Source organism: Oncorhynchus nerka, linkage group LG20 (genome assembly GCF_034236695.1).
Source record: "Oncorhynchus nerka isolate Pitt River linkage group LG20, Oner_Uvic_2.0, whole genome shotgun sequence".
Classification (NCBI taxonomy): Eukaryota; Metazoa; Chordata; class Actinopteri; order Salmoniformes; family Salmonidae; genus Oncorhynchus; species Oncorhynchus nerka.
The window spans coordinates 44,190,382-44,334,560 of NC_088415.1; the positions used below are offsets into that span (position 1 = coordinate 44,190,382).

The 144,179-nt window shown below is 42.8% G+C and overlaps 3 protein-coding genes across 6 annotated transcripts; 1 reads left to right on the forward strand and 2 right to left on the reverse strand.

Annotated features, from left to right (window-relative positions):
- The first annotated feature begins 11,303 nt into the window (after positions 1 to 11,303).
- On the forward strand, positions 11,304 to 36,030 carry LOC115101710 (carbohydrate sulfotransferase 11-like). The gene is made up of 3 exons (XM_029621178.2): positions 11,304 to 11,848; positions 29,702 to 29,784; positions 30,776 to 36,030. Exons 1-3 carry the CDS (start codon positions 11,755 to 11,757, stop codon positions 31,619 to 31,621), a joined length of 1,023 nt encoding a protein of 340 aa, XP_029477038.1. The 5' UTR covers positions 11,304 to 11,754; the 3' UTR covers positions 31,622 to 36,030.
- Positions 36,031 to 39,212: 3,182 nt separating this feature from the next.
- On the reverse strand, positions 39,213 to 73,429 carry LOC115102645 (solute carrier family 41 member 1-like). Of its 4 annotated transcripts, none has more exons than XM_065005536.1 (11): positions 73,324 to 73,429; positions 69,518 to 69,837; positions 64,610 to 64,717; positions 61,351 to 61,422; positions 60,889 to 61,033; positions 60,576 to 60,722; positions 48,527 to 48,671; positions 48,184 to 48,263; positions 44,635 to 44,770; positions 44,199 to 44,346; positions 39,213 to 44,027 (listed from the first exon to the last, which is right to left on the reverse strand). In XM_065005536.1, exons 2-11 carry the CDS (start codon positions 69,809 to 69,811, stop codon positions 43,854 to 43,856), a joined length of 1,449 nt encoding a protein of 482 aa, XP_064861608.1. In that variant the 5' UTR covers positions 69,812 to 69,837; positions 73,324 to 73,429; the 3' UTR covers positions 39,213 to 43,853. The 4 variants fall into 4 exon arrangements, with proteins under 4 accessions (XP_064861608.1, XP_064861609.1, XP_064861607.1 ...); XM_065005537.1 differs by lacking the exon at positions 73,324 to 73,429 and adding an exon at positions 73,242 to 73,315; XM_065005535.1 differs by lacking the exon at positions 73,324 to 73,429 and adding an exon at positions 72,608 to 72,803.
- Positions 73,430 to 125,482: 52,053 nt separating this feature from the next.
- On the reverse strand, positions 125,483 to 139,007 carry LOC115102644 (Krueppel-like factor 15). The gene is made up of 3 exons (XM_029622794.2): positions 138,795 to 139,007; positions 135,400 to 136,666; positions 125,483 to 129,130 (listed from the first exon to the last, which is right to left on the reverse strand). Exons 2-3 carry the CDS (start codon positions 136,578 to 136,580, stop codon positions 128,962 to 128,964), a joined length of 1,350 nt encoding a protein of 449 aa, XP_029478654.1. The 5' UTR covers positions 136,581 to 136,666; positions 138,795 to 139,007; the 3' UTR covers positions 125,483 to 128,961.
- Positions 139,008 to 144,179: the final 5,172 nt, after the last annotated feature.

Consider the following 144,179-nt stretch of genomic DNA (forward strand, 5'->3'; position numbering starts at 1 on the left):
CAGAGCGACTTACAAATTGGTGCATTCACCTTATGACATCCAGTGGAACAGTAGTGCATCTAAATCTTTTAAGGGGGGTGAGAGGGATTACTTTATCCTATCCTAGGTATTCCTTAAAGAGGTGGGGTTTCAGGTGTCTCCGGAAGGTGGTGATTGACTCCGCTGTCCTGGCGTCGTGAGGGAGTTTGTTCCACCATTGGGGGGCCAGAGCAGCGAACAGTTTTGACTGGGCTGAGCGGGAACTGTACTTCCTCAGTGGTAGGGAGGCGAGCAGGCCAGAGGTGGATGAACGCAGTGCCCTTGTTTGGGTGTAGGGCCTGATCAGAGCCTGGAGGTACTGAGGTGCCGTTCCCTCACAGCTCCGTAGGCAAGCACCATGGTCTTGTAGCGGATGCGAGCTTCAACTGGAAGCCAGTGGAGAGAGCGGAGGAGCGGGGTGACGTGAGAGAACTTGGGAAGGTTGAACACCAGACGGGCTGCGGCGTTCTGGATGAGTTGTAGGGGTTTAATGGCACAGGCAGGGAGCCCAGCCAACAGCGAGTTGCAGTAATCCAGACGGGAGATGACGAGTGCCTGGATTAGGACCTGCGCCGCTTCCTGTGTGAGGCAGGGTCGTACTCTGCGGATGTTGTAGAGCATGAACCTACAGGAACGGGCCACCGCCTTGATGTTAGTTGAGAACGACAGGGTGTTGTCCAGGATCACGCCAAGGTTCTTAGCGCTCTGGGAGGAGGACACAATGGAGTTGTCAACCGTGATGGCGAGATCATGGAACGGGCAGTCCTTCCCGGGAGGAAGAGCAGCTCCGTCTTGCCGAGGTTCAGCTTGAGGTGGTGATCCGTCATCCACACTGATATGTCTGCCAGACATGCAGAGATGCGATTCGCCACCTGATCATCAGAAGGGGGAAAGGAGAAGATTAATTGTGTGTCGTCTGCATAGCAATGATAGGAGAGACCATGTGAGGTTATGACAGAGCCAAGTGACTTGGTGTATAGCGAGAATAGGAGAGGGCCTAGAACAGAGCCCTGGGGGACACCAGTGGTGAGAGCACGTGGTGTGGAGACGGATTCTCGCCACGCCACCTGGTAGGAGCGACCTGTCAGGTAGGACGCAATCCAAGCGTGGGCCGCGCCGGAGATGCCCAACTCGGAGAGGGTGGAGAGGAGGATCTGATGGTTTACAGCCGATAGGTCTAGAAGGATGAGAGCAGAGGAGAGAGAGTTAGCTTTAGCAGTGCGGAGCGCCTCCGTGATACAGAGAAGAGCAGTCTCAGTTGAATGACTAGTCTTGAAACCTGACTGATTTGGATCAAGAAGGTCATTCTGAGAGAGATAGCGGGAGAGCTGGCCAAGGACGGCACGTTCAAGAGTTTTGGAGAGAAAAGAAAGAAGGGATACTGGTCTGTAGTTGTTGACATCGGAGGGATCGAGTGTAGGTTTTTTCAGAAGGGGTGCAACTCTCGCTCTCTTGAAGACGGAAGGGACGTAGCCAGTGGTCAGGGATGAGTTGATGAGCGAGGTGAGGTAAGGGAGAAGGTCTCCGGAAATGGTCTGGAGAAGAGAGGAGGGGATAGGGTCAAGCGGGCAGGTTGTTGGGCGGCCGGCCGTCACAAGACGCGAGATTTCATCTGGAGAGAGGGGGGAGAAAGAGGTCAGAGCACAGGGTAGGGCAGTGTGAGCAGAACCAGCGGTGTCGTTTGACTTAGCAAACGAGGATCGGATGTCGTCGACCTTCTTTTCAAAATGGTTGACGAAGTCATCTGCAGAGAGGGAGGAGGGGGGTCCTCATGCCAGGTAGTCCTGAGGCATGGTCCTAGGCCTCAGGTCCTCTGAGTGAGAGAAAGAAAGAGAGAAAGAAAATTAGAGAGAGCATACTTAAATTCACACAGGACACTGGATAAGACAGTAGAAGTACTCCAGATATAACAAACTGACCCTAGCCCCCCGACACATAAACTACTGCAGCATCAATACTGGAGGCTGAGACAGGAGGGGTCAGGAGACACTGTGGCCCCATCCGATGATACCCCCGGACAGGGCCAAACAGGAAGGATATAACCCCACCCACTTTGCCAAAGCACAGCCCCCACACCACTAGAGGGATATCTTCAACCACCAACTTACCATCCTGAGACAAGGCCGAGTATAGCCCACAAAGATCTCCGCCACGGCACAACCCAAGGGGGGGCGCCAACTCAGGCAAGAAGATCACATCAGTGACTCAACCCACTCAAGTGACGCATCCCTCCTAGGGACGGCATGAAAGAGCACCAGTAAGCCAGTGACTCAGCCCCTGTAATAGGGTTAGAGGCAGAGAATCCCAGTGGAAAGAGGGGAACCGGTCAGGCAGAGACAGCAAGGGCGGTTCGTTGCTCCAGAGCCTTTCCGTTCACCTTCACACTCCTGGGCCAGACTACACTCAATCATATGACCCACTGAAGAGATGAGTCTTCAGTAAAGACTTAAAGGTTGAGACCGAGTTTGCGTCTCTGACATGGGTAGGCAGACCGTTCCATAAAAATGGAGCTCTATAGGAGAAAACCCTGCCTCCAGCTGTTTGCTTAGAAATTCTAGGGACAATTAGGAGGCCTGCGTCTTGTGACCGTAGCGTACGTGTAGGTATGTACGGCAGGACCAAATCAGAGAGATAGGTAGGACTAAGCCCATGTAATGCTTTGTAGGTTAGCAGTAAAACCTTGAAATCAGCTCTTGCCTTAACAGGAAGCCAGTGTAGGGAGGCTAGCACTGGAGTAATATGATACATTTTTTGGGTCAGGATTCTAGCAGCCGTATTTAGCACTAACTGAAGTTTATTTAGTGCTTTATCCGGGTAGCCGGAAAGTAGAGCATTGCAGTAGTCTAACCAAAATTTACAGTTGATTTGTCAGAGGACAAACCACTCACAGAGACAAACTGATATCTTTCCGACAGATAAGATCTAAACCAGGCCAGAACTTGTCCGTGTAGACCAATTTGTGTGTCCAATCTCTCAAAAAGACTGTGGTGATCGATGGTATCAAAAGCAGCACTAAGGTCTAGGAGCACAAGAACAGATGCAGAGCCTCGGTCTGATGCCATTAAAATGTCATTTACACAGTATTTTGTTGAAGCACCTTTTGTAGCGATTACAGCTTCTAGTCTTCTTGGGTGTAACGCTACAAGCTTGGGCCACCTGTATTTGGGGAGTTTCTCCCATTCTTCCTCTCATGGTCTGTCAGGTTGGACAGGGAGTGTCGCTGCACAGCTATTTTCAGGTCTCTCCGGAGATCGGAGATTGGGTTCAAGTCAAGGCTCTGACTGGGCCACTCAAGGACATTCTGAGATTTGTCCCAAAGCCACACCTGTGTTGCCTTGGCTATGTGCTTAGGGTTGTTGTCCTTTTGTAAGGTGAACCTTCGGCCCAGTCTGAGGTCTTGAGTGCTCTGGAGCAGGTTTTCATCAAGGATCTCTCTGTACTTGGCTCTGTTCACCTTTGCCTCGATCTTAACTCGTCTCCCAGTCCCTGCCACTGAAAAACATCCCCACAGCATGATGCTACCACCACCAGGACCATAAGTTCTTGGTCACCTCCCTGACCAAGGCCCTTCTCCCCCGATTGCTCAGTTTGGCCGGGCAGCCAGCTCTAGGATGAGTCTTGGTGGTTCCAAACTTCTTACATTTAAGAATGATGGAGGCCACTGTGTGCTTGGGGACCTTCAACGCTGCATAAATGTTCCCTTCCCCAGATCTGTGCCTCAATAAAATCCTGTGTCAGAGCTCTACGGACAATTACTTTGACCTCATGGCTTGTTTTTTGCTCTGACATGCACTGTCAACTGTGGGACCTTATATAGACAGGTGCGTGCCTTTTAACAAAGTTGGATTTTTGAACATAATTTGCTTACCTGGAACCATTCAGAAAATTTGGCCATGACTGAGTTGGGTAAATTAATTGAATCAAAATTATTGTTTGATACATCTGCATAGTTTACCTAAACCTTTCAATGGATTCTTCCAGGTTAATTCTGAAATCCATCTATATAACACAAGACACTGCAATAACCTTCTATCACGGCTAAGGCTAAGACCCCGATGCAGACACAGGAGGCGGATAGTATGAGTCTCAGAGTTTATTACAGTACAAGGGGCAGGCAATCGGTAGGTTGCCTGCCCCTTGTAGGCAAAGCGTCGTAATCCACATCAGAGTCAGGCAGGTACAGGATGACAGGCAGGATCAGGGTCAGGACAGGCAGAAAGGTCAGAACTAGGAAGACTAGGAATAGCAATAACTAGAGCACAGAAAACACGGAAACACACTGGTAGGACTTGACAAGACGAACTGGCAACAGACAAACAGAAAATTCAGGCATAAAACAGAAGGGCTGTTAAACGGGTTTAATTCTAGATACATGGAAATTGGGATGTATACGGAGGGTGCGGAGCAACAGAATTCGTTGTTTTTATTAGGATCCCCATTAGCTAACACCATAACGCTAGCTAATCTTCCTGGGGTCCAACACCAATTAACAAGACATTACAAACAACCACTATCAAGACTTCACAAACATTCAACAAATATACAATACAGATCATTAAAATACCTGACAGGAAACACATTTAACATTCAGTTGATGCTTTCTATTTCCTGTCCAGTCATATGGTCTTTCACATTAGATGTTGTTTTTTTCCCCCTTGAAGGTGGATTTACTTTTTACCTGAGAAATATGGATTGGTAAAGAGTTCCTTTCAGCTATGGCTCTATATAAAACTCTAGATTTAAGGTGATTTGTCCTTGGCTTGTTTTAGCTGCCCTGAATTTGCCCGTCTGGTTTGGTGGTTATGCGTGTTGCTAGAATGTACTAACTGGACTGAAAAATACTGTGTTTTTAAAAACAAATATAACATTCCTGAAGAAAATCAGAAGACTAGATATTCATTTGTTTTTAACGTGAAGCCATGAGAGATTCTGATGCGGGTACTGTTGCAGGGCAACAGAAGGCGAACAGCAGAGGGGCTAAGGACCTTATAGATGGGGAAAGGGATGATAAAATGGGGGGAAAGTTTGCGGGTAGCAGAACAGGGAAGGGTGTTGCGGATGTATTCCACCCACATGAGTTGCTGGCTCCAGGTGGTGGGATTGGTGGAAATGAGGCAACAAAGAGTCGTCTCCAGGCCCTGATTGGCCCGCTCCGACTGGCCGCTAGACTAGGGATGAAAGCCAGAGGACAGGCTGGCCGACTACCCAATGAGGGTCCAGAACGCCTTCCAGAACCGGGATAAGAACTGAGGACTGCGATCGGAAACCATGTCGACCGGACATCCATGGATCCGGAAGATGTGCTGCACCATGAGCTGGGCCGTCTCCTTAGCTGATGGAAACCTAGGAAGGGGGATAAAATGGGCGGCTTTGGAAAACCTAACCACCACCATAATGATGGTGGTGTTGCCATCTGACGGAGGGAGACCCATGACGATGTACAAGAATATATGGGGCCAGGGGTGGTGATGAACAGGGAGTGGTTGAAGGTCGCTAGCCAGAGCTTGCTGCTGAGTCTTGTTCTGCGCACACACAGTGCAGGCGGTAATGAACGTTGTCAGGAACCATGGTGGGCCACCAAAAACGTTGTCGGACGAAAGCCAAGATCCGATGGAGCTAGGATGACAGGTGAGTCTCGAGGAATGTGCCCATTCCAGGACCGGAACATGGGCAGAATTCGGGTCAAACATATGGTTAGCCGGGCCCCCCTCCCTGGGAACACTGCGCCTTGCGGACCTGACTCTCTATTCCACAGATGATAGCAGTCACTAAACAGGAAGTAGGAAGGATGGTCTTGGAGTCCGATGGTGAAGTAGCGGGGCTGTACATATGTGAGAGTGCATCAGGCTTCACATTCTTGTACCCCGGGCGGTAGGAGATAGTGAAATGGAAATGAGTAAATAACAGGGCCCATCTCACCTGCCTGGAGTTGAGGCGCTTGGCAGTGCAGAGATATTCCAGGTTCTTTTGGTCCTTCCACACCAAGAATGGATGTTCCGTCCCTTCTCCACTCCTCCAACGGCATCTTAACTGCTATTAATTCTCAATTTCCAACATCATATGTCCTCTCAGCGGGGTTAAGACGATGGGAAAGGAAGGCGCAGGGATGCAGCATCTGGTCCTGGACAGAATGCTGGGACAGGACAGCCCCCGCTCCGATGTCCAAGGCATCGGCCTCCACCACGAACTGACGGGGCGGTATGGATGCATTAAGATAGCTGTAGTGAATCACTGGAGACCATATGAACAAAACTTGGGAGAGGTGAGTGCAAAGAGTGTGGAAGCAAGGGTGCTGTAAACCCGTACGAGACGACGGTAGAAACCGTCAACAAAACGATGGCAAACCTCAGGAAATGTTGCAGCTTCACTCTGGATATGGGTTGAGGCCAATCCAACCAGCGCTCTCAACTTCTCAGGGTCAATCTGAATATGCCCTGCAGTGATGACGTATCCTAGGAAGGAGATGGTGGAGCGATGGAACTCACATTTCTCCGCCTTCACGAAAAGCTGGTTCTCCAAGTGATGCTGGAGGACCTGTCAGCCATGGAGGATGTGCTCTTGAGCTGACCGGAAATAAATGAGGATGTCGTCGAGGTAGACAAACAAAAATCGGTACAACATGAGCACATCATTGACTAGGGCTTTGAACACTGCGGGAGCGGTGGTCAGTCCGAACGGCATCACTAGGTACTCGTAGTGCCTGCTATCCATGTTAAAGTCTGTCTTCCTCTCGTCTCCTTCCCGTATCCGAACCAGATGGTAGGCGTTCTGAAGGTCCAACTTTGAGAAGATGACCTCCCTCTGGAGAGGCTCAAAGCCGAGGAGATGAGTGGTAGCGGGTAACGGTTTTTAACCGTAATGGCATTAAGACCCTGGTAGTTGATACATGGACGCTTGTCCTTCTTGTCTTTCTTCTCCACAAAGAAGAACCCTGCGCCATCTGGGGAGGCAAATGGATGCATAATCCCTGCAGCGAGAGAGCCCTCAATGTACCCTTGCATTGCTTTGGTCTCCGGACCCCACAGGGAATAAAGTTGCCCCGAGGCGGTGGGGTGCCCGGGAGAAGGCCGATAGCACAGTCATAGGGCCAAGTCCCTCCATAAGGTTTTGCAGTAACTCCTCGTGTCTTCCAATGGTGGCTCCTTGGAAGGAGACAGCGTTGCGGAGCTGGTCCGAGTCTGCTGGGTCGGTCATGGCCAGTTCGTACTATCACGGCTCAGGCTAAGACCCAGATGTAGACACAGAAGGCGCATAGTATGAGTCTCAGAGTTTATTACAGTACAAGGGGCAGGCAATTGTCAAGGCAGGCAAAGAGTCGTAATCCAAATCAGAGTCAGGCAGGTACAGGACGGCAGACAGGATCAGGGTCAGGACAGGCAGAAAGGTCAGAACTGGGAAGTTGTCTAGAGCACAGGAAACATGGGAACATGCTAGTAGGACTTGACGGGACAAGACGAACTGGCAACAGACAAACAGAAAACGCAGGTCTAAATACGGTAATGGGAGACACCTGGTGGGGGTTGGAGACAATCACAAGACAGGTGAAACAGATCAGGGTGTGACACCTTCACCCTCCCCACTGCCGCACCTCACATCGTCAATTCTCTATCAGATACAGGGGTAACATACTCTGGAATTCTCATCTTCACTTTGCCAAAACAAGCATCCCCAATCAAATCAAATCAAATCAATTCAAATTTATTTATATAGCCCTTCGTACATCAGCTGATATCTCAAAGTGCTTTACAGAAACCCAGCCTAAAACCCCAAACAGCAAGCAATGCAGGTGTAGAAGCAATGACTTCAAGCGAAAACTGGGGGTCAGCCTGAAGAACCAAACTGCTCAGTAATCTCCTCCACATAGCCTAACTCTCACACACTCACATCACTGATCAATTAATTTATACATTTATAATTAGTAGTTTTTAAAAATCTGTTTTAACCAACCTTTAAAATTTGTGTACTTATGTATCGTGTATTGTTTTTTTGTGATGTGGTTTTCATATAAGACCTTGTGCTTCCAACCACACCTGCACACCATTTTTTTAAATTACATTTTTCTTTCTGTGTTGTTGTCTATCACTTGTTTTCTTTTATCTAAATAAATAAAGCTAAAAGTAAATCCAACATAACTTGAAGAAAGGCTACTGAGGGACTGCTTTCCGAAACACTGCAGAGGCTCTATCAGCTAAATCTACTTTCCTTACTTTCCTACTGTGATCAAATCCAATCAAATTTTATTTGTCACATACACATGGTTAGCAGATGTTAATGCGAGTGTAGCGAAATGCTTGTGCTTCTAGTTCCGACAATGCAGTAATAACCAACAAGTAATCTAACTAACAATTCCAAAACTACTGTCTTATACACAGTGTAAGGGGATAAAGAATATGTACATAAGGATATATGAATGAGTGATGGTACAGAGCAGCATAGGCAAGATACAGTAGATGGTATCGAGTACAGTATATACATATGAGATGAGTATGTAAACAAAGTGGCATAGTTAAAGTGTCTAGTGATACATGTATTACATAAGGATGCAGTCGATGATATAGAGTACAGTATATACGTATGCATATGAGATGAATAATGTAGGGTAAGTAACATTATATAAGGTAGCATTGTTTAAAGTGGCTAGTGATATATTTACATAATTTCCCATCAATTCCCATTATTAAAGTGGCTGAAGTTGAGTCAGTGTCAGTGTGTTGGCAGCAGCCACTCAATGTTAGTGGTGGCTGTTTAACAGTCTGATGGCCTTGAGATAGAAGCTGTTTTTCAGTCTCTCGGTCCCAGCTTTGATGCACCTGTACTGACCTCGCCTTCTGGATGATAGCGGGGTGAACAGGCAGTGGCTCGGGTGGTTGATGTCCTTGATGATCTTTATGGCCTTCCTGTAACATCGGGTGGTGTAGGTGTCCTGGAGGGCAGGTAGTTTGCCCCCGGTGATGCGTTGTGCAGACCTCACTACCCTCTGGAGAGCCTTACGGTTGAGGGCGGAGCAGTTGCCGTACCAGGCGGTGATACAGCCCGCCAGGATGCTCTCGATTGTGCATCTGTAGAAGTTTGTGAGTGCTTTTGGTGACAAGCCGAATTTCTTCAGCCTCCTGAGGTTGAAGAGGCGCTGCTGCGCCTTCTTCACGATGCTGTCTGTGTGAGTGGACCAATTCAGTTTGTCTGTGATGTGTATGCCGAGGAACCTTGCTACCCTCTCCACTACTGTTCCATCGATGTGTATAGGGGGGTGTTCCCTCTGCTGTTTCCTGAAGTCCACAATCATCTCCTTAGTTTTGTTGACGTTGAGTGTGAGGTTATTTTCCTGACACCACACTCCGAGGGCCCTCACCTCCTCCCTGTAGGCCGTCTCGTCGTTGTTAGTAATCAAGCCTACCACTGTTGTGTCGTCCGCAAACTTGATGATTGAGTTGGAGGCGTGCGTGGCCATGCAGTCGTGGGTGAACAAGGTCAAATGCACACCATATCAGTCAAACCTACCTCCCCAATAAGGCCCCAAAGTATACACTGGATGCTGTAGACCTAAACATGCAGTAACTCTCTTCGATAAACTAACGTAAACACCCGGTCTGAGCTACCAACTCATATTTTGACTACAAGAACTTAAATATTAAAGGTAGATGAAGTGATATGGTGTATGCAGAAAGTAAATTGTATAGTGGGTCAATTTCTGCAATAATTAAGACTGTTGAAGTGAGAGGCTCAACTTCTCCGCTGTTTTGGTCCCGTGGCTACCACGCTGTAACAGCTTGTAGTGAACATGCACAGATACTGTGTGAAAGCGAAGTCTCGCATCTAGCCCATCTCAATATGGACAGTGTTGATCTTAGCTGAGTCTACCTTTAAAGTAAATTGTAATGTACAGTAAAACAAATTGTAAAATAAAAATGTTTTCCCTGTAATCCGTCATACCAACAATGGCAGAAATTAATCAGATTTGTACATTTTCTTTGTAAACATTGTAAGAAGTAGTCCACAAAAATATTTTTGGATACATTTGTCACAGGGAAGATTGGTGACCAACGTGGTCTTAGGGCAATTGGTATTATTCTGTGAGTAAATATACTCCACTCCATTTAGTACTTTATATTATGTCACATTTGGTTACATTATGAGTGGAATAGCCGTCATACAATATCATACGATTTACAAGACGTATTGTATCATACATCTTATCCTGTTGTCCAATAGCATACCAATTGGATGATGTAACGTATTATATGTTAGTGTAATGAATGAAATGTACTTTGTGCATCTTATCTTTGGTGTCATAAACAATCCTTGGTTCCTGCCTGTGTCTGGTCAAGAGAGGAGAGGCTATGGAGGAACATCTGGCAGAATGCCCAGAATATATTATTTATGTTAAGATAGAGATGGAGCCAGTCACATGTGGAAATCGTTTCAATGAATCATGTTTATGTAGGTTTAGATAGCAGTATATAAGGCTCTATGTAAGGAACACCCTTTAAGATGCCCACTTCAGACTGGTGCTTATGCATCTAAGTTTGCCTTCATTTAATATTGACTTTGAGTGACTTTGAATTTCCACAACATTAGTATTATACGTCTTTTTCTGAGACCACATTGCTTAAATTACATGGAGAATTTAAGTTGGTTGTTAGTGGAACTAATGACAAAGGTTAGGATCATTTACCTAAAAGGTTATGATAACTAAAATCACGAAGGTTAGATGAATTTATGCAGCAGGTTGGGAAAATTCGGTTAATTTTAGAATAAGGGTTAGGGGGAAGGGTTAGCTAAAATGCTACAGTTGTTTTTAATGCTAAAAGTATCTTAAATAAAATAGGCTATATTAATTTTGGCTACTCCGTTTTGTGTCAACATGCCATGCCTAAAAGATGAAATAATAAAAAATAAATATCAGATTAAAATCTGAATATTTTTCAATTACACCTATTTAAAAAAAAATTGAAGACAGTGTTACAATTAACCCGTGAGAAATACCAGAGGGACATTTCACTTCCACCACTTTCGGTGTCATAGAAACTTCTTCACAACGTGTAGGCCTAATGGTAGCTAAAATATGTAGCCTATGTTGTTTGTATACACATATTATGAATGTAACACAAATATTATTTACATAATAAGTAAAAGCCTAAAACTGTTACTTTGATCCCCGGTCATCCCTATGTATAATACATATTGGAAGTGCTTAGATATACGTCATGTCGGTGTCGGTCTATGTTTCGTATGTCTCTGAGGCAAAGCTGTGGTGTCAGTCACTGTTACAAAGTATTAGGGTTGGGTGTGACGTCAAGGCACAAGTGCCGCCGACCATTTTTCTGGGAATTTTAAGGTTGACAAAATTGAAGAAACAACAATTGTTGAATGATCGGAGAACTCTGATAAAACAATTCTATCATCTGGGGTTGTCAGAACATGTTTGCGATGAGACATTTCACCGGAGCAGAAAATATTGATTTAAAAATGTCATAATTTATCGGAACACACCAACAAAGACAACCGACATTCTGTTGCGCATTCCAATATTTTCGCGGCTGTTTATTTATTGTTGGATATACATAGGCATAGGCGAATAGACTAATTGCCGAAGAGGCTGAGCTAACGGTGCCACTTCCAACTTTTTCCGCATGAAGGTCCGTTCTTTCCCTTCTTTCGCAAAGCTGCATCAGACGAGCTGCCTCGCATGAGCCACCTCGGGGCGAGTGTTCTGCTCTGCCTGCTCGGGGAATCAGGATGAGAAAACCCAAAGTTGGACGAATGTTTCTGGCGACATGCGTTGGGTCACTTTTTATGGTCATATTGTACTTTCAGAACATCACAAGGCCAGGTAAGTTTCGAGCATCACCACACATCAGGGTGCTATGAGATGGTGCCCTATGATGTTCTTATAGGGCGACGTTTTGGTGTATTACATACACTGAGTGTAGGCTGTTTTTCATTAGGCTAGTCCCACTCATTTATTAAATATCATATTCAATAAATCGTTTATCACAAGCATCATGTCAAACTGAAATTAACTACCATGACTGTTGCTCAATTTTTCCCTAAATTAGCATGTGTTGAGTTGAGACACAATGGAGGGGTAAAGTGGCGGGGCATGAGTAAGAGCACTATGAGTGTGAACCATGGAATGTTTTGGTAGCCCCCTCTGAGAGACCCTTAAGCATTCCTGGGCCTTTTTGGACTCGTTTCCTCAGCTCTCCTGTGCTCCCCTGTGCTAGGGCAGAGGAAGAAGAAACGTATACCCTTAAGGGATTGAGTGATACTGAGGGACAGAGAAAGATAGGAGGGAAGATAACCTAACCTAGCCTCACTCCCAGGTTATGTCTGAAGTTTTAACAATGGAGAGAATTAAAAATAAACCATGTATTTCAATTCCACAGTATGCTGTTGTTATACCACATATATGGGGAAAGAACTACTATGTAATAAGTCCAGGTTCCTCATGTTACAGAGCGAGAGTAAGAGTAAGTGAGCAACTAAGGAAGGGACACTCTTACTATGCTATTACATTATGTCATAGGATACTTTCTATTTAAACATGAAAGTTTAAAAAAAATCATCCTTCCTATCCAACCATCTCCCAGGGGCAGATTCCCCCCCCCCCCCCCCTTCACGCTCCAAGCGCCACAACATTTCTTAATGGGGTTTAGAGTAAAGATGTCATTTAATTGTAAATATGTATTACCTTTTAATGTGCTATTAAAACAGCTAGTCATGATGTTTTCGTCTGATCGTCAAACAAATCACTTTGTTTGAAAAAAAAGTAGGTTACCTTTGCACGTTCATCCAAAATAATTCCAGCATCCTGACAGTGCACTGTGCCACCCTCCAACTTTCCTTCACTTCACTTCACAAGTGGATGAAACTATCTTACCAGAAAAAGCATCCGAGTGAGTGAAATAGCCCCCCTCTGTCCGACAACACTGTATGTAGTCCATGTACAGTATGTGATGCTGTCTGGCCAAAAAAGAGTATGACTTGGCATACTCTTTTTGTCCAGACACCATCAGATATATGGGCTACACATCCATGTCCTCTGCCTCGACAACGATGGCAGTATTATCAGCAGCACCTGTCTTTACTAAAGAAATGCATATTGTATCCTCCTACAGTCTAAGGGCCCGGGGCTGGGTGCCCCCAAATACAATGTTTTTAGTTTTCGAAATATTTAGGACTAACGTATTTCTTGCCACAAAATCTGAAACTGACTGCACCTCTTTTTGTTAAGAGTTGCAGGGTAGTAACTGATATGTATTGTTTGAGTCACCTGCATACATAGACACACTGGCTTTACTCAAAGACTAGACAGCTGCCTAGACGGCTGCCCTGGGGAATGGCTGATTCTACCTGGATTATGTTGGCGAGGCTTCAATTAAAGAACACCCTCTGTGTTCTGTTAGACAGGTAACTCTAACAGGGGTGGAAGGTAGCCTAGTGGTTAGAGCATTGGGCCAGTAACCAAAAGGTTGCTAGATTGAATCCCCGAGTTGACAAGGTAAAAATCTGTTGTTCTGCCCCTGAACAAGGCAGTCAACCCACTGTTCCTAGGCCATCATTGTAAATAGGAATTTGTTATTAACGGACTTGCCTAGTTAAATACATGACAAATTCTCCACAATATAGCAGGGGTTGTATGTGTTACACACTTTGTGTAAGTGCCATGCATGTTGAATGCTCTTCCCTATAAGCATGCTGAAATTCTGTTGTCAATTTGTTTACTGTAAAATAGCATTGTATCTGGTCAACAGTGCGTGAGGATGGTCGGAAATCACAGATTAAAACCCCATAAACATATGTTGATGTATTTTGAATATTGTCTACAAATCAAATCAAATGTTACACATATTTTACAGATATTATCGTGGGTGTAGTGAAATACTTATGTTCCTAGCTCCAACAGTGCAGTAATACCTACTAACAATACAAAACATTTACAACAAGAAAATTAATGTAGTAATATAGAAATATTAGAAAGAGCAATGTCAAAGTCCAGAATATAAATAAATATGTACAGTATTCCACATTTTGTTGCGTTACAGCCTGCATTCAACATTTATTAAAGTAAAACATGTTTTTAGACATTTTAGCAAATTTATTGAAAATGAAATACAGAAATATCTCATCTACATTCTGTGAGTATTCACATCCCTGAGTCAATACTTTGTTGAAGCACCTTTGGCAGCGATTACAGCCACTCAGGAACATTCACAGTTTTCTTGGACCTGAACCAGGTTTTACTCTAGGATTTTGCTTGTGCTTAGCATTCTATGTATTTATATTTTATCCTGAAAAACTCCCTAGTTTTTGCTGATTACAAGCATACCCATAACATGATTCAGCCACCATTATGCTTAAAAATATAGAGAGTGCTACTCAGTAGTATGTTGTAATAGATTTGCCCCAAACATAACACTTTGTATTCAGGACAAAAAGTTAATTGTTTAAGCACATTTCTTTGCAATATTACGTTAGTGCCTTGTTGCAAACAGGATGCATGTTTTGGAATATTTGTATTCTGTACAGGCATCTTTCTTTTCACTCTGTCAATTAGGTTAGTATTGTAGAGTAACTACAATGTTGATCTATCCGCAGTTTTCTCCTATCACAGTCATTAAACTCTGTAACTGTTTTAAAGTCACCATTGGCCTGATTGTGAAATCCCTGATCGGTTTCCTTCCACCCCAGCAACTGAGTTAGGAAGGACACCTGTATCTTTGTAGGGACTGTGTGTATTGATACAACATCCAAAGTGTAATAAATAACTTCACCATGCTCAAAGGCATGGTGTGTCGGCCAGTGACAAAACAATCTCAATTGAATCGGTTGTAAATTCAGGATGTAACATAACAAAATTTGGAAAAAGTCAAGGGGTGTGAATGCTTTCTGAAGGCGTTGTATATGATGGTGTGTAGAGACAGTATAAATAGAAAAGCTGTGTACAGCAATAGTTATATAGGATGAGCCTTGACTAGAATACAGTATATACATTTGAAGTGGGCCAAACAGTATGTAAACATTATTAAAGTGACCAGTGTTCAATAACTATGTATGTACTGTTGAAGTCGGAAGTTTACATACACTTGGGAGTCATTAAAACTCGTTTTTCAACCACTCCGCAAATTTCTCGTTAACAAACTATAGTTTTGACAAGTCGGTTAGGACATCTACTTTGTGCATGACACAAGTCATTTTTCCAACAATTGTTTACAGACTGATTATTTCACTTATAATTCACTGTATCACAAATCCAGTGGGTCAGAAGTTTACATACACTAAGTTGACTGTGTCTTTAAACAGCTTGGAAAATTCCAGAAAATTATGTCATGGCTTTAGACACTTCTGATAGGCTAATTTACATAATTTGAGTCAATTGGAGGTGTACCGTTGGATGTATTTCAAGGTCTACCTTCAAACTCAGTGCCTCTTTGCTTGACATCAGGGGAAAATCAAAAGAAATCAGCCAAGACATCAGAAAAACTATTGTAGACCTCCACAAGTCTGGTTCATCACTTGGGAGCAATTTCCAAACTCCTGAAGGTACCACGTTCATCTGTAGAAATTATAGTACGCAAGTAAACACCATGGGACCACGCAGCCGTCATACCGCTCAGGAAGGAGATGCGTTCCACACTCCAAGACTGCTTCCATCACGTGGACTGGGACATGTTTCGTATTGCGTCAGATAAAAATATTGACGAATACGCTGATTCGGTGTGCGAGTTCATTAGAACGTGCGTTGAAGATGTCGTTCCCATAGCAACGATAAAAACATTCCCTAACCAGAAACCGTGGATTGATGGCAGCATTCGCGTGAAACTGAAAGCGCGAACCACTGCTTTTAATCAGGGCAAGGTGTCTGGCAACATGACCGAATACAAACAGTGCAGCTATTCCCTCCGCAAGGCTATTAAACAAGCTAAGCGTCAGTACAGAGACAAAGTAGAATCTCAATTCAACGGCTCAGACACAAGAGGCATGTGGCAGGGTCTACAGTCAATCACGGACTACAAGAAGAAACCCAGCCCAGTCACGGACCAGGATGTCTTGCTCCCAGGCAGACTAAATAACTTTTTTTCCCGCTTTGAGGACAATACAGTGCCACTGACACGGCCTGCAACGAAAACATGCAGTCTCTCCTTCACTGCAGCCGAGGCGAGTAAGACATTTAAACGTGTTAACCCTCGCAAGGCTGCAGGCCCAGACGGCATCCCCAGCCGCGCCCTCAGAGCATGCGCAGACCAGCTGGCCGGTGTGTTTACGGACATATTCAATCAATCCCTATACCAGTCTGCTGTTCCCACATGCTTCAAGAGGGCCACCATTGTTCCTGTTCCCAAGAAAGCTAAGGTAACTGAGCTAAACGACTACCGCCCCGTAGCACTCACTTCCGTCATCATGAAGTGCTTTGAGAGACTAGTCAAGGACCATATCACCTCCACCCTACCTGACACCCTAGACCCACTCCAATTTGCTTACCGCCCAAATAGGTCCACAGACGATGCAATCTCAACCACACTGCACACTGCCCTAACCCACCTGGACAAGAGGAATACCTATGTGAGAATGCTGTTCATCGACTACAGCTCGGCATTCAACACCATAGTACCCTCCAAGCTCGTCATCAAGCTCGAGACCCTGGGTCTCGACCCCGCCCTGTGCAACTGGGTACTGGACTTCCTGACGGGCCGCCCCCAGGTGGTGAGGGTAGGCAACAACATCTCCTCCCCGCTGATCCTCAACACGGGGGGCCCCACAAGGGTGCGTTCTGAGCCCTCTCCTGTACTCCCTGTTCACCCACGACTGCGTGGCCACGCACGCCTCCAACTCAATCATCAAGTTTGCGGACGACACAACAGTGGTAGGCTTGATTACCAACAACGACGAGACGGCCTACAGGGTGGAGGTGAGGGCCCTCGGAGTGTGGTGTCAGGAAAATAACCTCACACTCAACGTCAACAAAACTAAGGAGATGATTGTGGACTTCAGGAAACAGCAGAGGGAACACCCCCCTATCCACATCGATGGAACAGTAGTGGAGAGGGTAGCAAGTTTTAAGTTCCTCGGCATACACATCACAGACAAACTGAATTGGTCCACTCACACTGACAGCGTCGTGAAGAAGGCGCAGCAGCGCCTCTTCAACCTCAGGAGGCTGAAGAAATTCGGCTTGTCACCAAAAGCACTCACAAACTTCTACAGATGCACAATCGAGAGCATCCTGGCGGGCTGTATCACCGCCTGGTACGGCAACTGCTCCGCCCTCAACCGTAAGGCTCTCCAGAGGGTAGTGAGGTCTGCACAACGCATCACCGGGGGCAAACTACCTGCCCTCCAGGACACCTACACACCACCCGATGTTACAGGAAGGCCATAAAGATCATCAAGGACATCAACCACCCGAACCACTGCCTGTTCACCCCGCTATCATCCAGAAGGCGAGGTCAGTACAGGTGCATCAAAGCTGGGACCGAGAGACTGGAAAAACAGCTTCTATCTCAAGGCCATCAGACTGTTAAACAGCCACCACTAACATTGAGTGGCTGTTGCCAACACACTGTCATTGACACTGACCCAACTCCAGCCACTTTAATAATGGGAATTGATGGGAAATGATGTAAATATATCACTAGCCACTTTAAACAATGCTACCTTATATAATGTTACTTACCCTACATTCTTCATCTCATATGCATACGTATATCCTGTACTCTACATCATCGACTGCATCCTTATGTAATACATGTATCACTAGCCACTTTAACTATGCCACTTTGTTTACTTTGTCTACATACTCATCTCATATGTATATACTGTACTCGATACCATCTACTGTATGCTGCTCTGTACCATCACTCATTCATATATCCTTATGTACATATTCTTTATCCCCTTACACTGTGTATAAGACAGTAGTTTTGGAATTGTTAGTTAGATTACTTGTTGGTTATCACTGCATTGTCGGAACTAGAAGCACAAGCATTTCGCTACACTCGCATTAACATCTGCTAACCATGTGTATGTGACAAATACAATTTGATTTGATTTGATTTGATTTCGTTCTATCTCCTAGAGATGAGCGTACTTTGGTGCGAAAAGTGCAAATCAACCCCAGAACAACAGCAAAGGACCTTGTGAAGATGCTGGAGGAAACAGGTACAAAAGTATCTATATCCATAGTAAAACCAGTCCTATATCGACATAACCTGAAAAGCTGCTCAGCAAGGAAGAAGCCACTGCTCCAAAACCGCCATAAAACAGCCAGACTACGGTTTGCAACTGCACATGAGGACAAAGATCGTACTTTTTGGAGAAATGTCCTCTAGTTTAATGAAACAAAAATAGAACTGTTTGGTCATAATGACCGTCTTTATGTTTGGAGGAAAAAGGGGGAGGCTTGCAAGCCGAAGACCACCATCCCAACCGTGAAGCACGGGGGTGGCAGCATCATGTTGTGGGGGTGCTTTGCTGCAGGAGGGACTGGTGCACTTCACAAAATAGATGGCATCATGAGCATCATAAGGAAAATGATGTGGATATATTGAAACAACATCTCAAGACATCAGTCAGGAAGTTAAAGCTTGGTCACAAATGGGTCTTCCAAATGGACAATGACCTCAATCGTACTTCCAAAGTTGTGGCAAAATGGCTTAAGGACAACAACGTCAAGGTATTGGAGTGGCCATCACAAAGCCCTGACCTCAATCTTATGGAAAATGTGTGGGCAGAACTGAAAAAGTGTGTGCGAGCAAGGAGACCTACAAACCTGACTCAGTTACATTAGCTCAGCTCTGTCAGGAGGAATGGGCCAAAATTGACCCAACTTATTGCGGGAAGCTTGTGGAAGGCTACCCTAAACGTTTGACCCAAGATAAACAATTTAAAGGAGATGCTACCAAATACTAATTGAGTGTATGCAAACTTCGAACCCCCTGGGAATGTGATGAAAGATATTAAAGCTTAAATATATCATTCTCTCTACTATTATTCTGACATTTAACATTCTTAAAATAAAATGGTGATCCTAACTGACCTAAGACAGGGCATTTTTACTAGGATTAAAATGTCAGGAATTGTGAAAAGCTGAGTTTAAATGTATTTGGCTAAGGTGTATGTAAACTTCCGACTTCAACTGTAAATAGGGCAGCAGTCTCTAAGGTGCAGGGTAGAGAACCAGGTGGTAACTTGCTAGTAACAGTGACTAAGTTCAGGTCAGGGTACTAGGCGGAGGCCGGCTAGTGGTAATTATTTAACAGTCTGATGGCCTGGCTATAGAAGCAGTTTTTCAGTCTCTCGGTCCCAACTTTGATGCACCTGTACCTTCTCCGCCTTCTAGATGATAGCTCGGTGAGCAGGCCGGGTGTTGGGTATATTTATCTGTAACCACGTTACCATCCACAGTTTTTATGCGAGTACAGTCATACTGTACCATATAAAAAATGATCACAACAGCTGTGATGGAAAAAGGAAGTTTCTGTACAATTTTATGAATGCTAACAGATAAATCTTTCGTTCAACATAATGGGATCAATTTGTGTCGGTAAAATGTATTATGCGAGAAATGGCGGTGGTAAGGCCTTTATGCGCAAATATTAATATAGTAACCATTATATCGAAGTAAACTTGGAGTCACACGATGATATGTTGTCTGGAACTCACACTACGACTAGGGAAATGCAGTTTATTAGGCGACACATGAAATAAGTTATGATGAACTTCACAGGGTGGTGAAAGTGCACAGGGATCTTGATGCCCCTTTCCAATAAGTATTGAGGGTCGGATTCTGGGGACACGATGATTGACTGTCATTTGACAAATACAAATATTCTTGCTCCTATCCATAATAATCACATCATGTAGACTACCAGTATCTGCGAGCTGTTGGCTAGAGTGCATGTCCCAAGACCAGAGACCATTTTCTTTTTTATTCGGTATATGAAAACTTAAGCGAAAAAAGTACAGTTTTTATCTGCAACAAGATAAACATCAGTACTTGATGACATAGTGCACACAAAAAGGTGGAAACTAACTTGTTTCAGAATAAACATATCTGTGTATTTCCCTATAGTGAGTGTCTCTCCTCTGTGGGCAGAAGGATTCACACCTCGGACTTAGCAGTACTATGTCCAGTCTGAGAAAGAGCTGACTAAACGTGTGGGTGGGTGTACACACTTGTCAGTTACTGAAAGGTGCTAGATGCGCCAAGCCTGCTTTACAAGTCAGCTCAATGTGACATGTAAAATGTGAAAAAAATGCATGTGAAAATAGTTCATGTCTACTTTTCAAACAGGACCTTTGATCCTTCAGATAATATTTAGTTTGTCTATACTCTCTCCTGACATCCTTTTAGGTTGAGCACGTCGTGAGCCCTGTACCACGGACTTAAACGCACATGATGATCCAAGTTCTGCTAGAGCAGACTTTCTCAACTCTTCGACATTTAGATTTTTCTGGTCTTGTTCTAAACCTCAAATACTTCACTGTCAGATATCATTTATATTCTAAATTCTTCTTCTTCTGTGAATAGCTGACATCAGCGTAACTGAGTTACTGAAGTTACAACAGAAAGTCATTTCAAGCAGCAATGTATTCCTTATGAGATAATGATGTTGAAAATACTGTAAGTATTTTTTAAATAATAAACACATTTTGCTCACTGGGTTGGGCCCACACACACTTTCATTACTATGCTCTTTTTACCATCACACACAAGCAACATCTTCCTACGTTGGCATCATGTGGGTCTTGTCTAGTCAACAAACAAGGCTGGCATATGTCCCAATCCTGCCACATGCCCATGGCACCATAGAAAGCTGAATCAGTCAAAAGTCACACCTGCTGAGTGTTTGTTCTTGCTGAATAAGCAATTGGAAGACGTTAAAAGTAAATTGCTCACTATTTTAACACAAGTATGGCCTGTTTATTCCATTTCTGGGGTGCTTTTGCTATGCAGCTGTGGTCTATCTGTATAGAAACAGCTATGGTCTATACAGCTATGGTCTATACAGCTAGTCTATACAGTTATGGTCTATCTGTATAGATACAGCTATTCTATGTAGCTATGGTCTAAATACAGTGCCTTCGGAATGTATTCAGACCCCTTTAAAAAAAAAGATTTAAAATCAACAATCGACACACAATACCAAAAACAGGTTTTAATCAAAAAAAAATTGGGGATTAAAATAGAAAAACATAACTTATTTACATAATGTTCAGACCCTTTGCTATGAGACAATTGAGCTCAAGTGCATCCTGTTTCCATTGATCATCATTGAGATGTTTATACAACCTGATTGGAGTCCACCTGTGGTAAATTCAATTGATTGGACATGATTTGGAAAGGCAAATATAAGTTCTATCTATATAAGGTCCCACAGTTGAAAAAAAACTGTGGGAAAAAACAACAACCCATGAGATCAACGGAATTGTCAGTAGAGCTCCGAGACATGATTTTTGTAGAGGCACAGATCTGGAGAAGGGTACCAAAACATTTCTGGAGCATTGAAGGTCCCAAGAACACTGTGAGGAATCACTAAGACTCTTCCTAGAGCTGGCCATCCGGCCAAACTGAGCAATCGGGAGAGAAGGGCCTTGTTCAGGGAGGTGACCAAGGACCCGATGGTCGCTCTGACAGAGCACTAGAGTTCCTCTGTGGAGATGTGAGAACCTTCCAGCAGCACGCTACCAATCAGGCCTTTATGGTAAAGTGGCCAGATGGAAGCCACTCCTCAGTAAAAGGCACATGACAGCCCGCTTGGAGTTTGCCAAAGGGCACCTAAAGACTCTCAGACCATGAGAAACAAGATTCTTTGGTTTGTTGAAACCAAGATTAAACTCTTTGGCCTGAATGTCAAGCGTCACGTCTGGAGGAAATCCGGCACCATTCCTACGGTGAAGCATGGTGGTGGCAGCATCATGCTGTGGGGGTGTTTTTCAGTGACAGGGACTGGGAGACTAGTCAGGATCGAGGCAAAGATTTATTTATTTTTATTTAACCAGGTAGGCCAGTTGAAAACAAGTTCTCATTTACAACTGCGACCTGGTCAAGATAAAGCAAAGCAGTGCGACAAAAACAACAACACAGAGTTACACATAAACAAACATACAGTCAATAACACAATTTTTTTTAATAGAAAAATATATGTACAATGTGTGCAAATGTAGAAGAGGAGGGAGGTAGGCAATAAATAGGGCCTAGAGGCGAAAATAATTACAATTTAGCATTAATAGGGAGGGAGGTAGGCAATAAATAGGCCATAGAGGCGAAAATAATTTCAATTTAGCATTAATACTGGAGTGATAGGTGTGCAGATGATAATGTGCAAGTAGAGACACTGGGGTGCAAAAGAGCAAGAGGGTAAGTAATAATATGGGGATGAGGTAGTCGGGTGTGCTATTTACAGATTGGCTGTGTACAAGTACAGTGATCGGTAAGCTGCTCAGACAGCTGATGCTTAAAGTTAGAAAGGGAGATATACGACTCCAGCTTCAGAGATGTTTGCAATTCGTTCCAGTCATTTGCAGCAGAGAACTGGAAGGAAAGGCGGCCAAAGGAAGTGTTGGCTTTGGGTATGACCAATGCAATGTACCTGCTGGAGCGCGTACTACGGGTGGATGTTGCTATGGTGACCAGTGAGCTGAGATAAGGCGGGGCTTTATCTAGCAAAGACTTATAGATGACCTGGAGCCAGTGTGTTTGGTGACGGATATGTAGTGAGGGCCAGCCAACGTGAGCATACAGGTCACAGTGGTGGGTAGTATATGGGGCTTTGGTGACGAAACGGATGGCACTGTAATAGACTACGTCCAGTTTGCTGAGTAGAGTGTTGTAGGCTATTTTGTAAATGACATCGCCGAAGTCAAGGATCGGTAGGATAGTCAGTTTTGCGAGGGTATGTTGGGCGGCATGAGTGCAGGAGGCCTTGTTGCGAAATAGGAAGCCGATTCTAGATTTAATTTTGGATTGGAGATGCTTAATGTGAGTCTGGAAGGAGAGTTTACAGTCTAACCAGGCACCTAGGTATTTGTAGTTGTCCACATATTCTAATTCAGAACCGTCCAGAGTAGTGATGCTAGTCGGGCGAGAGGGTGCGGGCAGCAATCGGTTGAAGAGCATGCACTTAGTTTTACTAGCATTTAAAAGCAGTTGGAGGCCACGGAAGGAGTGTTGTATGGCGTTGAAGCTCGTTTGGAGGTTTGTTGGCACAGTGTCCAAAGAACGGCAAGATGAAAGATGAACGAAGCAAAGTACATTGAGATCCTTGGTGAAAACCTGCTCCACAGTGCTCAGGACCTGTGACTGGGCTGAAGGTTCACCTTCCAACAGCACAACAACCCTAAGCACACAGCCAAGACAATGCAGGAGTGGATTCGGTACAATTCTCTGAATGTCCGTGAGTAGCCCAGCCAGAGCCCGAACTTGAACCCGACCGAACTTCTCTGGAGAGACCTGAAAATAGCTGTGCATTGACGCTCCCCATCCAACTTGAAAGAGCTTGAGAGGATCTACAGAGAAGAATGGGAGAAACTCCCCAAATACAGGTGTGCCAAGCTTGTAGCGTCATACCCAAGAAGACTCGAGGCTGTAATCGCTGCCAAAGGTGCTTCAACAATGTACTGAGTAAAGGGTCTGAATACTTATGTAAATGTAATGTTACCGTTCATTTCATCTTTTTGCAAAATATGAAGAAAAAAAGTTTTTGTCAAGGGGTGTGAATACTTTCCGAAGGCACTGTAGCTATGGTCTATCCTGTGATCTCCACATATCCATTGATAGGAGAAGCTAAAAGATGATCTTTTCAAAAATAAAAATTCTTCTGATTTATCTTTGGACTAATGTATAGAGTAGTGATAAACTACTGGGCACAGTTTAATTCAACATCTATTCCGTGTTGGTTCAATTGTAATTTCATTGAAATGACGTGGAAACAACGTTGATTCAACCAGCGTGTACCCAGTGGGTAGGGTTTAATTTGGTATCTTGACGTTGTTTCGCAACACTGAATCTCCCACTTCTCTGAATCTCCCACGGTGCACGTGGCTTCCACAAAAGCGGAAGTCATAATCAGTGACGCAGGCTGATGTGTAGAGCAGATGAAATGACAGCGATGTAGAGGGGGAAGTGTGTTTTATCAGAGCAGGAGTCACATGCAAAGTCACATGCTAGTCACAACAAATACTTAGTTTTGTTTTGAGTCAAATGTTTTGAGTCAATAGGTATTCAACCTCTTTGTTATGGCAAGCATAAGTAAGTTCAGGAGTAAACATTTGTTTAACAATTCACATTAGTGTCATGGACTCTGTGTGCAATAATAGTGTTTAGCATGATTTTTGAACAACTACCTCATCTCTGTACCCCACAAATACAATTAGCTGTAAGGTCTCACAGTCGAGATGTACATTTCAAACACAGATTCAACCACAAAAACCAGGGAGGTTTTCTAATGCCTCGCAAAGAAGGGCACCTATTGGTAGATAAAAATAAATAAAAAAATGTACACATTGCATATATCCCTTTGAACATGGTGAAGTTATTAAGTACACTTTGGATGGTGTATCGATACACGTAGTCACTACAAAGATACAGGCGTTCTTCCTAACTCAGTTGCCGGAGAGGAAGGAAACCACTCAGGGATTTCACCACGAGGCCAATAGTGACTTTAAAACAATTACAGAGTTTTATGGCTGTGATAGGAGAAAACTGAGAATGGGTCAACAACATTGTAGTTACTCCACAATACTAACCTAATTGACAGAGTGAAAAGAAGGAAGCCTGTATAGAATACAGATATTCCAAAACATGCATCTTGTTTGCAACAAGGCACTAACGTAATACTACAAAAAATGTGGCAAAGCAATTCACTTTTTGTGCTGAATACAAAAGTGTTACTGTATGTTTGGGGCAAATCCAATACAACACATGAGTACCACTCTCCATATTTTTAAGCATAGTGGTGGCTGCATCATTGTCACGTTCTGACCTTTATTTCCTTTGTTTTGTCTTTGTCTATGTTTGTGTTTCTATGTTTGGTTTATGTTTCGGCCTAGTATGGTTCTCAATCAGAGGCAGGTGTCGTTAGTTGTCTCTGATTGAGAATCATACTTAGGTAGCCTGGGTTTCACTGTTAGTTGGTGGGTGTTTGTTTCCCGTGTCAGTGTTTGTGCCACACGGGACTGTTTCGTTTATATTCACTTTGTTATTTTGTATTCTGTCGTGGTCAGTTTATACTATTAAAACATGGACACTTACCACACTAAGTATTGGTCCGATCCTTGCTACTCCTCTTCAGATGCAGAGGACGATATCCGTTACAATCATGGTATGGGTATGCTTGTAATCATTAAGAACTGGGTAGTTTTTCAGGATAAAAAAAGAAATGGAATGGAGTTAAGCACAGGCAAAATTCTAGAGGAAAACCTGGTTCAGTCTTCTTTCCATCAGACACTGGTAGATGAATTCACATTTCAGCAGGACAATAACCTAAAACAGAAGGCCAAATCTACACTGGAGTAGCTTACCAAGAAGACAGTGAATGTTCCTGAGTGGCTGAGTTACCATTTTGACTTAAATCTACTTGAAAATCTATGGCAATACCTGCACATCTTTGTCTAGCAATGATCAACAACCAAGTTGACAGAGCTTGAATAATTTTTTAAAGAATAATGGGTAATGGGTGTGGAAAGCTCTTAAACATTTACCCAGAAAGACTCACAGATGTAAACGCAGCTAAAGGTGATTCTACAAAGTATTGACTCAAGGGTATGAATACTTATGTAAATGATCAATTGAATCCATTTTGAATTCAGGCTGTAACACAACAAAATGTGTCAAGGGGTATGAATACTTTCTGAAGGCACTGTATACCAAGTCAATGTTCAGGGGTACGAGGTAGCTTTTTATTTTATTTAGCCTTTTTTTTTAAACTAGGCAAGTCAATTAATAACAGCAGGGTCGGGGGCTGGGATACAAAACAAATGTGAAGTAGGAAAAAACACATCACGACAATAGACACCATAACAGTACATAAAGAGAGACCTAAGACAACAACATAGTATGGCAGCAACACATTACAACAGAGCATCGTAGCAACTCAACATGGTCCAAACATTGTTAGGCACAGACAACTGAACAAAGGGCAAAAAGGTAGAGACAACGTGAAGCAGCCACAAGTATCAGTAAGAGTGTCCGTGATTGAGTCTTTGAATGTAGAGATGGAGATAAAACTGTACAGTTTGAGTGTTTTTAATTCTTGTTCCAGTCGCTAGCTGCGAACTGAAAAGAGGAGCGACCCAGGTATATGTGTGCTTTGGGGACCTTTAACAGAATGTGACTGGCAGAACGGGTGTTTTATGTGGAGGATGAGGGATTCAGTAGGTTACTAAGATAAGGGGGAGTGAGGCCTAAGAAGGTTTTATAAATAAGCATCAAACAGTGGGTCTATTGTCAGGTATTAAGAAATGGACAGTTTACAGAGACGTATAGAGTGCAATGATGTGTCCTATAGGGAGCATTGGTGAAAAGTCTGATGGCTGAATGGTAAAGAACATCTAGCCGTTCGAGAGAGCCCTTACCAGCTGACCTATCAATTATGTTTCTGTATTCTAGCATGGGTAGAATGGTCATCTGAATCAGGGTTAGTTTGTCAGCTGGGGTGAAAAAGGAATGATTACTAGAGCATTCTACTGCCTGAGCTATGTTGTTGATGTAAATTGAAGTGCGTGGGGCCTAGGATCGAGCCTTGGGGTACTTCCTTGGTGACAGGCAGTGGCTGAGACAGCAGATGTTCTGACTTTACACAATGCACTCTTTGAGAGAGGTAGTTAGCAAACGAGGACAAATTCCCCTCAGAGACACTGACACGGAACCCAAACCGGCTGCGCCATCGTGCGCTATCAAGCATACATTTATTTTGCCCCCCCCCACACACCAAACGCGATCACGACACGCAGGTTAAAATATCAAAACAAACCAATGACATTCATTTGGGGACAGGTCGAAAATCATTAAACATGTATGGCAATTTAGCTAGTTAGCTTGCACTTGCTAGCTAACGTTAATTTGTCCTATTTAGCTAGCTTGCTGTTGCTAGCTAATTTGTCCAGGGATATAAACATTGAGTTGTTATTTTACCTGAAATGCACAAGGACATCTACTTCGACAATTAATCCACACATTAAACGGCCAACCGAATCGTTTCTAGTCATCTCTCCTCCTTCCAGGCTTTTTCATTGTTTAATTTATATGGTGATCGCATCTAAACTTTCATTGTATTACCATGACTACTGGCAAAACAGTTCGTCTTTCTGTCACCCACGTGGGTATAACCAATGAGGAGATGGCACGTGGGTACCTGCTTCTATAAACCAATGAGGAGATGGGAGAGGCAGGACTTTCAGCGCGATCTTCGTCAGAAATAGGAATGACTTGTTGGTGCGTGCGAGCAGTGTGGTTGCAATAATTGAATAACATGGATTTCTACATTTATCTTGCGACGCTCGCGCACGCGATGTGTCCGGTCTGGTCAGCATGTAATACTTTGGAAGATCTGTCTTGTTGAAAAAGGTTATAACCAGAAAGTTAAACATCAGTGTTCAGAACACTCTTTCTTAACCATGTCTCAGTAATGACCAACACATCTGGATTGGAGCTGTGAACCCACACCTTCAATTGATACATTTGAGGTAATAAGCTTCTAGTGTTAATGTGCTGAAAACCCAGGCTTTTATGAGAGCAGAAATCAGTGAAGCAGAAATCAGAATTGCAGATCCACTCACTTAGATTTTACTATGACATCAGATGGCAACAAGATCCTATTGTACAGCAATTTCATCAGTTAACATGAGATCACAGCCGGCGAGAGGGGGTTAGGTCCATGTAACCGATAGAGAGTCAGGATGCCATCTATTTTATGAAGTGCACCAGTCCCTCCTGCAGCAAAGCACCCCCACAACATGATGCTGTCACCCCCGTGCTTCACGGTTGGGATGGTGGTCTTCGGCTTGCAAGCCTCCCCCTTTTTCCTCCAAATATAGCGATGTTCATTATGGCCAAACAGTTCTATTTTTGTTTCATCAGACTCGAGGACATTTCTCCAAAAAGTACGATCTTTGTCCCCATATGCAGTTGCAAACCATCGTCTGGCTGTTTTACGGCGGTTTTGGAGCAGTGGCTTCTTCCTCGCTGAGCGGCCTTTCAGGTTATGCCGATATAGGACTCGTTTTACTGTGGATATAGATACTTTTGTACCTGTTTCCTCCAGCATCTTCACAAGGTCCTTTGCTGTTGTTCTGAGATTGATTTGCACTTTTCGCACCAAAGTACGTTCATCTCTAGGAGACAGAACGTATCTCCTTCTTGAGCGGTATGTCGGTTGCGTGGTCGTATGGTGTTTACACTCGCTTACACTTGTTTGTAAAAAATGTAATTCTGAGGTCTTGGCTGATTTCTTTTGATTTTCCCATGATGTCAAGCAAAAAGGCACTGAGTTTGAAGGTAGGCTTTGAAATACATCCACAGGTACACCTCCAATTGACTCAAATGATGTCAATTAGCCTATCAGAAGCTTCTAAAGCCATGACATAATTTTCTGGAATTTTCCAAGCTGTTAAAAGGCACAGTCAACTTAGTGTATGTACACTTCTGACACACTGGAATTGTGATACAGTGAATTACAAGTTAAATAATCTGTCTGTAAACAGTTGCTGTAAAAATGACTTTTGTCATGCACAAAGTAGATGTCCTAACCGACTTGCCAAAACTATAGTTTTTTACCAAGAAATTTGTGGAGTGGTTGAAAAACGAGTTTTAATGACTCCAACCTAAGTGTATGTAAACTTCCGACCTCAACTGTAAACAGGTTACCTTGGCGTTCTTGGGCACGGGGACTGTCTCTCTGCTTGATACATGTACATATTACAGACTTGGTCAGGGAGAGGTTGAATATGTCAGTGAAGACATGTTATGAGTACACGTCCTGGTAATCCATCTTGCCCCGCGGCCTTGTGAATGTTAACCTGTTTAAAGGGCTGACTCATATTGGCTACGGAGAGCGTGATCACACAGTCACTTACCAGGTTGACGAGATTTCATCAAGATACGATCCTCTCACACATCATTTTCGAGTTTTTGTTGTGTTGAATCTATGTGATAAGACCTCTTGACCCACTTTCTCATTTCCTTCTATGGTTTCTTTCTCTCTCTCTTTCTCTCTATTTCTCACTCTGTCCCTCCCTCCCTCCATGTGAGATGTAAAGCAATTCTCTGCATTCAACTGGCGCATGTGCAAATCCAATCCGTTTCCTCTCACTAGTGAGGAGGGCCCCAACACTGACATGCCTCCAGCCCTGAGGTGCTGGGGCTCATGTGAGATCATGCAGCATAAGGTAAAACATATTGAAATTAGAACTCAATGGGCTACTGTACTACAGTGTGCTATAGCAGCACTGGCCACAGTCAGATTTGCTTGACAAGGTGAGGGTGATAGAGTCGGATACTGTTCAGGACAGCTCAACCAGTAAAGAATATGATGTCTTTTTGTATTCCAAAAGGATGCTCAGTGAGGCCAAAGTTCCTTGAACATCGAGTACCCGTCACTAATCACTAAAGAAAACAGACAATAATGCCCTTTTCAGATGATTCATCTGTTTCGCCTTTTCTCCCTCTCTGTCTTTGTGCCTATAGCTGTGGAGCAGTCTGGGGGGAAGGGCATCGCCCCAGGGAAGACCAGGAGAAGTCCACTACAGACCCTCTACAACGGAGACCAGGTGACTAGCTTTAGAATGGCCCCATTCTATCATGCCTTGAATGCGTGTGAACACTCACGGTTATGTACTGTTTATTCACCTGATGTTGATGTGTAATTGTTTCCAGATTTCCAGAATTTGACAAAGCAATGATCTTGGAGAACCACTTTGACACATTTGATTTCCCAACAAATGGGTAGCCTTTGGTCTCTGAACTGAACTATTGCTGCTATACATTAAATATTGTTACATCATACTACATACCAACCACCTTTTTCTTGAACTTTCCTCAGAGGTAATGGCTCAAGCGTTACTGCAAGACTGAGTTGAGTTCATTTGATTTGACTTAGAAGTTATGACTCAGGTCCTTAGTGGTTACTATAAAAACAGTACCCCCTCTTCCTCCGAGAGACAAAGCTCTCTTTTTCAGCTCCAATATCCAAAATCTCAGGAATCCAGCGTATGCTGAGTGATACTGCATCTCTCTCTCTCTCTCTTTCGCTCTCTCTCTCTCTATTTTGCTCTCTCTCACACAGAGAGCAGTTCGTTTGGTGCTGCTGATGCAACTAATCTTATCTGTTGTGTAATTTTTCTCTTGGACTCTGTCCACCTGGCAACCCCTCTATCTTCTGTTCATTATTCACAGTGGGTCAGCAACACAAAGCAACATGCCCATCCTTGATCCTTCTATTGCTTCCTCATTGCTCAAATCAAGCCACATCTTTTGCTTCTCTTTATTATAACGTTAAACACTTTGTCTATTGCATGTGACTAGTGCCACAGGCTGTCTACTGGGAAACACAGTGGATGGCCTTGATGTTGCTATGCCAATTCCAGTTCATTTTACTAATCCGACAAGATAGATTAAAACGTTGTTGTTTCTCTGTTTTAGTCAGAGAATGTGACTACATGAAGATGTTATCACTTGGAGAGATGTAATATTTCATCACTTTTAAGTGTTTAATTCTAAATGTGAGTGTTGACCTTGTATGTCCTCTTTCTGTGGCCGTAGTTGGATTTGTCTGCAGTGCAGACGTCTCTGCGTGGTCGGCGGGAGCTGCTGGAGCAGGCGTGTCTCACCCACACCAAGAAGCGACGGGTGTTGACCCCAGACGACCTCCGCCACCTCATCGTGGACGATAAGCATGGCCTGCTGTACTGCTACGTCCCCAAGGTGGCCTGTACCAACTGGAAACGCGTCTTCATGGTCCTGACGGGGGACGGACGCTACCACGAGCCCCTAGCCATCCCTGCCAACGAGGCCCACGTGGCTGGCAACCTGCGCACACTGTCAGAGTACTCTACCTCCGAGATCAACCGCCGTCTGCGCAGCTACCTGAAATTCATCTTTGTGCGGGAGCCCTTCGAGAGGCTAGTGTCGGCCTACCGCAACAAGTTCACCCGCAGCTACAACACGGCCTTCCACAAGCGCTACGGCACCAAGATCATCCGCCGGCATCGGCCCCAACCCCAGCCGGATGCGCTGGAGCGGGGCAACGACGTCTCCTTCCAGGAGTTTGTGTACTACCTGGTGGATCCCCGCACACAGAGAGAGGAGCCCTTCAATGAGCACTGGGAGCGGATCCACTCACTGTGCCACCCCTGCCTCGTCCACTACGATGTGGTGGGGAAGTATGAGACTCTGGAGCAGGACTCCCGCTCTGTGCTGCGGCTGGCTGGCACTGATGGGGAGGTCCGCTTCCCTACCTCAGGCAAGAGCACCAGGACCAACGGGGACATGGCAGCTCAGTTCTTCCAAAACATCAGCCCCTTTTACCAAAAGAAGCTGTACAACCTTTACCGCATGGACTTCCTGCTCTTCAATTACTCCAACCCAGAGTACTTGAAGACTAGATGAGGGCGACTCTCTCCATGTCAGCTAGAGATTTAGTAATCAATCTGTTTGGCTCTGTAATTTGTAATTAATCTGGGTGCGTAGAGCTTGTAATTGATGTTCCAGATGTTATTTATACAGGCCTTGCCAGTAGGGGGAATCACTACATTGTCAGATGTAAGAAGTTTATGGGCATAGGTGGCTGACCTTGGAGTCGCTAATATTTGCTTTAATCCTCGTCATGTGGCCTAGATAAGAGAGAAGCAGGTTCTTCTTTTACAATTGAATGTGTCGAGGGTTGTCAAGAACTTGTTGTGTGTATCACAGAATCCCTCGACTATGCCTTCTTCTTTATTTATACAATTGTAAGAGTATTTATTGAGTCATGGACAGAGCGCATTGGGTGAGGACATTCTAATTCATGCATTTCTTTCTGCTTGCACATACAGCATGTTTCTTTGGCTCTTGGACATCTTCTGTAGCCAAAAATGTTCCTCTGGGGGACAACGGGTGTCATAAAACTTACATAAACCACCAAACAAAAGAAAGCATAGTCCACAAATAAAAAGAACGAAAAAAAAACCCAATATAAATAAGCAATTTACTCTCTATTGACAGAAGTATGAGGCTTGCACAGACCCAATATGAATTGAACCAGTTTAAATGGTATATCTTACATCTTAAAAAAAAAAAAAACAGTGAAGTCCTCATTCATACTGTACCATGTCACAATTTTCCCACATTATAAAATGATTGCCACCTGTTCATTGATGTTACATAAGCCACAGTTGATAGTAAATGTGTTCTGATAAACAATGTATGCTGGTTATATAAAGCCTGGCAGGCAGATTGCCTGCAGATAGGGAGTTAATTACAGAAATGGCACATGCTTTGCAGAGTCACCTCTTTATTTAGCTCACGTCAGACTGAGCAAACGGTGCATAGCTGTGGTTTGGGCCAAGGCAGCCCCTCATCAGAGCACTCCTTGTTGAACTGTGGAAAGCCACCTAGGGCTAACTACCTACCTACAGGGGCACTACATGTTAAAACCAGGTAGGCCATCTGGTAAAAAGCAAATATTAAATTACATTTATAGCATGCCGTATTTTTCTTGACTATGAGAGCAGTAAATAACATGAGTTTTCATGACTGTTGATGTTATGCCTCATTGCAACCTTTTGGAACAAAGTTTGTCCATAACAACGGTATACTGTATAGTGCATTCGAAAAGTATTTAGACCACTTCAGTTTTCCCACATTTTGTTACGTTACAGCCTTTTCCTCAACAATCTACACACAATACCCCATAATGACAAAGCAAAAACAGGTTTTTAGAAAATTTAGCAAATGCATAAAAAATTATAACTGAAATATCACATTTATATAAGTATTCAGGCCCTTTACTCAGCACCTTTGGCAGTCTTGAGTCTTCTTGGGTATGAAGGCAACAAACTTAGCATACCTGTATTTGGGGAGTTTCTCCCATTAATCTCTGCAAATCCTCTTAAGCTCTGTCAGGTTGGATGGGGAGCATCGCTGTACAGCTATTTTCAGGTCTCTAGAGATATTAGATCGGGCTCATGTCTGGGCTCTGGCTGGGCCACTCAAGGACATTCAGATACTTGTCCGAAGCCTCTCCTGCGTTGTCTTGATTGTGTGCTTAGGGGCATTGGCCTGTTGGAAGGTGAGGTCCTGAGCCCTCTGGAGCAGGTTTTCATCAAGGATCTCTCTGTACTTGGCTCCGTTCATCTTTCCCTCGATCCTGACTAGTCTCCCAGTCCCTGCCAGTGAAAAACAGCCCCACAGCATGATGCTGCCACCACCATGCTTCACTGTAGGGATGGTGCAAGGTTTCCTACAAACATGATGCTTGGCATTCAGGCCAAAGAGTTCAATATTGGTTTCATCAGACCAGAGAATCTTGTTTCTCATGGTCTGAGAGTCTTTAGATGCCTTTTGTCAAACTCCCAGTGGGCTGTCATGTGCCTTTTACTGAGGAATGGCTTCCGTCTGGCCACTCTACCATAAAGGCCTGATTGGTGGAGTGCTGCAGAGATGGTTGTCCTTCTGGAAGGTTCTATCAGAGTGACCATCGGGTTCTTGGTCACCTCCCTGACCAAGGCCCTTCTCCCTTGATTGCTCAGTTTGGCCGGGAGGTCAACTCTAGGAAGAGTCTTGGTTGCTCCAAACTTCTTCTGTTTAAGTATGATGGAGGTCACTGTGTTCTTGGGGACCTTCAATGCTGCAGAAATGTGTTGGTACCCATCCCCAGATCTGTGCTTCGGCACAATCCTGTACAGATAATTGCTTGGTTTTTGCTCTGACATGCATTGTCAACTGTGGGACCTTATATAGACAGGGTGTGTGCCTTTCCAAATCATGTCCAATCAATTGAATTTACCACAGGTGGACTCCAATCAAGTTGTAGAAACTTCTCAAGGATGAACAATGCAAACAGGATGCATCTGATCTCAATTTAGAGTCTCATAGCAAAGGGTTTGAATACTTATGTAAATAAGGTATATATTTTTTGTTGTTGTTACCCCCCTTCCCCCTTTTCTCTCAATCTCCCCAACGGGCGTTGGAGGTGAAGGTCGAGTCATGCGTACTCCGAAACATGACCCGCCAAATCGTGCTTCTTAACACCTGCCCGCTAAACCCTGCCAATTGCATCAATGTGTATTAGGAAACACCATTAAACTGAAGACTGAGGTCAGCCTGTAGGCGCCTGGCCCACCACAAGGAGTCGCTAGAGAGCGATGAGCCAAGTGGGGAAGGGTTTGCCCCCCCCCCCGGGCAAACACTCACCTAACCCGGACGACGCTGGGTCAATTGTGCGCCACCATATGGGACTGCCGATCACAGCCGGTTGTGATACAGCCCGGGATTGAACCCGGGTCTGTAGTGACGCCTCTATCACTGCGATGCAGTGCATTAGACTATTTTTAATACAGTGGCAAAAAAAAAAAATCCTGTTTTTGCTTTGTCATTATCGGGTATTGTGTGTAGATTTGATGAGGTAACATTTTTTTTTAAATCCATTTTAGGGCTGTAACTTAATAACATTTGGAACAAGTCAAAGGGTCTGAATACTTGCACTGTATTTACCTTTATATTGCAAACAGCATTTATTTGCTGACTTGAAATAGAAATAGCCTCTCCTAAGAGTTTCAAGTTTTAAAGTGTATTTGTCACTTGCAATAGGAAAAGGCAGGTGTAAAACAGTACAGTTAAATGCTTACTTGTATGTAAGCTCTTTCCCATCAATGCAGTATTCAGTATGAAGGTGAGTGGAAATAATATAAAGGAATAATATACAGTATAAATATAAAGTAAGAAAACTCATGAGAAGTATGGAAAAACTACATAAAAAAAACATGAGAATGCAAGTCATATACAGCAGTGCTAGTACCGTAATGACAATGTGCAGGAGTACTAGAGTAATTGAGGTACATGTAAACAGCGGTAAAAAGGTGACTGATGGCAGGATAAATAATAATCAATATAGCAGCAGTGTAAGGGGTGAGTGAGTGGGTGTGTAAGTGGTGATATGTGTGGCGTCTGTGAGCGTGTGTATGCGTCATGGAGTGCATGTCCGTGACTTATAGACAATGACACTGAAACAAAAGACTATTGGAGAAAGACTATTGTATCTCAAGATAATATGTTGGGTAGAGTTGCGCATTCCGCAAGAGAGTTGTGTATTCCGCAAGAGAGTTGTGCATTCCGCAAGAGAGTTGTGCATTCCGTTTGACAAAAACTTTGACATAAGGCGCTAAAGTCGAGTGTTTGTTGTGCACGCCAGTTACTAAAACAATGTAACTTGTTAGCTATGTTTCTACTGTGTATAAAGCCCCCCATTTAAACGAACATGCTCTAGCAATGTGAAATGTATTTTTAGAATAGCGATCGAAGTGTTGGTAGAGAATAATCATATCATTTAACCTATCTCATTTGTTTGTTTCCTTGTTGATGTGCTGGTGTGCATTACACATTTCTCAAATTAGTCTACGAGTCTTCTTTTTTTTAATTGGTTGACGGGAATAAGCAGCCATGGAACAAGTTATTGAAGTGTGTGTTTATGTAAAACTGTTGTTTTACGCGTTTATGGTAGAAATGTATTTTGGAGCTATCATGATGGAACATTCCTAGCAGGAGGGAGTTCCTGGAAGGAGTACTTAGGTGCTCAGTTGGCCTTTGCCTGGGGGAGAGCAGGCTGGGCAGGTAACAGGTTGGCTAGAGTAGAGCCACACTTGAGTTGGGTTACAAGCAAAGAGTTGTTGCCAGAATAGTTTACACTGAGAATATCTTAGATTTATTCAAGTCTTTGTTAACCTCCTGTTTGTTATTTTCTGTACAAAGTTTATTGGCCAATTTGTCCTGCACCTGTTACTATTGTAAATAAAAGCCTCTAAGAGAGGGGAGCACCAGAACATCCTGTCTGTCTCCTCACTGTCTGATCTGGTTTCTGCTTCACATATGGTGGCAGCGGTGGGATCCCATGTCATGGACAGTGAAGAACTGACCACAACGCTACCAAACTGGTGCGACAAGAAGGAGGCCAACTACCTGTGGGGGTGGCTACACAATCAACACTACTGGGACGACGCCACTCTTCTGGTAGAGTAACTACAAGGCTGTTTCCCTGACGACTGGCAAAGGTGGGCGAAGCTGTATCCAGCAAAGACCCTGGAAGAAGGGTTCTTCAGAGCCCAACGGTTTTTGCTGACGCTGTTGAAGTTTGACCTTCCAGTTGATGAGCCCTGCAGCTGTCATCTACAGTGCATCACTACGGAAATTACTGCCTGCAGACTGACTACAACTGGGCCAGCTGGCCAAAGGCATGACCTTTCTACATGTGTGTTCCATCAGATGTGGGCTGAGACAGAGAGTCCATGATCCAGATGCAGGCCGAGCCCATCACAGAGCTACTGGAGACTGGGGCTGGAGCCCTGGGTGGTCCTGTTCCATCTGAGGGGATGCCGGCTGGTGAAGTTGCACTGGAGGAATCTGGCCTATCAGGATCGGAGCCTGAGTCACCAGAGCAGTTTTCCAAATCTGAGGTCACAATGTTTCCTGATGCATATCCTGTGTGTTGGACACCTCTCCAGTGTTTTCTGGCCCTGAGATATGGCATACTACACCGCTGCCTGCTGAGAGCTGTGCTGCTGCAACACATCTGGCCGAACCTTCCATGCCCCATGCTACCCTTACCCCTGAGCCCATACAGCAGACTGGGTACATTGTCGTGTATCACCTGCCACTGTGGGTGGTGCTATTTCCCTATGAAGATGGCCAACCTTTTCCCCTGTTCTTGATGCTGGTTCCCTAAGGTTGCTGGTCATTTAAAGGGGGTGGAACTGACTACTACTGTACTTACTGTACCTGCTTAAGACACTTGGTGATGTCCTTTCCCTGAATGACGCACCTTGTGAAGATGGAAGGTATGTCATGGAGCGCATGTCTGTGACACTGAAATATCAATGACACTGAAATGACAATGACACTGAAATAAATGATTGGTTGGAGAAAGACTCTTTGTTGTATCTCTTCAAGGTATAGCCAATAATCCTCATGAGGGAACATTCCTAGTGGAAGGGAGTTCCTGGAAAGAGTACTTAGGTGCTCAGTTGTGTGTATGTTTGTGTGTGTGCGCGCGGGAAATGGGGGACAGCCGTTGTTTAGCTATTCAATCATCTTATTGCTTGGGGAAAGAAGCTTTCTTGGACCCTGTTGGTCAGAGACCTGATGCTCCGGTACCGCCTGCCGGTGGCAGAGAGATCAGTCCATGGCTGGTGTGACTGATGTCTTTGGCAATTTTTTGTGCCTTCCTCAGTACCACCTGGTTTGAATGTCCTGAATGGCTGGACGCTCACCCCCAGTGATGTGCTGGGCTGTCCGCACCACCCTTTGTAGGGCCTTGCGGTTGAGGGCGGTGCAGTTGCCATACCAGGTGGTGATGCAACCAGTCAAGATGCGCTCCGATGGTGCACCTGTAAAAGTTCTTCAGGATCTGAAGGGCCATGCCAAATCTCTTCAGCCCACCCCCTTTCCTGTAGTCCATGATCAGCTTCTTAGTTTTGCTGACGTTGAGGGAAGAGATTGTTGTGCTGGCACCACATTGCCAGGTCTCTGACGTCCTCTCTGTAGGCTGTCTCATCACCTTCGGGAGTCAGGCCCACCACTGTCGTGTCGTCAGCAAACCTGATGATGGTGTTGGAGTCGTGCGTGGCCATGCAGTCGTGGGTAAACGGAGTACAGGAGGGGGCTAAACACACACCCCTGAGGGGGCCCCTATGTTGAGGGTCAGCGTGGCGGAGGTGTTGTTGCCTTCCCTAACCACCTGGGGTCGGCCTGTCAAGAAGCCCAGGATCCAATTACAGAGGAAGGTGTTCAGTCCAAGGGGTCCCAATCTTAGGGACGAGTTTGGAGTGGACTATGGTATTGAACACTGAGCTGTAGTCAATGAACATCATTCTCACATAGGTATTCATCTTGTCTAGGTGTGAGAGGGCTGTGTGGAGTGCAATTGAGATTGTGTCATCCGTGGATCTGTCGAGGTGGTATGCACATTTTAGTGGGTCCAGGGTGTCTGGAATGATGGAGTTGATGTGTGCCAAGACCAGCCTTTCAAAGCACTTCATGATTACAGATGTGAGTGCGACAGTCATTGAGGCAGGTTACTTTAGAATGAATTTGCGAAGCTCCCTGAGTGTTAAGGAGCCACCATCAAGTTATGTACAGACAGCCTGTTTCAGACAAACACCCGTAGACTGTGAATAATGTCTGGAGAGAACAGAGGTCGCACTCAGTAGAGTTGCATCATTCATGAACTCCTCAGCTGGGAAATGACACAGCATTTGACTGTTGTTGACAAGTGGTCTGTAAAACCTGGTATTTTCTGCTACCAATTTAGCCTACAGAGAAACGAGCAGGTAGTTACACTATTTATTATCCCAGTATTACACAGTTGTCTTGCTGTTTTACTGTACATGTTGTCTAATGTTAGAGCCCTCTATGTTCACTTTGCAAGTGGCAAATTGTATTTTATAGTAACAATATCCACCATTCAATATAAATTATACTTTCACACACTCATTTCTCAACATCCAAGCACACAGTAGTAGAAAGTGATGACATCTTATATTGTCATTACCGGTTATCAACCATCATAGGGCCATCATAGGATCAACCATCATAGGATACCCTTTTCCATGTCCTTATTTTCCATTATGAAATACTGTTGTTCTGTGACAGAAATATATTTTGTGGCTATGAAACTATTGTGAAGGAATGAAAGTTTTCTCCACTTTTGAAAAGTCCAAAAACCCAATCTGCAATTTCGGCACGACTCATTCATTGGATAATATTTTGCACAGGCTTTAAAAATAACTTTATGTGCTCATTGTGTGTTACCAACAAACGGTGAATTTAATACCAATGTACACTAACTGATACAGACCAGTGGTCAGTTGTGTTACCAACAAACTGTGAATTTAATACCAATGTACACTAACTGATACAGACCAGTGGTCAGTTGTGTTAAACCAATGGGACTGACTGACTGGAGCACAGGGAGAGCTGAGAGAGAAAGATTACAGGTTATGCAGTCACATACTGTTCAGCGTTTTTTATTACAATGCGACTGACCAGAGCCACAGACCACAGAAAACATATTGATGCTTGTTGTACATTTATGAAGTATTTGATACCATCATTTCAAATGTCTATGAAAGGTCATTTAAATAATATGATAGTTCTGCAATTGTGCAGAAAAAGGCATGTTTAAGGCCAGGCACCACACCCTATCACAATCAACTTTTTCCAGTTATATGTAGACACAAATAGAATACTTTTTTGTATTACAATATTTCTGAAATATTGTCTAAAACATGCACATTTTGTGTTCTCATTAAATTTGCACGTATTTTCATAAAGCACAAAATAAAAACATTTCTGGATGAAGTCAGCCCAAATATTTTGGTTTCATTTTGTTAAGACACTCCAGGACCGGATTTACTTAGACCAGATTAAAGATAAATCATGTTTTCATCTTTCTGTCTGTAAAATATTAAAGACATGTACAGGTAACTGCCAAAATAAATTTAACATCAACATAAAATGTCTTAATAGGGCGTTGGGCCACTACGAGCCAGAACAACTTCAATGCACCTTGATTCTACAAATGTCTGGAACATTCAAGGTAATGATGGCATAATGGGTGGACTGGCGGCCATTGCGAATGTACCCATAAGAGCAAAGAATGAAGTAAAAGCAGGAAGTCCAACCATCAGTCTGTGCTGTGATTTGTTGATTCAATTCAAATGACATTTAAAAAGTGAATTCCATTCCATGAGCCAGTTAGCATCACCATGGAAATGACTACATCACAAATGCCAGGGTTAGAGGTTCCAAGCCCGTTCTATTCATTCTCATTTCTATGTGGAAAACGCTGTCTCAAGCGCTGCTCCAGAATCGCCCATAAGTGTGCAAGTGGGTTGAGATCAGAGTGGTAATACATTACAAAGTAAGCTAGATCTACTCAGGCATTTTTAAAGCTATCCAGCTTCAGTTAGCTTCACATTCCAGCTCAGGCTTCATCCGTACTATGACTGTGGATATTGCTCATCTGCATGCCGCTAACTCTAGCAGGCTTGTAACTATGCATGGCTAGTCAAATGCGTGACTATTCATTGAGCCAATGCTTAAACATCAATCCATGGGCGTGTCAGTGCCACATTTACATTTTTGCCGAAATCAACACGAAAGAAAAGTTATCTTGGCAATTCAGCAGGCTCTGCTGTGAAATGGGCTATTACAAGTGCCATTTTTATGTTATTAAGTGCTTATCAATGCACAGGCACCTTTTCCCCCATCTATCGATAAAATAATTTTATAAAGTCCTACAAAAGTTTTACTGTGCATGAACTTTCAAATGCATCCTGTCGTTAATAAATGTGTAATGTGATGGGTATTTTAATATTACAACTTTTAAAACATTTGATTCATTAAATATTATCAGTCATCTTCCTCAAATTAAGGGGATGATGATGCAATATTTGCAACAGGGAGGGAAGCTGATTTCGTTGGTTCTCAACTCGTGGCTCAGTCACTTCATTTAGGGTAAGTATGGACCCTGGGCTAAGCTAAGGACCCTGGGACTAAACACCTCTTTCTGCAACTGGATCCTGGTAGCCAACAACACATCTGCCACACTGATCCTCAACATGGGGTCCCACAGGGGTGCGTGCTTAGTCTCCTCCTGTACTCCCTGTTCACCCACGACTGCATGGCCAAGCGCGCCTCCAACACCATCATTAAGTTTGCTGACGACACAACGGTGGTAGGCCTGTTCACCGACAACGATGAGACAGCCTATAGGGAGGAGGTCAGAGACCTGGCAGTGTGGTGCCAGGACAACAACCTCTCCCTCAACGTGACCAAGACAAAGGAGATGATCGTGGACAGGAAAAGGAGGGCCGAACATGCCCCCATTCACATCGACGTGGCTGTAGTGGAGTGGGTCAAGAGTTTCTAGTTCCTTTTGTGTCCACATCACCAACAAACTATCAAACACACCAAGAAAGTCGTGAAGAGGGCACGACTTTCTTGACGAAAGACTTTCCCCCTCAGGAGACTGAAAAGATTTGGCATGGGTCCCCAGATCCTCAAAATGTTCTACAGCTGCACTATTGAGAGCATCCTGACCGGTTGCATCACCGCCTGGTGTGGCAACTGCTCGGCATCCAACCGTAAGGCGCTACAGAGGGTAGTGCGTACAGCCCTGTACATCACTGGGGCAAAGCTTCCTGCCATCCAGGACCTATATACTAGGCGGTGTCAGAGGAAGGCCCAAAAAATGACTCCAGTCACCCAAGTCATAGACTGTTCTCTCTGCTACCACACAAGCGGTACCAAGTCTATGTCCGAAAGGCTCCTCAACAAGCCATAAGACTGCTGAACAATTAATCCAATGGCAACCTGGACTATTTGCTGCTACTCACTGTTTATTATCGATGCATAGTCACTTTACCCCAACCTACATGTACAAATTACCTCGACTAACCTGTACCCCTGCACATTGACTCAGTACCGGTACACCCTGTATATAGCCTCATTATTGTTATTTTATTGTTACTTAATTTTTTTACTCTAGTATATTCATAAATATTGTCTTAACTTTAGTTTCTTAAAAATGCATTGTTGGTTAAGGGCTTGTAAGTAAGATTTCACGGTAAGGTCTACCTACACCTGTTTTTTTTATTTTAATTTGACCTTTATTTAACCAGGCAAGTCAGTTAAGAACAAATTCTTATTTTCAATGACGGCCTAGGAACAGTGGGTTAACTGCCTGTTCAGGGGCAGAACGACAGAGTACCTTGTCAGCTAGGGGGTTTGAACTTGCAACCTTCCGGTTACTAGTCCAACGCTCTAACCACTAGGCTACCCTGCCGCCCCTGTTGTATTTGGCCATGGCATATGGTTTTACAGTGTTTTCATGCTCATTCAGGGACCAATCGTGCCCTGTGGATGGGGGCATTGTCATCCTATGGGGGAATAGCCATGGTAGCCAAAATAAGGACACTCAGCATAAGGACCCACACCTGTGTGGAAGCATCTGCTTTCCATAGACTTTGTATCCCACATTTACTCGTTTCCAATATTTTGGCAGATATAAAAAGTAGTCTATAATAAATATGTGACAAATCAACAATTCCCTCTGAGTAATTCCGGAGAATATATCTAAGGATAACCACACACACTTTGGTGAATTTAGATGCTTCTGAAGCTGAGAAAAATGAGTTGGACAGTGAAATCTGTCCAGTCTGACATTCGGGAAATGGCAGTTAAAGACAAGTACACTGAATTTTGCAAATGCCTATTTTGACCCAACGACCATCTCTTCAAAGTCAGTTACTAGATACAGTATAGTCCAGATTGTAATATTCTCTATGAAATGAGCTTTAAAATGTGTGATTCAATGTAGTGCAATTATGGATGCATGTACATTTTAAAGTGATTCAAATTCATGAAATGTTGATGACGGTAGGATAAACAAAATAAAGAATACATTTACATGAGTTTTTTTTGTTTCATTTTTATGTTCAAGCCCCTTAACCATGTGTGAGGGCACTACAGTTGTAACGTACAGAAGGCATGTGAATGGGGACATTGCAATGTTTTAAATAAAGCTACCTTCTCTTTAAATAGACATTTGTGATTATACAAAACACACCCGACATGTAACATTCATGATACACGGACTTGACAGATACTGTGTACTTTAAGGTTTTGTTTTTGCATTTAAGATTGCTGCTGAACATTAAGAAGTGACAAACATTTGTAACACTTTATCAGGCACTTTGCTATGATACCGTTTCCCGTCCTGTCATATGTGATAAGACGCCTAACACCTTGAACCAGATTTGAGAACAGTTTCAATGTTTTGCCCTTACCCCATCTCACATTACTGATGACATGCCAACGGTAACTTAACTCTGGTTTAAGAAGTGCCTCCCTTAAAAGTTTCATTTGCAGATATTTAACTTAACACTTGTGACAGTAAGCTGCTCATAGAAAAATCACAAAATAATACTGATTGCCTTCAAATATGTTCGATCCTTGATACATTCACAGGTCCATTCCATTCACACCCTAGTTGCAATTTCAATGGGTGCAGTAGTTTCAAGCTACACATTGGTGGTGATGTATGAAGATGATTCTACTTCGATCTACAACAGAATGTTCCTGTAGTTATCAGTCAAGTAAGGTTTTTTGAGTTATGTCTATAATGAAAGGGATGTTGCCAAGCCCCACTCTGCATTCTACATCCAGAAATACTGTAAACAAGTTAAAATTCATTTTCATACACCAACATACAAGGCACCCATTATCGATCAATAACCGTTCCCTAATTTCAGAAAAAGTTCAATTTAGTGTGTTGATTTTTCCATTGTCTCACATTCACAAGTGACATGCGGGGTGTGTGAAATAGGACCTGGATGAGTTTGCAGTGTGTCCCATCAACCCATACTTTCTGAGGTTTGAAATGACCCACACCTCCTGATGAACTGTAAGCTGAGTGAGTGAGTGTGCGTGCAGTCAGTCAGTCACACTGCCATCCCCACGCCAAGGAAACTAACTCCCTCCAGTGGTGAAGGCAGAGGAGAGGCAGGGCAGGGAGATGATACAGACCCCTGGTCTGGGAAGGCACAGCACAGAGAGGCCTGTAGCAGACCGATGACCTCCATCCCTTTCAGAGTCCCAGCCCCTCCATGAGTGAGACGGAGCGGAAGACCAAAGCCAGGAAGCCGGTCCCCAGCAGGTCTCCCAGGGCTGTCAGGTAGGGGATGGAAAAGTTGTCTGGGTCCAGACTCCTCCTCCACATCAGACGGACTATCAGGTCAGCCACATAGAGGAGGATACCCACCTGGAGGAACATCCCATACAGACAGACAATCCATCACACAGCAGATCTGAATGAGAAATCCATAAGTCCTTATACTTCAATAACTGTATAATGAAAAGTCCTTACAAGTCTGTATGAGAATTTACCAAACTCCAGTGACTGAGGGGTAGCAGGCGAGGGGATAGGGCGTACCTGGAGAAGGGCAGCACACAGGTAGCAGACGGTGAAAGTGACAGTGAGGGCAGTGTGGCCGCCTTGGAGCAGAGAGATGGTATAGAGGAACACCAGGTGGCCCGGAACCACCAATAGGAACAACACCCTCGCTGACTTGGAGTTCACACCTGGAGAGACAAAGGCAACTAATGAATACTGTAGGTAGTTTTCTTATCTTGTTTAGTTACTGTGGCAGCACTGTCTGAAATGTAAATCTGTACAAATACTATGACAAAGAGAGGATAAATATAACAGGAATGGCAAGAGAGGGGTTCCAAATAGTAAAGTTCATATTTGCTAAATCACAAACAGAGAGGAAGTAACTGGCATATATTCTCCTTTTTTTGTTGTTGTTACAGACATATCTACATGCAATCTATGACCCTCTATAGAAAGACAGAGTGGAGGAGCCTTTCCTGAGGTGAAGAAGGTAGTAAAGGGGCTGGGCCAGTGCTGTCTCATCTTATAGGGCAAGACTCCAGGCATGCTCCAGAAGTGAAGGTAGGTTGAGATCCGACTGGCCTGGATGGCCACCAAGTTTCCTCCGACACCTGAGGGGAAGCACCGAGCATGGAAAGAATATCAACCACACAAGTCTCCTATTATACAGTCACCTGCTTTTCCATTGAAATATGACTCTCTATATGTAAAACACATGTTGCCCACCACATGCTTTTGACTTCAAAAATTCCTGAGTATATCCTCATGATTTATTTAATTTCTTATTTGATTCATCAATTCCACATTGACAGATCCCTGCTTGTAGAGGTCTGCACGGGACTGATTTCTTCATCCTGCAGCTTTTCATACCGCACCTGCCCGCTCCCGCTGGCTTTCTGTCGGACTCTCTTCTGCTCCCTGGTCTTGAACCCAACCGCAGTCCTGAAATGTTATTTCAGGCAGCTCGCTTGACAGCCATGGTTCCAGCAAGTGTGCGCCCTATACTATAGGTAATATCAAAACGCTCTAAAATAACCTAAGAAATAGGTTAGGTTAAATGACCAGAGATTTTCACGTAGCCCATTATATTAGGCGATCGGTATTACTGGGCTATATCGGCCAATATGCTAGACTAGACGTAGTTTGAAGAGAGCAGAGTTGGAGAGAGAGAGAGCGGACACTTGCACTTTCTCTTCAGCTACGTTTAGCATAGGCCTAATAGCCTACCTTTCAGGAGAGGGACACATTCCAGACGGACACAAATACAGGTGATCAATATTTATTTCTAGGCGATGTAGTAAACTATTCTGATTAGGCTATAGTTTACTACATTGCCTAGAAATAAATATTGATTGTGTCCGTCTGAAATTCGCCCCTCTCCTGAAAGGTAGGCTAAACGTAGCTGAAGAGAAAGTGCAAGTGTACGCTCTCTCTCTCCAACTCTGCTCTCTTCAAACTACGTTATTTAGGAAGTTGATTTCCCTGGAAAGATATCTACCCGTGCTTCTGCATAGGATATAGCCTCATACTCTATTTAATTGAGACCACAAGCACGCCTGATATTGCACGCCCAACTAAGAGAGGTATCGCTACTGCACTTGAAGCTGCAAGATTAATGAGACCGGACACTTGCACTTTCTCACGAGCTATATTTTGCATATAGGATATAGCCTACCTTTTAAGAGCAGTTCATTTGTAGATTTGTAGACCGACTCGTTGGTTGAGGGCCCTCCACTTCTTTCCATTATCAATATTTATCTAGCGACACTGTAAACTATGTAGCCTAATCATATTTAAGTTAATTTCCTTGAAAATATACAATACATCTTCAAAAGTATGTGGACACCCCTTGAAATGAGTGGATTCGGCTATTTCAGCCACATCCGTTGTTGACAGGTGTATAAAATCGGGCATTGGCAGTAGAATGGCCTTACTGAAGATCTCAGTGACTTAAAGGATGCCACCTTTCCAACAAGTCAGTTGTCAAATTCCTGCTCTGCTAGAGCTGCCCCGGTCAACTGTAAGTGCTGTTATTTTGAAGTGGAAATGTCTGGGAGCAATAAGTGGTAGGCCACACAAGCTCACAGAACGGGACTGCAGAGTACCCAAGCGCGTAGAAATCGTCTGTCCTCGGTTGCAACACACACTACAGAGTTCCAAACTGCCTCTGGAAGCAACATCAGCACAAGAACTGTTCGTCGGGAGCTTCATGAAATGAGTTTCCATGGCCGAGCAGCTGCACAAAAGCCTAAGATCACCATGCGCAATGCCAAGCGTCGGCTGGAGTGGTGTAAAGCTCGCTGCCATTGGACTCTAGAGCAGTGGAAGCGCGTTCTCTAGATAGACAAATCTTGGTTTCGCAGATGCCAGGATAACACTACCTGCCCCAATGCATAGTGCCAACTGTAAAGTTTGGTGGAGGAGTGATAATGGTCTGGGGCTGTTTTTCATGGTTCGGGCTAGGCCCCTTAGTTCCAGTGAAGAGAAATCTTAACGTACAGCATACAATGACATTCTGTGCTTCCAACTTTGTGGCAACAGTTTGGGAAAGGCCCTTCCTTGCCTCAGTCAATGTCCCTGTGTACAGGTCCATACAGAAATGGTTTGTCGAGATCAGTGTGGAAGAACTTGACTGGCCTGCACAGAGGCCTTACCTCAACCTTTGGGATGAATTGGAATGCCGACTGCAAGCCAGGCCTAATCGCCCAACATCAGTGCTGCGACCTCACTAATGCTCGTGGCTGAATGGAAGCAAGTCCCCGCAGCAATGATCGAACATCTAGTGGAAAGCCTTCCCAGAAGAGTGGAGGCTGTTATAGCAGCAAAGGTGGACCAACTTCATATTAATGCCCATGATTTTGAGATGTTCGACAAGCAGGTGTCCACATACTTTGGTCATGCAGTGTAACTGCCACACTTTTCTCCGCCCATGCATAGGCAGTCTTCTCTATTTTACTGAGACCACACATATTGTGGCAATCTTTGATATATGATCCACGTTACAATTTCCACCAAGAGGTTTAACCCTATTGGTGCGATGTGTAGGATGTTTGCCTTTCATGCCAGAGACCGGGGTTTGCTTCCTGCCCCCCTAAGTTTGCTACACTGGTGTCAGAAGTGGGATAGTGGCTGTGAGGCCATCAGAACGCACGGGTGAAGTGTGAAGGGTCTTGAAAGAACACATAAGTGCTTGTAATACCTACAATAGGTAGGGACATGCATACGATGCAGAAAGACGACGGTTTGCAAATAATCTGCGGGACAAAAACCCTTTTCATCCCAAAGTTGTCTGTCTGGATACAAAGGTGCAGCCCTCTTCCTGCTTGAGGTCTTGCCACTGTTGCCACCAAGTGGAGAAACAAATTGCTATTGATACATTTGTCTTACTTATTTTGATGTTAAAAATATTACCTTTATTTAACCAGGCAAGTCAATTAAGAACAAATAATTCATTACAATGACGGCCTGGCAATCCTGTGTGGACAGGGGCTACTGTTAACAGCACAAATGCAACAGCAAACAAACAGTAGATGTGTGTTTGTGTGCGTACAGGCATGTGTGTGGTGTGTGACGTGATTCTATGGTAACATCTACCAAAATACTGTTTTTGTCATATCCTAATCAAACACCAATACAGATGTGTATCTCAGACTTGACGAGACTTGAGGGGACATTGGTAAAACACAAAGTGCCGGGTAATAGTCATAGTACCAGGAGAGGGAAATTCTAACCACTGTGAGCAATATTTAACTGAGGTTCAAAGGCTATCCAATGCTCAGCGTCAGGCAGCCAATATCAGCCTGGGACACTGCCATTTGTGGGTAAGAACATCTGACCGTGTGCTCTTAAAAACTCTCATTTGAAAGGATTTCCCAGCATGTGTCATTTATAGACAGTTAACTGACTGAGCCAGGCACATGAATGTCCCATGGTCATTAATAATTCAACTCTCCCCTTTCCATCCTTGTATAATGTGTTCAGAGACCACTTTCTAGTTACATTTAACCAAGATGAGTCCACTCACCATTTATGACGGGTGTAAAGACGGCCATCCCCTCAAAGTTAGGGTCGCTAACAGTCTTGTCCAATATGAGTCCCCCAAAACTGAAAAAGGTCATAATGAAAAACATCAGTCAAACATCTACTGATCAGATACATGTTTTTAATAATATATAATAAAAATAATAATAATATATGCCATTTATCAGACACTTTTATCCAAAGCGACATACAGTCATGCGTTTTACGTATGAGTGGCCCCGGGATTCGAACCCACTATCTTGGCATTGCAAGCTCTATCAACGGAGTCATACAGGACCATATGATAAGGTTATGATAAGAATGATAAGGTGTCATGTGTATCTTACCTGCTGATAGACATGGCTACGAGGACAGGCTGCCAGCCAGAGACGAGGACCTCCTTGATTTGAGGGCTCTTCCGGGCCACCACCACCCACAGAGGGATCAGAGCCAGGAAGAACACACACAACAGGGGAGACAGGTACCAGACGTCTACACAACAGAGAAAACACGTTAGAATAGTGTCCACAATGCACTGTTTACCACTCTCCCACACAAATAGAACACAATTCATCTGACATAAGAGCACCTCCAAAATGGTTAGAAATGTTCTGATATTTCAACATTAAAGCCATTTTACTTTTACATGTTTAAATTGGGCTTTGTAAAAGTAGCTAACTGTATAGTTCGTGCAGACCACAGGCAAGAGATGAGTGGGAACGTACACTGAACAAAGGAATTAATGCAACAAGGTACAATTTAAACGATTTTACTGAGTTACAGTTCATATAAGGAAATCAGTGAATTAAAATAAATTCACTAGACCCCAATCTATGGATTTCACATGACTGTGAATACAGATATGCATCTGTTGGTCAGATACTTTTTAGAAAAAAAGTAGGGTCGTGGATCAGAAAACCAGTCCGTATCTGGTGTGACCTCCATTCGCCTCATGCAGCGCCACACATCTCCTTTGAATAGAGTTGATCAGCCTGTTGATTGTGGCCTGTGGAATGTTGTCCCACTCTTCTTCAATGGCTGTGCAAAGTTGCTTATTGGCTGTAACTGGAACATGCAGTCGTACACATCGATTCAGAGCATCCCAAACATGCTCAATGGGTGACATGACTGGTGACTATGCAGGCCATGGAAGAACTGGGACATTTTCAGCTTCCAGGAATTGTGTACAGATCCTTGCGACATTATAATGCTGAAACATGAGATGATGGCAGTGGATGAATGGCACGACAATGGGCCTCAGTACCTCATCACGTTATCTCTGTGCACTCAAATTGCCATCGTAGCTTATGTCTGCCCATACCATAACCCCACCATGGGGCACTCTGTTCCCAACGTTGACATCAGCAAATCGCTCGCCCACGCCACGCCCTACATGCTGTCTGTCATCTGCCCAGTACAGCTGAAACCGGGATTCATATGTGAAGAGCACACTTCTCCAGCGTGCCAGTGACCATCGAAGGTGAGCATTTGCCCACTGAAGTCATTTACAATGCCGAACTGCAATCAGGTCAAGACCCTGGTGAGTACGACGAGCACGCAGATGAGCTTCCCTGAGACGGTTTCTGACAGTTTGTGCAGAAATTCTTTGGTTGTGCAAACCCACCCTCATCAGCTGTTTGGGTGGCTGGTCTCATGATCCTGCAGGTGCAGCAGCCGGATGTGGAGGTCCTGGGCTGGCGTGGTTACACGTGGTCTGCGGTTTCGATGCAGGTTGGACGTACTGACAAATTCTCTAAAACTACGTTGAAGGCGGCTTTTGGTAGAGAACTTAACATTCAATTCTCTGGCCTTCGTCCTCTGTTCTGGCTCCCTTATCGGTGGCTTCTAACTTGGTTTCAGATCTTCAGAACCCCCCTCCCCCCTCATAAGAGCGTGAGGGTGTCTGAGACTCCACCAGGCCCCTCCATCAGCCACTATGGATTCTACAGTTGGCTATGGTCCATCGGGCCTCTCCGCCCATCAATCCTTGGGGGGTCTGCGAGGCCACTCGAGATGAAAGAGCGGTCGCACCTCCTCAGCCTTTGCACCAGCTGTGGTCCTTGGTTCCCGGGGCAAAACATATTGGTCCCCGGAGGGAAGAAAACCCTGTGCTAACGAGTACTGGACATTACAAGACATCTTCCTACCGTTCTACAACAGATGTCGGGGGCTCACACTGTCGTAGTCCATGTGCGGGTCAAACGACGTTAGGAGGGCTAGCTCGGAACTGCTGAAAATTGATTTTAAAGAACTGATCCTAGCTCGGAAAGCAGACAATTATTTCAGGCCCAGTACCATCGTTGGGCCGTAGCTGTGAGCGATTCAGCAGGCTACTGGCATTACATATCTGGCTAAAATATTACTGTAGCTCTGTTGGCATAACTTTTATCGATAACTTTGACACCTTCTGGAAACAAAATATGCTCTACAGGAATGACGTGGTCCATCCAAATCATCTTGTCCACGCAGTTCAAGGCTGCGTTGAGACAATTACTTATCAATGACACAAGCCCTGCTCAGATAATCCCTACCATTGTGTCGCTGAGTTGTCATAGTGCTGCAGTAAATGTAAATTGTCCCAGGAGTGTTGGAAGTCATAATGTAAGTAACCTAATTTACAGTGTATCCAGAAAATATTCAGACCCCTTCCCCTTTTCCACATTATTACGTTACAGCCTTATTCTAAAATGGATTAAAGAAATAAAAATTCTCAAACAACACACAATACCCCGATAATGACAAAGCAAAAGACAGGTTTTCAGAAAGTTTGGTAAGATTATTAAAAATTAAAAATAGAAATATCTTATTTAGATAAGAATTCAGACCCTTTGCTATGAGACTCAAAATTTAGCTCAGCTGATTGGACATGATTTGGAAAGGTCCCACAGTTGACAGTGCATGTCAGAGCAAAGCCAAAATCATGAGGTTGAAGGAATTGTCCGTAGAGCTCAGAGACAGGATTGTGTCGACGCACAGATCTGGGGAAGGGTACCAAAAATGTCTGCAGCATTCAAGGTCCCCAAGAACACAGTGGCCTCCATCATTCTTAAAATTGAAGAAGTTTGGAATCAGCAACTCTTCCTAGAGCTAGCTGCCCGGCCAAACTGAGTAATCGGGGGAGAAGGGCCTTGGTCAGGGAGGTGGCCAAGAACCCGATAGCCACTCTGGCAGAGTTCCTCTGTGGAGATGGGAGAACCTTCCAGAAGGACAACGATCTCTGCAGCACTCCACCAATCAGGCCTATGGTAGAGTAGCCAGACGGAAGCCACTCCTCAGTAAAAGCGTGGCCAGACGGAAGCCACTCCTCAGTAAAAGCGTGGCCAGACGGAAGCCACTCCTCAGTAAAAGCGTGGCCAGATGGAAGCCACTCCTTACTCCTCAATAAAAGCGTGACCAGACGGAAGCCACTCCTCAGTAAAAGGCACATGACAGCCCACTGGGAGTTTGCCAAAAGGCACCTAAAGGACTCTGACCATGAGAAACAAGATTCTCTGGTCTGATGAAACGAAGATTGAACTCTTTGGCCTGAATGCCAAGCGTCATGTCTGGAGGAAACCTGGCACCATCCCTACGGTGAAGCATGGTGGTGGCAGAATCATGCTGTTGGGATGTTTTTCAGCAGCAGGGACTGGGAGACTAATCAGGATTGAGGGAAAGATGATCGGAGAAAAGTACAGAGAGATCCTTGATGAAAATCTGCTCCAGAGCACTCAGGACGTCAGACTGGGACGAAGATTCACCTTCCAATAGGACCCTACCTAAGCACACTGCCAAGACAATGCAGGTGTGGCTTCGGGACAAGTCTCTGAATGTCATCCAGTGGCCCAGCCAGAGTCTGGACTTGAACCCAATCGAAAATCTCTGGAGAGACCTGAAAATAGCTGTGCATCATTGCTCCCCATCAAACCTGACAGAGCTTGAGAGGATCTGCAGAGAAGAATGTGAGAAATTTCCAAATACAGGTGTGCCAAGTTTCTAGCATCATACCCAAGAAGACTCGAGGCTGTAATCACTGCCAAAGGTGCTTCAACAAAGTACTGAGAAAAGGGGTCTAAATACTTATGTAAATGTGATATTTCAGTTAATTATAAAATGCACAACAATTTACAAAAAACTGTTTTTGCTTTGTCATTATGGGGTGTAGATTGATGAGGGGGGAAAAACCATTTAAAATGTAGGAAGTTGCTATAGACCACCAAGTGCTAAAAGTCAGAATCTGGATAATATGTGTGAAAGGCTAATCTGAAGATGGTGCTGGCTAAAGCTAAAACTGGCGAGTGTAGAGAGTATAGAGATATTGTTATCCACGTCGGCACCAACGATGTTAGGATGAAACAGTCAGAGATCACCAAGCGCAACATAGCTTCTGCGTGCATATCAGCTAGAAAGATGTGTCGGCATCGAGTAATTGTCTCTGGCCCCCTCCCAGTTAGGGGAGTGATGAGCTCTACAGCAGAGTCTCACAACTCAATCGCTGGTTGAAGACTGTTTTCTGCCCCTCCCAAAAGATAGAATTTGTAGATAATTGGCCCTCTTTCTGGGACTCACCCACAAACAGGACCAAGCCTGACCTGCTGAGGAGTGACGGACTCCATCCTAGCTGGAGGGGTGCTCTCATCTTATCTACCAACATAGACATGGCTCTAACTCCTCTAGCTCCACAATGAAATAGGGTGCAGGCCAGGCAGCAGGCTGTTAGCCAGCCTACCAGCATAGTGGAGTCTGCCACTAGCACAGTCAGTGTAGTCAGCTCAGCTATCACCATTGAGACCGTGTCTGTGCCTCGACCTAGATTGGGCAAAACTAAACATGGCGGTGTTCGCCTTAGCAATCTCACTAGGATAAAGACCACCTCCATTCCTGTCATTACTGAAAGAGATCATGATACCTCACATCTCAAAATAGGGCTACTTAATGTTAGATCCCTTACTTCAAAGGCAATTATAGTCAATGAACTAATCACTGATCATAATCTTGATGTGATTGGCCTGACTGAAACATGGCTTAAGCCTGATTAATTTGCTGTATTAAATGAGGCCTCACCTCCTGGCTACACTAGTGACCATATCCCCTGTGCATCCCGCAAAGGCGGAGGTGTTGCTAACATTTACGATAGCAAATGTAAATTTACAAAAAAAAATGACGTTTTCGTCTTTTGAGCTTCTAGTCATGAAATCTATGCAGCCTACTCAATCACTTTTTATAGCTACTGTTTACAGGCCTCCTGGGCCATATACAGCGTTTCTCACTGAGTTCCCTGAATTCCTATCGGACCTTGTAGTCATAGCAGATAATATTCTAATCTTTGGTGACTTTAATATTCACATGGAAAAGTCCACAGACCCACTCCAAAAGGCTTTCGGAGCCATCATCGACTCAGTGGGTTTTGTCCAACATGTCTCTGGACCCACTCACTGTCACAGTCATACGCTGGACCTAGTTTTGTCCCATGGAATAAATGTTGTGGATCTTAATATTTTTCCTCATAATCCTGGACTATCGGGCCACCATTTTATTACGTTTGCAATTGCAACAAATAATCTGCTCAGACCCCAACCAAGGAACATCAAAAGTCGTGCTATAAATTCACAGACAACACAAAGATTCCTTGATGTCATCCAGATTCCCTCTGTCTACCCAAGGACGCCATAGGACAAAAATCAGTTAACCACCTAACTGAGGATCTCAATTTAACCTTGCGCAATACCCTAGATGCAGTTGCACCCCTAAAAACTAAAAACATTTCTCATAAGAAACTAGCTCCCTGGTACACAGAAAATACCCGAGCTCTGAAGCAAGCTTCCAGAAAATTGGAACGGAAATGGCGCCACACCAAACTGGAAGTCTTCCGACTAGCTTGGAAAGACGGTACCGTGCAGTACCGAAGAGCCCCTACTGCTGCTCGATCATCCTATTTTTCTAACTTAATTGAGGAAAATAAGAAAAATCCAAAATTCCTTTTTGATACTGTCGCAAAGCTAAGTAAAAAGCAGCATTCCCCAAGAGAGGATGTCTTTCACTTTAGCAGTGATAAATTCATGAACTTATTTGAGGAAAAGATTATGATTATTAGAAAGCAAATTACAGACTCCTCTTTAAACCTGCGTATTCCTCCAAACCTCAGTTGTCCTGAGTCTGCACAACTCTGCCAGGACCGAGGATCAAGAGAGACGCTCAAGTGTTTTAGTACTATATCTCTTGACACAATGATGAAAATAATCATGGCCTCTAAACCTTCAAGCTGCATACTGGACCCTATTCCAACTAAACTACTGAAAGAGCTGCTTCCTGTGCTTGGCCCTCCTATGTTGAACATAATAAACGGCTCTCTATCCACCGGATGTGTACCAAACTCACTAAAAGTAGCAGTAATAAAGCCTCTCTTGAAAAAGCCAAACCTTGACCCAGAAAATATAAAAAACTATCGGCCTATATCGAATCTTCCATTCCTCTCAAAAATGTTAGAGAAGGCTGTTGCGCAGCAACTCACTGCCTTCCTGAAGACAAACAATTAATACGAAATGCTTCAGTCTGGTTTTAGACCCCATCATAGCACTGAGACGGCACTTGTGAAGGTGGTAAATGACATTTTAATGGCATCGGACCGAGGCTCTGCATCTGTCCTCGTGCTCCTAGACCTTAGTGCTGCTTTTGATACCATCGATCACCACATTCTTTTGGAGAGATTGGAAACCCAAATTGGTCTACACGGACATGTTCTGGCCTGGTTTAGATCTTATCTGTCTGAAAGATATCAGTTATTCTCTGTGAATGGTTTGTCCTCTGACAAATCAACTGTAAATTTCGGTGTTCCTCAAGGTTCCGTTTTAGGACCACTATTGTTTTCACTATATATTTTACCTCTTGGGGATGTTATTCGAAAACATAATGTTAACTTTCACTGCTATGCGGATGACACACAGCTGTACATTTCAATGAAACATGGTGAAGCCCCAAAATTGCCCTCGCTAGAAGCATGTGTTTCAGACATAAGGAAGTGGATGGCTGCAAACTTTCTACTATTAAACTCGGACAAAACAGAGATGCTTGTTCTAGGTCCCAAGAAACAAAGAGATCTTCTGTTGAATCTGACAATTAATCTTAATGGTTGTACAGTCGTCTCAAATAAAACTGTGAAGGACCTCGGCGTTACTCTGGACCCTGATCTCTCTTTTGAAGAACATATCAAGACCATTTCAAGGACAGCTTTTTTCCATCTACGTAACATTGCAAAAATCATTAACTTTCTGTCCAAAAATTATGCAGAAAAATTAATCCATGCTTTTGTCACTTCTAGGTTAGACTACAGCAAAGCTCTACTTTCCGGCTACCCGGATAAAGCACTAAATAAACTTCAGTTAGTGCTAAATACGGCTGCTAGAATCCTGACTAGAACAAAAAAAAATTATCATATTACTCCAGTGCTAGCCTCTCTACACTGGCTTCCTGTCAAAGCAAGGGCTGATTTCAAGGTTTTACTGCTAACCTACAAAGCATTACATGGGCTTGCTCCTACCTATCTCTCTGATTTGGTCCTGCCGTACATACCTACACGTACGCTACGGTCACAAGACGCAGGCCTCCTAATTGTCCCTAGAATTTCTAAGCAAACAGCTGGAGGCAGGGCTTTCTCCTATAGAGCTCCATTTTTATGGAACGGTCTGCCTACCCATGTCAGAGACGCAAACTCTGTCTCAACCTTTAAGTCTTTACTGAAGACTCATCTCTTCAGTGGGTCATATGATTGAGTGTAGTCTGGCCCAGGAGTGGGAGGGTGAACGGAAAGGCTCTGGAGCAACGAACCGCCCTTGCTGTCTCTGCCTGGCCGGTTCCCCTCTTTCCACTGGGATTCTCTGCCTCTAACCCTATTACAGGGGCTGAGTCATGCCGTCCATGGAGGGGATGCGTCACCTGAGTGGGTTGATTCACTGTTGTGGTCATCCTGTCTGGGTTGGCGCCCCCCCCCCCCCCCTTGGGTTGTGCCGTGGCGGAGATCTTTGTGGGCTATACTCAGCCTTGTCTCAGGATGGTAAGTTGGTGGCTGAAGATATCCCTCTAGTGGTGTGGGGGCTGTGCTTTGGCAAAGTGGGTGGGGTTATATCCTTCCTGTTTGGCCCTGTCCGGGGGTGTCCTCGGATGGGGCCACAGTGTCTCCTGACCCCTCCTGTCTCAGCCTCCAGTATTTACGCTGCAGTAGTTTATGTGTTGGGGGGCTAGGGTCAGTTTGTTATATCTGGAGTACTTCTCCTGTCCTATTCGGTGTCCTGTGTGAATCTAAGTGTGCGTTCTCTAATTCTCTCCTTCTCTCTTTCTTTCTCTCTCTCGGAGGACCTGAGCCCTAGGACCATGCCCCAGGACTACCTGACATGATGACTCCTTGCTGTCCCCAGTCCACCTGACTGTGCTGCTGCTCCAGTTTCAACTGTTCTGCCTTATTATTATTCGACCATGTTGGTTATTTATGAACATTTGAACATCTTGGCCATGTTCTGTTATAATCTCCACCCGGCACAGCCAGAAGAGGACTGGCCACCCCACATAGCCTGGTTCCTCTCTAGGTTTCTTCCTAGGTTTTGGCCTTTCTAGGGAGTTTTTCCTAGCCACCGTGCTTTTACACCTGCATTGCTTGCTGTTTGGGGTTTTAGGCTGGGTTTCTGTACAGCACTTTGAGATATCAGCTGATGTACGAAGGGCTATATAAATAAATTTGATTTAGATTTTTTTGATTTTTAAATGCTTGATAATGTGTGTGATGTCAACAGATATATATAACAGTATATTTTCTGGGTGACCTAAATATTGACTGGCTTTCATCAAGCTGCCCACTCAAGAAAAAGCTTCAAACTGTAACCAGTACCTGCAACCTGGTTCAGGTTATCAATCAAGCTAACAGGGTATTTACAAACAGCACAGGAATGAAATCCACATGTATTGATCACATATTTACCAATGCTACAGAACTCTCCTGTAAAGCAGTAGCCACATCCATTGGATAGAGTTATCACAATTATGGTAGCCATATCTAGGAAATCCAAAGTTCCAAATTCTGGACCTAATATTGCGTATAAGAGTTCCTACAATTAGGTTTTGTAGTGATTCCTAAATTGATGATGTAAATAATATTTGCTGGTCTGTGGTGTGTAATGAGGAGCTTTCAGACCCTTCACATGACACATTTATGAAATTGCTTACTCCAGTTACTAATAAGCATGCACCCATTAAGAAAATAACTGTAAAAACTGTTAAATCCCCACGGATTAATGAGGAATTTAAAAATTTTATGGTTGAGAGGGATGAGGCAAAAGGAGTGGCAAATAAGTCTGGCTGCATAACCGATTGGCAAATGTACTGCAAATTGAGAAATCATGTCACTAAACAGAAACAAAAAAGAAGCAGAAACTATACTATGAAACAAAGATATATAACGGATTATAGTAAAAAGCTTTGGAGCACCTTAATTAAATAAAATGTTGGGCAAAAAGGCAAACTCATTCACTGAATCAGATGGCTCATTCATCACAAAACCCTCTGATACTGCCAACAACTTCAAAACATTTTTCATTGGCAAGATTAGCAAATTTAGGCATGCAGCAACAAACGCCGAACCTACGCATCCAAGTATCCATCCAAAATGGACCAAATTATGAAAGACAAGCACTGTAATTTTAAATTCCATAAAGTAAGTGTGGAAGAGGTGAAAAAAAATATTGTTGTCAACCAACAATGAAAAGCCACTTGGGTCTGACAACTTGGATGGAAAATTACTGAGGATGATATTTCCACTCCTATTTGCCATCTCTTCAATCTAAGTTTACAAAAAAGTGTGTGCCCTCAGGCCTGGAGGCAACAAAAGTAATTCCGCTACCCAAGAATAGTAAAGCACCCTTTACTGGCTCAAATAGCCAACCAATCAGCCTGTTACCAACCCATAGTAAACTGTTGGAAAACATTTTGTTTGACCAGATACAATGCTATTTCACTGTAAACAAACAAAGTATAGACTTTCAGCACTCTTGTAGGGGAGGACATTCAACAAGCACAGCACTTGACAAATGAATGATGATTGGGTGAGAGAAATTGATGATAAAAATATTGTGGGAGCTGTTTTGTTAGAGTTCAGTGCGGCTTTTGACGTTATTGATCATAGTCTGCTGGTGGAAAAACATGTGTTATGGCTTTACACCCCTCGCTATAATGTGGATAAAGAGTTACCTGTCTTAAAGAACACCCTCAGTGTTCTGTTATGGTAGCCTCTCCAACATAACTGCGGTAAAATCAGGCATTCCACAGGGAAGTTGTCTAGGCCCCTTACTTTTTTCAATATTTACTAATGCCCCGCCACTGGGTCTGAGTAAAGCCTGTGTGTCTATGTATGCGGATGACTCAACACTATACACGTCAGCTACTACAGTGAGTGAAATCACTGCAACACTTCACAAAGAGTAACAGTCAGTTTCAGAATGGGTGGCAAGAAATCAGTTAGTCCTAGCATTGTATTTGGGACAAATCATTCACTAAACCCTAAACTTCAACTAAATATTGTAATGAATAATATGGAAATTGAGCAAATTGAGGAGACGAAACTGCTTTGAGTAACGCTGGATTGTAAACTGTTATGGTCAAAACATATTGATGCAACAGTAGCTAAATATAGGAGAGGTCTGTCCATAATAAAGTGCTGCTCTGCCTTCTTAACAACAATATCAACAAGGCAAGTCCTACAGGCCCTAGTTTTGTCACACCTGTGCTTACTGCCCAGTCTTGTTGTCAGGTGCCACAAAGAGGCACTTGGGAAAATTACAACTGGCCCAAAACACTGCAGCACGGCTGACCCTTTAATGTACAGGTAGAGCTAACATGAATAATATGCATGTCAATCTCTCATGGCTCAAAGTAGAGGAGAGAGTGACTTCATCACTACTTTTTTTTGTAAGAAGTATTGACATGTTGAATGCACCGAGCTGTCTGTTTAAACTACTAGCACACAGCTCGGACACCCATTCATAACGCCACAAGACATGCCACCAGAGGTCTCTTCACAGTCCCCAAGTCCAGAACAGGCGCATAGTACTACATAGAGCCATGGATACATGGAAATATATTCTACATCAAGTAACTCAAGCAAGAGGTAAAATCTCATTTAAATAACAGATAAATGGAACAGCGAGGACTATGAAGAGTCACACACAGGTACAAACACACGCATACAAAAACACACATAACATGCACAATATACACACACGTACATCTGAATTGTGAGTTATAGTATTAACTTGTGGCCGGAGGGCACACACTTAATGTATTGTGAAATCTGTTGTAAAAATGTATTTTAATGTTTAAAAATTGTAATATAATGTATATTACTGCCTTCATTTTTGCTGGACTCCAGGAAGAGTAGCTGCTGCCTTGGCAGATCCATAATAAATACAAATACAACTACAAACTGCTCTGGTGGACATTCCCGCACTCAGCATGCCAATTGCACGCTCCCTCAAAACTTGAGACATCTGTGGCATTGTGTTGTGTGACAAAACTGTCCTTCTATTGTCCCCAGCACAAGGTGCACCTGTGTAATGATCATGCTGTTTAATCAGCTTCTTGATATGCCACACCTGTCAGGGGGATGGATTATCTAGGCAAAGGAGAAATGCTCACTAACAGGGATATAAACAAATATGCATAACATTTCAGAGAAATAATATTTTTGAGCATATGAAAAAATGTCTGGGATCTTTTATTTTAGCTTATGAAACATGGAACCAACACTTAACATGTTACATTTATATGTTTGTTCAGTGTAACTTCTGACCTCTGCCGGTTCTGAATAATACTACCACAATGTGGAGGTCTTAATTTGCTTAAATAGTTATTTACCCAGATACATGCACTCTACTGACTCTATTAATTGTTTAATTACTGCCATCTTTTTTTAGTGTATTGTTTCTGTAATTTTTACCCCCATTTTGTGATTACAATCTTCTTTCATTGCTGCAACTACCCAACGGCTCGAGAGAGGCGAAGGTCGAGTCATGCGCCCTCCGAAACATGACCCGCCAAACCAAGCTTCTTAACACCCACTCGCTTAACCCTGAAGCCAGTTGCACCAGTGTCGGCGGAAACACCGTTCAACTGACGACCTAAGTCAGCCTGCAGGCACCCGGCCCACCACAAGTAGTCACTACAGTGTAAAGAGCCAAGTAAAGCCCCCCCGGCCAAACCCTCCCCTAACCCGGACGACGCTGGGTCAATTGTACCTGGGATCGATCCCCAGGCTGTAGTGACGCCGCAACACTGCGATGCAGTACCTTAGACCGCTGCACCACTCGGGAGGCCCTAATTACTGATTTCTAATTAAAAGTTGAATTAAACCCTTCATCCATTATTATAAAGCCATACCTCGGTACTGGTAGAGTATAGTACTGACTCCAGCCAGCAGGGACAGTGTGATTAGATCTCCCAGACTGGCAGCGATGGGTGTGGCCACATTGTCTGGGTTGATGCCCACTTTCCTGGCGCCAATGATCACCCCAATCATTACTAGACCTATGGAGGGAGGGAGAGAGAGGGAAGGAAGGAGAGAGGGAAGGGAGGTAGAGCGAGGGATGGAGAAGTGAGAGAGGGGGTGACTGTGAGCACAACCGTTAACAGATACTACGGTCAAGACATTTGGAATCTCAATCTAATAAAGACACACTGAGGGTGAACGCACCTAGAGACAGTGCTGCCACGAATGCAGTGATGATGCTGCTGGCACAGAGCACAGCAGCTTGGTCCAGCTCCACCCCACCTCTAGACATGGCCCCCAGTAATATGGCTGCCACGGCAGCCAGGAAGCCCACCACCGTGGCCTGAACCTGTGGAGAGAATCGATCTTCATATCCCCTGGGTCCATCCATCACATCTAATGTACCTTATGGGCTTAGGCTACCTTCATTATTATGCCTTGGATAATGTGTGACCAAGAGCTATCTTGACCTCTTCCTAACCTTGGACGAGTCTAAACACAGCTGTTTTTATGGTGATCCTGTTGATCCTCGAGGTCAAGTTAGGCACTGTAACTGTAGCCCAAGGTTGTCTTTCAGATTTGGATATAAAAGGCCAAGTAGTGCCGTGGAAGACTTATGTTCATCTTCCTGTCTGCCTGTCTCCCAATAAATCAATTGGAGATTACCTGAATGAGAGCCAGGTTGCTGCACACCATCGTCCACTGATGCTTGGGGTCATCCATCTGTCCAGTGTTAGCCTAAACAAGAGAGCTCATCATTAGTACAGCATACACCAACATCAAACTTTGGCTTTTCAACAAGAGCGTTGCATTTGATTATGTGTGGGGAAATGTGTGTTTATTTACACTTTGACACTAGCCCCTAGGAGTTAGCAAGAGAGCATAGAGAGACCAGGTCACTTTGCCGTCCTACTTGGGCTAATACTACGTACTATATACAATAGTATGCGGTCCTATGTAGCTCAGTAGTTGGTAGAGCATGGTGCTTTGAAAGCCAGGATAGTGGGTTCGATTCCGTACATAAAATGTATGCAAGTATGACTATTAGGATTAAAGCATATTCTAAATGGTATACAGTATATTGTTATATTTATATTAGGATGCTGAAGATGTTGACCTCATCCCGTCAGTAGAGGATGCCTGTTTATTCTTTAAAAGTGCCTTCCTCACCATCTTAAATAAGCATGCTCCATTCCCCCAAAAATGACAACCAGGAATAGATATAGCCCTTGGTTCACTCTAGACCTGTTTGCCCTTGACCAGCACAAAAACATCCTGTGGCGTTCTGCATTAGCATCGAATAGCCCCCGTGATATGCAACTTTTCAGGGAAGTTAGGAAAGCCTAAGGCTAGCTTTTTCAAACAGAAATTTGCATCCTGTAGTACAAACTCAAAAAAGTTCTGAGACACTGTAAAGTCCATGGAGAATAAGAGCACCCCCTCCCAGCTGCCCTCTGCACTGAGGCTAGGAAACACTGTCAATACCGATAAATCCACTATAATTGAGAATTTCAATAAGCATTTCTCTACGGCTGGCCATGCTTTCCACCTGGCTACCCCTATCCCGGTCAACTGCCCGGCACCCTCCACAGCAACCCGCCCAAGCCCCCACCATTTCTCCTTCACCCAAATCCAGATAGCTGATGTTCTGAAAGAGCTGCAAAATCTGGACCCCTACAAATCAGCCGGGCTAGACAATCTGGACCCTCTCTTTCTAAAATGATCTGCCAAAATTGTTGCAACCCCTATTACTAGCCTGTTCAACATCTCTTTCGTATCGTCTGAGATTCCCAAAGATTGGAAAGCTGCCGCGGTCATCCCCCTCTTCAAAGGGGAGACACTCTAGACCCAAACTGCTACAGACCTATATCTATCCTACCCTGCCTTTCTAAGGTTTTCGAAAGCCAAGTTAACAAACAGATTACCGACCATTTCGAATCCCACTGTACCTTCTCTACTATGCAATCTAGTTTCAGAGCTGGTCATGGGTGCACCTCAGCCACGCTCAAGGTCCTAAACGATATCATAACTGCCATCGATAAGAGTCATTACTGTGCAGCCGTGTTCATCGACCTGGCCAAGGCTTTCGACTCTGTCAATCACCACATTCTTATCGGCAGACTAAACAGCCTTGGTTTCTCAAATGACTGCCTAGCTTGGTTCACCAACTACTTCTCTGACAGAGTTCAGTCTGTCAAATCGGAGGGCCTGTTGTCCGGACCTCTGGCAGTCTCTATGGGGGTGCCACAGGGTTAAATTCTCGGGCCGACTCTCTCTGTATACATCAATGATGTCGCTCTTGCTGCTGGTGATTCTCTGATCCACCTCTACGCAGGTGACACCATTCTGTATACATCTGGCCCTTCTTTGGACATTGTGTTAACTAACCTCCAGACGAGCTTCAATGCCATACAACTCTCCTTCTGTGGCCTCCAACTGCTCTTAAATGCAAGTAAAACCAAATGCATGCTCTTCAACCGATCGCTGCCCACACCTGCCCGCCTGTCCAGCATCACTACTCTGGACGGTTCTGACTTAGAATATGTGGACAACTACAAATACCTAGGTGTCTCGTTAGACTGTAAACTCTCCTTCCTGACTGTTAGAGGAAATTATGGTTGAAATTATTAATTATGTATACATTATTGATTAGAACCATTTATTCTAATACTATTATGTTATGGTATGAAAAGTAAAAGTTATTGGTTAAGCTGTTACTGAAAATGTAAGCAGAACAAATTAATTGTCTGTGCCTCTTGGGAGGTTAAAGGGGAGGGATGCTATGGCTTTTCAGACAGATAAGAAATGTCTGGGAGATGTTCCAGACCTAAAACAATGGGCTCTTGTGAGAATCGGAGAGAGGGTGGGAAACTGATGATGTCATGTTCAGTTTATAACCTGTGGATTGGTTTTGGCAATAAAACATAAAGGAATTTAGAATTCCTCTATCACTGACTCACATTAAACATCTCCAATCCAAAATTAAATCTAAAAATGTCTTCCTATTTCACAACAAAGCATCCTTCACTCATGCTGCCAAACATACCCTCGTAAAACTGACCATCCTACCAATCCTCGACTTTGGCGATGCCATCTATAAAATAGCCTCCATCACTCTACTCAACAAATTGGATGCAGTCTATCACAGTGCCATCCATTTTGTTACCAAAGCCCCATACACTACCCACCACTGCAACCTGTACGCTCACGTGGTACTCTCTTGTCACCAAACCCACTGGCTACAGGTTATCTACAAGTCTCTGCTAGGTAAATCTCAGCTGACTGGTCACCATAGCAGCACCCACTCGTAGCACACGCTCCAGCACGTAGTTGTCACTGGTCACCCCCAAAGCCAATTCTTCCTTTGGCCGCCTCTCCTTCCAGTTCTCTGCTGCCAATGACTGGAACGAACTGCAAAAATCACTGACGCTGGAGACTCATATCTCCCTCACTAGCTTTAAGCACCAGCTGTCAGAGCAGCTCACAGATCACTGCACCTGTACATAGCCCATCTGTAAACAGCCCATCTTTCTATCTCAGTTTAATTAAAAAAAAAAAAAAATACTGTATTTATTTATTTTGCTCCTTTGCACCCCTGTATTTCTACTTGCACATACATCTTCTGCACATCAATCACTCTAGTGTCTAATTGGTATATTGTAATTGCTTTGCCACCATGGCCAAATTTATTGCCTTACCTCCCTTTTCTTACCTCATTTGCACACTCTGTATATAGGTTTTCTTCAACTGTATTATTGACTGTATGTTTTGTTTATTCCATGTGTAACTCTGTGTTGTTGTATGTGTCGAACTGCTTTGCTTTATTCTTGGCCAGGTCGCAGTTGTAAATGTGAACTTGTTCTCAACTTGCCTACCTGGCTAAATAAAGGTGGAAAAAATAAAAAATGTTTCAATGTGGACTCACTGCAGTGGAGAGGCGAGCAGCCAGGGTCATCTCCAGGTTGCCCTTCAGTCCCACCAGAGCTGGAACCAGGATGAAAATCTCTGTGATGACCTTAAACACCTCCCAGTGCTGAAACACACAGACATCATCATCAACTGTATCCTTTCAGCCAGACCCCGACAGGGATAAACACTTATATTGTCCTTAAATACAACCATCATCCCAACACAAAAAAAAATCATCCAACACCAGCAGCCCTTCTTTCAATTGTAAACTGTGTTCTTCAAAATGAAATATTAGTCTCAAATTCTACTTGAGTTTAATCTCTGATATATTGGCAACTATTTTGTCAGATAGACTTTGTCAGACAGAAAATTAAAATAGATTAATTGAGTGTCTAAGAGTTCCTCTTGACAACGTGTCTACAAACCCCCTACTGAAGATCTAAAAATAGAGGCATGTTATAAATAAACAGATAAGTCAGCTTTGCCAGGATGGGGGTGGGGTAGGTTATTTTTAAACGCCGCTCTCAAGTTCTTCTCAAATGTCGACTAAAGGCTGTCACATTCGGGCCCTATCTTGGGAAGCGTCCCAGTTCATTTTGCCTCCACTGGTCGGCGGTCCAGAGCCCTAGCTCCAGCTCAGAGCTCCGACTCTGTGACCAAATTGGCACCCTAGCCCTTATATAATGCACTACATAGGGAATAGGGTGCCATTTTTGGATGCAAACCTCTGTCTCTCTCACTCCCAGCCTGATTCTCTTCAGTGGGTCATATGAATGAGTGTAGTCTGGCCCAGGAGTGGGAAGGTGAACGGAAAGTCTCTGGAGCAACAAACCACCCTTGCTGTCTCTGCCTGGCCGGTTCCCCTCTTTCCACTGGGATTCTCTGCCTCTAACCCTATTACAGGGGCTGAGTCACTGGCTTACGGGGCTCTTTCATACCGTCCCTAGGAGGGGTGCGTCACTTGAGTGGGTTGAGTCACTGATGTGATCTTCCTGTCTGGGTTGGCGCCCCCCCTTGGGTTGTGCCGTGGCAGAGATCTTTGTGGGCTATACTCGGCCTTGTCTCAGGATGGTAATTTGGTGGTTGAAGATATCCCTCTAGTGGTGTGGGGGCTGTGCTTTGGCAAAGTGGGTGGGGTTATATCCTTCCTGTTTGGCCCTGTCCGGGGGTGTCCTCGGATGGGGCCACAGTGTCTCCTGACCCCTCCTGTCTCAGCCTCCAGTATTTATGCTGCAGTAGTTTATGTGTCGGGGGGCTAGGGTCAGTTTGTTATATCTGGAGTACTTCTCCTGTCCTATTCGGTGTCCTGTGTGAATTCAAGTGTGCTGTCTCTAATTCTCTCTTTCTCTCTCTCTCTCGAAGGACCTGAACCCTAGGACCATGCCTCAGGACTACCTGACATGATGACTCCTTGCTGTCCTCAGTCCACCTGGCCGTGCTGCTGCTCCAGTTTCAACGGTTCTGCCTTATTATTATTTGACCATGCTGGTCATTTATGAACTTTTGAACATCTTGGCCATGTTCTGTTATAATCTCCACCCGGCACAGCCAGAAGAGGACTGGCCACCCCACATAGCCTGGTTCCTCTCTAGGTTTCTTCCTAGGTTTTGGCCTTTCTAGGGAGTTTTTCCTAGCCACCGTGCTTCTACACCTGCATTGCTTGCTGTTTGGGGTTTTTGGCTGGGTTTCTGTACAGCACTTTGAGATATCAGCTGATGTACGAAGGGCTATATGAATACATTTGATTTGATTTGATTGATTTTGATTCATCAGTCCTCCCTCTGTCAGCCAACCGCCCACTCTCTCTCTCTCTATACAATGAAAGCCTCCCCAGACCAACCTTTCCCACCTCCAAATCTGATTTGTATGGCAATGGAAGGTGGAGAAAGAGTTCAAAACTGATATCCAAAATAGAGAGAGGATATAAACAGAAACCCAGTTTGGATTATCATGAAAAACTGATAAGCAAATCATAGGCATGATGACTCCTCTGTTTTAAGTCATTGTCCATCTTTCCAGTGACTAAAATGCATTGCTATTTCCCAGAGGGGTTACAACAGGAGGGAAACCATTCTCAAAACAATTCTCTCAGATGTTCTAAAATACAGTGCTGTAAGAGGTCCTGTCCCTGCTGGCCTTTAATGATCTGACCATTTTGATTCCTATCAAACTACATAAAAATAGGACTATAATAGGTTACGCTCACACACACACACACACACACACACACACACACACACACACACACACACACACACACACACACACGGTTATACAGAAGTAGGAGGAGATAGGAAGCCCATCACATAGATCCATACTTGAACAATATCCATGATGATGCCAGCGGAGACCATTCCCAGTCCAGCCACCAGGTATGGCAGCAGCACCTGGGCTGCGATCTGCCAGGAGCTCTCAGGCAGGAAGCCATGGGCAGAGCGGGTCAGCTTACAGGTGAAGCCACGCAACTTCTTCCCCTGGTAGCACAGCTCCAGTTCCAGCCGAGTCACCACCATGATTGTACACACTTACCCCATTACTCAAACCCTTGACTGGTAGGGATAAAGGGCCGGGGGGTGGACAGTGACAGCCTGAGATCCACAGACAAGTACTTGGTTCTTTCGCCAGTAAGCACCACAAGCTAGTGTCTCTGCCGCTTACCTCACAGGTGGGAGCTTGACTTCACTGCAATGTTGCTTTCTGTGATTCATGAAAGGTCATTACAACAAAGCTGGTGACTATGAAGTAGTAACAATGGACCCTGAAAAGTGGGTGAACTTGATTAAAGTCCTCTTAAAGTTAGACGTTGTTCTTCTTCTGTCCTCGCCATGCCCTTGACCTTAGAATACTCCTTTACCCCAGAAGAAATGAGAGTGAATGGAACAAACTCAGAAAACCCCAACAGTCTAGTCCTTTGATGCGTCAGTCCTGGTGAGGGGTCCAGATGTCACTAGAGTGATCACTCTCTCCATCATATGATACACCAACAGCTTGCAGGCTCCATCTTACTACCTCACAAACAAACAATTAACCTATACCAAGAGGCTTTCACTCAATCGCCGGTCCTTGAGAGAGAAGAGAAAGAGGCAGCAGGTGCAGTTGATCCTTCTGCCCCATTAGATGCTCCTGTTCCATTTGTTTGACTTTTCGATGGTCCTTTGCTGGCTCTCTGACAGGAGAAGTGTTCTCTGTGTCCTCTGAGAAAACGGCAACGCAGTAGGTTCCTGGAGACTCATTCACCATCAAGGGAGGCCTCTGCAGGGGGAGGGCTGTCTGTCTGCGCCACAGTCATTCAGGAGGATGACCGGCTTACAGACTGAGACACACTCTCTCTATTCCTCCCTCTCTCTCTCTAGTGTCGTGACTCACTCACTCCATGCTCCCTCTTAAACGCACAGTTTATCCCCCCCTCCGACTTTCCTCTCGTTATTCTAGCACACAGAGTCTCTTTCCTCTTCGGTTGTAGGAACAGGTTCAAGTCCTGTCAGAAACATATGTCAGGGACCTGCTCTTTACTCTAACTGGTGGGCTGGCTTTGCTCCTCTCTGGGTGTAGTGTCACCCCATTTCATGTGACCACTTGGTATCTGCCCCTCTCGTATCCTCCCTCAGTCCTTATTTTCATGCCCCTCTGCTCAGGCTGCCTCTGTCTATCCCTCTGCATGCTGTGACTGTCTCTTTATGTTAGGGCATCCTACCACTTCCCTCTCTGCCGTCAGCAGTATACGTAGAGCTGATCTCACCGCTGTGTTTCCCCTAAACCACATGCACGATGCGGAGGGACGGAAAGAGAAGGCGAGACAGAGAGGGAGAGAGAGGAAGCGAGAGCCAGCATCTGATTACTCACCGGTGGGTAAGCCGGCTGCCAAATGCCAGGGACGACGGGCAGAGTAGAGGACAAAGCCAGCGCCATGCAGCATCAGAGCAGTGATTCAGCGAAAGAGACATGCAATGAGCCATACTTCAGCAGCATACCAACCCTCTCCTGTTGACACTTCTCTTTACTCTTCTAATCCAATAATGTTGAAATCATGGAATGCGGCAATCTAATAAAATATGCATCACATTCACAACCACCCTGAATATTAGATATATTGCCCAGCCCAACTTTAAGGACACAATGCATAACCTAAACCTAAAGTATGCCAACTTCTTGCATACTAACATTATGCCTAACATACTAACATGTCCCTGAATCCCATTTATTTCTAAACAACACCTAGCCCATGTTGATTTCTTCTTGATTCACTGCACTGCCACTGACTGTCATTCGCTTTTGAGCTTTAGGGCACTAGATGTTAGCCTCGTACAAACCATCCTGATCTCGCAAGCTTACCGTCTGTTTCGCTAGCGAACATATATGTAAGCTCGCGAGATCAGACGGCTTTGCCAGTCTAACTAGATGACACAATTGGGGTGGACATCTTGAACCTTTGAATAAATTAGTTGAAAATGTATTTCCCCAAAGGTAGCAAGGAATTAGAAAAATGATTTGAAACTAAAGCTGTAACCAGCTGGTTGTCATCCAAACACTGTCAAACACTGTCAAAAACCTAATGCATATTTAGCAAGGTCTTGAAGGGTTAAACACATTTCGAGCTGGATCTACTTTGGACTGATGAAAGCATTATAGCAAAACAAATTACATGTTTTAACCAATCTGAGTGGCATGTTTTTTTAAGGTAATTTATGTTTTAAGAATCAATATTGAAGTGTTAATACACTTTTATTCCTTTGGAAGTATGAATTATGTCCTCAAATAGTGATGAGATTAGACACACCAAGATGTTGGCATTATTACTTGATAGATCATCCAACAGCGTAAGCGTAAGTGACTGCCTACTGTATATACTTCATAGTCATGTGATGCATTCACTCGAACATGAGAAGGCTGGATATCGGGGTTCAAGACAACATGGAGCACTCACCTGGACACTGTCCAGCACCATCCCAGCCATCACCATCCCCATCCCAGCCAGCAGGTAGGGAAACAGCACCTGGAGACCGATGAAAATGGACGACTCTTCTTCCACCTTGGCCACGGCCACCTTCTCCTCCACAGCCTTCTTGACGGGCTGGATGGGGGGCAATAATGGCAGCTCATTTTGCCCATCTAAGGTTCCCGCCTTGGGGCTGGCACTGCCACCTTGGCCTTTCCCCTTGCCCTTTGACTTGGACTTCTTGGACTTCCCCTTCCTCTGGTGTACCTCCCCTTCTGGCATGGTGGTGGTGGATGTGATGTCTTACACTGAAGAGAGATAACACGTTCCACACAAAGGTAATCAATAGTCTTACATATCATGCACCAAACCTGCTTGCTAGATACAGTGGCATAGGGCAAATTGTAATATGTCTTGCATTGGCACTGGCATGCTCCAGCATGATGGCAACATTGCAGAAACATCCCAGTAAGCAAACTCATGATGAAAATACCTATTTTAGACGTCTTTTCCTGCTATTGACGTCATGTGCATTTTAGTGGCTGAAAGAAAGGTGAAAATAAAGACTTTTCTGGATGTCGAATATATATATTATCTGAACATCAAAAATATGTATTTTCCGGACTATAAATAAATATGAATTTTTAGAACATTGAAAAGATGTCCATTTCGGATGTTGAAAAAACGTATTTTCGGGATGTTCAAAATACGTAATTTACAGATGAAAATATGTCATTGATTTTTATGGCCAAATTTCAATTGCACATAATTAGTAAGCATTATATCACAATAATATTTTTTCAAGCCTCTTAATATAGGAAAGACGAGCCAACTGAAGAATGCACCAAAATATTTATTATTGCTCCCATCTACCACATGCACTTACACTACCGTAAGTTTGGGGTCACTTAGAAATGTCCTTGTTTTTGAAAGAAAAGCTGTTTTTTTGTCCAGTAAAATAACATCAAATTGATCAGAAATATGTAGACATTGTTAATGTTGTAAATGTCTACTGTAGCTGGAAACAGGAGATTTTAAAAAAAACAAATGGAATATAGGTGTACAGAGGCCCATTACCAGCAACCATCACTCCTGTGTTCCAATGGCACCTTGTGTTATCTAATCCAAGTTTATCATTTTAAAAGGCTAATTGATCATTAGAAAACCATTTTGCAATTATATTAGCACAGGTGAAAACTGTTGGTCTGATTAAAGAAGCAATACAACTGTCCTTCTTTAGATTAGTTGAGTATATGGAGCATCAGCATTTGTGTGTTCGTTTACAGGTTCAAAATGGCCAGAAACAAATAACATTCTTCTGAAACTCGTCAGTCTATTCTTGTTCTGAGAAATTAAGGCTATCCCATGTGAGAAATTGCCAAGAAACTGAAGATCTGGTACAACGCTGTGTACTACTCCCTTCACAGGACAGCGCAAACTGCCTCTAACCAGAATAGAAAGAGGAGTGGGAGGGATGCTGGCCTTCTAGGCAGAGTTCCTCTGTCCAGTGTCTGTGTTCTTTGCCCATCTTAATCTTTTCTTTTTACCGGCCAGTCTGAGATATGGCTTTTTCTTTGCAATGCTGCCTATTATAAATCCAAAAATTAACAAGCTATACATGCCACGCCCCACTCTCGTAAAAAAAACAAGAGCAGCAGCCTTAATTATACAATTTCTCTCCACTGCAGCAATCGTGTTTGGATCTGTATGGGCCCTACCGGACAAGACAATTCAAATTACACATACCCCAGACTCAGACCCTTTAAGTCTATCAAAAGTGTGCCAGTTTGAGCATGTGTCCATTAGGCTTATGGATTTATTTTTTTAAATCAGCATGAATTAATTTGAGCAAAAAAAAGCTTCACTTTTATTCCATAGGATGGGATCCACACTATGCAGCTGTTGCAAGAGGCATTTTTCACTTGGTGTGTCATCATAGTGGTCTCTGATTTATGGTCAGACTCGCTTACGTTGAATACATTTAAACTTGCTGCGTTTTTCAATGCTGATTTGAATGTCATTGAGAAAACATAACTATCAAATATATATTTTTGCAAACATCCCTTCTGAATTTAAAACTAAACCTCGAAGTAATTATCTAGTTTTTCAAAAGTATCTAATCTGATTACAATATATTTGCCTGTAACGGACTACAGTTACCGTTTTTGTAATCCTTTACATGTAACGGATTTGACAATGTAGTAGAGGCTCTTTAGTAGAAAGTACGCCAAGACCTTGCCAACGATTACATGTAATCCGTTACTCCCCAACCACGCTCGTAATTTTTGACACACACAGAGGCTCTATGAATGTAGCCTACTCCCGTTTTGATGACTCGTGATTGGCCAACAACAAGCTACACGTGCCACGCTCCACTCTCGTAAAAAACAAGAGCAGCATTAATTATACAATTGCTCTCCACTGCAGCAATCGTGATCGGATCTGTATGGGCCCTACCGGACAACACAATTCAAATTACACATACCCCAGACAATCATATCAGATCTGACCCAGACCCATGACATTAGCTGCAATTATCGGGTATTCAGGTGCTGGTGGATCCGTGAAATTGTCGTCCAGACCGGACAAAATCTGAACCAAACATCAACGACGTTGAAAATAAAAGCCAGTCTGGACTGCACCAAAAATACTTAGTGGGATAAAACCTGACCCCTTGCCTTTTTGACAATGTAGTAGAGGCTCTTTAGTAGAAAGTACGCCAAGATCTTGCCAACGAATGATACGTGATTTATGTTTGATAGCATGCATAAACAAAAACGGTTGGCTGATGACAACCATAGATTTATGCATGACAATGACCCACGACTCCTGCCTTGAACCATTCATTATACTGTCAACAACGTCACCACCTGGGGTTTAAGCATTACCCTAAACAGTTGCAAAACGTTCTGTTTTACTACGAAAACGAGTGTTTCTATTGGACATAATTAGGTAGGTACCGCCCTGTTTACTAAAGCTGTCCAATAGAAACGCTTGTTTTCGTTGCAAATTTTTGAGTATTGATTACTTTACACCCCTGATTCAACAGACAGCTATGTAGCAATCAAATCCGATTACCCCACTGCTCTGACGTTATGTCCAGGTATTCCCGTGACTCTTTTCCTTCATTTTCCCTTTGATAAAGCAAGTCCCGATTATGAAGACGAAACCTCTGAAAGCTTGTTAAAATAAATTCATAAAGTAGTAAGAAGCTTTAGCCTAGCGAAAATGTTGACGTGTAGTTGTAGGGAATACCATTGTACAGGAAGCTGACGTGCACATCCCATAATGCTTGTGCATTGGTAACCAATGGTTACACCAGCAAAAGAGTCTGATTGGATCGGAATTGGAGTAGTAGAGTAGAGTAATGTATAACCCCGCCCATTAGAGAAAGTGAACAGTGGTGTGTGATGGTGTGACGGAAAGTGAAATTAAATTCCATCCATATTGTAGCTCTGGAAGCAACGACGACAGCAGTAGCCTAAGGCATTATATATGCATCCATTAAAAACAAGATAGGCTATATCATTGATGACTGATTAATTAATTGAGGAACATACTATATTCTATTATAGTCTTCAATTTCATGTAATAATAAGCAAAACAATAACTTGTAACATCAGAACTATAATTAATCTATTACATTCCAATGAATGTACTTTGTAATTTGTTCTTTACATTAGCAAGTTTATACATTTTCTCATTATCTGACCTGTTGTTTCAATGCTGTGGATCCTGATGCAGTCATTCTAAACACAACACTCCTATGCAACGGTCATATTCAATGTTCTTACCTGTTGTTGCAGAAGCTCTTAAAGAAGAGCATATGAGGCCGAGATAGTGCTCCAGAAAAATATGGTCACAAAGTTCAGTGGACACCAAGAATAACTGATCTATGGAGTGGGGGCTCCAGAACTGGTGGCTTAAAGAGGGGGTCGTCTTAAATTTCAGCCCGGTTGGCAAATTAGGATACCACCCGCCTGCCTGACCTCATCTGCCTTAGAGGATGGCGACAGCAGCAGCCAGCAAGCACTTTCAAACACTCAAATCACTACATTTGTTTGTGTGTAAACTACAAGTATGTATGTAAGCAACTTGACTGAACAGAAAATCAAATTGCAATGGTTGCACCCACATCAGAGGAATTTGTTTGAGTTTACCCAGCATCAGTGCCAAGTCATTTACTCAAGTGCTCCTATGGTCAGTGGCAACTATTTTTTTAAAGACCTAGTGCAGTCCAAAATGAGATTTGCTTGTATTTTATATATATTTTTGCCTTATGAGGTTGGAATAATACTGTTAAATTGTGTAAATGCTGATAATGCCCTTTTAGGTTAAGAGCTGTTTGAAATGGCCACCTGAAATTTCAACCTGTTTTGTTGGGATGGAGCTATGGCCTGCCTGGTGATATATTCATTTTATTTTATTGATTTATTTTACCCTTATTTTACCAATAAGTTGACTGAGAAAACGTTGTTTATTTACATCAACAACCTGGGGAATAGTTAAAAGGGAGGGGGGGGGAAGATGAATGAGACAATTGGAAGCTAGGGATGATTGGGTGGCCATGATGTTATGAAGGCCAGATTGAGAATTTAGCCATGACACCGGCTAGACCAATAAGAAAGAGATTTCCAATCATCTCTGCCAATAACAGCTAGTTTTCAGTTTTCCCCTTCCAACTCAAACCATTCTCAGACAGTCCTAGCGAAATTCTTGCTTGATAAATTGATCTTTGCCAAGAAACTATTTTTGTTTCTTTCTGACCATTATAATTGAAACAATCATAGTAAGGTACTTAATTGTTACCCAGAAATGATTTGATATTGAGATAAAAACAGCTGCATTGGACCTTTAAAGTTGAGTGATATCCAACCCTTTTTTCATATTTTATTGAGCTTTGGGATTTCAAACACTGTAGCCTGCACTGTACCTATATGCTTTGTGTAAGGAGTGTTGAAACTCAACTACACAGAGGCATATAGTGACATCACATTTAAGACACTTTGAAATGTCACACACTGAACCAGCCCAATCAGAAATGGATCAAGGTAAGAAACCACATATAAATATTTTACAAAAGTAATGCACTGGGCCTTTACTAGTCCTGTATTAGTGGACCGATATAGCCATCTGTAGCGCAGGCTAATGTTTTATTTATTCATTTGTTATTATTTTTTAACAAAAGTAGTGCACATGATTAGTAAAGGCCCAGTGCATTACTTTTGTGAAAAAAATCTAAATAAGAAAACATTTGCCTGCGCGACAGACTGCTATAACAGTCCGTTAATACAGGACTAGTAATGGCCAAGTGCACTACTTTTGTGAGAAAAAACACACAAAAAAAAAACAAACATTAGCCTGCGCTACAGACGGCTGTATCGGTCCGCTAATAGAGGACTAGTAATCAGTGGCGTGTATTCATGAATGCCAAGAGAAGCCAGGCTCTCCCAAAAAATGTAAAAAAAATAAAATAAATTATAACATAAAATTATTTATCTTTCGTCTCTCTGTGTTTCATAATTTTCCTTCAATCGGAAGAGGCTGAATGTATATCACAGGGAAAAGCTTCCGAGCGAGCGAAACAGCCCCCCTCTGTCTCTCTACGTGTAGCCATCTATATGATTCTATCTAATCCAAATGATCACAGTATGACATTGTTGCCGCCCGTAGAGAATGCAAGGGAAGGAAGCCAGCGAGCATCTGTCCTCCCTTGACAAAAAAGTATACATTTTTGCCAATCAGCCTTGAGCTAAACTTTGTGTGGAAAGCCAGCTTGGATTTGGCATCACTCCTATCAAATCACATTAAGAGCATACGTCATTGACAGAAAAACTTGATTGATTTATCTCGTTGTGTTGTTGTCCTCTGGTGGCTAGCTAGCCAGCTAGCTAAAATTGCCCCTTTCCTAAATTAGCAATGTATGGAGATAGGGATTTGGATTTGTGGTTTTACTTAATTCTCCGTACTGGCCAATGATTATAACGACGATTCTGATCCAACCATTAATTTATACATTGTTGTGCCGCTGGCCTGAGAGGATGGAAGTTCAATATGTAGCTAGATGTAGAAGGCTAATGTTAACTAGCTAACGTTGTCCATGAATGGAAGTTAGGCTAGCGAGCAAGCTTTTGAGCCTGGTAGCTTAGGACAACAAAAAATAAAAGCATGTACTGTATGACAGTGATAGACTGTTTCGTCAACATGAAAAAGAGGGAGGATGGCATTGGCGTTTCTCTACAAGTAGGGTGAGTTTTTCTACTTGCATAAATGCGCATGCGCACACAACCACACGCCCGCACGCACAGAAATAAGAACCATGGACAGTCACATCATATTAAGCTTACGTTGATTGGACTAAATTGTTTTTGGTATCTTTTAGTTATCACTGTATTAGACTAAGCAGAGGTGATTTGATGATGTTGAAATGTTGAAGTTGCTGGAATAGTGGAGGCAGCTCCTGTTTTCTTTGCGATTTGAGGTAACTCTGTGGTTCTAAATCAATAGTTGTTTAGTCGGAAACATTAACTTGCTTGATCATGCTGTAGGTAATGTAACTGTCTGTTTCTGTACATGCAATATGATTTGTGGGCTTCACTGGACAAAGGTTGCTGTCCGGTTTTGTGATAAAACAAAGGTGTGGTTGAATTTATTCTGCCATTGTGTCTCCTTGTTATTGTCTCTGCCTTTAGGCCTATATATCACGGTCGCAAGGTATATGAATTAACACGATTTATAGAACAAACAACACAATTATCACAACACAAAGTTCTAATATGGCTTTTTTTAATCAGAGGGGGCTTGGCTTCCCATGCACCGCTACTGATAGTAATGGCCCAGTGCCCCGATACTTTCCATGGCTATGGGAGGGACATCCCAGCTTCAAGTGGTGTCAGATTTCACATCCTGCTTCAAATAGGCAGAAGAGACATACAGTGCATTCGGAAAGTATTCAGACCCTTGATTATTTCCACATTTTGTTACGCTACAGCCTTATTCTAAAATGGATTAAATAAAATAAAATTCTCATCAATCTACACACAACACCCCTTAATGCCAAAGCCAAAACAGGTTTAGTCATTTTTACAAATGTATTACAAATAAAAAACAGAAATACCTTATTTACATAAGTATTCAGACCTTTTGCTTTGAGACTCAAAATTGAGCTCACGTTCATCCTGTTTCCATTGATCATCCATTGATTCTCTTCGAATTCTCTTCGATTATAATCACAGCCGCATATATACCCCCAAGCAGACACATCGATGGCCCTGAACAAACTTTATTTGACTCTATGTAAACTGGAAACCACATATCCTGAGGCTGCATTCATTGTAGCTGGGGATTTAAACAAGGCTAATCTGAAAACAAGACTCCCTAAATTCTATCAGCATATCGATTGTGCTACCAGAGCTGATAAAACCCTGGATCATTGTTATTCTAACATCCGCGATGCATATAAGACCCTCCCCCGCCCTCCTTTCAGAAAAGCTGACCACGACTCCATTTGGTTGCTTCCAGCCTATAGACAGAAACTAAAACAGGAAGCTCCCGCTCTCAGGTCTGTTCAACGCTGGTCCGACCAATCTGATTCCACGCTTCAAGATTGCTTCGATCACGTGGATTGGAATATGTTCCTCGTCAAACAACAACATTGACCTATACGCTGATTCGGTGAGCGAGTTCATTAGCAAGTGCATTGGCGATGTCGTACCCACAGCAACTATTAAAACATTCCCCAACCAGAAACCGTGGATTGATGGCAGCGAACCACTGCTTTTAACCAGGGCAAGGTGACCGGAAACATGACCGAATACAAACAGTGTAGCTATTTTTTTATTTTTTTATTTAACCAGGTAGGCTAGTTGAGAACAAGTTCTCATTTGCAACTGCGACCTGGCCAAGATAAAGCATAGCAGTGTGAACAGACAACACAGAGTTACACATGGAGTAAACAATTAACAAGTCAATAACACAGTAGGAAAAAAAAGGGGAGTCTATATACATTGTGTGCAAAAGGCATGAGGAGGTAGGCGAATAATTACAATTTTTCAGATTAACACTGGAGTGATAAATGATCAGATGGTCATGTACAGGTAGAGATATTGGTGTGCAAAAGAGCAGAAAAGTAAATAAATAAAAACAGTATGGGGATGAGGTAGGTAAAAATGGGTGGGCTATTTACCGATAGACTATGTACAGCTGCAGCGATCGGTTAGCTGCTCAGATAGCAGATGTTTGAAGTAGGTGAGGGAGATAAAAGTCTCCAACTTCAGCGATTTTTTGCAATTCGTTCCAGTCATAGGCAGCAGAGAACTGGAACGAAAGGTGGCCAAATGAGGTGTTGGCTTTAGGGATGATCAGTGAGATACACCTGCTGGAGCGCGTGCTACGGATGGGTGTTGCCATCGTGACCAGTGAACTGAGATAAGGTGGAGCTTTACCTAGCATGGACTTGTAGATGACCTGGAGCCAGTGGGTCTGGCGACGAATATGTATCGAGGGCCAGCCGACTAGAGCATACAAGTCGCAGTGGTGGGTGGTATAAGGTGCTTTAGTGATAAAACGGATGGCACTGTGATAAACTGCATCCAGTTTGCTGAGTAGAGTGTTGGAAGCAATTTTGTAGATGACATCGCCGAAGTCGAGGATCGGTAGGATAGTCAGTTTTACTAGGGTGAGTTTGGCGGCGTGAGTGAAGGAGGCTTTGTTGCGGAATAGAAAGCCGACTCTTGATTTGATTTTCGATTGGAGATGTTTGATATGCGTCTGGAAGGAGAGTTTACAGTCTAGCCAGACACCTAGGTACTTATAGATGTCCACATATTCAAGGTCGGAACCATCCAGGGTGGTGATGCTGGTCAGGCGTGCGGGTGCAGGCAGCGAACGGTTGAAAAGCATGCATTTGGTTTTACTAGCGTTTAAGAGCAGTTGGAGGCCACGGAAGGAGTGTTGTATGGCATTGAAGCTCGTTTGGAGGTTAGATAGCACAGTGTCCAAGGACGGACCGGAAGTATATAGAATGGTGTCGTCTGCGTAGAGGTGGATCAGGGAATCGCCCGCAGCAAGAGCAACATCATTGATATATACAGAGAAAAGAGTCGGCCCGAGGATTGAACCCTGTGGCACCCCCATAGAGACTGCCAGAGGACCTCCGCAAGGCAATCAAACAAGCTAAGCGTCAGTATAGAGACAAAGTAGAGTCGCAATTCAATGGCTCAGACACAAGAGGTATGTGGCAGGGTCTACAGTCAATCATGGATTACAAAAAGAAAACCAGCCCCATCGCGGACCAGGATGTCTTGCTCCCAGACAGACTAAACAACTTCTTTGCTCGCTTTGAGGACAATACAGTGCCACTGACACGGCCCGCTACTAAAACCTGTGGACTCTCCTTCACTGCAGCCGACGTGAGTAAAACATTTAAATAAGTTAACCCTCGCAAGGCTGCAGGCCCAGACGGCATCCCCAGCCACGTCCTCAGAGCATGCGCAGACCAGCTGGCTGGTGAGTTTACGGACATATTCAATCAATCCTTATCCCGGTCTGCTTTTCTCAAATGCTTCAAGAGGGCCACAATTGTTCCTGTTCCCAAGAAAGCTAAGGTAACTGAGCTAAACGACTACCGCCCCGTCATCATGAAGTGCTTTGAGAGACTAGTCAAGGACCATATCACCTCCACCCTACCTGACACCCTAGACCCACTCCAATTTGCTTACCGCCCCAATAGGTCCACAGACGATGCAATCGCAACCACACTGCACACTGCCCTAACCCATCTGGACAAGAGGAATACCTATTTGAGAATGCTGTTCATCGACTACAGCTCAGCATTTAACACCATAGTACCCTCAAAACTTGTCATCAAGCTCGAGGCCCTGGGTCTCGACCCCGCTCTGTGCAACTGGGTCCTGGACTTCCTGACGGGCCGCCCCCAGGTGGTGAGGGTAGGTAACAACATCTCCACCCCGCTGATCCTCAACACTGGGGGCCCCACAAGGGTGTGTTCTGAGCCCTCTCCTGTACTCCCTGTTCACCCATGACTGCGTGGCCATGCACGCATCATCAAGTTTGCAGACGACACTACAGTGGTAGGCTTGATTACCAACAACGACGAGATGGCCTACAGGGAGGAGGTGAGGGCCCTCGGAGTGTGGTGTCAGGAAAATAACAAAACAAAGGAGATGATCGTGGACTTCAGGAAACAGCAGAGGGCACCCCCTATCCAGATCGACGGGACAGTAGTGGAGAAGGTAGAAAGTTTTAAGTTCCTCGGTGTACACATCACGGACAAACTGAATTGGTCCACTCACACAGACAGCGTGATGAATAAGGCGCAGCAGCACCTCTTCACCTCAGGAGGCTGAAGAAATTTGGCTTGTCACCAAAAGCACTCAAACTTTTACAGATGCACAATCGAGAGCATCACCGCCTCGTGCGACAACTGCTCTGCACACAACCGTAAGGCTCTCCAGAAGGTAGTGATGTCTGCACAACACATCACCGGGGGCAAACTACCTGCCCTCCAGGACACCTACACCACCTGATGTCACAGGAAGGCCATAAAGATCATCAAGGACAACAACCACCCGAGCCACTGCCTGTTCACCCCGCTATCATCCAGAAGGCGAGGTCAGTACAGGTGCTTCAAAGCACAGAGAGACTGAAAAACAGCTTCTATCTCAAGTCATCAGACTGTTAAACAGCCATTGAGTGGCTGCTGCCATACATGTAAAAATGTATCACTAGCCACTTTAAACAATGCCACTTAATATAATGTTTACATACCCTACATTACTCATCTCATATGTACAGTGGGGCAAAAAAGTATTTAGTCAGCCAGCAATTGTGCAAGTTCTCCCACTTAAAAAGATGAGAGAGGCCTTTAATTTTCATCATAGGTACACTTCAACTATGACAGACAAAATTAGAAAACAAATCCAGAAAATCACATTGTATGATTTTTAATGAATTTATTTGCAAATTATGGTGGAAAATAAGTGACTGACTAAATACTTTTTTGCCCCACTGTATATACTGTACTCTATACCACCTATAAGGTAGCTGTTGTGAAATTGTTAGGTTAGATTACTCGTTGGTTATTACTGCATTGTCGGAACTAGAGAAGCACAAGCATTTCGCTACACTCGCATTAACATCTGCAGTCTGTTGCATCTGATTTCTTGTCCGAATCCTGGCTCAACCATAACCCTAGCATCAACCCTACCCTAACCAGAAACCCTACTGTAACCCTAACCCTAACTGTAACCCTAACTGTAACCCTAACCCTAACTTCATGTCCATAGATTAATGCTCAATCCTAACCGTTCCACAGGGCTCTGAGATGTTTTCCTCTGTCACCTTTCACCAAACATTCCCATTGCAGAGTGGTGTGGTCCTCCACTAGGTGGTGGTATGGAATAACAAATCAAACAGAACATACTGTAAAGTGAAAACCTAAATGTCTTTATTATTCCTCAGTCAGCCATGCAGGTAAAAATGTATTTGTATCACTCACCACATTATAGCGGAATCCTTCACTGATAGTTGGCTGTGGATTGCAACAGAGTTGCTAATGTCTAACAGCAGACAGCAGTGCTGTTTTACAGGAGCCACATACTGAAATGTACAATGGCATGTGGATCCATTTGAAAGAATGGTTTCTAAACATATTTCCATTCCTGTCAAAACAACATGGGAGTAATGGTAGTAAGGACACAATGAATGGTTGTATTGTTTGTAGCAGTAGAAGTAGTAGTAGCAGTCGTATTGTTCTCACCATCTTTGTTGTAGTTATGGAGTTGAGTGTAAGCCCCCTCTGAGAGGTGGAAATGTATTTGATATTTTATTAGGATCCCCATTAGCTGTTACTCTTTCTGGGGTCCACACAAAACACGAAACATAATGACATAATACAGGACATCAATAGACAAGAACAGCTCAAGGACAGAACTACATAAAACAAATGTAAAGGCTCACGTAGCCTACATATCCATGTATACCCACAAACTATCTAGGAGATAGATGAATGGGATCTGGTTGACGGTCCACTGATATTTATTTTAACGTCATATTAAATCGAAACCAGTAAGGTGCAAATACTACCTTTATGTCTGTTTTCCCTTTATTCATTTTTTACAACTTTTTTTTGCATTAGGATTTTTGGCAGTGAATCCGCCGTCAGCATGAACTGTGATGTTTTTATCACTTCATTAACACCTCCATTCCGAAATCATACATACAGTTCAATATGGACTCCACACGTGCACTCCACAGGAGGGCCTAAGGGGCGTCACTGTGGACTCTGGAGCTGTCGAAAAGGCATGCGGATGCCTTAAAGGCATCCCACCCAAAACAGTTTGGAACTGTTTGTGCATATATTATATGGACATTTTGGGATGTTTTTGTTAGTTTTGGACTTCGGCAAGTGTTTTCTTTCAGCTGTTCATGCACAATAAATGTTTCCTCAAGACAAGCCGAAGTTGGTAGCTGAAGTCTATGCCCTTTCATCTGCGATTGGCCAATAAAGTGTTTGCTGTCATTCCACAAGAGATGAATTGCTTTCATGTACATTTTTTCACTTGAGAATACTGCACCAAACATCTTAGTTAGATGCAAAATTGTGTGACAAAGATCTCCTCTAGTTGTGCGACAAAGATTTCTTGAGATATCTTGGATTAATTCGGACAATTTTTTTCAGACTACGGCGTCTCAAGATGGACAAACAATACTATTTCTGCTTTAATCACGTTTTTGAAGAGGGGTTTTAAGGGAGTATGCGAGCACACTTGTTCTCCTAGCCGAGTTCAACTAGGCGCCAGCTGAACCGAAGCATGCTGATGCCTTAAGGGGAAACAGTCCCCGCTAGCTAAAGCTGCTAAATCTGTGACTTGAGAATCAAACAGTTCTGCTGTTCACTGGTGAAGTTTTATTGCAATTTTCTGTCTTATAAATGTTTGATATTTGTCATTCGGAGTATGAGACGATTATATCAATGGTCAATCATTGAATTGAGTATTTTGAGTTAGTGTCTAAACTCAACAGAGGGGGACTGTCCTAGCTTCTCTGAACCTGAGGATAGGTATTTCCAGACCCTCTGGCCAGCATGGTGGAAACTCAGGGCTAAAAATACATGTCCCTGGGCCTGGGCTGTCTGTCTCTGGACACCTGTTGCCAGCCCAACAACCAACAGCTGTTGGCCTCAATGCTACTTTCACTTTTCTCTTCTCCAACACTCCTGCAGCACCTCTGTGTGTGATCTCTGACACTGTCACCATAGGTACAACCCATGAGAAGAGAAAATAGGCTGACTGGTTGTATGCCAATGAAATCATGTGGGTGTCGTGTCACTCAAGGACTTCCATTGAAACAGAAGTGTGATTTATGATATTGTTGCAGGCATTTATTTATTGTTCATTCTCCCACACCATTCTCATACACTTTCTATCCTACACTTTTAGCATGACTTGTATTGCTTTACTCCTACTGTTTTAGCATGACTTGCATTCCTTTTACTCTGCCAAGTGTAAATTTGATATATTTACACAATGACTTGTGGTGAAAATTCATTGCCCAACACAATACTCCGGAAGTATATCTACAGTGCATTCGGAAAGTCTTCAGACCCCTTCCCATTTCCCACATTTTCTTATGTTACAGCCTTATTCGAAAATGTATTAAATAAATAAAAAAATCTCATTAATCTACACACAATACTCCATAATTACAAAGCCAAAATAGATTTTTTGTCATTTTTGCAAATTAATAAAAAATATAAAACACATATCTTATTTACATAAGTATTCAGACCCTTTGCTATGAGACTTGAAATTGAGCTCAGGTGTATCCTGTTTCCATTGACCATCCTTGAGATGTTTCTACAACTACACCTGTGGTAAATTCAATTGATTGGCCATGATTTGGAAAGGCACACACCTGTCTATATAAGGTCCCACAGTTGACAGTGCATGTCCGAGGAAAAACCAAGCCATGAGATTGAAGGAATTGCCCTTAGAGCTCCGAGACAGGATTGTGTTCGAGGTACAGATCTGGGGAAGGGTAGCAAAAAATGTCTGTAGCATTGAAGGTCCCCAAGAACACAGTGGCCTCCATCATATCATTCTTAAATGGAAGAAGTTTGGAACCACCAAGACTCTTCCTAGAGCTGGCCTCCCGGCCAAAGTGAGCAATCGAGGTAGAAGAGCCTTGGTCAGGGAGGTGACCAAGAAACCTATCGTCACTCTGATAGAGCTCCAGAGTTCCTCTGTGGATATGGGAGAACCTTCCAGAAGGACAACCATCTCGGCAGCACTCCACCAACCAGGCCTTTACATTAGCGGGCCGACAGAAGTCACTTCTCAGTAAAAGGCACATGACAGCCCGCTTGGAGTTTGTCAAAAAGCACCCAAAGGACTCTCAGACCATGAGAAACAAGATTCTCTGGTCTGATGAAACCAAGATTGAACTCTTTGGCCTGAATGCCAAGCGTCACATCTGTAGGAAATCTGGCACCATCTCTACGGTGAAGAACGGAACATCTCTGGAGAAACCTGAAAATAGCTATGCAGCAACCTGACAGAGCTTGAGAGGATCTGCAGAGAAAAATGGGAAACACTCCCTAAATACAGGAGTGCCAAGCTTGTAGAGTCATACCTAAGAAGACTCAAGGCTGTAATTGCTGCCAAAGGTGCTTCAACAATGTACTGAGTAATGGGTCTGAATACTTATGTAAATGTAGTATTACATTTGCAAAAAGTTCTTAAAACCTGTTTTTGCACTGTCATTGTGGGGTATTGGGTGTAGATTGATTAGGGAAAACAGCTATTTAATCATTTTTAGAATAAGGCTGTAATTTAACATTATATGGAAAAAGTCAAGGAGTCCGAATACTTTCCAAATGCACTGTATGCCAACAAAAAAAATGTTGCTTGAAAAACTGAATGCAGGTCTATTTATGGTCATTTACTTTATGTACAGATGTAGGATCTTGATCTTATCTTGATCAAACTTTTGTTGCTGAGAATTTTCTGCACAGTTGGAAATTCAAACTTGTAGTGTATTCAAGGTTTAAAAAGGCTTCTGAAGTTAGTAATTTCCACTTTAAAATGTCAGACTTGATTTGCCCTAATAAAAAATGTATCAACCCCTACAAAAAAAAATGCCATTATGTTATAATCCACATAATAATTCACATTTCCTGTTTCTGCAGGACTGCTGTAGCAAATGGACTCAAATTAAAATCCTACATATATTTGTATCTATTAAATCTAGTCGTAGGAACCAAATTTACTGTGAACACTAGTCATCACGTTTACATATGCCCAGATAAATTGTCACTTCCCCTGATAAGATCCTCAAAGCCTAATCTCACAAGGGCGCTAGTGTTCATTCACACCACTATCACTGAAGCTCGTCTTGAGCACTGTCTGCCCTTCAGCTGCTTGGGATACCTGTAGTAATAAAACCAAATTAAATAATATCCTAAGATGCAGTGGAGGCTGCTGAGCGGAGGACGGCTAATAATTAATGGCTGAAAAGATGCGAATCGAATGGCATCAAAAAAGTTCCACTTCTTCTGCTCCAGCCATTACCACGAGCCTGTCCTCCTCAATTAAGGTGCCACCAACCTCCTGTGCTTAGATGTGGCCCTCAGTGCTGCCACCTGGGAGCCGTATGTGGAAGCTGATCTTGTTAAGCAGATGGTGGGTATAGTATTCATCAAGCTCTCACATGTATGGGGACACTCCAATCGTTGAGGAGTTTCCTATGTGTTTCTGTAAAGCAGTGGCAGTCATTCAAAGGGCTTGTTTGATATGAAGGACTTCCTCTCGTGCATTAGGTCATGACTCCTCCAGCCTGGTCCAAACAAAGTCTCCATCTGTTTCCCCGTGCTGAGTTTTGGATGAAGTCCCGACCAACCTAAATGTCATAGATGTGAAGGAGATCTTAGTCCAGAGGGGGTAAACTGCACACCTAATAATTATTTAGTACATGGCTTATTTGACCCTTTGTCTGATGGCAGTAACATTTACTGCTGAAGCCAGCCTTTGCACGACCCTATCAGAAGAAAACACGTGTGGGTGCAATGCATGTGTGTGTGTTTGAGCAGACACATATCCGCACCATGACTGAATGTGTTCAGATCCACCATCTGTTATTACGCTGCCTTCTGACCCTTTTATAAAAAAATATATTACATAATCGTACTGAACTTGATTGATGATGGCTTCGGCTTACAGTTGCGCTGTGCCAATACTTTCTTCCCGGCTTGTATTCTCAACCTTCCTTTTCTTCCCAGTCTTATCAAATTATAACACATAGGGAACCCGATATGTTGATTTTAGAGAGGAAGGGCAAAATATATTTACTTTTTTTCTCTACCTTTATTTAACTAGGCAAGTCAGTTAAGAACAAATTCTTATTTACAATGACGGCCTACACCGGCCAAACCCAGACGACGCTGGCCCAATTGTGTGCTTCCCTACGGGACTCCCAATAACGGAATCGAACCAGGCTGTATCAAATGAAACCCTGAACCGTTTTCTTTTTTTGTTCAAATTGACATTCGATAAGATTAGAGGGGGTCCGCAGTGGTCAAGTTAGGGTCTAATGCTGGGCGGAGCAGTGTCAGCATGTTGGTTTGAGGCCGACTTTCTGACAGATGCTGCCAGCAGGAAATCAACCCTACTGTCCATTTGCATTCCTCTAGCCTCCTCAGTTTCACACCGTCCTCTGCTTTTGCACATGCTCTCCCCAGAATAACAGCAGGTGTTAACAACCCTTCCCCCTTTCACACACACTCACTTAAGCACACTTTCACACACATGTACATGTACATGTACTCCTGAGCCCTGACACCCCTGACCCTTACGGGAAAGGGGAATAGATACCTATGATCAAACTTGAATTACAGTAGGTGATTGAAGTTGTAGTGATTGAAGGCAGATTCATTTTCATTGATGGTGATTTAATATCTGCCTTACTAATTGCTGACAAATGTCCTTGATGAAAATTAGGCTAGTTTGTTCTATGTGTTTGTTCTGTGGGGTTTATTTGATTAATCTCACAGCACCGTGGCAAACTGTGAGCTGAAGAGATCAAAAGAACCTGGAAAGTAGCATGCTGGCAAGCATAATATATTTTCAAGATTGACCCTGGAAGCTGAGGGATTGCTTCATGTATTGCTGACATGTTCAAATCAAATAACAAGGCTGGATCTCTCTGGATTCCTGGCTCTCTCATTCCCCTCTCGCACTATGTAGACTAGTGTTTGACTATGTTCATGTCAAATTGGCAGATATACTTCAAGAATTTCCCAGGACTATGTTCTGATCTCCAAAATAGCTCTATTTATTTTGGGGGAATGGAGTGTTACATAGCAACAAGTTATTTACAATCTAAACATGTAATGACATAATAATGTATAATATATTTATTCAGCTAGCTCGATGCATAAGGATGTGTTCAATGATGACAATCTTTCAATACATATAACTCTGACTAATTAAAGATCAGTTTGGGAAGCTGAGATAGGAAACTATTAAACACTGCCTTACAATCTTGACTCTGATTTCCTTACCCTTAAAGTATTGGGTGAAAAGATAATACCATTGGCCTTTTCCGTATTGTGAAGAGAACTAGCCATTAGAGCTTTGCAGTTGATTACACTAAATCATATACATTAGCATGATTATGAGTACAGGCTATGCACTATAAATATAAATTCATTCAATTATTCACACCCAAGGGAATTTCAGATAGTGCACAGGAAAAAGATAGGCCCCTACTTTACTTATTCTCAGTGGTTAGAATGGTTGCAGGGCTGTGGTGGAGAAGCATTTACCCTGAACAAAATGTTTTTGTCCAGTCTACCGTGCACCTGGCAGGCTACACACCAGGAAACATGATGTTTTGGTGGAAAAACGGGCCCAAGGGTGCTGCGACCTACGTGTGTTGGCTTTAACTGGGCTACTGTAGACAAGTACTGTGGAAAGATGTGGGTGGATGTCTGGATAGCCTGGGTATTGAGAGAAACCAGTGGTGTGTGTGTGTGTGTGTGTGTGTGCGCGTGTGCATGTGCACGTGCATGTGTGTGTGGGCATGTGCGTGTACGTGCATGTTTGTCAATTTTACTTTCGTCTTGTTTCTTTCAGGTCCCAAATATTCCAATAGAAAGTAGCAGAGGAGGCTGGTAGGAGTAGCTATAGGAGGATTGCCTCATTGTAGTGGCTAAATGGAATGGTATTAAACACATGAACCAAATGGAAACCACATGTTCCATTTATTCAATCCCAGCCATTAAAATGAGCCCGACCTCCTATAGCTCCTCCCACCAGCCTCCTCTGGTAAGCAGTTTGTTTTTAGATCTGTATTTGTGCTTTGGACATTTGTTTGATCACAACTTAGTGTAAGTGCACAGAATTAGATCACAATGACACCACAGCATGTCTAAATGATCTGGCCATTCTTAGTTACATATTAGACAACGTTCAAAGTGAGAGAGCCGAGGAAACGGGGACCTGGTCCTCATTTACAGGCAAAACAACACTGAGCGCCAGGACCTTGGGCTATGTTATTCAATATAATCAATGCTGATGAATCAAAGATTAAAACAAGATTAGGAGGAGATTAAAAAGGGAAACAAAGTCAACATCACAATCACAATTGAATGTTTCCCACACTAGCATTTCATTAATCGTGTGACCCATTGGCCCACAAGTTTTACTCGGACACACACCAAATGCATGACACCCTGAGTCAAATTGTTGGCAAGTCCTGCATCTACAATCACTATGATGTGTGTATGTGTGTCCGTGTGTGTGCATATGCACATATGTGTGTGTGTGTGCATGACATAATCTTCTGGGTTTGGCCCTTTCTGTCGGTACTTCAGGAATCCTCCACATTTTATGCTGCTCTTCAAAGGAATATCTTAATATCTTACATATGACTCTAAAATTCCCCCACCCTCCCCATCTCACAAACACAAACACAAAGATATCCCTCTCTAGGCCTACAAGCCTCTGATCAGTCAAGGAAAATCTCCCAGAGAAATCTCCTGAATCTGATTTTATCAGCTCATTAAGGCATTTAAGCATGATGTCGTGTTGGTTACTGGCTCTCTTGGAAATATACAGGGCTGTGCTTGACAATCATAAAATGGAAAGAAAAAACAGAGAAAATATTCAGAGCATGGACGGGGAACGTTATCCTGGATCTAGTGGATGATGACAGTCTCTATAAAACACATTTCTGGCATCATCTTTAACACATTGCATAAATTGATTTGAAAGACATTGTGCGTTGTATTATGCACCGATGGTGTGCATTCATGTACATTTCCCTTTGCGTGCATGCGTGCGGGTTTTGTATGTTTATGAACCACTATCAGTCTTTGGCATTGGTACTTGTTGACTCAAAGCACTCAAGGCCTTTCAGTCCATCGCCAAGCTTACTCTAATCAGTCTTATAATTAGTCTAAACCATCAACACAACACTGGACAATACAATTGCAATCTGGTCTGGACTGTTGTGGCCACAGTCCAAATGGAGCTAGCTCCTTCTCTCGCACACATCTGGGATCCATCACCATGTGCTTCCTTGCATGTGGTAGTGTTTAAAATAACTCTTGACGCAGTGAGCAGAGGCAGCAAGGTCTTTCTCACTTTCCACTGCCAGCCATTTATCAAAGGTGGTCTATCTCTGCTTGTGCCGACCTGCAGCAGTGGAGTGGCAAGGTCTGTCTTTGTAAAGTCCCCCTTTACAGGAAAAGCAGACTTCCTAGGAGCCTTAGCACATTATTAATGTACACATAGTAAAAGTGTGAGTTGTGAGTCATGTCATCGTGATGCGCTGTGCTTGGCCACCTCAAAAAAACAAAACAAAAAAAAGATACTTCGGGATTTTGCCAATAACGTATTTGATCTACTTCCCCAGAGTCATATTGTGAATGCAATTTTTATGTCTCTGTGTCCAGTATGAAGGAAGTTAGAGGTAGTTTAGCAAGCCAATGCTAAATGCTAGCAGATACCCATAGACTTCCAGTCATTGCGCTAATGCTAGCTAGCAACTTCCTTCAAACTGCACGAGTGGTATCCACGAGTTCATCTGACTCTGGGGAAGTATATAAAGGGCCTCATTGACAAAATCTCGAAGTATCCCTTTAAGATCTGTCCGCTCCATTCACCTGTTCTGATCCAAGGACCCAGATTAACTGGCTGCATTGGCCTCCATTGATGACAGGGGGAGGCATTCATCCCAGCTCCAGCTCTAGCTCCAGTCTTAAATCAAGCTGCTTGCCGGAACCTACTGTACCGGGGGAAACAGATATTTCACTGTCCGGCACTCTGAGTTCACAGTTTGAGGGGGCAGGGAGAGAACATGTGTGATGCAGTAAAGTGAATGCACCGAAGGCCCTTGTAATGACATATTTGGCAGAACACAGCACAATTACATAAAGAGCTCAAATTCTATCTTGTGACTAGGGTGAGTGTGTCCATGCATCTGTGTGCATGTGCTAGATAGATAGATAATGAATGAGAGAAGTTGAAGAGAGAGATTGTTTTCACAAATGCATTTGTCTGTTGTTTACTTGTTTGCGTCTTTCATCCATGTACCATATCCGGTATTTCTGATTACTTCAGAGAGTACACAGTCTGAAATAAAAAGCAAAAGGCCTATAACCCAGATTGATACAGACTTGCAGAAAATCAACTTACAGCCAAATATTCAGGACACATAGGTTTAACAGTGACATAAAGCTGATACCCGATCAGCATCGGTGTCAGTCAGCAAGGGTGTGTGTGTGTTTATTAATGTGCATATCTGCTTTGGGAAACTTTATGTCACAGTGAGCTCAGCTGTCCAAACAATCCAATAATTTCACCTGTGCTTCATTCATGCATCATATGCATGCAAAAGCTCAATCGTGTGAGGTCACACCTCTTAGCATTCAGAATGTGCTGAACAAAGATCTCTAACATTCAGAATGTGCTGAACAAAGATCTCTTAGCATTCAGAATGTGCTGAACAAAGACCTCTTAGCATTCAGAATGTGCTGAACAAAGACCTCTTAGCATTCAGAATGTGCTGAACAAAGACCTCTTAGCATTCAGGGTGTGCTGAACAAAGATCTCTTAGCATTCAGAATGTGCTGAACAAAGACCTCTTAGCATTCAGGGTGTGCTGAACAAAGACCTCTTAGCATTCAGAATGTGCTGAACAAAGAACTCTTAGCATTCAGGGTGTGCTGAACAAAGATCTCTTAGCATTCAGAATGTGCTGAACAAAGACCTCTTAGAATTCAGGGTGTGCTGAACAAAGACCTCTTAGCGTTCAGGGTGTGCTGAACAAAGACCTCTTAGCATTCAGGGTGTGCTGAACAAAGACCTCTTAGCATCCAGGGTGTGCTGAACAAAGACATCTTAGCATTCAGAATGTTCTGAACAATGACCTCTTACTGTAGCATTCAGAGTGTGCTGTTTCAAAGACCTCTTAGCATTCAGTGTGCTGAACAAAAACCTCTTAGCATTCAGTGTGCTGAACAAAAACCTCTTAGCATTCAGTGTGCTGAACAAAGAACTCATAAGGAAAATGATCTGCTACAGTAGCTATACAGTATTTACTTAATTATAGTGTAAATGCTGCTGTATGTGAAACAGCCAGAGATTGAAAGTGCTTGTTTCCACATCCAAAGTGGCAAAGAGTTGAGTAATGAAGAGAAGGTTCAGTTCATTAGTGAGCAGGGAAACATGCTGGGTGGACTCACTGGACTGCCACAGGGAGCTGGGCGCGTGACTGATGGGTCATAGGGTTAACCAAGGTTAATGTAAAACACATTAGATGACCCAGGTATTATGCACAACATGATCAAGCTACTACATTATGCCAAGTATTTTACTCTTACTTAGAAAGAGAATGAGAGAGAGAAAGAGAAAGAGAGAGAGAGAGGGGGGGAGGATAGGTTTAGTAGTGTTGAGATGACAATGTATTAAATGTAGGTATTTTCAGTCGTAAAGGGAGGTGATATCAGAGTTGGACAGAGGCTGCCTGCCACACTCAAGCCACATACCAAACCCAAAGCGCTGGTGATAAAACTCCATGCGGTGCTATGGTCAGATTACTGTACATGAAAATAGCGCTCCTTGGCCAAGAAACACCAGTTGTGGATTTGGCGTTAAAAAAAACTGAAGCATATGTAGAAAAGTATCTCATACTTTACCTACAGTAAAATATGGTGGTGCAGCTTTGATGTCATGGGGCTTAACTCCAAGCACACATCAAAATTGTTAATTGAATCTGCGGACTTGGACCTCATTGAAAACCTGTGGTTTGAATTGAAGAGAGCAGTCCAGCGCGGATGATGGATATCAAGGATCTGTATGGAGTATTCCCAAAGTATTCTCCAATCTCATAAAACATTTAGTACGTAGGGCAGGGATCATCAACTAGATTCAGTCGTGGACGATTTTTTTTTCTTGAGAGGATGGTCAGGGGGCCAGAACACAACTACAAAAATGTATAGACTGCAAATTGACTGAAACATCCTCATTTCAAATCTAGCTTACATTTGTATACAATCACATATATTTCTCTATTATCCGTAGGAATACTTTGGAACAGATTTCCAAAATGAAAATCACTTGGAGCTGATTTGCTGGTGTTTTTAAAGTACTTTATGTTCAATCATAATAAAAGATACATTATTATTTTTTGCTCAGAAAAATTGGAGGGCCTAATACGGACCGCGGGGCACCAGTTGGGGAACCCTGATGTAGGCTATCTAGTTTATCTAGTTGTAGCTACTAAAGAATACATTTTACAGATTGCAGCCCTGGGGCATTGTGACTTCTAAAACTGAGCCAACATGCTGGAGGGACTGGAATATGGTGGCTGTTTTAGGATCCCAAACTGCACAATGCCTTGGCATGGGTCTCTTGTGGTGAAGCAAATATTTTCAGACACCCTGAGACATGCCCTCAGTGCTTTTTCCACCTGAAGTCACCTAGTGGAATCGATCAAACACTCTGTCAGCATAAAGTTAAGGGAATACAAATGCAAAAAATGTACTGAATTTACTGTGAAATGTTGAAACAGATCCATTGAGTCAGTGCCCTGTCTCAACTGATCAACACATCTCTTTTATACCCAGGTGCCCACAATGGAAGAAGAAATTCTTGAATCGGCATCCTGAACATACCATACCTCCCCAAGCATTTCAACCAAAGGAATCTCTAATAAACGAGTGCAACAAAAAGAAGGAAAAGAAAAACAGAAGCCTGTCTTATGAATGTGTTCCCTCAGCATTCTCTTTATTTAGAGTGCTTTTTCTTTTACGACCGTTAGATCTGAGGACATTATTTTCTCCTTTCTTTGTTACTTGAAACCCCCCTCTGTCCTCCCTCTTCCCTCCTCACTCCCTCCCTCCATTCCATTCTTGCAACAATATAAGTCTGTTTACCATCCCGCCAGAGCCCGAGTTGTTCAGAGGCCCAATTTTGAGATTCCACCACAAATTATATGGTGCCAGTGAGCAAACCCATGTGTGTGTGTGTGTTTCTGTGTTTACTTTCACATCCAGAGGCTCTTGTGGGGCAGTCAATTCTGGCACAGAGTCCTTTCACTGTCATCAGTTGGGTTTCTTTCCTCCTGTTTTCGACTGCATATAATGTTCTTTCTTCTTTCCCTCTGTCCTTGCTGTGTCCCTTAATATCTCCATTACAAAGACAAAGCGAGAGAGAGAGAAGAAAGTATGCTGCTTGATACAACAGCAACAGTATTCTTGAAGGGAAGAACTGATGGGCAAATGCAACCCAAATGTGAATGTACTGTAACTAGAGAACTATGGAGTGTCTTTTATACACTGAGCGTACAAAACATTAGGAACCCCTTCCTACTATTGAGTTGCAGCCCATTTTGCCCTCAGAACAGCCTACATTCGTTGGGGCATGGACTCTATAAGTTGTCAAAAGCGTTCCACAGGGATGCTGACCCATGTTGACTCCAATGCTTCCCACAGTTGTGTCAAGTTGGCTTGTTGTCATTTGGGTGGTGGAACATTCTTGATACAAACGGGAAACTGTTGAGTGTGAAAATCCCAGCAGCTTTGCAGTTCTTGACACACACAAACCGGTGCGCCTGGCACCAACTACCATATCCCATTCAAAGGCACTTAAATATTTTGTCTGCTGATTCACAAAGAGCAGATGTTCCCAATGTTTTGTACACTCAGTTGCACATGAGGTGTAACAATATTGCGTTCATATTGTGTCTTGACCTGTATGAAGCAATCTATCATGTTGGAATATGTAACCAAACAGTAATAAACTCATACTGCCAAGTTTTCTCCTATCTCCCATCTGTTTGCATTGTGGAGAGACCAGACCAGTCTGTTAAATTGTAACAGATACTATGGACTGTTGAAATGGGTCAGACTTTCCACATAGTCTTGCAAAGGGGGATGGTTTAAAGGATCTGGTTTACAGTGTGATATTCTCTGCTCCTCTTTGCACACTGATATTAAATAGACAGTGTTGACCACATCATGGTTAGGTAAGCATTGAGAGAAGTTGTCCATTTATATAAAACAGTAACAGGTGTGCATGCATTCGTGCCTGTGTTTGAGTGTGTGTGTGTGTGTGTGTGTGTGTGTGTGTGTGTGCGCATCCCTGTGTGTGTGGATTTTGTAGAGAGGATCTGTGTTTGTGAAAGCAACAGCCTAGCCATATGGAGCTGCAGATGGTAATGTGATTTTCTAAACTCAAGGAAGAGAGTCTCTTTGTTTTTATAGGATGAATGAAAACATTGAACGGTGCACAGGAATGTGGAGAAACCAGAAGACGCTGAAAACTCAAAAGCGGTCTGAGAAGAAAAACACAATGAAACACAGCTCAAAGTAAAAAACGTGAAATTGGCTGAGAAAACAGCTTAGTGACTGGATTTCATTTCTGTTGGAAATGTATGTTATAGTTATGGTACCCACTCTGTGGGTTTTTTTCTGCACTCATTCCTTTAAACAAAGTGTTTGCTGGTACTTAAAAAGTCAGCCCATTGAGCCCAGATCCTTCTGTGCTGCACATGGGTAAGGTGAAGACTGTAATCAACCCCAATCACAAACGCTTTGATGTTGCCCCTCTGGATTGGATTTGTTGATAGCTTTTCGCCAGTGCTGTTATGAATATGTGTCTATGTAGATCACATAATCATATTACCCCTTGCCTTTAATGAAGAACAGCAAGTACATAGTTCATAGATTTCAAGTAATGAAAACGATTGCCCTTTTCGTGACGACAATATTATTGCCTTACATTGCATTACACTAGGAAGTGTTGGGGTAACAATGTCCTCTTTATTGAACAATGCATGTAGAGGCTCACTGCTGTACAAGGGAAACAGCAAACAAACACAACCAGGAAAACATTATACGGCCTGGTAGGACATTGGAGGTATTAGTACGACGTGGTAACCAACGGAGTACTGGAGCCTTGGTCGATGAATAACTCAAATATGAATCAACAGACTGAATTCATTGAACATTCATTCAGACGAGTAGACTACAGCGGTATTGGCCACACAGCATTTGCTTCCCTAACATAGCAGTGACACTATACCCTGTTTAATAAGCACTATACTCTGAGATACAGAGTCTATCCCCCAGCACATAAAGATGGACTTTGTTAAACCCTTCTGCCCCTAACTGTGTATGCTGTTCTCTGTTTATGTTGCCATCACCCAATCAGGGAGCAGCCATCATAATAACCAACCAAACCAGAGACTGGTCAATAAAAGCCTCCTCAATGACACTGCTGATTGGCTCTCTCATTCATCTTCAGCTGTTACATGACACACTTTTGTTTGGTCCTCACAGCAATGTCGGAGTGGCATTGACTAAATACAGTAGTCCTTCCAGGGGCCTGTGTGTGCAAATCCTCACAAAAGATTTACATACACATCATGTCATTCTCAAGTCCCACTTTTATGACTATTTGACTGTACTTTTACACTCGCCACTGTTAAATGTTGCTATTTAACAGAAGCTATATGAAGTGCTTTCTGTTAGTCCTATACACCGAGCAGGAAACCATGGCCTCTGAAGCACCTTGTCACATCGTCAGGGTAAACTCAAATCAAATCAAAGTTTATTTGTCACAAATACAACAGGTGTAGGTAGACCTTACAGGGAAATGCTTACTTACAGGCTCTAACCAATAGTGCAAAAAAAGGTCATGTTTTGGCTAATTTCAGTGGTCAACAGTTATTTTTATCTCTCTTCCCATTATAATTTCCTGGACTGTTATGGTTTCATGAGTTGCGACAGTTGTATTAGAAGTAGTAGTAAAGGAACTGGGTTACACCCTTATCTGCAAGATTAGGATTTGGCTGGTGTAATGGACCCACTACTATTTATTAACATCTCCTAATGCAAAGAACATGGAGTCCTCCTCTCTAGAGTCTAAGACGAAGATAAGTGAGTCCTAATCAGCATCTTACCTAAGGCTGGAAATGTAATGAATGTCTTAATTATGCCTATATTTTGCATGAGGATGAGGCAATTAATATGAAGGAACAGTTTGTGCCACATGCCGTTTGGAGGAGCAAATTTGCTGTTTATAATCTGTTTTAAATTCAAATCATGTCCTCTGAGCAGGGTTAATTGGACACGTAGAAATTGTTTCTGATTAGTGTGATATTAAACATACTGACCTTAGACCTACACTTCCGTTCAAAAGTTTGGGGTCACTTAGAAATGTCCTTGTTTTTGAAAGAAAAGCTATTTTTTTGTCCATCAAAATAACATCAAATTGCTCAGAAATACAGTGTTAATGTTGTAGGCAGATTTTGGCCTTCTAGGCCTGTGTAGATATTCCATAATAAATCCACCGTTTCCAGCCACAATAGTCATTTAAAACATTAACAATGTCTACACTGTATTTCTGATCAATTTTATGTTATTTTAATGGACAAAACATTTTCTTTTCTTTCGAAAACAAGGACATTTCTAAGTGATCCCAAACTTTTGAATGGTAGTGTAGGTGTCCCTCTACTGTACCCACCTACATGTCTCCATTAGAATAACTGTTTTCATTTCAAAGGAAACCCATACATATGAGTTCCCCTTGAGCTGAACACAATTATTAAGAATCAACAATGGGAGTATGACTAAACTAAGGCTAAAGTCACAATGGCAGGATCAAAACAGGATCAAAACAGGACCAAAACAGGACAAAAACAGGACCAAAACAGGACCAAAACAATCCTCTTTGAGGATGACCATCTCATATGTGGGTCAGATCAGTTTTTTGTTGAAAAATTAATTCATGCTTCCTTTCATTTCTCCCTCCTCACCTCTTATCAGAACTGACACAGGACAGGGCATGCTTCTAGTGTCTGCCACGTGCTCCACTGCTACAGTACAGCACACAATGTCCACACACCTTAGGAGCGGAAGCAGGCCAGAGAAACAGAATTACCCAGCAGGTTTTCAATATCAATTCCATATCTAGATATGTCAACAGCTATCCCACTCTGTGAGCTGACAGCGAACTCCTACTTACGATCTGTGTAATCATAGCCATAATGACAGGGCTATTACTAAGGCGGTGCTAGGCCAATTGTGATAGCTAAATTATTCTTCACAATCACAGGCATTCTCATTCCCAGAGACCTGAAACCCTTAAATGTTTTGAAATATTTTGATTTCTGAGCTGATTATAAGCTGACTTGAGGCACACAAACATATCTCAACATAATGTCCAAACTATTTTCTTTTTACTCTGGGGTATTCATCAATACGCCTCATTTGGTCTGGCTGATAAAGAGTGTGTACTCTCTTGTGTAAGACTTGTGTGCCATTGCTATTAGCCTAATTCTAGTCCCAATGGTAAATAATATGTCTTGTTTGTTTTGTACCCTAAAGAAATACACTATAGCGCAAGCACGTTTCCCATTACAGCTGGCTGGTGCATCACCACATCATAAGTGTCTATACTTAGCCACAGAGCCAAGACCCTTCATGGAGAGCTAGCCCTGCTGATCCAACCTGCTGACCCAACCACCCTGCCTGCCTGCCTCCCCCTCCCTGTCTCTTTCACCCACCCACCCTGCTGTGCTGCCTGCCTACCCTCCTGGCTCCTCTCCCCTTGTGTTTCTGGCCTGGTGTCAGTGACCCGATGGAAACAGCCCTGTGCTTGCCATCCCCCAGCACCCTGCACAGCAGTGAACAGTGCTGCTGATACCCCACCTCTTCCATATTAGCTGAGCGTCACACCACCGCTGTGCTGTCCTGCTCTCCGTAAGGACGTCATCACTGCTGCCTGTCAGCTGTCAGGCCTGACTGGGTGCACATGACTCAAGTTTCACTTGACATGGACCAGTGTTGTCGTGACAAACCACTTGAGTTTTTATTTGGTGTAGTGACATGGTATTTGAAAGAGAACATTCCCTACAGGGTTTGAACTGTTGTCATTGATTGAACATGTGCTATTACATACTGTACATTTGAACTTGTGTTCTGTAAAGCGTGCCTGTCCATTTTTGGATGCTTTGAGGGCAATCCTGGTATTTCAAACAATTATACTGGGCATTGTGGGCACGTTTATATATTTTTATTGTGTGGTCTAGTTCCCAGTAGGAATGAAAAAAAGCACCAGGTAATTGTAGTACAACTATTAAAAAGAATCAACTTCAAATGTTAGTAAATGATTCAGTTACTAGGAGAACTCCTACAATAGTTGTACATATCCATTAAAAAAATATATATATATTTTAAACCTTTATTTAACTAGGCAAGTCAGCAAATTCTCATTTTCAATGGCGGCCTAGGAATTGCCTTGTTCAGGGGCAGAATGGCAGATTATTATCTTATCGGCTCTGGGATTCGATCTTACAACCTTTCGGTTACTAGTCCAATGCTCTAACCACTAGGCTACCTGCGTGGTTCCGCGCATGCTTAGGAATACGGCCAAAAACAGTACGAAAGACGTACAGCTCGTTTAGGAGTTCACCTTTCAACATACCATTTGCTCACTTATTTTCTTGATAATTTGAAGTAATATTTTGGAAGAAATGTGCTAGAATTAGCTGGTTGTAGATCGACTTTCGGAAAACGGTATGAAAAATTTGCTTCAATGGTGAAACATCCCTTTAACCCTGAGGTCATAGAACTTTGTATGGCAGAAATCCATCTGCAGAGTCAAAACAGTTCAGTTTAGGAAGAAGCCAATACACTACCAACACCACCAACTCAACTCTCTCCACTAAGACAGACATTTACTGTCAGACTGTTTTAAAAGTTATCAACTCGTACTGACACTCAAGTTTGTATTATTGACTTTTCCTAATGGTGGTCTGTATTTACAGAAAGCCTAGCCACTGACGAGGAGAAGAGATAATTTGACCTGAGATCCAAATAATTACCTTCATTATTGCAATTTTAAATAATTTTGTTTAATGGCTTCCAATAAACACTTGAATTTCAGTTGGAGCCTGATTTCCTTACAGTCACGTCCTGCGGCCTACGGGTGTGGCAGCCCACTTAATACCCACACTACTTCTGGACAGAGACACCAGTCAACCTGGCACTCACAGTCTGTCTTTCAGAACTTCTAGGGCTGCAGGGCTGCATCATGAATGGTACTCCACCCCATTTCTCAAACCCCACAATCTCTCTTAAGTACTGCAATGATATCGGAAACATTTGCATGTTCAATGTGTCAAATAATGCATTTGCAACTTATACAAGTGGTTCTATTCTAATAATGTTCAATTTCTAAAAATAGTTTTTTGTTCAGCTATTTCACCATCTGGAGAATGCTTCATAGTCACGTGCGTGTTACTTGTACAGTATGAGTATGTCCCCATACATTCAGATGAAATCCATAGTTTGATCAACCCTAATCAGATAATGAAGTATACGCTGAGTGTACAAAACATGAAAAACACCTGCTCTTTCCATGACATAGACTGACCCTTATTGATGTCACTTGTTAAATCCACTTCAATCAGTGCAGATGAAGGGGATGAGACAGAATAAAGAAGGATTTTTAAAATTCAGATCACATGTGAGGTTGAAATAATGTCATTCTCCTTACGTGTAAAGATGGTGTTAACATGTTGCAGTAGCAATGTTTCCTCCAGTGGAATTAGGTTGACCACAAGCCCAAATGCAGGACAAGGAAACAATTTTTGCTGGACATTCGGAACAGTGGACAGAATAATTTTTTGGGTGGCAGGTTAATGAATCACATTCAAATGGCTGTTTGAAGTTCACTGCCTGTTAAAGAGGCAATCCTTAGTTGCACCACACATTTTTGGACTTATAAATGAATGATATGAACCCATTGATTATTGAAGAATATAACGTATAATTCCCTTATGAGCTTAGTACAACTGTTGCACCCCATCAGAACCCAAAATAAAAGCTTGCATCCCTAGTGTAGTCTTTGGATTTGAGAGTGGTTGCATTTCTTCAGCACCATCCTTCAGCTTTTTACAGAAACTGTGGTGTGGAATAATAGTGTTTTTAGATGGTGCAATCCTGTGAGTTACATTTGTACCATTATTATCAAGCAAATCAAAAGATAACACAATTATTAGTATTGCAAACAAAAATAATTATATTCAAAGTGAAACATAAACCCAAAATTATTGATAGCAAAACTAAATATTGCAAGGAAATAATGTTAATGTGAATCATTTTTGTTGTTCTTGTAAATGTTCTAAATTGTAGAATAATAGAGAAGACATCAAAACTATGAAATAACACATATGGATTCATGTAGTAACCAAAAAAGTGTTAAACAAATCAAAATATTTTAAATATTTTATATTTGTCAAAGTAGCCACCCTTTGCCTTCATGATAGCTTTGCACACTCCTGGCATTCTCTTAACCAGCTTCATGATGTAGTCACCTGGAATGGATTTCAATTAACAGGTGTGCCTTCTTAAAAGTGAATTTGTGGAATTTATTTTCTTCTTAATGCGTTTTGAGCCAATCAGTTGTGTTGTGACAAGGTGGGGGGTGGGGGGGGTATACAGAAGAAAGCCCTAATTGATGCTATTTTGTTCGTTTTTTCACATCGTTTGTAACTTATTTTGTAGATAATGTTGCTGCTACCATCTCTTATGCCCAAAAATAGCTTCTGGACATCAGAACAGCGATTACTCACCTTGAACTGGACAAATAATTTTTCGTTAATGAGTTGGACTGGAAGCATATACTCCAAACACCTGAACAGGTCCTCATCCACATCATTCGCTGGAGAAAGAATCTGAGATTTCTCTGAAAGAAATCGAGGTGCCTTGTGAGGATCAGGTGACGAGTGGCTAATCTGCCTTTGCCATCCGTACTGTTAGCCAACGTTCAACCGCTAGAAAATAATTGGGATGAACTGAAAGCACGTATATCCTACCAATGGGACATAAAAATCTGTAATGTTATATGTTTCACAGAGTCGTGGCTGAACGACGACATTATTCAAATACAGCTGGCAGGTTATACACTCAGGATAGAACAGCAGCCTCTGGTAAGACACGGGGCGGCAACCTATGTATATTTGTAAACAACAGCTGGTGCACAATATCTAAGGAAGTCTCAAGGTTTTGCTCGCCTGTGGTGGTATGCAGCTGTCCACATACCACCACAGACCGATGCTGGCACTAAAACTGCACTCAATGAACTGTATCGTCATAAGCAAACAGCAAAACGCTCATCCAGAGGCGGCGCTCCTAGTGGCTGGGGACATGAATGCAGGGAAACTTTTATAAGTTTTACCTAATTTCTATCAGCATGGTAAATGTGCAACCAGAGGGTAAACAAATTCTAGACCACCTTTACTCCACACACAAAGACAAATACAAAGCTCTCCCTCGCCCTCCATTTGGCAAATCTGACCATAATCCTATCCTCCTGATTCCTGCTTACAAGCAAAAAATTAAAGCAGGAAGCACCAGTGACTCAGTCTATAAAAAAGTGGTCAGATGAAGCAGATGCTAAACTACTGGACTGTTTTGCTAGCACAGACTGGAATGTGTTGCGGGATTCCTCCGATGGCATTGAGGAGTACACCACATCAATAAGTGCATTGATGAGTGCATAGCCCAACCAGAAGCCATGGATTACAGGCAACATTCACACTGAGCTAAAAGATAGAGCTGCCACTTTCAAGGAGCGGGACTCTAACCCGGAAGCTTATAAGAAATCCTGCTATGCCCTCCGATGAACCGTCAAACAGGCAATGCGTCAATACAGGACTAAGATCGAATCATACTACACCGGCTCCGACGCTCATCGGATGTGGCACTATTTGCAAACTATTACAGACTACAAAGGGAAGCACAGCCGAGAGCTGCCCAGTGACATGAGCCTATCAGACGAGCTAAATAACTTCTATGCTCACTTCGAGGCAAGTAACACTAAAACATGCATGAGAGCATCAGCTGTTCTGGACGACTGTGTGATCACGCTCTCCGCAACCAATGTGATTAAGACCTTTCAACAAGTCAACATTCACAAGACCACAGGGTCAGACAGATTACCAGGACATGTACGCCGAGCATGCGCTGACAAACTAGGAAGTGTCATCACTGACATTTTCAACTTCTCCCTGTCTGAGTCTATAATACCAACATGTTTCAAGCAGACCACCATAGTCCCTGTGCCTAAGAACACTAGGGTAACCTAGCTACTGACAAGTAGCACTAACCTCTGTAGCCATGAAATGCTTTGAAACGCTGGTCATGGCTCACATCAATATCATTATCCAAGAAACCTAGAACCACTCCAATTTGCATACCGCCCCAACAGATCCACAAAGTTAACTCTGCTGCAGAGGACAAGTTCATTAGCGTTAACTGCCCCTCAGATTGCAGTCCAAATAAATACATCACGGAGTTCAAGTAACAGACATGTAACATCTCAACATCAATTGTTCAGAGGAGACTGTGTGAATCAGGCCTTCATGGTCGAATTGCTGCATAGAAACCACCACTGGAGGACACCAATAAGAAGAGACTTGTGGAAATCTGTCCTTTGGTCTGATGAGTTCACATTTGAGATTTTTGGTTCCAACCACCGTGTCTTTGTGAGACTCAGAGTAGGTGAACGGATGATCTCTGCATGTGTTGTTCCCATTGTGAAGCATGGAGGAGGTGTGATGGTCTGGGGGTGCTATGCTGGTGACACTGTCTGTGATTTATTTAGAATACAAGGCACACTTAACCAGCATGGCTACCACAGCATTCTGCCGCGATATGCCATCCCATCTGGTTTGAGCTTAGTGGGGCTATCATTTCTTTTTCAACAGGACAATGACCCAACACACCTTCAGGCTGTGTAAGGGCTATTTGACCAAGGAGAGTGATGGAGTGCAGCATCAGATGATTCTGGCCTCCTCTCGACCTCAACCTAATTGAGATGGTTTGGGATGAGTTGGACCGCAGAGTGAAGGAAAACCAGCGATACAAGCACTGAGCATATGGGGAAACTCCAAGACTGTTGGAAAAGCATTCCAGGTGAAGCTGGTTGAGAGAATGGCAAGAGTGTTGTAAAGCTGTCATCAAGGCAAAGGGTGCCTACTTTGAAGAATCTAAAATCTAAAATATATTTGGATTTGTTTAACACTTTTTTGGCTACTACATGATTCCATATGTGTTATTTCATAGCTTTAATGTCTTCACTATTATTTCACAATGTGGAAAATAGTACAAATAAAGAAAAACCCTTGAATGAGTAGGGGTGTCCGAACTTTTGACGGTACTGTATATATGTATATTATTCACATGACATTTTTTAGGTGATTTGTTCATAAGTATGTTCACGCATGTTGAAAACATTTTCTCCCATTTTCATGTGTTTGTTTTTGTAAGGGTCTGACTTTTTGTGATATCCTCGTCACTTTTTGAAAATGCATGCATGGTGTGTATATGTTTTTATAACTGGCAAATAAAATGAATCAATCAATCAATTCAAGGTGCAGTTGTGTAGAAGGTAAAGGGCATTTGCAGATACTGCAGATTTTCAGTCTTATAAAGTATAGGTATATAACCTCTTTGATCTGCTGTCAAGCATGCTTACAGTAATAAGCTCACACTAGTGATGGGAGGCACGGATCTGGACCACATCTGATTGCTGACTGTTTGATTAAACCTCAAGTTGCCTGGGAGTGCTGAGAACACCTTACTAAAGCAATAATGAACGAGAGAGGGCATGTGTTACTGTGATTATTAGCACAACGTGATGTGTTCGCCAGGTTCAAGATAAGAGGGTTGACAACTGAAGTATGTTAGTTTTTACAAATACATTTACGCATCAATGAAGTGAAAATGACAAAACGAATTGGCTGTGCTGTGTGTTGTTATATGAGTGTTGGGTGGACCTGATGAACTCCTTTGGTTAGAACACTTCCCCCCCCACTCCACAAATACACACTACCTCAACATAGACACACACACATCAACGCACACCAACACACATTGGGGAGAGTGGGGTAAGTTGAGACTTAATTTTTACATTCAGCATCTCTACGCCGAGGGAAATATAGTATTATTTCTAACAAAGACAGCTACATATATTTCAGGATGTCGTGTATCCCTGGAAACAATCAGAATTCATGTCAACATTACAGTTTTTAATACATAGCTTGTCCAAAGAATGTGGTCTCTTCACACAACTTACCCCGGGCATGGGGTAAATTGTGCATAGGGACATGGTGAGCCACCTTGGGGTAAGTGGGTGATGGTGTCCTGTGACAGTGGGGGATGGTGCTGGTACGGTACATAGGTCAAAGTTGAGTTCATGGAATGCGGGGTTGGTATGTTGTATATCTTAAATGTATGCCCACATTCAGATATACAGATATACTGAACAGATATCTCTGTTCAATATCACGTACCTTTCCATTTCTTGAACAGTGCCCTGGGACAGGGATGTTGTTTTGATGTGCAAATTCGTAGGTAAGTTCTCTGCATTTGAGGCGACTAAGACCATGAAACTGGTCCAAACTGGTCCATCTTGATATGTTTAGTAAGTTAAGACTCCATGTCATCAGATGAGACCTTGTGTGCCTCTGCTACTCTATCATAACCTCTCTTTCACATAGGTACATGTTCATAATATGTTTTGTCAATGTACGTCTTCAGTATCATTCAGACTATTTTTTCCTTTCTTGCTCCTGCTCTAATGGACTTCTTCCCGGCTCTCACTTCCTTGGCTGCTAGACCCGTGCTTGTTTTCGGTTTGTACACACTGCTCATGAGGATGTCTGCTCTGTTACAATAACAAATTCCCTTCATATATGCATGACACATTGAAAAAATACTATGCATAGTATGGATGAAAATGTAATTATCACGTGTATGGTGGCCATTAGCTCAACTTAACCCAAGGCAAACATTTTGACTTTATATGTCCACACTGCTACAATGATGCACTTTCAAGCTAAGTTTAGGACCTCATATTGTAGCTTATAGAGACCCCAACTGATGTATGAAATAATCTTAAAACAATCTTCTTTGGTTTAGATACAAGCTTCACGAAACCTACAGTATAACACAATACATTGATTTGACTGGATGAAAATCCGTTTTTTTGGATCTAACTTGTTCCATGTGGCTTGTTCCTTCACAGACTCCATGAAATGATTACCTCATCCTAAATGGTCACATTACTCATTTTGTGTATGGTTTCCTAGATATAAGGGATGGCTCAACTAACACATCGGCTCATCTTACCTCACTCTCACCACTGTAAACATTCTAGGTTCTATGAAAAAAAGCCATTGTTACCAGTATATTTTCCATTAAATATTCAACTCTGTACTGTGCAAACAGGAAGCTCCACAGGAAGCTACTTGCCTTAATTCTTGAAAGTATGGAAAGAGAATAAGCCTTTTAGAACTATGGTTCCTTGGGCCACAAGAGAAAAGTGCTGTCACGTTTTATCAAGGTGGGTGGAATCAGGCGCAGAGAGCAGGTTTTAGATATTTGACCGTTTATTCTCCGGTGCACAAAAAAGACCGGAGAATAAAACACAAGCACTACACCAAATGACATGAATACAAAAACAATCCTGCACAAAACAAGGGCGGGACAACCTACCTACATATAAGGACGTTAATTAAACTAAAATACACACAGGTGAAACTAATAAGACAAAACCAATAGACAAACGAAAAAGGGATCGGTAGTGGCTAGTAGGACGGTGACGACACCTCCGAGCACCGCCCGAACAGGCAGGAGAGCCAACTTCGGCGGAAGTCGTGACAAGTGGATAAAAATTAAATGGATAAGAGGAATATTTTTCATAGAATACATAAATGCTTAAGATAGATGTGAAGACACTTTGATAGTCCATAAATATGTTTAGATAGAATATCCCACAGGTATGTGAACTATTAGACCAGTCAGGAACAGTCAACACTATGTGGTAGAACAGGCCAAAACAACCCAGCTGTGAAAGTTGTGGGTATTTTTAAAGGTCTCCTGATGTTCTAAGGTGTGTGTACAATGGGGGGGGGGGGGGGGGGATTTCCGACCCAAGTTAAGCACATGTAAATAGACTTGCACTTTTCTCTCTACGCGTATTCTGACCTTGAATTTAAGCATGAGAATAGCATGCTATTCAGCCGCTATATGCATGTTTTTAGGCCTACATTTTAAAATAATTGGTCTCTAATCATTTGAACCGTTCTCGCCATATATTCAAATTAAAGGTATACCAAATTTAAAGGGATGGCTTTAGATACATGTACTAAAAACCCCATTGAATGAAAACTCCACAAGAGTTTGCTGTTGGCCAGCAAGTGGGAGGGTTTTCAATGGTTGAGTTAAATTTATTCAGCACGCGCAATGGAACCAGCTACTAAAAATTGCATAGGAAAGGCTTACAGTTCCTAAGTCTGAATCGGCCCCTTAAAAGTGTAAGCAGTGTAGGAGTGCCTGTGGTGAATATGTTCAAAACTACCTTGTGATTTCCGTGCATTCATAAGCCTGTAGGGCCGCTTTGAATGAGAAATTCTTCCTGTATGGGTGTTGTGTTTCCAGGTTTTATGGCAGTCTAATGTTCCCTTTCAAAAGTGTGCTGGTAATTGACAGTCATTTTTTCTCTCCAAAAAGTTCTCTAAGTGTGTTTCTAACAATAATGTAGCTGCTGGCTCTCGGAGGCCATAAATAACTAGTGTAAAAAATGTAGTGGAGTTCTTAAATCACAGTTGGCCCCTCCTCCCCCCTGACAACCCCCCTTCCATCACCATTTGGGATCTCCAGTTTTCTTTTTTTCCATCTACTTATTTCTCTCACTCACTCATTCACTTAGGTTACTTCCTTCTCAAATTGACCCTGTCTCTATGTTTTGCCTTCAGTTTCTGCGTCAGTGTCTTCCTAATATCTTGAGCTGTCTAATTGTAAAAAAAAAAAAAATGCTGGCTCTCTGTCTTGTTTTGAAGATGTGTCATGTTTGAACCTGTTAAATTGTACTCTGTACTACTAAGTACATACCGTCATGACTGGCATACCACATCCCCCACAGCCCCCACGGGCTCTGGGGCCCCCCAAAAAACATGTTTTTTTCTAGCACATGAATACGTCATAAGCCATGCCAAAACAATTGAATTTGCTGCAAAACTGCAATATTTTCTCTCAGCCTCATGACAAAATGTGTATAATAGCACTACATTAACTATAAAACTGAACAATTCTCACTCTGCCCCATGGCAAAATGCGTAGAATTGCACGGAATTTGCTTTATTACATCAACTTTTTCTCTCAGCCTCATGACAAATTGTGTGTCTAGCAAACTTGACAGAACTTGAAGAATTTTGAAAAGGATAATGTGCAAATATTGTACAATCCAGGTGTGCAAAGCTCTTAGAGAGTTACCATGAAAATACTCCAAAGGTGATTCTAACATGTATTGACTCAGGGGTGTGAATAATGAGATAATTCTGTATTGAATTTTCAATTACATCTGCAAAAATGTATGGAAACATGCTTTAATTTTGTCTTTATGGGGCATTGTGTGTAAATGGGTGAGCTTTTTTATTTATTTAAATCCATTTTGAATTCAGGCTGTAACACAACAACATGTGGAATATCAATGAATACTTCCTGAAGGCACTGTATGTGACATTCATTGAAAGAGTGGTCTTTGGAATGCTAATCTTTTGAGGTGCTAGCTCAAAACAATACAGAATGTATTTTGAGGACAGGGGATAGCCATGCTCTGACTGACATTCTGACATGTTTACACTTGTGAATGGGCCTCTATCAGTCAGTCAGTCAGTCAGCAGTGGGGCCCCACTGGATGTGGTGGTGTGTGTGTGTGTGTGCACTCATTCACAGCGGGATACATGGGGGGGCAGGATAAAGGTGCAGAGTCATGACCGTAAAAAGAAGCTGTTTATGGGGCCCATTTGGAAAGATGCCCGTATCCCTCCGGTCCTTCCCGTTGTGAAGGATGGGTACATGTTTTCCAGAATGACCATTCTCTTGTTGGAGAAATGGAGCATTGCAGTCTTCATTATCCTGATGACTTATTTACATCAACATGTTAGGACAGTAGCTACGTAGATATTACACAATTCCAAATATTTGACACGCACTTCCTAAAGAGCAGCACATTTGAATGAGAGGACATTCAGTATTTTTTGTGAATCCACACTGTCATCATCATCCATGCCTAAGCATATTCCAAAGATTGATACAAAACATGACTTTACCACTCTGAGTCTTTAGGACTTCTCCTGAGGGGGGAAGGGGAGCCAGGGATTGATTTAGAGTGTTTATCCTAACCCTGAATATGGTTCTGGTGAAGGGAGGGAGACATTTGAAATGTGAGGAGTGATTATGCCATGGACCGTGACTGGGTGGGGGCTAGGTGGCCAAGTATAGACCCACAAACGAGAGGCAACAACAGTAGCTTCATCTGCCTTTTCTGTGAAAAAAAAAACTAAACCTGAATTTAAAAACCCCCACTAAAGCTCTAAAAACTATAGCATCCACAGAAAGTACACTCCTGTCCCGGACGATGATTGAGACAGCCAGTCATTGTCCCACACTCTTAGCCCCAGCCATGCTTGTGTTTCCCTGTCCATCCCATGATCCCATGCTCCAGTCCCACCAGCCTGGGTGCTGGCAGCTAACAGCCAATCTCATCTGCCAAGTCTGATTAGATGTCTGATGAGTTTGTGTTAATTGGGTTATGAGATCATTCCTTCACCCATCTGTTGGTCAAATACAGTAACTATGTAGTAAATGTATCCAGACCAGTCATTTTTTCCAATCTCATCTAATGTCCATAGGCTTCGGCGAACAGATGGGTGTTACCTGACATCTCAGTCTTTAAATACTCCATTACTACTGTACTCAGCCAACAGGTCTGTGTGTAAATGACTTCCCTTCAATGTTTCTGCATGAAAAGGTTAGAGGTCATTAAACCACCTTGAAAAATAACTTCCTCGTGCCATTTCAAGTGGAAAAATTATTGACATGACAGGAAGATAAATAACAGAAACGCAACACTAAAAACTCGCAAGTAACACTTACTTGGCTGAATCAAGAAACACTTTAAAAGTGTAAATGGAAACCCAATTAGTGCTAATGTGTATGAAATGGTTATCCATAGAGTTCAGGTTTAAGGTAAGGCATGTATATTTCTCCTCTCCTTTGCTTGTTAAAATAATGTGTAATGTCTTTGTGTAATGTTACAAAACAGTGGGTAATTCTCTACAGGTGTGCTGGCACACTGGCTGCGGTCCACCTGGCTCAGTGTCTTTGTGTTGGATATTCAAACCTAGATTAAATGATCAGAGCTTCCCTCAGGCGATGCAGGCTATTACGCCAGGATAAAGGGGGCCGATATTTAGATCATATTTTTCCTCAAGAAAAGGTAAGCTCTGCATGTGTTTATGAACTTGTAAAAGAAGGTAGATTATGGAGAAGAAAGCGTTTTTACTACCTTCTGACTGGCCATATATGATGTTTATGGAGATTCCAAATGCTTTTTATTGAAAATAGTGGATCATTTCATTTATCAAACTTTTACTTTGGATTACTTCAAAAGTAATCCAGTGGATTTCTAATTCTCTGGCAATGCACACCTAAAGGAACATGAAACAGTTGTTTCGAAGCAAATGTGAACGGATCAGCTCATCGGAAACACCTTCATTCTTATGGCTGAGATCCCGTTAACGGGATCGACTTGACGACAGCCAGTGAAAGTGCAGGGCGCCAAATTCAAACAACAAAAATCTCATAATTAAAATTCCTCAAACATACAAGTATTTTACACCATTTTAAAGATACACTTGTTGTAAATCCAGCCACAGTGTCCGATTTCAAAAAGGCTTTACGACGAAAGCACACCAAACGATTATGTTAGGTCCGTACCTAGTCACAGAAAAACACAGCCATTTTTCCAGCCAAAAATAGGAGTCATAAAAAGCAGAAATAGAGATATAATTAATCACTAACCTTTGATGATCATCAGATGACACTCATAGGACTTCATGTTACACAATACATGTATGTTTTGTTCGATAAAGTTCATATTTATATCCAAAAATCTTAGTTTACATTGGCGCGTGTTCAGTAATGTTTTGCCTCCAAAACATCCGGTGATTTTGCAGAGACCCACATCAATTTACAGAAATACTCATAATAAACATTGATAAAAGATGTAAGTATTATACATGGAACTTTAGATAAACTTCTCCTTAATGCAACCGCTGTGTCGGAGTTTTTTAAAAACTTTACGGAAAAAGCACACCATGCTATAAACTGAGTACAGCGCTCAGAGCCCAAACAAGCCATACAGATATCCGCCATGTTGTGGAGTCAACAGAAGTCAGAAATAGCATTATAAATATTCACTTACCTTTGATGATCTTCATCAGAATGCACTCCCAGGAATCCCAGTTCCACAATAAATGTTTGTTTTGTTCGATAATGTCCATAATTCATGTCCAAATACCTCCTTGTTGTTCGCGCGTTTAGTTCCAAAATCCAAATTGATGATGCGCAGGCCAGACGAAAAGTCAAACAGTTCCGTTACAGTTTGAAGAAACATGTCAAACAATGTATAGAATCAATCTTTAGGATGTTTTTAACATAAATCTTCAATAATGTTTCAACCGGAGATTTCCTTTGTCTGTAGAAATGCGATGGAACCCAGTTAACTCTCACAGGGGCGTGCCTGAGTAAGCTCGTGACACTCTGCCAGAGCCCTGACTCAAACAGCTCCCATTCCCCCCTCCTTCACAGTAGAAGCATCAAACAAGGTTCTAAAGACTGTTCACATCTAGTGGAAGCCTTATGAAGTGCAATAAGACCCCATAGACACTGTATATTGGATAGGAAAACCTACAAACCTCAGATTTCCCACTTCCTGGTTGGATTTTTTCTCTGGTTTTTGCCTGCCATATGAGTTCTGTTATACTCACAGACAACATTCAAACAGTTTTAGAAACTTCAGAGTGTTTTCTATCCAAATATACTAATAATATGCATATCAGCTTCTGGGACTGAGTAGCAGGCAATTTACTCTGGGCACCTTATTCATCCAAGCTACTCAATACTGCCCCCAGCCATAAGAAGTTTTAACACAGGCAGCCTCAGGAGGCTGAAGAAATTTGGCTTGTCACCAAAAGCACTCACAAACTTCTACAGATGCACAATCGAGAGCATCCTGGCGGGCTGTATCACCGCCTGGTACGGCAACTGCTCCGCCCTCAACCGTAAGGCTCTCCAGAGGGTAGTGAGGTCTGCACAACGCATCACCGGGGGCAAACTACCTGCCCTCCAGGACACCTACACCACCCGATGTTACAGGAAGGCCATAAAGATCATCAAGGACATCAACCACCCGAGCCACTGCCTGTTCACCCCGCTATCATCCAGAAGGCGAGGTCAGTACAGGTGCATCAAAGCTGGGACCGAGAGACTGAAAAACAGCTTCTATCTCAAGGCCATCAGACTGTTAAACAGCCACCACTAACATTGAGTGGCTGCTGCCAACAGACTGACACTGACACTGACTCAACTCCTGCCACTTTAATAATGGGAATTGAAGGGAAATGATGTAAATATATCACTAGCCACTTTAAACAATGCTACCTTATATAATGTTACTTACCCTACATTATTCATCTCATATGCATACGTATATACTGTACCCTATATCATCGACTGCATCCTTATGTAATACATGTATCACTAGCCACTTTAACTATGCCACTTTGTTTACATACTCATCTCATATGTATATACTGTACTCGATACCATCTACTGTATCTTGCCTATGCTGCTCTGTACCATCACTCATTCATATATCCTTATGTACATATTGTACATAGTTTTGGAATTGTTAGTTAGATTACTTGTTGGTTATTACTGCATTGTCGGAACTAGAAGCAGAAGCATTTCGCTACACTCGCATTAACATCTGCTAACCATGTGTATGTGACAAATAAAATTTGATTTGATTTGATTTGAGGTATAAAAAAATGAACAGATCAGAGGCAGTGTTTGTGATTCCTTTTCTTGTGAATGTTTACTAAACAGGTTTTCTTTCACGCCACAAAATAACTCCAGTACAGGGTAACGTCCAACGCTGAAACACCAGCGTAACAATACAAATAAACATGAACTAAGCCTTTGACCAAAAGGCCGTGGCCAAAAAGGGAAAGCAAAACAACAAACGGCTACTCCTGTCTTTAGACTATCGTCTAGACATAATAGTTACAGGAGGAATGCTTTTCTCTACCTAAAGCCTGCCTTGGTTAACAGAGAGTCAAGGTGCCCCAGTAAACAAAGCTTTCTCTGAGACAGGAAAATCTGACGTCCTCCCAGGTCCCCGTCTCTATTCTCCCCCATTCTCCCCCAGCTGCTCTCCTGGCACCCCTATACAGAGGAAGACACAAAGCAATTAGTGGGCCCAGGTGTGTACTAATTGGCTTTACACTGAGTACCTATCCCCCGAGGAGGGTGCTGTTGTGTCGTCTTCCTCCGACTGGTCACTGAACTCTGACACAAAGCATACACATGTCAAGGAGGGCTTCTAAAACAAGAGTACTCCTTAAATGAGACTCCCTATTGAAACTGTATTATGAAAGGCTTCCCCCCTATTCCCCACATCCCTCTTCATCATTGGCCAATAACCCATGCATGTTATGCATTAAACAATGCAACAGTGACTACGCCAAGTTAATCGACTGAGAGGTTAATAATCTTGGGCTTGTTTCACTTAACACCATCTATGAATGAATGACTGAAAATGACTAAGTTGGCAGCCAGACTGGTTCTCCTGTTTAATAAAGGTACAAAAATTAAAATGTGGTCACACAACCCCACAACTCCAAAACACTCTCAGACCCTGTTCTTCTGCGGAGGTTGACTGCATTTCCGCCTGGATACAATCCGCATGACTGCTGGGCCCTGGCCCCAGTAGCTCTTAGCCATTTAAAGATGCATTTAATGACCCAGAAAATACCATGAGTCATAAATAACACACTGTGTGGAGAGTGGAGTGATTTGTCGAAAGGAAACCTACCTGCTCAGAGATGGGCCTGCAAGGAGCCTGAGGGAGAATTTACTAACAGCTCTCTGCTTTGCATAGAAGTCTTCAACTTCATAGTCTTTTAATAACAAAGAGTTCGATCAAAACTCATTTTGTGTCAAAACGACTCAAACAAAATCTGTTGGAAGGACTTCAGTAATGGTTGATATTGGCTAGGCTGACAGGGCAGCCAACGCATGTTATACCAAACACCCACTGGGCTGCACGCAAATACCTGCAACTAAAAAATGGTCAACATTTCTCAATGAAATACCAACTCATGTATGCTCAAGTTCATCAACAACAAGTATGATTGTCTCATGTTGTTTTCCCACCAGGAGCTGCATTTCAATCATTCATGTCCTGAAAGGTACAGGCGGTGCACGTGAGGCCTGAAAACCTTCTTCCACTCTGGTTTCTCTGGATAAATATTGACTGGGTGCAGGACCCAGTGTCTTCATCTGCAGCATGGAGCAGGGTGGCATAGAGCAGAGAACCAGTAATGAGTATACTGGGTCTATAAGGAATGTTATGTGGGAATTCCATCAACAAAAACACAACATGATTAAATAGTGGACAGTTGATGAATGTGGACATGACATGCATTTTGAGAGATTATACAGTATTCACCATCAAGGGCATTCCTGCAGATTATAAATCGGGGAATATTAAAACCTAAACAATGGTTACTATTGTTTCATTTGAAGGAATTATGGAAACCATGTGGATTATCCCATTGTGAATGGATAAATGCTATATTGTTCTATAATGTCCATTCATTCAGTCTTTCTATAATGTTTCTGGCCATGCTATCATAGGTCATCAACTTATTGTTGAGGTCTGTTAGAAAGGCCGTAGCATGGCTGGTATTCTCCTGGGCCCTGAGAGCAGAGCGGTTCCAGAACAGTTTGGCTGTTATTATTAAGCTGTCCAACTGAGCAGGAGAACGTACTGTGCCTAGCTAGGATGCATTGTACTGCTATCATATGGAAAAACTTTCACATTTTAGCATGCATGCACCTATTCTTTAGGGTGTAATGAAATACATTTATTGGGCATACTTTGGAAGGTTTAGGCTAGACTAGATCAAACAATCAGGTATGCCTATAGGAAACATATGTTGTATGATTACATTTGTATGATGTTTTTCAACCTGATAACAGCTTCCTCTAACTTGCTTCCTCTAACTTCCATTTGTTTTACAGTATTCACAGCAGGCTCCACCCCTCTGGTGATCAAATACTAATCAACCTAAGGTTTATAGAAGTGCTTTATAGCTACTAGCACAATTACTGATGAAAAGCACAGTTAACAAATAATGTTGCATAAGCACTTTTTTAAATGTTAGAATGTGTGCACAAACACATACACCCTTTCCACCACACAAGCAGTCGCAAACGCATGTCATCCCATGCACACAGCTATGAACACACACACACACACACACACACACACACACACACACACACACTCACTCACTCACTCACTCACTCACTCACTCACTCACTCACTCACTCACTCACTCACTCACTCACTCACTCACTCACTCACTCACTCACTCACTCACTCACTCACTCACTCACTCACTCACTCACTCACTCACTCACTCACAGAGCCTCTTTCACAGACAGCTGACACTGCAGTCTGAAATGGAGATTCCACTGCACGGTAAATTGTACCGTGACAGTGCGCTGTGGTGACATGGCGATTGTGCAATGTTACACGCTCCTCGTCACACTTGGCCGGACCGATCCATTGCATGACGGGGTTCATTTGATCTCCCCCTCTGATTCGGCATGCGGAACCTCACCATAGTTGAAGTGATAGAATAGAGGTTAGCTGATTGTGACCTTCAGTAGAATGAACAGGACCCTTTCTTCCACTCTAGAATCTGATTCTGTGTTGTCTCAGATGCAAAATAGACCAGTTTAGAGAAACAATATTCTGGGAATAACGAGAAGGTACTTGGCACTACAGTAGCAAAGATCCATGAGAGCAGTGGCGATTTTAGCATGTAAATCTTGGTGGGGCAAACTCAACAACCCAAAAATGTTGATGCATGCCAGCAAAGACACTACACAACACAACACTAAACAATGCATTAATTGCACTGTAATGGCGACAAGCGATGCCCACAAACTGTTAGGGCCTACATAAAGCTGTCCCAACAGCAGAGCTTTCTATCCAGCACAATGAAGTTCATCCTTACCACCGCTACACCTGGCTATCAGCGGAACCTTGTCTGGCCTCGTTTACTGCCTTTAAAAAAAACATAGCTCATATGGCTGACTTGCTTCAACAAATGTGGTTTATATTGACAATTGAGATGTACAAACTATGGCATAAAGGAACAATGAGCGGATAAGAGGCATTCCGTCATTTCGATTAAGACATTACTGAGCGAGCGACGACGAACGTAGTCAATATAATTATGTGTTCAGCACCTTTGAAATGTACAGCGACAGAATGCAGAACATGGGCTGCTCTTACAGAATTTTCCCTGTACACCAAGTCACAACCGTAGGATAAATAAAGTGGGCACATAAGCAGACAATGAAACCTCTTACGATATTAGATTAAGACATTTCTCAAAAACAGGTTATAGGCTACATGTACAGTACCACCGAGTCAGAACAGTAACGTTAGGTGAAATTAAGAGGTTAAAATAGACCAAATTATTACAGTGAGGCACATGGGCTACTAACAGCTTACTACACAACATACACTTAGTATTACTTTCTTAGCTATAGTATACATATCTCCCTTACATATTACATCATTTATGCAGCAGCATACAACACATTTTTGGACTCATCTTGGCTTGTGATGTGCTCACTTAATCATAAAGCTGGTGCGGCGGTTTTGTCATCAAACTTTGTCATCAAAGTCTGGTATTCTCTGGATTTATGGTGGGAATGCTAAAAAAAACACACAGCCACTCCATTGAATAGCAGGCTACTGGTTGCTTTGCACTACTTGCAGTTAGCCACTGATTCCTTCCAAAAGACTCATTGAATTTGCAATTTCCAACTTGTTGTGTAGTCTTTATGTCCAATGGCCGATGAGCACCGATACGTTTTATCGATAATTTCGCTTCATTATTTCTCTTCATATGACAAGGATTAAAAAGGATTTGCCAGTAGATTGTCGACTTGATTCATGAGGATGACTGCTAGCTAAGACTTTGAATGTAAGATGTTGACATGATCAGTCGAATCAAAGCTACTGTACATATAATGTGATTTGACATAATTTCATCTGTGGCCAATGACCTTGGGGCTTCTTGGAAGGGCACTTATAATATTACTCTATGGCAGGACCCAAAGGGCTGAAATGTTGAATGTCTACCCATATGAAGGACATAAACTTTGCGATGGCGTAGTGTCCCCATGAGTGACATAACACTGAGACAATCACGGCGCAATGCTCCTATTTTTTGCTGGCTCTCCCCACCACCACAGATAGCACTGAGCTAGGCTGAAACACCTGCATTTAATATCAAAATAAAATAAAATAAATAAATATGCAAAACAGGCAAGCCCCACCAATTTTTGTTTTTACATATATAGTTGAAGTCGGAAGTTTACATACACCTTAGCCAAATACCTTTAAACTCAGTTTTTCACAATTCCTGACATTTAATCCTAGTAAAAATTCCCTGTCTTAGGTCAGTTAGGATCCCCACTTTATTTTAAGAATGTGAAATGTCAGAATAATAGTATAGTATAAGAATACGAGTATAGTATAAGAATACTATGAGAATACTATATAGTAATAGTATGAGAATGATTTATTTCATCATCATGTCACAAAGTGCTGTACAGAAACCCAAACCCCAAACAGCAAGCAATGCAGATGTAGAAGCACGGTGGCTAGGAAAAACTCCCTAGCAAGGCCAGAATCTAGGAAGAAACTTAGAGAGGAACCAGGCTCTAAGGGGTGGCCAGTCCTCTTCTGGCTGTGCTGGGTGGAGATTATAACAGTACTTGGCCAAGATTTTCAAATGTTCATAGATGACCATAGGGTCAGATAATAATAATCACAGTGGTTGTGGAGGGTGCAACAGGTCAGCACCTCAGGACTAAATGTCAGTTGGCTTTTCATAGCCAACAGCAGGTGTGGTAGCGAGAGAGTCCAAAACAGCAGGTCCGTGACAAAGTAGCACATCTGGTGAACAGGTCAGGGTTCCATAGCCGCAGGCAGAACAGTTGAAACTGGAGCAGCAGCATGACCAGCTGGACTTGGGACAGCAAGGAGTCATCAGGCCAGGTAGTCCAGAGGCATTACCCAGTTGCGGCCCACTTTTTGGAAGACAACCACTTGATTTCGTCTTTACTTTATATTGCCATTGAACATGTCACCCTCTTTAGGAGAGGGGGTGACCTCGACAATTTATTGTTAAAATGAGAGGCTGCCTGGATCTTTAATTTAAAGACTCTTGGTCTCAACGTAGACTTTAATCTGAAGCCATTCTTGTGATTGTTTTGATTTTGCTATTGTAAATGTTTGTAGGCTTACGTAGCCAAATTGTATCTATGATCGTACACTATAGATTTGTTTTTTGTATGCTATTTTAAAATATGAGAATTAACCAATGATATTGATTACAGACACCTGTGTGTGTCTTTTGACACTACATAAATTAGTCATCCTGCAGTGTTTGTCATTATACCCTGATGAAGACAGCTCGAAACATTGAAACGTTGGACATGAATATGTTTGCATCTGAGCTCCTAGTGTGTGGCTCTCCTTTATTTTTCACGTTTTCCACTCCGCTAGCCAGCACCTCACCTAAATAGGTGTGAGTTTTTTTTGTGTGGACCATCACTCTCCTTATTGGTAAAATAGCCGTTACACAGCCTGGAGGTGTGTTGGGTCATTGTCCTGTTGAAAAACAAATGATAGTCCCACTAAGCCCAAACCAGATGGGATGGCGTATATCTGCAGAATGCTGTGGTAGCCATGTGCCTTGAATTCTAATTACATCACAGACAGTGTCACCAGCAAAGCACCCCCACACCATAACACCTCCTCCTCCATGCTTTACGGTGGGAAATACACATGCAGAGATCATCTGTTCACCCACACCGCGTCACACAAAGACACGTCGGTTGGAACCAAAAAATGTCCAATTTGGACTCATCAGACCAAAGGACACATTTACACCGGTCTAATGTCCATTGCTCATGTTTCTTGGCCCAAATAAGTCTCTTCTTCTTATTGCTGTCCTTTAGTGGTTTCTTTGCAGCAATTCGACCATGAAGGCCTGATTCACACCGTCTCCTCTGAACAGTTGATGTTGAGACGTGTCTGTTACTTGAACTCTCTGAAGCATTTATTTAGGCTGCAATTTCTGAGGCTGGTAACTCTAGTGAACTTTTCCTCTGCAGCAGAGGTATCTCTGGGTCTTGAAATTCATGTGGCGGTTCTCATGAGTCCTTATCGTTCATAAACATTGGCACATTCTAAGATCCAATGATAGTATCGTAATGTGTTTTCGGACCTTGCCTTGGTCGTATTCTCGCGGGGCAGAAACCTTAGAGATCAATTGGTAAACTCTGATTTACCACCCCAAGATATCCCTGCACAATGTGTATTTGCGCCCCTACTGGATGGAAACTACAAATGTAATGGCTGTGATCAATGCAATGGCACTTATAAATGGAGATCCTTCAAACACCCCCAAACAGGGATACAGATCCAAATAAAAAGTGTTATCACATGCTCCACTAAGGCAGTTATTTATCTTGTGGTAAAAATTATGTGGGTAAATCAAAGCGTGAATTAAAAGCACGTGTCTCGGTGCATCGTAGCACCATTAGTTGCAAAAACTCGACTTACACAGTTGCGACCCACTTTTTGGAAGAAAACCACTCGATTTCATCTCTACGTTATATTGGCATCGAACATGTCACCCTCTTTAGGACAGGGGGTGACCTCGACAATTTATTGTTAAAACGAGAGGCTGCCTGGATCTTTCATTTACAGACCCTTGCTCCCTTCGGTCTCAACGTAGACTTTGATCTGAAGCCATTCTTGTGATTGTTGTGATTTTGCTATTTGTAAATGTTTGGAGGCTTATGTAGCCAAATTATATCTATGATCGTATGCTATCCATTTATGTTTTTTGTATGCTATTTTTTGCTATCCACACCAGGCCATGATTACAGACACCTGTGTGTGTGTTTTGACACCATATAAATGAGTCATCCCGCATAGTTTGTCATTATACCCGGATGAAGACAGAGGTCTGTCGAAACGTTGGACATAAATATTTTTGCATCTGAGCTCCAAGAGTGTGCGGCTCTCCTTAATTTTTTTTAAGTGGTCCTCATGAGAGCCAGTTTCATCATAGTACTTGATGGTTTTTGCGACTGCACTTGAAGAAACTTTCAAAGTTCTTGAAATGTTCCGGATTGACTGACCTTCATGTCTTAAAGTAATGGTGGACTGTCTTTTCTCTTCGCTTATTTGAGCTGTTCTTGCCATAATATGGACATGGTCTTTTACCAAATAGGACTATCATCTCTATACCCCCCCCCCCCCATACCTTGTCACAGCACAACTGATTGGCTCAAACGCATCAAGAAGGAAAGAAATTCCACAAATTCACTTTTAACAAGGCACACCAGTTAATTGAAATGCATTCCAGGTGACTACCTCATGAAGCTGGATGAGAGAATGCCAAGAGTGAGCAAAGCTGTCATCAAGCCAAAGGGTGGCTGTTATTTCATAGTTTTGATATCTTCACTATTATTCTACAATGTAGGAAATAGCTCAAATAAAGAAAAACCATTGAATGAGTAGGTGTTATAATAATGTATAATAACACTTTTGATTGGTAGTGTAGATATATAATTGTGTATTTTTTAAAATTATTCTTTATTTCACCTTTATTTAACCAGGTAGGCCAGTTGAGAACACGTTCTCATTTACAACTGTGACCTGGCCAAGATAAAGCAAAGCAGTGCGACAAAACAACAACACCGAGTTACACATAAACAAACGCACAGTCAATAACACAATAGAAAAATCTATGTACAGTGTGTGCAAATGTGGAAGAGTAGGGAGGTAAGGCAATAAATAGAACCTTGAGCATGGCTCAGGTGCACCCATGACCAGCTCGGAAACCAGATTGCATAGTGGAGAAGGTACGGTGGGATTCGAAATGGTCAGTGATCTCTTTGTTAACTTGGCTTTCGAAGATTTTAGAAAGGCAGGGCAGGATGGATATAGGTCTATAGCAGTTTGGGTCTAGAGTCTCCCCCTTTGAAGAGGGGGATGACCATGGCAGCTTTCCAATCTTTGGGGTTCTCAGACGATACGAAAGAGAGGTTGAATAGGCTAGTAATAGGTGTTGCAATCAATTTCGGCGAATAATTTCAGAAAGAGAGGGTCCAGATTGTCTAGCCCAGCTGATTTGTAGGGATCCAGATGTTGAAGCTCTTTCAGAACATCAGCTGTCTAGATTTGGGTGAATGGAGAAGCGGGGGGCTTGGGCAAGTTGCTGCAGGGGGTGCTGAGATGTTGGCTGAGGTAGGGGTAGCCAGGTGGAAAGCATGGCCAGCTGTAGAAAAATGCTTATTGAAATGATAGATTATCGTAGATTTATTGGTGGTGACAATGTTTCCTATCCTCAGTGCAGTGGGCAGCTGGGAGGAGGTGCTCTTATTCTCCATGGACTTTACAGTGTCCCAAAACTTTTTGGAATTAGTGCTACAGGATGCAAATTTTTGTTTGAAAAAGCTTGCCTTAGCTTTCCTAACTGACTGAGTATATTTGTTCCTGACTACCCTGAAAGGTTGCATATCGCGGTGGCTATCCGATGCTGATGCAGAACGCCACAGGATGATCTTGTGCTGGTCGAGGGCAGTCAAGTCTGGGGTGAACCAAGAGCCGTATCGGTTCTTAGTTCTACATTTTTTGAACAGGGCATGCTTATTTAAGATGGTGAGGAATGCACTTTTAAAGAGCAACCAGGCATCCTCTACTGACTGGATGAGGTCAATATCCTTCCAGGATACCCGGGGCCAGGTCGATTAGAAAGGCCTGCTCGCTGAAGTGTTGGTTCTTTGTAAAAAAATGTGGGGCTGAAAACACTGCCCTGAATGACGTGTCACCAATGCATTAGAGATATGCAATATTTTACCATTTCAATGAATAATAGGCTGCAAGGGATTTGGAGTGGTTGGATGTCATTGTATAATACTTTGTGTGGTGCTAAGCTTTGTTGTGGTTGCTTGCTCCCATGTAGAATCAATGGAGAGTCTTCAAAGCCACTGGGAGAGAACGGACCGCTTAATACCAAACAACAAATGTTTTGTGATTTGGTCTCCTTCAAAATCTGCTTTCCCCAAAGGGCTGCCAGTTAGCTGGCAGAGTTTGAGAGTTGACAATGCCTTGCTTTCACGTTGTGTCCTTTTGTCTACTTCGCTATGTTTGTTGTCTTTGCTCTCTCATGCTTTGACTTTATTCTGGACAATCAGGAACCTACTGTAGTATTCGATTTAGGGCATAAGACAAGAAGTATACTGTAAAGATGGTGATAACATTTCTGTCTCTCAGGCGTTCCCTTATGGTTTCAGGTGTTGCTGTCAGATACACATTGAGTGTACAAAACATTAGGAACACCTGATCTTTCCATGACAGACTGACCAGGTGAATCCAGGTAAAAGCTGTGATCCCTTATTGATGTCACTTGTTAAATCCACTTCAATCAATGTAGATGAAGGGGGCAAGACAGGTCAAAGAAGGATTTTTAAGCTTTGAGACAGTTGAGACATGGATTGTGGATGTTCACCATTCAAAGGAGGAATGGGCAAGACAAAATATTTAAGTGCCTTTGAACGAGGTATGGTAGTAGGTGCCAGGCACACTGGGTTGAGTGTGTCAAGAACTGCAGTTTCCTGTGTGTATCAAGAATGGTCCAGCACATCAAAGGACAGCCAGCCAACTTGACACAACTGTCGAAAGCATTGGAGTCAACATGAGACAGCATCCCTGTGGAATGCTTTCAACACCTTGTAGAGTCCATGCCCTGACAAATTGAGGCTGTTCTGAGGGCACAGGGGGGTGAAACTCAATATTAGGAAGGTGTTCCTAATCTTTTGTCAACTCAGTTGAGATATTTCAGCTGTAATTTAAAAAAAACATGTATTTAACCTTTATTTAACTAGGCAAGTCAATTAATAACAAATTCTTCTTTACAATGAAGGCCTACCCCGGCCATAGCCTAACCCGGGAGACGCTGGGCCAATTGTGCACCGCCCTAAGGGACTCCCAATCACGGCTGGGGTCTGTAGTGACTAAGATGCAGTGCCTTAGACCGCTGCGCCACTCGGGAGCCCAATGAGTGATGTAATACAATCACTGTGGCTGAGATATAACTCTCTATTTCCGAGTCTTCGATGAATGAATACTGGAGGATGATGCGGAAGACTGGAGGATGATACCTCATCTCTTTCTATAACTACTAGACATTACTACACTCCAAGAGTAAGCATAACTACAGTACCGGCTGGATTAGCAAGCTCCCCATATCAGAGGCGTGTCGTGTGCTATCAGCTGTATGTTATGCCCTCTCTCTCTTTCCAGGAATCCACCTGACACCATGAACAGCATGTTCCTAAGCACACTGAATATTAGGGGGGGGCTCCTGTACAGTCCTTTAGTTGATGAGGGTTGGGCAGAGCCCCAGATGGTTTGGAATTACCAAGGAACTCAATTTAGCCCGTAATAGTTTTTTTTACACAATCTTTACCACCATTATTCTTTTCCTCCTATTCATCGTAACATTTATTCATGGTCAGTTGGGACAGAGGCCATTTTACCACTAAATGTCCTCTTTACCTTTCTTTCCCACATTTAACCAATGTGTCTTGACATTAACAAAAATTTGAATTCAAACGGAAAGTAATGAATCGTAACTGCGGTTAATCAACGTTGTTTCCATGTCCTTTCAACTATAAAAAAAAAAACAATGTGATGACGTTGAATTGGTGTGGAAAATGTATTGAATTTGCAAAAAGTTAACACACGGGCATTTTGTCTTTTTTTTCACCCAACTTTTAACCTAAATCCAATGTCATGGTGAAATGTTTTGTTGATTTCACTTTGAATTCACATTAGTTAACACCTGAACCAAATTTAACTCAAAAGTAGACATTGTACCGACATTTGTTCCCAGTGGAAGAGCTATTTTTGATTTATTTTAAAGATCATACTATTCAGGTTTCTATATTTATAACAAGGGTACAATATTTCTCTCTGCTTTAGCCCCGCAGCTAAAGATGCCCTCTAAGAGCACTCATCTCTGTCCCTCTCTTTCTGTCTGTCTCCTTCTCTCTTAAACACAAATGCACACACACACACACACACACTATAAAAAAGCACACATGCACCATTATACTTGGTAACAGTTATTTATAAATGACCTAGACTACCTGAATTCCACTGCAGATGGGACATCTGCTCCTACACCGTCCAATCCTCCTAAAATAAAGACTCATTAATCAGACAGCAGTTGACTTTGGAAAGCCAAGGTGATATGCTTCCTGATTTATCACACTCTCGTGCACAGGTTGCCTTGTGGCTCATTAGCACGCCACCACAGTCCAAATCTAAACCCAGCACTGGAATATATTATGTGACCTCCATTTCTATTTCACTCGCAGCAGTTTAATTGTGTGGTTAATCAACTACATACAGTGTTTCAATGAAGCATCCATCTGTAACAGCATTATACTGATACATTTCAGACTGGGCATGAAGCCTCTGATACACTAAAATGAGTACTAATTATATGAGAGAAGCAACAGCTGTGTATATTGAAATCACAGCCATTCAAATCATGCCATTGATGTAGAAGGGTCATTCCACCAATTAGGTGCCTTTTGAAAAGTGTAATAAAGAGCATACTCTCAACTTAATAAAAACAAAAAAAAGTTTTCCCATCTGAATCCCCTTGTGACAGGGGGAATGGAAGCTTGTTGTGTGCAACAGGGATTGGCAATCTTCACAAATAAATAAGAAATTGTAAAAATATTTTGAGCCTGTCGATCTATGGGTAACAGTGTTGACGTGTTATGCTCAACCTGCTCAGTTTTTCACCACAAAACACCAGAAAATTGCCATAAAGAGTAGAAGCAGCTCACCTGCTTACTCTATGATTTGACTATTAGATGTAAAACAGTTGTTTATAAAAAACATTTTTTTTAGAAGGAATAGTTTCACCATATTAAAATGAGATTTCAGTTCACATAACAGGGTTTACCTTAAAATAAAGAACAGACATAAATGAATCCCTAATCACATGGAATAAATACTCATCTTCAGAAATGACTTTGTTAAAGCAACAAAATCATTTGGGATTTACAATGATGGTGAAACTTGGGAGAAATGTTGGGATTAAGTGGGTTAAAATCTTCCAAGAAGTGACACGGTTGCCGGAGGGACAGATTTATTGAACTCTCCATGTGGTCTATATTAAACGACACTTCGTTTAATATAACATGCTTTTAAAATTCAATATTGGTGCATAATTTCTACATAAAATATCAAAGGACGCAAAAAGTACCCAGTGGTCTCCTATGCCAGAGATCAACACAGTGGTGTCTGAACATCAAGCAGAATGACAACACTCCCTTTGTATAGCCTGAAGACAGGAACAGGGCTGAAGATACTAGGCCTGAAATCAGAATGGCCCCCAAACAGATGTCTTGAATTAAGTCCTCCTGCATCCCAGAATGCCTCTAAACCATAGCGGCTCATAAATCAATGTGGGCTACATAAATAACAGCATCATATAGTCAGGCGTGCTCTCTCTGTTTATACAGAATGACTCAGCAAATGTGTGGCTGGCAAACATGCCTGCAGTGAGACCCATCCAGCCTCCCATTAAAGAAGTAGTTAAATGCACATAGGGCCAAGGAGAGGGAGCATGAGAGAGTGGGAGAAAACGAGTGAGTGCTCCATGAATGCTTGCCATATGGTGTACATCTTATTCTGGCATTCCTCGAGTTTTCCAGCTTAATAAAGTTTCTTGTCTAGCTTTAAAAAAATGTTTTTCCAACCAACTCACTCGGAAGCAAGGATATCAAACAAGCCTGAAAACAAAAGCTTATTTGAGAAACCAAACGGTCCACTGGAGAGACCCATGGCCATAAAGGGTAATAAGAGCATATCACTGTACCCTTGTGTTGTTTGACTGTTTTCCCCCTGTTGGTAGTGTAATAGCAGATTATGATGAATGCTAAAGATAAAGAGTAGGCATTACAGTGATAGAAAGCAGGGAGTCACGCAAAAATGGAATGACAACAACATACCTTGCATCAATGACCACAGATTATTTTTGGACAACAAAGCTCTAACTAGACCAAATATGGAAAAAAGGAACACCAAGCATAACTACTTTATGTTTTGGGTTTGGTTTATTTGTAAATGCATCTTAAGTATTCAGACCCCTCTTAACAAAGAAAAATATATCATATCTATATAATATATCATTCATTGTCATTATGTACACTTCTTTACATTTTTGCACTAGAAATTTACACAATCCCAGAAATGATAAGAATAATATTTCTGTGTCTTTTAGATGCATCTAGCGACAGTATATACATACATTCATGGGTTAAAATAACACCGTTTAAAAACAAAAAAAGCCTTTCAAATTGAATGAAAGGAATGCATTCTTATAAGCATACTATTCTCCCTATACCTCTTAGGTTCAGATATTGATAATACATAAAGGACATGCCATCAAAGACAGTGCAGTTTTTGCAGAGGGAAAATACTCAAACACAATACAAATACACAAATACTGTGTTTATAATGGTTTTCGTTTTTCCCCCTACCTAAGCCAATCATGTGTCAGCTGTAGGTAAGGAGGGTAACTACGGCCACGTGCATTGGAGAGATTTCTATGACCATTTACTTTCACGTGTTCAAGAGTAGAGTAACTAATAAATAGCACCATGGTATTCCAGTTCTTATCCACCAAATTCAATCCCTCAGGAGCCTTGGCTTACTTAGCACTGCTATCAATTTGAAGTAGAAGTCACTGTTGGAAGGCTATAGGTTTTTTTCAGTACCATGTGTTGATGACACGAGGCAGACCATTGTGTTGATATTGAGGAGACAGTGAACTCAGGCTAGTGAAGCTAGAATCCCTAAAAAAAACATAGTTCAACTGTTTTACTGAAAACAATGATTACACTGAAATTGATTTCATGGATTGGGTCCTTCATTGCTCCTACACCAGCATTGAATGGAACTGTACATTGATCGACTGTCACTGACATACACACATGTTCTGATTGACATGCTCATATTGGCAGGGTAGACATTCAATGCTCATGTCCTGTAGAGATTTTATACAGCCACCAACTAAGTGCTATAATTATGTTCAAATAGATCCTCAGTACTCAGTTGAGATATTGGCCCCAAAGGACATATGGTGCCTTCGGAAAGTATTCAGACCTTTCTCCACATTTTGTTACGTTATTCGAAAAATGTTTTAAAAATAAAATTCCCTCAATCTACACACAATACTCCATAATGACAAAGCAAAATCATGTTAATATTTTTTTTTAAACAGAAGTATTACATTTACATAAGTATTCAGACCCTTTACTCAGTACTTTGCTAAGGCACCTTTAGCAGCGATTACAGCCTTGAGTGTTCTTGGGTATGACGCTACAAGAATGGCATATGTTCAATCAGTTTCAAGTCTGGGCTCTGGCTGGGCCACTCAAGGACATTCAGAGACTTGACCCAAAGCCACTCCTGTGTTGTTTTGGCTGTGTGCTTAGGGTCGTTGTCCTGTTGGAAAGTAAACCTTAGCCCCCAGTCTGAAGTCCTGAGCGTTCTGGAGCAGTTTTTCACCAAGGATCTCTGTACTTTGCGCCGTTCCTCGATCTTGACTAGTCTCCCAGTACCTGCCACTGAAAAACATCCCCACAGCATGATTCTGCCACCACCATGCTTCACCGTAGTGATGGTGCCAGGTTTCCTCCAGACGTGACGCTTGGCTTTCATGCCAAAGAGTTCAATCTTGGTTTCATCAGACCAGAGAACCTGGTTTCTCATGGTCTGAGAGTCTTTAGGTGCCTTTTGGCAAACTCCTAGTGGGCTGTCATGTGCCTTTTACTGAGGAGTGGCTTCCATCTGGGCTCTCATAAAGGCCTGATTGGTGGAATGCTGCAGAGATGGTTGTCCTTCTGGAAGGTTCTCCCATCCCCAAAGAGGAACTCTAGAGCCTTATCAGAGTGAATATCAGGTTCTTGGTCACCTCCCTGACCAAGGCCCTTCTCCCCTGATTGCTCAGTTTGGCCAGGTGGCCAGCTCTAGAAAGAGTCTTGGTGGTTCCAAACTTCTTCCATTTAAGAATGATGGAGGCCACTTTGTTCTTGGGGACCTTCAATGCTGCAGAAATGTTGGGGTATCCTTCCCCAGATCTGTGCCTTGACACAATCCTGTCTTGGAGCTCTACGGACAATTCCTTCGACCTCGTGGTTTGGTTTTTGCTGTGACGTTCACCGTCAACTGTGGACCTTATATAGACAAGTGTGTGCCTTTCCAAATCATGTCCAATCAATTGAATTTACCACAGGTGGACACTAATCAAGTTGTAGAATAATTTCAAGGATGATCAATGGAAACAGGATGCACCTGAGCTCAATTGTGAATCTCATAGCAAAGGGTCAGAATACTTAAGTAAATAAGGTATTTCTGTATTTCTACATTTGCAAAAATGTCTAAAAACCTGTTTTCGCTTCGCCATTATGGGGTATTGTGTGTAGATTTCTGAGGATTTCTTTTTATTTAATCAATTTTAGAATAAAGCTGTAATGTAACAAAATGTGGAAAAAGATCAGGGGGTCTGAATACTTTCCGAAAGCACTGCATAGTTACAAGGCCAGACACGTGGATGACATTATGATATTCAAATAGCATGAGCTTCAAGAGTCACGGACATAGCACACATTCAACTAAATAAAAAATAACACCTCCTCCAGCTGACGTATACAAATATACAAAAAGAAAACATACAATTATTCAGTACTGATCTAAAGGCCAGTCGGTTCACATATAAACAACGCGCCATAAAACAATGTGCGCATTTCCTTTTTGTTGCACCTCGTTGTACGGCAGTTGGCTGTTCACTGTTAGCTGTTAACTGATCCACATGCCTTTTACCTGGCATGGGTCATCATAGTGCTCCTGTAATGAAAATAGGAGACAGCCTCCACATTTTGCCAGTAGCTTATAATGGCATGATCCTGATAATGATCAGTAGTTCAACATGAACGTTTGAGTATTAATATAAATGTTTTGGTTTAAAGAACTACGTAGTAAAAGTTGAAAACCCCCGTAGGCGATGAGAAGAAGGAATGTTGATGCATTAATTATAGGCAGGTACATCAACAACAATTCATTCAAACCTCAGTGTAAAAATACATTGCATAACAAAACTTTTGTTCGATTCTCAAATCTTATCTTTAAAATTTGAATGACGACAAAAACCCCCCAAAATGAAAGAAAATCTTTTTACAAGACGTAATACACCTGTGAAGATGTCATGTCAAGTAAGAGTTTTTGTTTTGTATCACCCAATAAATTATCACAGGACCACCAACGTGCGTCACACAATCTTGCACAAACACACACATTCACAAACAAAACATTCAAACACTCTCTCTCTTAACCGTTGTTTGAACGTTCAGTCCCACTGTCCCCTCTGCTACATGCCCTCTCCCACATTCATTCCTCCAACTCTCTCTCTCTCTCTCCCACACACAAATATCCTATCCTTGTCTCTCTGTGTGTCCCCTGGCGAGGCCTCAGTCTAGCAGGATGGGGGGAGGGGGGGGGGGGGGGTCAACAGGGTCAGTTTGCAGAGTGCACAGTCCTGTTGCTTCGTGGAAAGCGGTGGACTTTGATGTGTTTGGACAGGTGATCGCTGCGGGCAAACTTCTTCTCGCAGACAGGACACTGGTAAGGCTTCACTCCAGAATGGGAGCGCCGGTGTCTGGAGAGTTCGTCTGACCTTGAGAACCTGAGAGACAGACAGACCAAGAGCACAAAAGACATGAGTCCTATATCAGTCTAACTGTTTGCCATATTAGTCTAACTGTTTGCCACTCTGAGATAAAAAAACAACAACCTTTCTCTGTCTGACTACACAACACAGGATAAAGGATCTTTCCAACACTCTTCAAAAAAAGAGTTCTACCCATATTATAGCTCTACCCATATTTGGGTTTAACACATCTTCACAGAAAAGTCAAACAGATCTGTTTTTGGTCTTCACTCTAATCCCTGGGTAAAGGGTTAACTCATTACTCACAACAGACTCTGTGTGTGTGTGTGTGTGTGTGTGTGTGTGCGCATTGAGGCTATTTAATCTGGAAGAGGGGATTGATTTCCTAACACATCGCAAGCATGCCCTTTTCCCAGGAAGGTGTTAATTCCCAATGGTAACATACTGATTAAAGAGATTTTAAGTAATTCCTAGACATTCATTCCATTGACATTGACCATGAACCATGTTGCAACTGTGCTATTGAGATTAAATAAAAGGATCCCTGCAAGATACGTGGTAATATGGCTACATACACACATGGAATAGTAGGTGCTACATATACTGTATATAACACAGTAGTAAAATGGTTACAATGACTAGGCTACATTAGCAACAGAGGATCGCCTGTATGGGCCTGTATGGGCAGATTCCAAGAACACAGGATGAGATGTTACTATCCTTTGTGCAAGCACTTCCAAGAGTTAATGAACAGTGAGCGTGGTGAAATTTGGGGAGCGCATCGTCAGTAGTGTACCTTTGGTTCCATGGGTGTTTCGGCCTTTCACACTATACACCCTCCCCAAAGGCGGCCAGCGACAGGGTGATGAATCCTACGCTTGGGTCCCATTCCCAATTAGTCATAGGAGTTGCCTTGTTGTTGATAGCCAACATCCCATGTTAGGAAACCTCATTGTAATACTATTATATTACTTATGTACTCTACGTTATGCGTCAGTACCCTCTATACCCCAAAGCTGATATTGTTCTATAACTCCTTCATGTTGAGACATGTTTGAGACAGTTCATTCAGTTGTCTCTGACCGAAACTCAGCTTCACCTTGTCCTCTAAGCTAATAAGCCTTACCTTTAGAACTGTAACTGAAGGGGCCACAAAGGGACCCAACAAACTATTATCTCTTCCTGTATTTTGATATGAAGTATTTCCCTGTAGGAAACTCTAAGGCTATTTTATATACAGTACAAGTCAATTGTTTGAACACACTGACTCATTCCAGGGTTTTCTTTATTTTTTACTATTTTCTACATTGTACAATAATAGTGAATCATGTAGTAACCAGAAAAGTGTCAAACAAATCAAAATATTTTTGTGATTTTATATTCTTCAAAGTAGCCATCCTTTGCCTCAATGACAGCTTTGCACACTCTTGGCATTCTCTCAACCAGCTTCACCTGGAATACTGTTTTGAAGGAGTTCCCACATGTGCTGAGCACTTGTTGGCTGCTTCTCCTTCACTTTGCGGTCCAACTCATCTCAAACCATTTCAATTGGGTTGAGGTCAAGTGATTGTGGAGGCCAGCCCATCTGATGCAGCACTCCATCACTCTCCTTCTTGGTCAAATAGCCCTTACACAGCCTGGAGGTGTGTTGGGTCATTGTCCTGTTGAAAACCAAAAATAGTCCTACTAAGCATAAACCAGATGGGATGGGTCGCTGCAGAATGCTGTGGTAGCCATGCTGGTTAAGTGTGCCTTGAATTTTAAATACATCACTGACAGTGTCACCAGCAAAGCACCCCCACACCATCACTCCTCCTCCTCCATGCTTCATGGTGGGAAAACCACATGTGGAGATCATCTGTTCACCTACTCTGCGTCTCACAAAGACACGGCGGTTGGAACCAAAAATCTCAAATTTGGACTCATCAGACCAAAGGACAGATTTCCACCGGTTTAATGTCAATTGCTCATCTTTCTAGGCCCAAGCAAGTATTTTCTTCTTATTGGTGTCCTTTAGTAGTGGTTTATTTGCAGCAATTCGACTACGAAGGCCTGATTCACCCAGTCTCCTCTGAATAGTTGATGTTGAGATGTGTCTGTTACGTGAACTCTGTGAAGTATTTATTTGGGCTGCAATTTCTGAGGCTGGTAACTCAGAAATGAACTTTTCCTCTGCAGCAGAGGTAACTCTGGGTCTTCCTTTCCTGTGGTGGTCCTCATGAGAGCCAGGTTCATCATTGCGCTTGATGGTTTTTGTGACAGCACTTGAAGAAACTTTCAAAGTTCTGGATTGACTGACCGTCATGTCTTAAAGTAATGATGGACTGTCGTTTCTCTTTGCTTATTTGAGCTGTTCTTGACATAATATGGACTTGGTCTTTTACCAAATAGGGCTTTCTTTTGTACACCAACCCTACCTTGTCAAATTACAACTGATTGGCTCAAATGCATAAGAAGGAAAGAAATTCCACAAACTTTTAATAAGGCACACCTGTTAATTGAAATGCATTCCAGGTGACCTCATGACGCTGTTTAAGAGTACGCTAAGAGTGTGCAAAGCTGTCATCAAGGCAAAGGGTGGCTACTTTGAAGAATCTCCAATATAAAATATATTTCCATTTGTTTAACACTTTTTTGGTTACTATATGATTCCATATGTGTTATTTCCTAGTTTTGACGTCTTCACTATTATTCTACAATGTAGAAAATTGTAAAAATAAAGAAAAACCCTGGAATGAGTAGGTGTGTCCAAACTGTTGACTGGTCCTGTAACTGCTATATGAAACTATGTTATATAAGCAGTGGTTTGGAGGTGATGGAGGTTGGGCTTATGACAGTAAGGCTGCTTGTGGAGCTCCTGTGAGGCAGGGTGGAACACCCAGGCATGGGGAGGGGAGCCATGATTCCCATCACCTCCACAGCTCAGTTAGGCTACACTCTGGCTCTGTTCGAGCTTGTCCCTGATCTCAGCCCTGTAGCATACAGTAATTACTGATAAAGAGCTGGCAAAGGCCAAAAGGAGCAGTCTTACTGTGGTGAAATACAATAACTACCAGTAAATGTCTCCTAAACTGTTTTCCTGTAAACATAATGTACAAACACACTCATGAATGAACACAGATTCCAGTCCACAGTGAGGGACAGTGTTACTCTAGCCACCCTTGTGGCTGTTCTCTCTGCTACTGCACGGATGGCAAGCGATAATGGACCTCTAGCTCAAAGAGGCTCCTAAATAACTTCTACCCCCAAGCCATAAGACTCCTGAACAGCTAATCAAATGGCTACCCAGACTATTTGCATTGAGGGTTACTGTAACTCATGTAAGTCCACAGGGAGGGACAGGGCTACTGTAACTCATGTAAGTCCACAGGGAGGGACAGTGTTACTGTAACTCATGTAAGTCCACAGGGAGGGACAGTGTTACTGTAACTCATGTAAGTCCACAGGGAGGGACAGGGTTACTGTAACTCATGTAAGTCCACAGGGCGGGACAGTGTTACTGTAACTCATGTAAGTCCACAGGGAGGGACAGTGTTACTGTAACTCATGTAAGTCCACAGGGAGTGACAGGGTTACTGTAACTCATGTAAGTCCACAGGGAGGGACAGGGTTACTGTAACTCATGTAAGTCCACAGGGAGTGACAGGGTTACTGTAACTCATGTAAGTCCACAGGGAGGGACAGGGTTACTGTAACTCATGTAAGTCCACAGGGAGTGACAGGGTTACTGTAACTCATGTAAGTCCACAGGGAGGGGCAGTGTTACTGTAACTCATGTAAGTCCACAGGGAGGGACAGGGTTACTGTAACTCATGTAAGTCCACAGGGAGGGACAGGGTTACTGTAACTCATGTAAGTCCACAGGGAGTGACAGGGTTACTGTAACTCATGTAAGTCCACAGGGAAGGACAGGGTTACTGTAACTCATGTAAGTCCACAGGGAGTGACAGGGTTACTGTAACTCATGTAAGTCCACAGGGAGGGGCAGTGTTACTGTAACTCATGTAAGTCCACAGGGAGGGACAGGGTTACTGTAACTCATGTAAGTCCACAGGGAGTGACAGGGTTACTGTAACTCATGTAAGTCCACAGGGAGTGACAGGGTTACTGTAACTCATGTAAGTCCACAGGGAGGGACAGGGTTACTGTAACTCATGTAAGTCCACAGGGAGGGGCAGTGTTACTGTAACTCATGTAAGTCCACAGGGAGGGACAGGGTTACTGTAACTCAGTGCATGAGTATGAAGGCTCCTCAATTTTGCTAAAAGATAACAACTTCAGCCAACTACATAAGAAGTTCCAATTGCACACAACTATCCAGCTCTTGGGACCTTCATTAAGCTACAATTACAGAATCCCGCACACAGCAACCCCAAAGCACTTTAGTTCGAAATTTGAAGAATGGACACTAAGGAACAATATAATCATATCTTATTTTTAAAAAACTTTTTACTGTAAGTTGAATCGGATACAAAAACAAGACAAACCCTTTTTTCAGAGCACCATGGTGTTTTCACAATAAACAGTTTGGGTTCAAACATACTGTCCACTAGTAATCCCATACCAATGTTCCCCTGCAACTCTGTACTGACGTGAAAGTGTGAGTACAACAGTTTAAATGTGTTTGTGCCTATCTATGCTTGCCTGCATGCATGTACCGTATATATTGTGTGTGTGATAAAACGCAAAAGGATCCACAGCGTTATAGTACATGTGTCATTTGGTTTTATGGACATGAAGAGAATCAGAGGAATGTCAAAAACACTTTCTTTCATTACAACACAAGTCACTCAAATTGCAGATGGCTGGAGGTGCAAATTTCCCAAGCTCACATCCATTTCCTGACCAGGACGACGTAAGGAGGAGGGTTCCCTCAGACAGAGAGCAGCCTCTGAAGGCCACACTGTGCCCTGGGGGAGGTGGGTGGATACAACAGGCCCAGGGCAGTCCTGTCCCAGGGCAGACTGCTGAGCACTGCCAATCTTATCAGACTGGAGAACCAGCTATTCTGTGTTTAGTATTTAGTTGTGCAACTGTGTCGGGTGAAGAGGTTAGGGAGATGGATTGAAGACCAAAGGGCAGCAAGTTCATGGTCCATACAATAGGTTGAACTTTGGTTGTTGAAGAATTAACTGGATTTCCTATTTGTGGGATTACATATCTGGCTGGTGAATGAATGATATGCAGGTTGACGTTTATTGTCATGAGTCTTGTCCTGGTGGTCCTGAGTGATTTCCTCTTAGATAGGCCAGCAGCAAAGTCAAAATTGGCTGTATTGTAAAAATTCATGAAAACAAAAATGTGTGTTTTGGTCTTAATTTAAGGTTAGGCAATTAGGGTTATCAGGGTGGTTATGGTTAGGGTTTGGTTTAAAATCAGATTTGATAATTTTGTGGCTATGCCAGCTAGTGACCACTCTGCAGAGCTGCCTCCAGAACAAGATTCATGACGAAAAACACCAAACTGCGAATAATATGGGACAAATACATGCTTTATGCTTGCTGAGTGAGTAGAAACAAAGAAACGTGTTTAAAACTCCTTTGGCCATTATTTGGTCATGGATTATAATCTAATTAGTACGCCAGAAAGTCAGTCAAAGTGCGGCTTGGTACCAAAACTTTTATATCTTGATTTTGCAAGTGTGCAACAGAGTACAGATAGAGAGCAAACAGAGAGACAGCTACTGTAGAGGGAGCAAAGTCTGCCCACACTTCAAAGGCCTTAATCTAATCTCAAACTCTGCAATATAGACGAAAACAAACCGATATGGAGACAACGAGAGAGCATGAGAAGAGAACAAATTATATATGGATTTTAATTGAGGGAAACTAATCATTTTAGTTCTTCATCATATCCAATCAAAATTACGTAAATCTTAATGATATTTTCTCTGAAAATTCAGCTCTGCGTTTTGCAAAACAGCTGCAGGGATGGACTTTGAATGGAATCATATCTCTCCCTGGTAATCAGCCAGCAAAGGAAGTTGATAACCATGTTAACTTCTGTGAAGAATTGACTCATCTCAGATAATACAACCACAGTCAACAGAGATGGTTGCATACTCTGTTGCTTCTGCAACTAAAACAATGACTGGTGTCCCTAAACTGTCATACCTGGATGGACCATCCCATTGACAGCTGAACAGCAACCCTGTCACGCCTGGACTTCACTTTGAACACACAGTGCATATAGTCACATGAATAACCCCACACTGAGTATACCTATGAGCTCCACCTGTGAAGTCTGACTCTAACCCAACCTATAACGTGCTTGAACCCACTCACCTCCATCCACAGCCAGGCCAGGTGCAGGCAAAGGGCTTCTCCCCAGTGTGCCTCCTCAGGTGGGCCTTCAGGTGGCTGCTCTTAGTGTACATCTTGGCACATCCAGGGAAAGTACACTTATGCATTTTTATAAGGTCCGCTACCGAGCTCTTCTGGGACTTCTGTCCTCCCACCAGGATCCCTGCAGCCTGGCCACCTGCAAACCCACCCTCCCCGGGACCCAGGGGCTTGGCGGCTATGGGTACGGGTGCGATGCGCACAAATTTGGAAGATGTGCCATTGAGATTAGCTGGGGACATCAGCTGGGGCACCAGGGCAAAAGTCTGGCCCTGGATGTTGACCAGGAGCTGGGCAATTTTGATGTCTGAGGTGGGCTGGGTGGTCTGCTGTGATACTGGTGTTGGTATCGCACCTGGGATTGGCTCTTGCTTAATCTGGATTGGTTGAATCTGCAGGATGACAGGCGACCCCTCTACTGATGCTGGTGTCCCAGCACTGTCTTCCTGTTTAATCCCACTACAAACGTTGGAGTCTGTTATCGGGGATGTTGGTGTGTGTTTGGTCTCTGTGGTGAGGTCAGTAGCACCGGCAACAGGTACTGCTTGGTCTGAGTGCGCTAGCCCAGGCACTGACCCTGTCACCTGACTGCTAACATCCAACATCCCACCCTCGCAAGCCTCATTCTTCAACGCCACCACCTCCATATTCTCCTCCAGGAACTCCTCTATCTCCTCCAGGGTGGGCTGAAACAGCAGCCCTATGTGATCATCCAGGTCCGCTGGGAACTCAGGAAACTCAAAGCACTCCTCTTTGGTTGTCGGAGACAGGCGGTCCCTCTTTGACTCCCATGCTAGACCCATGGGGAGGATGGGTGGTACTGAGGGGGATAGAGAGGGAGTAACTCCACGTCTCAGTGTGGCCTGGGAGAGCAGGAAGTCCAGGAGACCGTCCTGGCTCTCTCCACTGCTGCTGCCGCTGCCATAGCTGGAACCCAGCACCTGGGACTCAGGGCTGGAGCAGGAGCGGGCGCTGGACGAGTCACTCAGGTCGTCCTCTGAGAACGGGGAGGACAGTGCCTGGTACACACCCGTGTCTGTCACCATGTCCGATGCGTGATGGTCTGCCGGAGAGTTGGCGTAATACATGAAGGTCTCCTCGCCTATCGGCAAGTGATCCACCATTCCTGTTCTGTGCCAGTCACAGCTCTGCTAGCTCCCCTCTGGTTTATACTAGTTATAAGTGTATTATTCAGTTTCTCCTCTTCTCCCTAGAAAAGAGGAATAGATGTCCATCATGTGTGAAAAATGGCATGGCAATGGAGAAAATGACAAGAAAGAGAGATCATTTTATCCTCCGCTATAACAACAATAACTCAAGAGTCATAAGGATAGTTATATAGCACTTCTATAACACTCCCTCTTGCACCAGAGCATGAGCCTGCCTGGGGGTTTAGAACAGCGTTTCCCAACTCCAGTCCTCCAGTACCCCTAACAGCACACATTTTTGTTGTAACCCCAGACAAGCACACCTGATTCAACTTGTCAGCTAATCATCAAGCCCTCAATGATCTGAATCTGGTGAGTTTGTCCAGGGCTAAAACAAGCATGTGTGTTGGGAGTACTTGAGGAGCTGTGAGCAACTGGTTTAGCCAGTAAATATTAGCTGGCCTGCCGGGGGTTAATGGGTTCTTATGAAACCTCAGCTTGGGCATGGAGCAATGCCACTGAACTTTTTGTTGTTGTTGATGATTTTTTGAGTTTAAAAAAAAAAGAGAGTTGTTTTGCACGTCAGGAGTGTCCTTATAGCCGTTCCAATTTAAAGAGTATGTTTCCACTTCACTTTCACGTGGTCGTAAAAACCAAGGTCGAAAAAAGATGACCACAACAATTGACAAAGCTTTTCTTCTAGATATACAGGTAACTGACAAAATAAAGGAAACACCAACATAAAGTGTCTTAGCATTGGGCCACCATGAGCCAGAACAGCTTCAATGCACCTTGGCACGGCGGTGGAAAACTCTTGTCTTGGTGCCGCTCCAGAATCTCCAATAAGTGTTTAATTGGGTTGAGATCTTGTGACTGAGACAGCCATGGCATATGGTTTACATAGTTTCAATGCTCAACAAACCATTCAGTGACCACTCGTGCTCTGTGGATAGGGGAATAGCCATGGTAGCCAAAATAACGGCCCAAATAATAGCCTTCCCAGCATTTTCATAGATGAACCCAAGCATGATGGGATGTTAATTGCATAATTAAGTCAGGAAGCACACTTGTGTGGAAGCACCTGCTTTCAATATAATTTGTATCCCTCATTTACTCAAGTGTTTCCATTATTTTTTGGCAGTTACCAGTTACATTGCAATACTAGCCTAGTGTAATAGTAGGCCTAGTCTAATTCCCGTAGGTTACTACAGGGCAGGCAACAGCTGCTGTCAACTTAACTTGTCAGCTTCAAATAATAGGCTTGCTTAACCACACATTTCAGTGCATTTTATCATCAAGTATTGGGCAACTTATTTTTCCACTATTCATTTGAATAATATTTTTATATGTTGGTGTATTTTGTCTTCCAAGTAATATCCGCTTGGTATTTTATATTCCTTGGGCAAACGTAAGAAAAACTTGTCTGTAAAATCGAAGAGATTTTGTTGGCAATGATTATCTGCCATTGGCTTTAATCATTATTAAAACTTAACTGTATTACACTGTACTAAATGTGGGTGCTTGAAACTAGTTGAGCGCCCCCTTCCGTAGACCTAGAGCCTTCAGTGATTTGACCGATAATAACCTGCACATCATAAAAGCGTTGACAGCGTTGACTTGGCTACAACCAATACTTTGAATGGATCGGGCTGGGTGCAATTCACTTCTGTCATACTAGTAGCCTATTTGAATAAACCAAAATATTATTTAAAAATACGTAGCAGATAAAATGGTAACAACTAGACAACTATGGTGTAGGCAATGTTAAAGAGATGTACATTGTAGGCCTAACTACATTGATACCATGTGACAGTCTCCCTCATTCCCTTTCTGTGAGAAACATTTTTCTAGTTGAATTCAATAACCTATGCATCTAAAATATAGCCTATCCAAAGTAGTGCCATTTTGATGCGCATACCTACGGTGAAAAATATGTCCGTACACTATACAGTGCACCTTATGTCCACATACTCAACATAAGCCTGTTCATTCGACGTAGCAGTTTTCCCCTACTGTGTGCGCCCCATAGGCAGAAAGCATGGAGCACCATGCGTCCTCTCGACGTAAACATGTTGTAATGTCCAGTGCAGCGATGGCCGAGCGAGCGCACCGGAAGACTCACGCACTAGTGCGTTTTCTACCATCACTTCCCATGTTAAACACTATTTACGGCATCGATTATACACTTACCTTTATGTATCGAGAGAAATGTTGTCCTTTCACCAAGTCTTAGTAAGAGATCACTTCTCCGGTGGCGAGATGACGTCAATAGTCAATAGGGTTGTGGATAACCCCTTGAGAGGAGCCTCTCATCGCAATGCCGAGCCGTAGAGCTGGAGCTACGATCTACTGTGGTAGTAGTACACCGTTACATGATTGGTGCTGTGTAGCTTATAAATAAAATAAGGGGTTGGCAGTTGGTTTATGAAGGCTCGTCTGCTCTGCTCTTAGTATTGGTTGACAACGCTTGGAGGCTGGGCTCCAAATTTGTCGTCAATAAACTCTCTACAGACAGACTCTTAACTACGTTCACATCAACAGTTTTTATATTAGTAGAGTCATACAGTATATATATATATAAAAAAAACACACGACAGCTATGATGGAAACAGGAAGTGTCGGTGCAATAATGTAAATGCAGACAGATAATTAGTTTGTTCGGCAGGTGGGACCTTTTAGTTAACTTCGATACAATGTTTTTAAATACATATTTGCGCATAAAGGCGTTTCCACCGCCATTTCTCGCAAATATTGATTTAATAACCATTGTATCAAAGTAAACTTGGAATCATGCGATGATATGGTGTGTGTTCCTCCCACTACGACTCGTGAAACTATGCAGTTTATTAGGCTACGTATTAAATCAACAATGATGAACTTCACAAGGTGATGAAAGTGCACGGTGATCTTGATGCTCCTTTCCAATACATTATTCTGATGACATGATGATCGATGGTTGACTGCCGTTTGACAAATAAAAATATTCTCGCTCTTATCCATATGAATTTCATCACGTAGACTAGCCTACCTGCACAGCCTACGGGTACTGTATCTGCGAGCCTTTGGCTATAGCGCACGTGCCAAGACCAGAGTAGGAACATTTGCTATTTAATGCAACAGTTTTTGTGACAAAACTATTGGTTGAGTTGAAAATGCATGGAAATATATTCAACTTTAGATTTTTATTAGGTACATAAACACTTCAATGAAGTACATGTTGTGTACACTAGGTCATCACGTACTCTATCAATCAATCACATTTATGTATAAAGCCCTTTTTTTTTTACATCAGCAGATGTCACAAAGTGCTTATACAGAAACCCAGTTTAAAACCCCAAACAGCAAGTAGTGCAGATGTAGAAGCATGGTCGCTAGGAAAAACTCCCTAGAATGGCAGGAACCTAGGTAGAAACCTAGATAGGAACCAGGCTCTGAGGGGTGGCCAGTCCTCTTCTGGCTGTGCTGGGTGGAGATTTTATTATATATTATATTATATATATGAGTACATGGCCATTAAGGCCAGATTGTTCTTCAAGATGTTCAAACGTTCATTGATGACAAGCCTGGTCAAATAATAATCACAGTGGTTGTAGAGGATGCAACTGGTTATTTATCCGTAACAAGTACATTTGCCTGAAACACACCACTGGTGGGGAAATGCTCATTTTCTTTATGCGGATTCTAGAATCTGTTGCCAATTGGATGGAAACGTAGCTACTGCAAATAAATTAATGCCCTCTTATCATCCTGCAGCTAAAACGCAATAGATTTGATTTGATTTGAATAGAGACTGTTGGAAACATTTATGCAATCATAGGGAATAACACACATAGAAATCGATTTAATTCTAAGAACATATGTGTTTGTATCTAAAATTGATCGTGCTCCATAAAATAAATGTAATCTAGCAGATCTGGTCATGGGCAATTTGTACACTGCAATAAATAAATAAACAATTATTATTAGGTAACCAGTTCCTCAGCCTTTGTTTTTTGCCCAAATATAATTTTTGCATACATTTTCTCATGGTGGAGCTAAATTTGGGTGAAAAGTTGCATAAACTAAGTTGAGTAAATTCATATTCAGGTGAAACAACTAGATTTAAAGTGCCTCCTGACTGCTCCTTGAGGTCAGTGCCACGTCTATGGCACAGTACAAAAGTGTAATGAAAGAGTATAAGGCAGGCTATACTCCACAGTGGCAGGTCTATATTTCCCATACAGATGAAATCTCTCCGGATTAGTTAACCAGCTAATGGTATCTTCAGGGAGCACCAGATTACACATGGGTGATTACCGAATAACATGGGAGTAAAAGTCTCACACTGGTCGTTCTTTCTCCCCACTAAATAAATTGTTTCGGATTGGTTAAGGGACATGTTGTTTCAATAGCCTACTCACAGATCCCTGCACGTTAGCTTATTGATTGCATAAGAAATAATAACATGTGATAACATAGCAATTGCATGATGGATTTAGTACATTTGAAATGGTAATCTTCTCTCTAGACAGGATTACTCTAATCTATTCTATATGTACACCCTACATGTAAAAGAAAGATCTACCATTTTGGTTGGATGTAAATAGAATAATGGCATATTGTGTATAGAATAAAGGCAGACAGGACAATAAAGCTTAGTGCTGGATACTGGGGACATGTTTACTGTCCATAAATGCATTGTCCAGCGCAACGCCAGCCCTTAAAGGGGGTTGGTGTGGTAATAGACAAGCCTGGTCCCCCATCACTCCAGTCCCAACAGGAACTTAAACCTGTAGTGGCCAAGCCAGGCTGGGGTGTTGAGGTTTTTCTCCAAGTTTCTGTCTTGGTGACAGGGGGGCAGTATTGAGTAGCTTGGATGAATAAGGTGTCCAGAGTAAACTGCCTGCTACTCTGTCCCAGATGCTAATATATGCATATTATTAGTAGTATTGGATAGAAAACACTCTGAAGTTTCTAAAACTGTTTGAATGATGTCTGTGAGTATAACAGAACACATATGACAGGCAAAATCCTGAGACAAATCCAACCAGGAAGTGGGAAATCTGAGGTTTGTCGTTTCATTTAAGTGATTGCCTATCCAATGTCTATGGGGCCAGATTGCACTTCCCAAGGCTTCCAGCAGATGTCAACAGTCTTTAGAAAGTTGTTTGAGAGTTCTATTGTGGAAGGTGTCAAACAAGACCGGTTTCAACAAGTGGACTAGGCTGAGGCCAATCAGTTGTTTACTTCGCGGTCACGCGGGCGCGCCGTTCCTTCTTTTTCCTCTGTAATGAATATGCTATTGTCCGGTTGGAATATTATTGAAGATATATTATAAAAAGACCCTATGGATTGATTGTAAACATCGTTTGACATGTTTCTACAAACTAATGAAACTCTGTTGACTTTTCGTCTGGATTTTGTGCTCGCGCATTGTGCCTTTAGAATGGTGAACTAAACGCACAAACAAAAACAGAGGTATTTGGACATAAATATGGCATAATTGTTAAGGTTTTCTTGTGTCGAAGGAGAGGAGGACCAAACTGCAGCGTGGTTATTTCGATACATCTTTAATAAAAGATAAACACGAACAATACAAAACGTAACGTGAAAAACCAAACCAGCCCTATCTGGTGCAAACAAACACAGAGACAGGAACAATCACCCATGAAACACTCAAAGAATATGGCTGCCTAAATATGGTTCCCAATCAGAGACAACGATAAACACCTGCCTCTGATTGAGAACCACTCTAGGCAACCATAGACTTACCTAGACATCTTTACTATACCACAATCCCATAACCTACAAAAACCCCAAAACAAAACACACCACATAAATAACCCATGTCACACCCTGGCCTGAACCAAAATAATAAAGAAAAACACAAAATACTAAGACCAGGGTGTGATAATAATCGAACAAAACAAACATTTATTGTGGAAGTGGGAGTACTGGGAGTGCATTCCGACGAAGATCAGCAAAGGTAAGTGAAGATTTATAATGCTATTTATGACTTTTGTTGACTCCACAATTTGGCGGGTAACTGTATGGCTTGCTTTTGTGGCTGAACGCTGTTCTCAGATGATTGAATATTGTGCTTTTGCCGCAAAGCTTTTTTGAAATCTGACACTGCGGTTGCATTAAGAACAAGTTTATCTTTAATTCTATGTAAAACATGTATCTTTCATCAAAGTTTATGATGAGTATTTATGTTATTTGATGTGGTTCTCTGCAATTTCTCCGGATGTTTTGGAGGCATTTCTGAACATGGCGCCAATGTAAACTGAGATATAAATATGAACTTGATCGAACAAAACACATGTATTGTGTAACATTGAGTCCTGGGAGTGTCATCTGATGAAGATCGTCAAAGGTTAGTGATTAATTTGATCTATATTTCTGCTTTTTGTGACACCTCTCTTTGGTTGGAAAATGGCTGAATGCTTTCTGTGACTAGTTACTGACCTAACATAATGATATGTTCTGCTTTCCCCGAAAAGCCTTTTTGAAATTGGACACTGTGGTTGGATTAACGAGAGGTGTATCTTTAAAATGGTGTAAAATACTTGTATGGTTGAGGTTTTTTTAATTTTGAGATTTCTGTTGGTTTTGAATTTGGCGCTCTGCAATTTTACTGGTTGTTGGCGAGGTGGGACGCTAGCGTCCCGAACGATCCCAAAGAGGTTAAGACAAGAGGAATTATTCTGGGAACTAGGGGGCAATTAGGGGAAGCGGGACACTTGACTTCACCGGCAGACAGATACTTCCACCTACACAGAAAAGGATCTTTGCTGGATTGCTGTCAAGAGGTCTCACTCCCAACGAATAGTGTCAAATACAGTACTAAAACCTCTAGTTGAGAGCCCCTGAGAAAAAGAAAAAAAAACACAACACAGCCCCTCCTGCCTCTCCCCTCTGCCCCCTATATATAATGCACTTATTAGACAGCTTAGAGGGCTTTTGTTGCATTGGGCTGTCTCATCCTCTTTAATGGATTAGGCCCTCGCCTTTTGCCTACTTCCACACATGTTGGCAGGGATATATAGTGTGTATATAAAAACACAAACCTGTGTTCACTTTTGCACCATTGGATTTGTGTTACTGTAATTTAATGGATGAATGCATTTACTTCATGAATAGAAATGTAAATGTTGTTTGTACAGTCTAAAAGGCATTTGATTATTACCAATACTAGGGGATTATTTTAGAGCACTTAGAGGACAATTGTGTATGATATCAGAGTTGTATACTTAGACACACACACACACACACACACACACACACACACACACACACACACACACACACACACACACACACACACACACAGAAAGAGAGAGAGAGCAAGAAAGAGAGAGAGAGAGACACACAGATACAGAGACAGAGTGAGAGAGAGAGAGGGAGAGAGAGAGAGACAGAGACAGAGAAAGGGAGACAAAGAGTGTGTGAGAGAGAGAGAGACCTGACCTATATCCTCTGGAGGTCATGACTGAACTGTGGCTCCAACCCCAAAGCCCCCCACTTTGGAGGACTGTTTGCTCTTTCTCTCCTTTCATTGGTATAACCAACAAAAATAGGAAAATGTCATCACCT

Bases quoted from the DNA above. Each gene is read 5' to 3' on its own strand.
- LOC115102645 (XM_065005536.1), bottom strand. From the start codon at position 69,811: ATGCCAGAAGGGGAGGTACACCAGAGGAAGGGGAAGTCCAAGAAGTCC. The intron at 44,347-44,634 runs AAAGGCTCCTCC...TGTCTCTCCAGG, and splicing joins ACTACCTTCTTCACCTCAGG to TGTGAACTCCAAGTCAGCGA. The intron at 44,028-44,198 runs GTACGCCCTATC...ATGTTCCTCCAG, and splicing joins TGTGTGCTGCCCTTCTCCAG to GTGGGTATCCTCCTCTATGT.
- LOC115101710 (XM_029621178.2), top strand. From the start codon at position 11,755: ATGAGAAAACCCAAAGTTGGACGAATGTTTCTGGCGACATGCGTTGGG. The intron at 11,849-29,701 runs GTAAGTTTCGAG...TTGTGCCTATAG, and splicing joins TCAGAACATCACAAGGCCAG to CTGTGGAGCAGTCTGGGGGG. The intron at 29,785-30,775 runs GTGACTAGCTTT...CTGTGGCCGTAG, and splicing joins CCCTCTACAACGGAGACCAG to TTGGATTTGTCTGCAGTGCA.
- LOC115102644 (XM_029622794.2), bottom strand. From the start codon at position 136,580: ATGGTGGATCACTTGCCGATAGGCGAGGAGACCTTCATGTATTACGCC. The intron at 129,131-135,399 runs GTGAGTGGGTTC...TCTGTCTCTCAG, and splicing joins TGGCCTGGCTGTGGATGGAG to GTTCTCAAGGTCAGACGAAC.